This window comes from Pteropus medius, unplaced genomic scaffold (genome assembly GCF_902729225.1).
Source record: "Pteropus medius unplaced genomic scaffold, Ma_sr-lr_union100, whole genome shotgun sequence".
Classification (NCBI taxonomy): Eukaryota; Metazoa; Chordata; class Mammalia; order Chiroptera; family Pteropodidae; genus Pteropus; species Pteropus medius.
The window spans coordinates 1,267,395-1,394,218 of NW_024349227.1; the positions used below are offsets into that span (position 1 = coordinate 1,267,395).

The 126,824-nt window shown below is 49.0% G+C and overlaps 3 protein-coding genes, 1 long non-coding RNA gene and 1 pseudogene across 7 annotated transcripts; 2 read left to right on the forward strand and 3 right to left on the reverse strand.

Moving 5' to 3' along the window:
* The first annotated feature begins 312 nt into the window (after positions 1-312).
* Positions 313-18,767, forward strand: ELK4 (ETS transcription factor ELK4). Its single transcript, XM_039881763.1, has 5 exons — positions 313-461; positions 5,913-6,128; positions 7,225-8,094; positions 8,913-9,029; positions 10,732-18,767. Exons 2-5 carry the CDS (start codon positions 5,922-5,924, stop codon positions 10,828-10,830), a joined length of 1,293 nt encoding a protein of 430 aa, XP_039737697.1. The 5' UTR covers positions 313-461; positions 5,913-5,921; the 3' UTR covers positions 10,831-18,767.
* On the reverse strand, positions 1,597-1,715 carry LOC120618015 (uncharacterized; annotated as a pseudogene).
* Positions 18,768-21,705: 2,938 nt separating the features above from the next.
* On the reverse strand, positions 21,706-50,598 carry SLC60A1 (solute carrier family 60 member 1). The gene is made up of 10 exons (XM_039881764.1): positions 50,314-50,598; positions 40,040-40,238; positions 39,143-39,403; positions 36,470-36,638; positions 35,916-36,031; positions 34,710-34,883; positions 30,015-30,162; positions 26,607-26,677; positions 25,196-25,316; positions 21,706-24,040 (listed from the first exon to the last, which is right to left on the reverse strand). The coding sequence occupies exons 1-10, from the start codon at positions 50,541-50,543 to the stop codon at positions 23,985-23,987; spliced, it is 1,545 nt and encodes a 514-aa protein (XP_039737698.1). The 5' UTR covers positions 50,544-50,598; the 3' UTR covers positions 21,706-23,984.
* Positions 50,599-69,293: 18,695 nt separating this feature from the next.
* On the reverse strand, positions 69,294-99,117 carry CDK18 (cyclin dependent kinase 18). Of its 4 annotated transcripts, XM_039881768.1 has the most exons (17): positions 94,507-94,639; positions 79,456-79,595; positions 78,502-78,650; positions 78,193-78,332; positions 77,469-77,594; positions 76,570-76,626; positions 75,628-75,742; positions 75,345-75,439; positions 75,036-75,098; positions 74,302-74,425; positions 74,083-74,203; positions 73,216-73,313; positions 72,884-72,989; positions 72,716-72,758; positions 71,945-72,035; positions 71,503-71,580; positions 69,294-70,834 (listed from the first exon to the last, which is right to left on the reverse strand). In XM_039881768.1, the coding sequence occupies exons 3-17, from the start codon at positions 78,623-78,625 to the stop codon at positions 70,800-70,802; spliced, it is 1,416 nt and encodes a 471-aa protein (XP_039737702.1). In that variant the 5' UTR covers positions 78,626-78,650; positions 79,456-79,595; positions 94,507-94,639; the 3' UTR covers positions 69,294-70,799. The 4 variants fall into 4 exon arrangements, with proteins under 4 accessions (XP_039737702.1, XP_039737701.1, XP_039737703.1 ...); XM_039881767.1 differs by lacking the exons at positions 79,456-79,595; positions 94,507-94,639 and adding an exon at positions 99,062-99,117; XM_039881769.1 differs by lacking the exon at positions 79,456-79,595 and having other exon boundaries at positions 94,507-94,761.
* LOC120617950 (uncharacterized) lies at positions 94,707-101,124 on the forward strand. The gene is made up of 3 exons (XR_005657085.1): positions 94,707-95,021; positions 96,211-96,283; positions 100,162-101,124. It is a non-coding gene; the product is annotated as an uncharacterized LOC120617950 (long non-coding RNA).
* The last annotated feature ends 25,700 nt before the right edge of the window (positions 101,125-126,824 follow it).

The following is a 126,824-nucleotide window of genomic DNA, read 5'->3' on the forward strand; positions in this document are numbered from 1 at the left end:
CTCGCCTCCCGAAGCGGGAGGAGGACTGCAGCGGCGCTGTCTCCCCTCCGGCGGCCGCTGCGCCCTTCCCGTCCCCGGAAGTGACGCACGGCGGCTACGGCGGCCGGGCGGGGCCTCCAGGTCGGTGGGGGGTTCGCGAGGGGCGGAGGCCTCTGGGCGATTGGCAGGCCGGCCGCGGCCAGGAACGCCCGAGCGCGCGGCGGGTAGCGGCCAGACTACCTCGTGCGGGGGCGGCAGGGCGGGGCGCGAGGCGCCGCGGCGGGGGCGGTGGCGGCGGGAGATGCGGGCGGCTGCGGGCACGCGGCGGGCTGGGCTCGGCCGCCGCCGCCTTGTCCCGCTCCGCCGCGGGGGTCGCCGTGGCAGCCGCGCCGTCCCCGAGGTCCCGGCGTAAGGAGGCGGCGGGCGGAGAGCAGCATCGTGTTCCAGGCGGAGACCCAGAGGGAGCCCCGCGAGCGGCCTCGGTGAGCGGCGCGCCCAGTCGGGGTCTCGCGGCCGCCGCTCTCAAGGGCGGGGAGCGGGGGCCGGGGCTCGCGGCCCACCAGGAAGCGGGAGCGCTCCGGGGGGAGGGGAGGCTGCGGGCGCGCGGCCCCGGGGCCCGCCCCCGGCGCTGTCCCGCGCGGGCCCGCCCTTTCCCGCGGCCCCAGCCGGGTGCGCGCAGGTGGACCCGGGAGCGCCGGTCCCCGCCGCCCTTCGCACCTCGGTCTAGCGGGTTCCTCGGGCGAAAGGTGGCTGTACTTTTTTTTTTTTCTTTTGGTGGGGAGTGGTGGCGAAGAGGGGAGCAGTTCTGACTTTGTAGTGACAGGAAGTTGGAAAATGAAAGTACGGTAATTCAGTGCTTACCAAAGCCAGTGAGGCTGCATGTGGCGCTTCTCCCGAACTTTGATCTCCTCTGCGGCACACGGACACCCGTGTTTCTTCCTCTCCCCAAGCTCGCTCTTCATCCGGTGTGAAGTTTCATTTTTCTACTTACCGCCAGCAAACTTCCTACCCTTTGACTTGCCCTTCACGTGCAGCTGCATCAGGGTCGGTAGCTTCATTATTAGGAAGATCGATTGCAGTCATCTTTTGGGGGCAGAATGTTAACTGGTCTTGGTAGGAAATAAGGCATATTTTTGATGGAAATAGTAAAAATGTATGCACAAGATATATGCATAGTTGACGATTTCCCAGGCTACCGTTCTTTGAAGTTTAGGGCATTATAAATACCCTGAGTTTTATTCCTCAGAGCAGTTCGCCCATCTCTTAGATGAGTGGGTCAGATCCGCCTTCCCCCTTTGCAGTCTCCGACCCACAACCCCACTGCGAGCAAAACTTGGTGCTTCAATATTTAGTATTGTCAGTGGTGTTTTCGTTAAAATGTAGTAGATTAATCCCTGTCCCCCGCCCCCCCCCCCCCCCCCGCCCCCTTTAAGGAACTGTAACTGTCTCCTCCTTGATTTTACTTAAACATTAAAACTTCATAAGTGGAATCCATTACATTTTTAGGGAAACATTGTCTTCAAGTTTTATTGTAACGTAGCAGTATACTTCTTTTAACATTCTCTTAGTATAGGTTACTGTACAATTAGACACCTGGTTACTTTTTTTTTTCCTTACCGCCTACAGCACCTGGTCTTCCTAGGTGGTCTCCCATCCAAGCACTAACCAGGCCCGACCCTGCTTAGCTTCTGAGATCAGACGAGATCAGGCACGTTCAGGGTTGCATGGTGGTAGACCACCTGGTTACTTTTTGATGATGATGATTTTTAATTCAAGACTAGTCTTGATACATTTCATAATTTGCTTTTGTTTTATTTAAGCAGCTCGCTGAATTTGGAGACATTTATTTTTTTTGGGTCTTAGCTACTGTTTCTGAAAAAAAGTTGGGCTATGGTCACCACAGCAACTGGACTATGTGTATTACAAACATATTTAGGTGGAAAAGTTTTCATTTAATAGAGACTTCCTTTTCCTAATAAGTTATTTCAACATGCTCCCTCTTTCAGTTTAGCACAGGGTTTAAAGTACTATTTTTGAAGTTTTAAGGTAGAATCAATAGTTTTCACCATTTGACCCCTCAGTCGGATTCCTTCAACTGGATAGGCTATTTCCCTCCCTCATTATACTTAAAAAACGAAAACAACTTTTGAAACTGTAATTGTAGAAAACTCGAGATTTTCGTGAGAAGGAAAATAGTTTGATGGGTAGCTAGAATAAAAGTGTATTTTTTGACTTCACTTCGCCTTTGTAATTTTTACTATCTTGGAATATATTTCCTTTAGTTTTCTTTAGTGGCTCAGGAAATCATTGAATTTCATGTTAATAGCATGCTTTTAGGAACTAAAGATGTTCAACTTAACTATCTGGTGGTTCCCCAACTTTTCAAAGAATAACCTGACAACAAAATTAAATGAATAAAATATTCCTTTTAAAGTACCCTTTGAAGATGTTCATTTTATGTCTTTGTTAGCTTTTTGCAAAAGAAAGTTATTTTCCAGTACTTCAGTCCAAAACCACAATGCCCTTTTTCTTTGACTCTCAACAACCTTCTATTCCAGACACACTGTAAAGTACTAAAAGAAGCATCAGCATTTTCTACAACAGTTAGATTCTGCCCTAACGTGTCAAACAGCTCACCAGCATTTGATTCAGTACACACACTCTTCTAATAACCAGAGGGGAAGGTGCAGTTAAGCCCACAGCACCTTGAAGAACATCCCTTTCTGTCTTGGCGTATATAGCTTATAGCCATTATAGGGCTCAGGCTTTATCTACATGATAGTTATTAAGACTCTGAGATTTGGTTTTGGGAATTTTTACGAAAACAATTGGAATTATAGGCACCGTATCTGTAGTAGTCTTGAAATTCTGGTTCTTTGCTGTTTTTCTCCCCTTCTCCCTCTCCTTCACCCTCTCCCTCCCCGCCTCTCTCACACACAGCCCAACCCCTATAAGCATTCTTGATACGAAGATTATGTCTGGAAATGTGGAGAGAGAGTGCTTTGTTTAAGCTAACATTTATTAGAGGGAAGTTTTAACAGGTTTAGACTAACAAATAATTGTTTAGGTGGGAAACATGTAGTTGAACAGCAACTTGGCATGAACCAGCATCACCAGAAGAAAGGCCTCTTTGGTAAACTCAGGGAAATGAGGGGACCTTCCATCCCCCAATACTAGATGGATTTAATATAATGTAAACCACTATTTTAACCTAGCTTAAGGGAGGCTATGAGAAACATTCTAGTGGATTTGGTTATTTAAGCATTAAAGTTGTACTTGATGTTTGTAGATTATTATCACTAATATGTAATACTTTTTTACAACCGGCTGAAGATGTGAATGCTTCTGTCCATCAAGGGAAGTGGTTTTTCTAATGAACAGAGTATGCAACTGTGATGGAAGAGTTTGCTGGATTGATGGCCTCAGCTTTTCCATTAATGCTAACTGGGAAGCATCTCCCCCTTTCTATTCTTTATTATTTTCCCATCTCTACTTTTGGACAACAGTATTTCTGTATAACCAGCTTCAAAGTGGTAACTGTGAAGATTATTGGAGGATATTTTGAGTATCTCAGGAAAGTTATAGAAACCCAAATATTTCCCAGTTCCTCATCTCTCCCTTTTTAGAATCGGATATAGGTGACCTTTAAGGATCCATCCTCTGTGAGTTATACCTTATTAGAATTAAGCTTCTCAGGCCTAACTTTTGTAATGCTTATAGTGTTAGTTTGTTTTTAACGTCTTTATTGAGATAAAATTCATGTACCATAAATTTCACCTGTTTAAAATGTACAATTAAATGGTTTTAAGTATATGCACAGAGTTATGTAACCACTACCACATCTAAGTTTAGAATATTTCGTCACTCTGTTAGCAGTCACTCCCATTTTTCTTATCATCCATCCCCCATCCCTAAGCAACTACTAATTAAATGGAACCGTACAATATGTGGCTTTCCGTGTCTGGCTTCTTTCACCTAGCGTGTTTTCCAGGTTCATCCATGTTGTAGCATATATCCATACTTCATTCCTTTTTCTGGCTGAATAATATTCCACTTTACGGTTTTACCATGTTGTATTTATCTATTCTTCAATTGGACATTTGTGTTGTTTCTACTTTTTAGATATTATGAGTAATGCTGTTGTGAACATTCCTGTACAGATGTTTGTGTGGACATATATTTTCATTTCTCTTTGGTGTGTACCTAGGAGTAGAATTGCTGAGTCGTATGGTAACTCTCTATTTAGTATTTTGAGGAACTGTCAAAATTGTTTTCCGAAGTGGCTCTACCATTTTATACTCCCACCAGCAATGTATGAGGGTTTCACTTTCTCTCAGACCTCACCGACACTTGTTATGATCTGTCTTTTTGATTATAGGCATCCTAGTAGGTGTGAAGTGGTATCTGAGGTGGTTGTCATTTTCATTTCCCTAATAACTAATGATGTCGAGCATCTTTTCATGTGCTTATTGGCCATTTGTATATCTTTTAGGGAAATGTTTTTTCAAATCCTTTGCCTATTTTTTTTTTTAATTGTAAGAGTTCTTTATATTTTTTGGATACAAGTCCTTTATGATTTGAAAATATTTTTTCTTATTCTAAGGATCGCCTTTTTACTTGATGTTAATTGTTTGCAGCGCAGAAGTTTTAAATTTTGATATAGCCCAATTTACTTGTTTTTGCAGTATTTTAATGGAATTGATTTAATTGTTTTCAAGTCCTGTTCTGATCCATTAAGATCTCATTCCTAGACTTAAAAAAGAAAAGGAAGGTTCTTTTTGTTTTTGTGTGGATATAGTTCAGTTATAGGCTTCTTAGTGCTTTTTGTATTTGGCCAGTTTCTGCCCTAAAGAATTCTTCCTGTTAAACGAAGCGTTTTGAAATTTTATGAGGAAAATAACTGTGAGAGCATTTCCTTGCTGCTCCATTACCTAATCCAGTGGTTGTCAACTGGGACGATTTTGTCCCCAGGAAGAACATTTGGCAATGTCTGGAGACATTTTTGATTGTCACAGTTGAGCTGGAGGTGCTACTGGCATCTAGTAGGTAGAGGCCAGGGATGCTGTTAAACAAACTACAATGCACAGGACAGTCTCCAGGAACAAAGAATTATCTGGCCCAGAATGTCAATCATTGAGAAACTCCAACCTAAACAGGGGATACTAAAACTTGGGCTGTTGAAGGATTTTTCAGTTCATGTCTTGTTATCAAAGAAAGGTTGCTAATCAAATTAAAGGAGGATGTATGCAGATGGAATCCCTATGGACAGAAATGTGACAGAACTTGTAAATTAAATCGGAATGTTTGCCACATTTTAGTGCTGCTAATTTACATTTAAATTATATTTATGATAATAGAGATTATTTGATGGAGAAATACCAGCAGGGCAAAAGTAAATTGATTATACCATACCTCTCCCACTTACTCCCCGCCCCACCCCAGGCCACACTGAGGCACACACACATACATCTTGGCAAATAAACCAACTGGGTCGATATAGATAGATGCTGAAATGGTGGTCTCCTCAAGGAATATGACAGTGAGTTTGTAAGATGTATTTAATAACAGTGATACTCTAGTGATTGGCAATCATCAAGGTGCTCCTATAATTTATGGACTAGCTGTATCTCCCAGCAGGACTTTTCTTAAGCAGTGCGGCATGCTTGAGAGTTTGGACTATGGATCTGATTGTCTGCATTTAAATTCCAGCTCCACCATTTACTTGTGTGACATCAGACAAATTACTTAACTCTTTTATGAGTCAGTTTTTTCATATATAAAATGAGGCTGCAATAATATCTGTCTTATAAGATCGTTGTGGGGATGAAATGAAGTAATAGATTTAGAGCGCTTAAAACAGTGCCTGATATAGAGCATTCTCGAGGCGTTGACTGTTAATATTATTGTCTCTCTTATCCGTATGCCTCTTTCAGCTCATTGCTATGGACAGTGCTATTACCCTGTGGCAGTTCCTCCTCCAGCTCTTACAGGAGCCTCAGCACAAGCACATGATCTGCTGGACCTCTAACAATGGGGAGTTCAAGCTTTTGCAGGCAGAAGAGGTGGCTCGTCTCTGGGGAATTCGAAAGAACAAGCCTAATATGAACTACGACAAACTCAGCCGAGCACTCAGATACTATTATGTAAAGGTAACACACATCCACTTCAGAACAAGACGTGTTCCTTCTGGTAGGGTGTTAGCTGCAATGTCCTGGTTTATTTATTTAATTTTTAAATTGAGGTATAATTGAAATATAACATTAGTTTTAGGTATATATTTAGGCAATGATTCAGTATTTGTTTACATTGTGAAATTATCACTATCCTGGTTTATTTTAATCTAATTTTTTTTATAGCTTCAGCAGTTTAAGGTTAGGATGAAAAATGGAAATGTTTCAGCTGTATTTCTGCAAACTCTTCTTCAGTACCCCATTCCCATTACACATATTTTATTCCAAATTGAAGTTGTCTTTAAAGAGAAAGTGAGTATAGGGTTGGAATAAAGAAAAGGAAATTTGAGATTCTTGGGGATAAATATTATGTAAATCATAATTTACTTGAAAAATTGTCGTATATACTTGTTTTTTTCACTTGACTTTTACATTTTAGTTTAATCCAAAGAATACACATTAATACCTTAAAGCATACCTATTAATACAGAGTTGATTTCTTAGTTAAAAAATTTTAATTTCTTGTTATTTCGAATATACGTGAGCACTGAGGTAAAATAAATGGCTCAAATGGATAGCATTGGAATGAGAAGTGGAGATCTTAATTTTTCTCACCGTTAAGTTGTTGATCTTATCACCTTTCCTGTGTGGAGACGTGAGGTGAGCAACAACTCCCCTCATGTTTCTGAAGGAAGTAGGAACCTTAGAAGTAACGTTCTAAATTCCTTTTTGCTTACTTGGGATGTGTATGACTTGTACCTTTGAAATTATTTGAGATTGCAGATCAGCGATTTTTGACTTAACACAGATATCTGGTTGTGAGTGTTAAGCAATTAAAGTCTTTCAGCATCAATGTAACATATTAGTTCAGTTGTTAGTAAGACATGTAAATGATTTTAACTCATGCTCCGTAATAGTAGGAACTGTGTTGGTATGGTTAGATAATTTAGATGATTTTGAAGCTTTTAAATAAATTGCTTGTCAAATAGAGAATGTCATTAGGTGAGCTTTTTCATGAGCTATGGGAGGTAATAGTATAAGAAAGTATAAGAATGCTTATTTTATTTATCTACAGAATATCATAAAAAAAGTGAATGGTCAGAAGTTTGTGTACAAGTTTGTCTCTTACCCAGAGATCTTGAACATGGACCCAATGACGGTGGGCAGGATTGAGGGAGACTGTGAAGCCCTAAGCTTCAGCGAAGTCAGCAGTGGCTCCAAGGATGTGGAGAATGGAGGGAAAGAGAAACCGCCTCAGCCTGGTGCCAAGACCTCTAGCCGCAACGACTACATACACTCTGGCTTATATTCTTCATTTACTCTCAACTCTTTGAACTCTTCCAATAGGAAGCTTTTCAAATCTATAAAGATTGAGAATCCAGCTGAGAAATTGGCAGAGAAAAAATCTCAGGAGCCAACACCTTCTGTCATTAAATTTGTAACAACACCTTCTAAAAAGCCGCTAGGTGAATCTGTTGGTGCCACCATTTCAACCGGCCCAAGTATTTCACCATCTTCGGAGGAAACTATCCAAGCATTGGAGACTTTGGCTTCCCCCAAACCGCCTGCTCTGGAAGCCCCAATCTCTGCCTCCAGTGTAGCTCCCGCTTTTACTGCCACACCTGTTCCGTCTGTGTCCCCTTCTTTGCAGGAGCCTCCTAGAACACCTTCACCACCGCTGAGTTCCAACCCAGACATCGACACAGACATCGATTCTGTGGCTTCTCAGCCAATGGAACTGCCGGAAAACTTGTCACTGGAGCCTAAAGACCAGGACTCAGCTTTGCCAGAAAAGGACAAAACAAATAATTCATCCAGATCCAAGAAACCCAAAGGGTTAGAGCTGGCACCCACCCTCGTGATCACAGGCAGTGACCCAAGCCCACTGGGAATATTGAGCCCCTCTCTCCCGACAGCTTCTCTTACGCCAGCACTTTTTTCACAGGTAACTCTTTCTTTCTTTTTAGTGCCACCATTGTTTGCATTTACTCGCCTTTTAAAACAGATCCAGAATTTATAACCTCAAGTTTCATTCTGCTACTTAGGTTCATCTTAGAAAGGTTTATATATGACCCCATGAAAGTAACCCATTTCCTCCTCAATTAGGATAGTCAAAAAAGGTTTGGGGTTGTGTTTAAAAAAGTCGTTGTTCTACAAGTAAATATGTATTTTGTTTTTTCTATTTTCTTCTAAAGAAAATAAGTATTCTCTCTTTTTTTTCTTGGTCTTATAAAACTGGTTGATATCTTGTTAAAAAAACAGTGCTAATCTCAAGTTAAGAAACAATTCATCCTGAGAACCTTAAGACAAAGGAATGGTTAATGTTGAGTAATAAGTTTCTGTAGTTACCATAGATTTCTTAACTTGCTTAAACATAACATCTAAATGGATAGATTACTTACAAATATTCTCATTAATAAGAAAAAATATGTTTGTTGACTCAGTTATCCTTTATTTCTCCGTACCTGAATTCAGATTGATTTTTCTATTTGGGAAAGACCCTACAAGAGACAGGTTAAAAAATATTTTGATCTTTATCTCTTTTTTTTCAGTGAAACATTTATTAAGATAGTTGAACAGCCTTTATCTTTCTTAAGTTGTAAAATAATTTCTGAGTTTTTCATCACGATAAAATTTCAGACTGAGAGAGCTTCGGAGTGGTGAATAGGACAATACTTGGGTTCAGGGTTGTGTATCATTACAAGGATCAAACGTAATCCTCATTCGTTAGCGATTTTTTTTTTTTTGCTTTGTGTATTGCAGACACCCATCTTACTGACTCCGAGCCCCTTGCTCTCCAGTATCCACTTCTGGAGCACTCTCAGCCCTGTTGCTCCCCTCAGTCCAGCCAGGCTGCAAGGTGCTAACACACTTTTCCAGGTAAATGGCCTAAAAGCCTGTCTCTTATAAGGGGGGGATGGTAAATGAAGAAAGAGGCAAAAAGGCAGCATCCCACTCTTCAGTTAAATCATTATAAAACTTCTATTTAATGACTATTTAGTTTTTCGATTTTTTTAAACAGTTTAAATATTTTATTTTTTCAAAATAATATTTCTTATTTTTCAATTATAGTTGAAATACAATATTATATTAGTTTCAGGTATATAGCATAGTGACTAGACATCTGTATAACTCATGAAGTGATCACCCCAATAAATCCAGCACCCATCTGACACTGTACATAGTAATTACAACATTATTGACTATATTCCCCATGCCGTCCTTTATTTATATCTCTCACTGTTTTTTAACTACCAATTTGTACTTCTTAATCCCTTCCCCCTTTTTCACTGACCCCCCCAAGCCCCTCCCATCTGGTAATTGTTTTTGAATTTCTAAGTGATAATTTCCTAGCCAGCAAACAGCTCAGATAAATATTCACAGCCAAGTTTCCTTTTCATTGCTGACCATTACATACATTTGAGTTAGAGCAAGAATTGCTCAATACTGTAGTAGTTTCTGAGTCCACCCAATTTTTTTGTCATTTTAAACTCATTTTTTTAGGAATATATGCACATATGTATTCATATAAACACATATATACGTATATGTGTGTACATATATAGAGGGTATTTTTGCACACGGTTTTCCACTTTCGAGGATTAAAAAAAGTAGAGAAAACTCTTGAGAATAGTACATCAAGTACTTCCATTTCCTCCTCACTCAGAATTGATACTTACAGACATTTAAAATGTATTTTAAAAAATGAATATTGTGTTATGTCTTAACCAAGATCTTAGGAAAAGTTTTACATCTTTTAACTAGTATTCTGCCTGAAACATCTAGACTTTATAACTTGTAGGCTTTCTTAAGGTTGCTTCATTCACTTATTTAGGATGACTCCCTGGAAGATTTTCTTATATTTTTTAAATTTAACTTTTCATTTGTTCTTTTGGAAATGAAATGGTAAGAGAGAAGAAAATTAAAAATTTTTCTACTTATGCATTTTTTTGTTGCAAAAAGTTTTAAATTATTGAATAGAGTGTTGAGAATCTTCCATATTTCATTTTTACATTTTTCTTTGCCTCTCACAAACCGATAATTGAGTTACAGAGCGATCTGAGACCTGAAGCAAAGTTGTAGTGCTCAGGTTGCTTCAGCCTGGCATCTCCCTATAGAATTGGTCTCAAAACGCATGATGGGGGAGTAGTTTTCTGGGCTGAACACCATATAACTATTTGCACCAGTTATAAATTGAGTTAATACATGGGTCTCTCTTTCTGGACCTCTTTTTGACAGTCTGTGATTTGCTTTATAATTGACTAAAGTGCATGTTGTCATTTACTGAACTTTCTAAAACATTCTTTTGAAGTTAAATGTAATCCTCTGTACCTTAGGATATGAGGGAAGGTATAGATTTGTTCTTTGTATTCTATCAAGGTAGGCTGGAGAGTGTTAATATTTAACATTCTTTAAAGTTTTTTTATAAAATCATATTCTTTCATGATAAACAGTTACTGCCTTTGTCCTGTGAGCCACTGCAGGCAGCTGTCATGTTCTTCTGTGGGGAACATAGTAGGGACAGAAAGTGAACATCGGGATTGAGTAAAAGGATGATAACGTGTTTTATTTTCTTTCTTAGTTTCCTTCTGTTTTGAACAGTCATGGGCCATTCACTCTTTCTAGCCTGGATGGACCTTCCACCCCTGGCCCATTTTCCCCAGATCTGCAGAAAACATAACCTATGCACTGTGGAACGAGAGAGCCAAGGAATAAAGAAACAGAGATATACAACACGATTACATTTGAAGTGAGCGATTGATAGTTCCATGATGCTGATAATAGACTTTTGTGATTTTTGCCATTCCTCATTCAAATGCCTTTTTAAGATTTCCTTTGAATAAGATTCAAGTTGGACTGTGTATAAAAATGCCTTAATTGGAGTCCAAACTCCACTCCCATCTTTTTCCTTCTTTTTTTGAAAGTATTTCAAGCTTTGTGTTAAAGAAAATTTTGGTGGGGTTTAGCAGCTAACTGCTTTTTGCAAGAGCACTTAAGAACAAAGTTACTCCTTCTGCCTTATTAGGACCTTTTGGCCAGAAAAAATGACGCTTTGAGTATTTTATTTAAAGAAATATTAGTTAAATGAAATCGGCCATATCTTTAGGACTAAGTACTCACTGTTGAATAACTAAAAGGGAGCTGTGCGTAAGCAATGGAGGAAAAAGAATCGTTCCCAGTCACATATAAGAAGGTTGAGCAGTACTATTGGGGAGATTGTATTTTGCTATGAACTCTAACATATGTAAGCAATTCTGCAAAAAGGTATCTTATTTACTTTTATTCAAGGTGGGTCTCTCAGCCATACATGTGATCTTGTCTGAACCTGTCAGTAGAGCCTAGGACAGTCTCTTTTTAAACGTGGGCTTTAAGACAGTGTTTGGACAAGCCAGGGAGAATATAGGAACTCCATATCTAGCACAGCAATGTCGGCTGCTCTCTGGAAGGTATGATTATACACCCATGGAATACAGTGTGGTAAATGATGGCTTTTAGGAGGATGAACCTGGGTTTTGAAATTTTGAGGCATCTTTGAGTAAAAGATTCAGTCAAATAACTTGAAACAACACGTGGGGCTTTTCCAAGTTAGAAAAAAGCCAGCATGAAGGACCCTTTGCTTTTCTGTTCATTTTCTACTATATATTTATCTTCTTTTAAATTTAAGGTTGTGAGAGGTCACGATAGTTTTGAAGATGTAATTAGGGAGGTGAAAAGCGAAGTGAAGCCTCCAAACCTAGGAGTTAAAAATGTGCTTATTTCTTTGAATTTTTCTATATACTTTGGGAGGAGCAGAGTTCATTTGGAAATGCTCATACATAGAGATTAGATTGTTCATATTAGTAGTGAAAAATTTAGGCCTTTTCTTCAGTATTTCCAAATTTATAAAATATTACCATATGGTAATCAATGCCAGGTGCAGACAGCTTTGTTGGTTCCCCAAACTGAATTGATACCAATATTGCAGTGGGATCTTTTGAAAAACTTGGCTTTAAAGTCCAGGATTAGAGTATATGTGGCCACTACCCCCACCATGCCCATTAAACTAGTCTTTTAACCCAAGAAATATAATTGAATCCTATAACTGAATCACATGAACTAAGTGGAATGAGGGAGTAAAGACTTGAGGGTTCAAAATGCCACTGATAAAAACCAGCATCTTCCAGATATATAACATTCACTTTAAATGTGTTTATATGCAATGTGGAGAAGCTCTAGTATAAGATACCTGTGCTAGTTTAGTAGTAGCTGAGGGAAATATTCAGGGAGCTGCCTTTGAACTTGTAGTGTTGGAGACCTGTTACTACTTCATCTGTGGTTCTCAGCTGAAGGATCTGTTCCTGAGACGTGCAATAGTAGTGTTGAAAACAGTGTTCAGTAGTGATGCGGAACAGACTTACTGGACTTTCTTCCCATGTCGAACCATTTAGTTTGCATGCCTGTTTGAAATTAGACCTCTCAACAGCACTTTGGAATAGTTTTATTAGGTTAATTAACATTTTATACATTAAATAAGTAAATGTCGATGGCTTGATTTAATTAGATTTAAACAATTTTTGGAAGTGCAAAAAATATTTTCTCTTTTGGAGGCAAAGCCATTGGTTGTTTTCCCAGATGATATCATTACTAATTAACTGTCTTAGCACAGGGGTGCGTGGAAAGCAAGGACATCATTAAAATTCAGTCAAAGCAACTTCATAGAAACAAGTTTCAGTGAATCCCGTGTCTATAAACCTATCCTGGAAGCTTCTGAGAGGTGTGGGCTTTAGGAGGGAGATGATGATCTGCTTTCTCTTTGAGATCAATTAATCTGAGAAAAGTGTGTGTGTCTGTGTCTGTCTGTCTCTCTGTGTGCGTCCTTGTGCTTTTTTAAATGAAAGTTTACAACCTTAGCCCAATTGTATGAGGCAGACCGTTCTATTTGTAAACTACCTCCTTCCTGGAAAAGTCTCAGCTTCATATTTTTTTTGAGTATCCATAGTTCTTAGCATCCAAAGGTGACATACCACTTGAGATCATTATTCACTGGAGAGACTTATATTTGGTAGTTGTAGCTGGTGTCTGTCACTAATTACTTTGCCAGGATGAATGCTGGTGGGCAAAAGTAGCCTAAGTTAAGAAAGGGGAGCAGGGTGAATGAGCTTTTGCGACATCTGAGATTATCTTAGCTTTCTATCTGCTCTGGTCCATTTCTGCTCAGTCATATGGTGGAAAATGTTACTACCACCTCTCTGAAGGGGAAAAAAGCCCTTACATGGTAGGGTTTGCTGATTTCCATGATGTGAAATACTCCCCCTGTGGCTGATTTTAAGCCACAATGACCTTGGAGTTGAGAAAGGATGGGCACAGTTGGTATACAGCGGTACCCACAGCCAGCAGACCCCTGCATTTATTCCACTCTAGGGTGAGTTGCCTCCCTAACTGCCACATAATTTCTAAAATATTTTTTTCTTGTTCATATAATGATTTTTAAAAATACAGAATTAAAATTACATGTCTGACTTCAATAATCTTTTTTTTTCATGGTCTGTCACAGTGCTTTTGTGATGTAATATTCCTCCTGGCATATTTTGTGTATTCAAACAAACGTAGAAACTTCCACTGATTTAAAAAAATATACATACATGATGGACGAATCTAGAAACCCTCAATATTAAGCTTTTTAGAGTTAAAGTATAGGTTTAATTTTTCCACATTTTGATGGTTACAAAATAGGTGTAATTTTTTTTTCATATTTTGACGAAGAAAGTATGTCCATGAGCCTATGTAGTAAAAGAGTACTGGATTTAAAAAAAAAAAAAAACTGGAAGAATTCCTTGAAGATTTGCATGCTATATTAGAGATCAGAAAGGCAGGACTGATTGTCGAATCTATTTACCTGGCACAATTTCTAGTTTTCTTCATACTATGTGTCAGTTAGGCTTAGAGGGAAGAATAAATCAGAGTGTTGGAATTCTGGAGCTGTAATTGCAGGCTGTTGATAGTATCACTTCAGTTCCGTTCGCATCCGGCATGGCATGATGTTCAGTCTAACGACATCGTTTCATCCTGGTCTCAGAATTTGTGTTATGGTTCTAAAGTTCTAAAAGACAGTTCTAGTCAATTTAGGCATGTTAGAGACATTCATTGGCATTTCAGGAAAACAGTCTCCAATCTTTTTGAACATACACCTTGGTCAGTAAAAGTTTTTGAACACAAATTCCCTACTTGCAAATTCATGTATATATTTTAAGTTATATACCGTAATACTGAAGTGATATGTGCATTTATACGACATGCACAAAAATAGAAATACGATGGCATAAAGAGTAAATCTTGAGTAGAAGTTCTGACGTTTTCTTTCTGTGGCAGTAGGTTGTCTTGTGCACCGTCGGGCAGCACGCACTCTAAAGACCGCTGACTCAGGAGGTTGGTTCTCAGTCTAATCTTGAAAAAAAATGTGGATGCTTTTGTTGTTCTATGTGGAGAGATCCTTTACACATTTGATCTGATTTTCATGCAAAATCTCTAGAAGAGATTTTGAATTTTTCAGGAGACTTTCTCAGGAGACCTTTTCAGACCTTTCTGAAATTTCATATTCTTTTTTATAAGTTGCCAAGTCACCCATTACCAGATGTTTTCCAGAGCTTCATGCATATCGTTTTTGACAGGCTGTTGTCTCTTTTCTTTTGATATTATAGATATGATTTTATAATGTACTTTACTAGTCTGCTTACAATCTTCATTTGGCCTTATTAATGTTATGTTACCAACAAAATCAGAATTATTTCAAGTTGCTTTATGGTAAAATACATAACAACCTCCACTTTCTTGCTTCATTAGTAAGTTTATTATTATTTTTTTGTAACATTTCAACATCTGAAGAAATGTTTTTCTTAATGGGTCTGTTCTGTTTATCACTTCATTTAGTACATATATTTTATTTATTTATGCCAGAAATCTGGGATTGTGCTGAGGTGCCATTCTTAGTTGTGTAAATGAGGGTGGAGACAAGTACAGACAAGTCTCTTTGTGCAGAAACCCGGAGCTCTGAAGAATTACCAAACCAACAGGAAAGTTAAAAAAAATACCCATGTTGTACGTAGTCTGTTACCTGAGGGTATGACAATATATTATTTCTAAAAGGGAATTGAGAATTAATTGCTTAATCTATAGTATTGAAGTGGAGGTTAACCATAGCTGTATTTCTTTAGCAGGTACTCGGACTAGAGAATGGGTTCTATGGAAAGTATTTTGTCAATTACCTTCTTGGTTTTGGGTGAACAAGTACATGTTTTGTTGTTTTCAATGCTGCTGGTGTAAAGCCTGAAAACAAGGTGCCTTGTTACTCTTCTTAAGTCATCAGAACTCTGCTTACTGAAGTCAGTGTTTTAATCTCAGAATCTAGAATTCTTGTGGGTGGCAGTGGATTAGGCAAGAAAAGAAGGTGTTTTGATTTCATTTCTCGTACTTGGTGGAACTTGTTAGTAAAAAGTCATGTTTTGACCTGTAAACAGAGCAAATCTGAAAGGTGAGTTGTTGATGTAGTATATATATTCCATTTGCAGCTGCTAGTTTGTTTAAGCTACTTTTCTGAAACAAAAAAAATTGTGATAGATTGACAGCTTGCCAGAAAATAGCAGTTTCTGCTGTTCACATTTCGCCACTGTGAAAGATGGAAATCCAGAGCAGTTCGAGTAAGTGAAGAAATTCAAGCTGTTGTTGACATCATTTAAAATGAAACCTTTACCAAGGAAATTCATTTATTATTACAGTAAATTTGTTGAACTCCTAATCCTTTGAGTATAATGCACATCAGGAAGTTTTACGAGATTTAAAATTTTATTTTTAATATTTTATTGGGAGACTAGAGCATTTCTTTCCAAGTCATTCTGATTAATTAGCTGAGTACATGTGTGTGTGTGTGTGTGTGTGTGTGTGTGTGTACACTGATGTATTGTCTCCGTGTGTGTAAATCTGTTTTTCAGAGGGAACATATATTATTCATCCTCTAGGATGGCTCCTAGGCTATTTTATAATAAAACTTTTAAGAAATTGGCTGCACTTTGCAATTGCCACTTTTTAAAAATTAATGCTTTGCACATTTGTTTTTTTAACATACATAGAATCATAGGCCTTAAAGACTAATTGCTTGCCAGCATTTTAAAAATACAGTGCTTTATGTGACAAATGGTAAACAAAGTCTTCTTAAACTGTTCTCATATGTTCATATATTATTTAGCAAATAAGGATGTCTTTTCTTAAAATTTCTACATTTACTTTTGTTTTTGTGTAAAACTCTTATTACGTTGGTTTCTAAGTTTCTCAGAGAGGAGGTTTATATTAGAAATATTTCTGCAATACAGATTTGACCATGGATTGATATAATAGTGGAGGAATTCTGGCATTATAGCCTAATTTATCTCTTTAAACTGTACACAATAAGCATTAGCAGAAACCTCAGAGTATCTTGGGCTGGATATTCTTCTCAACTTTGCCTTGTTTCCCATCTCATAAGGGCCCATTCTGGTTCTTGTCCCTTCCAAGGATTATGAGCCATGCTAGGACAGGCCTGGGATCTTCTAGACAGGGTAAGGCAGAGGAGGGTTGCCCTGTGGCTGGGCCAGAGCCCTAGCCAATGGAATCATTCAAGTATGCCTAGAGTTCAGGGGGTGGGAATGCCATATATTGGTATTAAATCACTTGGCACTTTTGGGGGCACCATTATTAGCACTGTTTTGTTTTTAATAACTGGAAGCACTTAATGATTATTTTGTTTGCTTAATTTCAACTTATGGATATTGAGGGTCAGGGAAGTAACGTTTATTTCTCATTTATATTTTCTGGAACTTAAGAGTGGAAAAGGGGTAAATGGATTACGGAATGAGCCATTCTTCTAGGCTCTGTAAGGCGTGCTCTTTTGGCTAGGATGCTTTAAAATAATTTACAAGCTTTAATATTCTGCTTTGTAGAAATGTACAACTTTTAACGATTTGCAATTGATGGATTGCACTCAACTTTGTAAACTATCCAGTTTTAAGTTTCTTTTCTGTTTAATCATTGTTGCTTATTGTCTGTTGTGTAGGGCATAGTCCCTTCTAAGACATTTCATATTTTTTGTTTTTGAGGGCAGTATTACCAATGGTCTTTATATGTACATTACACTCCTTGCTTTTGTGTTAAAGTAGCATATTTGAAGAATTTCCCTGCTCAGTATCAGTGAAATTAACTAAGATCCTATATGTAAAGCTAGAAATCAATGCAATTAGTTTTTGATTACTCGAGGCCTGTTTATTCGGTTTGGCCATTCAGTCTAATCTAATCACAGTCATACCTGTTCCTTCACTTTTATCTCCTAGCAGTTTTGTTTATCTTTGTGGGCAGGGAATATGAAATACGAAACTCAGTCCAGACATTTTGCCATTGGTTAGCTTTGGTTTGAGGCGAATAAAATTTTTGACTAAAATTTGTTTTTTAGAATTATGCCCTTTATTCACCAAATAATCAAGTTGACTAAAAATAAAAAGTGTATTTTGAAGAACAAACTGATAATTTTCTGTGAGCCCTACTGAATCTTCAAGTATGGCTATCACTTGAATATTAAATGACTTTAAATAATAAACTTAATTTTCATCCACGCCTATAATTCAGAAGAGAAGCCTATGTCTTCTGTGGTGTTAACACAGGAAAGGTGTATTCTTCTGTGTCAGCGTCCTAGTTTGGGATGTGTGGTAATAAGGACTTGCCAGGGTGCTTTCCTTAAGCATAGATCAACTCAACTGAGAAGACAGTTACTTCATTTTTTTTAATTTCCTCTCTTGTTTATTTTATTGAAATCTATCATAATATCCGATATCCACCACTTCTGTATAAATAGAATACTTATATGTAAAATACAAGTGCATACCTACCCAAAGGAATGAATAACTGTTAAAGCGTCATTAATAACTTGTCTTACTTTCAGTGTAATTTACATTAGGGAGACTTTCAAAGTATTAAAATCACTTCTTTTCTTCTTTTTCCTAAAACAATCAAAATGATGGTGATGGCTAACATTTATTAAAACCACATTAATTGTTGATGTAACTAAGAGAAACTGCCATATTTTCTAGCTAAGCAGTCTGACTTCATCTGTTGAGAAACAAAGGGATGTTGTTTTAAGGCTGACCAGGACCACTGTAGCTAGAATCTTGAATTCTATTTATATTTCAGCAAAGAAACTTTGCACCGCATTTAGGTGGGTGAGGGTGAGGACGCGCCAGCACTTCGAGGGTTTTAAAATACACCGCTTTTCAAAGAAAAAAACGTAGCTGATACTCAGTGCGTCTCTAGACATGGTAAGGGGTTGCTCTGAATAAACAATCAGGTGGTTATTTTTTCTGTCGCTTCAAGTTTTATGCAAAAATTTTGTTAAATTCTGTAATGGTGAATATGCATCTTATTAGAAAGATGATACATTAAAAAAAACTTTTATGTAAGAACTGACAGGAATTTGCTTTGTATAATGGCAAGCTGGCTTCAAGAAAGCACTGTAGCAAATTTATTAAAGTCCATAATTATATAGATATGTTAATGGATATATGTGCAACTAGATACAGACAACAATTGTATTTTTTTAAATAAATATTTTTAACAAAATGACTTTCCAAGTTGATTGTTCATTTTTTCCCCCCTCACACACCTATTGAGGTAGTCCCTGGGTATTTTATTTTCATCCGTGCTCAGTGTGGGTATAGAAAGAGTTCGGTTTTCCCAATAGTTATCATTAAAACTTGGCCTTTAACTATTTAGTGTGTGTCTGCATTAAATATTTAAAGCCTGAGATAGGATAGGTGGTGAAAAAGGGAGACTGTAAAATGATTATTGATATAAAAAGGAATTAAAAGAGAACTGACTGGCTAGAAAAATTATTCACCATGTGAAATTTTATTTTACTTTTCAATTTTATTTACATTTTTAAAAAGTTCTTAAAAATTTAATTAGATTCTTTTATTCTCACCCTTGCAAAAAGCAACTTTTGCTTATTTCTGCTCTGGGCCCCATTTCTTCCTGTAGTTTTTGAGGTAAGAACATGGAGACTTCAGTTCATTTAGCAGATGAAGTTAGGCCTTTTAAGAACTGAATCTATGTATATATATATATATATATATATACATATATACGGGGGAAGTGGGGTTAATAGGTCTGTTTTATATCTAGGTAAAAATAATGGGATAGAGTTACAAATTGTTTTGTGGGGGACAACAGTTCACTAAGCCTGGTGAAATGTCACTTCAGATGATGGGTCACTAAGAAGTGTTCAGTGCAGTTGAATGACAACCACTTACGAGGACTGCCGGATTCTCCTAAACCACTGGTTCAAAATGTATTACCTAAAACAGTAGTCACATGCGGTCGAATAAGTTTGGGAAATGGGGCCATCCCCTCTTGGAGATTCAAAATGCGTATTAGGATATTAAAAGCTCTAAGAAGTCTTTCAGTAAAAAAGCTTGTTTAATTTTCTAACCTTTCTGACATTCTCTTTTGAGAGGCATAAAGTCTATTTTGCAATCACTTTCTGTGTTTTATAGATGCATCTAATGACACTAATACCCTAATATTGGGTAATTTTCCAGGGTTGGCATTATCAGGTAGGAGATACCCATTAACAAGTACAGGCTGTCACATCGATTGTCGTTACAAAGCACTGCATTTATTGGAATATGTCGTGGAACTGAAGGGAGTCTGCGTAGGTGACTTCATTTGGAATAACCTTAAAATAAGAGGACAGTGTGTAATGAAAAGTGAAACAGGAAAGATAATTCCTAACAGGCAGGAAGCATTGGTGTCAAGGAGGTTGCTGGAGCATCAGAGTTGGTTTTATGGTTCCTGTGTGTTTTGAACACATTACCATTGACAGAAACCCCTTTCTAGTTCAAGTCAGCTTCCGTGTTGCTAAACCCAGTGGTTAGTGTTCAGTTCTCGGTGGACATGGTAGCAGCACCGATTATTTCCTCCTTAGATGCTCTTCACTCACCTTACAGGAAACCATACTTTCTCCTGAACTTCCTCCTACAACTCTGGCTTCTCTCATGTACTCTGCTGGATCCTGTTCTTTTTTCAGACATCTAAGTGTTGAAGAATCCCAGAGTTCGTCCAATCTCTTTTTTAGGTGGTCTCATTCAGTTCCACGGTTCTAAATACTGTATTTATGTCACCACAAAATTTATATCTCCAGGCTTAACTTTACTTTTAAGCTCTGAACTTATCTCTACCAGCCTTGACATCCAAAGACAACATCATAAAATGAACATGTCAGAAACAGAACTCGAGGCACCCCATTGTCTTCCAGTGTCAAATGGCTTCATCGCATACCCAGTTACTCAAGTCAAGTGCTTTGAAGTCAGCCACGATTCCCATCTTTCTCATCCCACACCGAATTCATCAGCAAGTTCTGTCAGTTTGGTTTTTAAATACAACTTTAAACCACATTGTCTGAGCCACCACCTGCATAGTTCATTGCAACTGTACCCTTGCTTGTGTCCCCATTGTTGCCCCACGTTTTCTCCATGCAACAACCAGAGTATCACTTTTAAGCATGTAAATCAGATCCGGTCCCTTGCCTGCTCACAACTCTCCTAATAACCTCACATAACTAAACAAACAAACAAAAAATCCATACTCCTACCATGGATTATGATCTGGCCCCCAGCTTCCACTGCAACCTAACTCCTGAAACTCCCCCTCCCTCACTGCACTTAAGCCACACTGGCCCACTTGCTAGTCCTCAGATACCATTAAGCAGTTCAGTCCTAAGGCCTTGCGCTTGCTGCGTCCCCCATCTCATATGATCTTTCCTAGGCACTTGGATGGCTTGCTCCTGCATGTCATTTAGGTTTCTACACAAATGGTGCTTCCTTCGAAAGGCCTACATTCCCTCTTCTCACCCGCTTCTGTGCTTTATTTTTCTTTATGGCACTCAATTATCTCTCATCCTGTGGCATGTTATCTCTGTTTACTGTCTGCATGCCTTCAACTACAGTGTAATCTCTGTGAGGCAGGGACTTCTATCTCATTTTCTGCTGTGTCTCTGTACCTAGAGCAGTGCCTGGAGCACAGCAGGTGCTCAATAAATCATTTTAAATGAATAAATGAATTCTCTAAAAGACCTGTATGTCACTATGTTTTCCTTTAGTGAATCTGGTGTGTTGATGATGGGTTAGATTTCTACATCCAAGTAGCGGAGGGAAATCTAGGAACAGGGTGACTCTAGGGCACTTTGAAATGTCAAAACCCTTTAAAGAAAGAGATCAGGAAAAAAGCCCTACTTGCTCTGTAACTGATTATGCAGTGTGGTATGAAAACATATCTGCTTCCCTTACACCGATTCTGTGTAAGAGGGAGTAGTGGTTCTCAGTCTTGGCTGTGAGAGATTTGTTTCTTTTAAAATATCAGCCATGTGAACCCATAGTATGAGAGAGACTTTTCTTTGGGGAACATTTGGTCATTTGTTTTTGGGCTTAAATAAAAGGATCAGTTGTCCTTGATAATAGATAACACACTTATTCGATTTAAAATATTTTATTTTAGAAAAGGCACTCTTAGATTTGTTTAAATCTTGTTTTCTGTATTCACAAATTAATCATGATCACCTTAGAAATAGCCATTGATTTTTCTTTCTAAATCTGTATAAAGATGTTTTCTTAAAAAGCCACAAGAAAAATACAGCTGTTTTCTTCTTGCCCAGGTCAGTCACTCATTACAGTTTAGGGTGCACGTTTAAGTTTGTCTGGCATCGAATACTTCTAAGTATTTACAGACATAGTTAAAACTATACCCTTAGACCACCAGGTTTCAAAAAGTTTGGATCTGTTTGAATTACAATAAATATGTACCAAACATATGAACAGTTTCTAAGCTGTGTATAAGGAGGTTTTAAAAATAAAAATTGTTACTGTTTAGTAAGCAGTTTCTATGTCAGGCATATAATGATAGCTTTACACAAATTCACTTAATTCTTTCAGAATTCCTTTGAGGTAGGGTAAGGTTCTTTTTGCAGTGTCACTTTACAGATTAGAAAAAGCGAAGCTGGAAGAGCTTCAGTGATCCACCCAGGACCACAGAACTGGAAGGTGAGGCCAGAGTATGAACCTGGTCTCTCGGCAGCCAGATTCTTATCACCACACCATGCTGCTGGCGGATGGCGCTGGCTTACGTGACAATGCCTACAGTTCCAGGATAAACCTTTTAATGTCAGGCATGTGAACCACACTGCTTGGACAGGTTACTGAGTGTCATGATCCACTTTTGATACATGTACAGTTGTATATACACAGAGAAAGCGCAGGTAGACTAATGTACAAAGTCCCAGTAATAGCCATTTCACAACTTACAGACGTCTCCGTCTTCCTACCTCTTTCCAGGCTGCTGAGTTTGCCTTCTCTCTGTTTTACTACAGGATTTGCTCTGGACAGGAGCCGTTGCTCCTTGCCAGACGGGCGCTGCTTTCAATGCACTGTGCAGCTCGAAGTGCTCGGTAGAGCCATTTTTGTTAAAGAGCTTGACGTGGGATACAGGCATACCTCGTTTTATTGCGACCCACTTTATTGCGTTTCACAGATGTTGCATTTTTTTACCAATTGAAGGCGGAAAAAGGTTACAACTCGCTTTATTGTGCTACTCGCGTTATTGCAGTGGTCAGGAAGTGCACCTGCAACATCCTCGAGGTATGCCTGTAAAGAATTTTTTCTCTATAGAAGATGTGAAGTTCAAATTAGTTATTTTCGAGAAGTTCGTAGTGCTGTTTCTACACCTTTCGTAAGCTAGTCAACATCAGTACAGAAAAATAGAACATTCATCCCACTTTCCCAGGCACCTTCTTGACCAATTAGCGTTGATTACTAGCAGTGGTTGCTGGTGACTGTTTAACAACAGCCGGCTCTCGTGGGGGTGGGGGAGGACATGGTTTGGAGCTTTTGCCAGTTTCCGTGGTGTAAATACTCCCCCCGTGGCTGATCTCACGTAACCGACTATCACTGACAGTGGAGTTGTAAAGAGACGCACAGGGGTCCGTTATGGTACTTCCCCCATACGGATACGACAGTTACAAATCCCCTCAAGGGCACAGATACAGAGAAATTAGGAAGTGATGCGTTTTGAGTAGCTATTACCTCTGAAATATCATTTAACTTTAGGTTTCTATAATTTAGTTTTTATTAAGGGCTGCATTTAACAACCAGCTTTCAAAATGAAATTTTAACAATCAGCTTTTATGAGCTAGCTCTGCATATCACTGAATTAGTGTCCCAAAGATAGCAAGATTCAACTTTCCTTTTGCTGTTTTGGATTGTGAATGAACTAATGATAGCAGCAAGAATTTGAGGGACTTTGGACTATTCAGTAAAAAGCACATAAATCCTGTGAACATGCTGTGAATAACTTGGGGTTTGTTTTGATCAATTTAAAATATATCTACATATTTCAATGATCATCAAGCTTTATAATTTCAACCTAGTTTTTCAAACTTCAACTGAGAGTGATCTTCAAACCTAGGATGTGATCCATGCAGAAAGGGGCCAGTAGAGTGAAGCAGATGGCTATCTTCTTCCTTCCCCTCTCGGTATTCTGGACAGCTCTCACTAAAAGTCGGAACCAGGAACGAGGAAGGTAACTTGAATAGCCAGGTAAACTAATGATGTGCCTACGGAGGACCCATGTATCAGAACTCAATTCAGTTTCTTCTATGCAAATATTCAGTGGAAAAGATCTGAACAAGGTGTTGAAAGATTGACTCCACTGCCACCCCAGCTTTCTTCCACGCTTTGGTCTCTGCTGGTGCTCAAGAGGCTGGATGTCTTCGCTTGCCTCCTTCACCCAGTTTTACCTCTGGTAGCATTCCGAGCTTTCCATTCCAAGTGGTTTGTCCTGGATAGGAACTAAAACAGAAAAAAAAACACAAAAAACAAAAAAAACCGCAGCATGTTCCAGCAGCTCTGATTAAGTTGCAGCAATTATTTATTCTGAGAGCTGACCCAGACTTTTGTTTCTCTGCCTTTCTATGGCTCCTCAGGGAGCCAAGTGAAAAGTCAGACCTACTAGTTCTGGCAAACTTGGTGGAGGCAGTTTGTTGAGCCTAGTGTCTCGGGCTTGGGGAGTATGTATTTCTTTTTGTCTCTTATGAATAGGGAACTCATTACGTGTTACTTATTTGATATTCAGCAAATATTTCTTGAATGTGTGGCCTAAATGAAGGCTCTGTGCGGAGGGCTGGGCTAGACAGCAACTGGCACCTGCCACCTCAAGAAGCGAGACTAGATAGTGTCGATTGTTCTTCTGGGGCTTTTAACTGATTGTTTAAAGGGAGCACATATCCACCTGCTGAGAGAGAGGGCTGTGGGTGCCTGTTCCTTCAGTCGATACTTTCTCCAGAGAGGATGAGGGCTGTGCCTGGGCACCTTTTCTTAAGAACTGGCTGTGTGCACAGCTGATACAGTTGCAGGAACTCTGAGAGCTCTGGGCAGAAAGGCAGGGGAGGGCTGAGGATTATGAAAATAGCTTTGGGACTCCCCTGTCTGGGGTCTCCAGGAGTGAGACTATTCTTCAGGGCAGTGTCTCTGCCCTGAAGGAGCTTTTCTTTGCTTGAAGGAATTTTTTTTTTTTTTTTGAGAAAGATTTGGACTAGAGTCAAAATGCTAAGCTGCAAAGAGAGCAAAGAGATGGCCAATTAGGCTGCTGGGCCGGATTCCAGCCAGGGAGGCGGGCTCTGCCTTTCAGTGCCCTGCCCAGGCTGGAAAGAGTCTTGGCGCTTGGTCCCTTGGCATGGTGGGATGCAGGAAGCCAAGTTCACATCCATGTCCCTCTCCTAATAGAGAAACCATGAGTCAGCCTATCCCAGTCCCTCCTGCCCTAAGAGCACAGCACAATCGCATGGCAAAGCAGGAAGAGGGGAAAGGAAGCTGTAGAAAAATAAACATTTCCTTGCATTCTACTAGGAATAGAACAGCACTGATGGTGTGTTAAGATCCATAACATCTCCCACAGCCTCCCCCTGCTCTGTTTTCCTCCTGTGTAGAAACAGATTCTTTCTTTACCTGATGAGCATCCAGGGTGCATCCTGTGGAAAAACAGGAGCAAGATGTAGAAGGTAAAAGCCAAGCAACCAAAGATCACGCCACAGACCAGGAAACTGTAGCTGCCCTGAGCCTGGAATATCTGCCAAAGGGGAAAACACAGAGATACAGGCCATCAAAACCTCCTGTGAAGATGAGCTGGTGGAAGCGGCCTTCTCGGGCCCTTGGCAGGTTTTCCAGTCAAGCTGAGGACCAACATACCGATAGATACATGGGTAGGAGGGGCGTCCTGACCTCATTTCAAGGTTATGTTTCTGTGGGAGGCAGAAATCCTGCTCTAAGGAAGGGGGACTTGGTGACCCCTGCAGTCCCTTTTAGTTCTATGTCCGGAAAAACTTCCCTATCTTCCTTAAAACTCCAGGCATACTAGGTGTTTCTCTACCCACAAAGCCTGACCAGAACCTTGCAAAGGATATATATATATATATATACACACACACACACACACACATACACATACACACATGTACATATATATTTTAGCCTTTTATTATGGAAAATTTTAAATATATGCCAATGTGGCACATGCAACTCCCATGGACCTATCACTAACTTTAGCAGTTAGCACCAATTTCTTCCATAGCCCTCCACTAGATTATACTGAAGCACATCCCAGCCCTCACATCTTTTAGATGCAGAGAATGTTATAAGATGTAGCTCTTTCCCCACCCCACAGGGCAAAAGCTGTGAGCAGTGAGATTTTGAGGCTGAAAGACCTAGTTTTGAACATCATCCCTGTCATTTATTAGAAGTTTGACCGACAGAGGGCAAGCCACTTAGTTTATCTGACTTTCCTCTGTAAAGAGGGGAATGACAATATCTACATGACCATCTTCAGTAAAAAGGAGATGTATTAGTTTCCCCTGGTGAGCAAGAACCATAGGTATATTTAACAAAAACTGGGAGAGTCAGCCTGTGATCAGGGCAGGAGTTGGGCAGGAAAGCCAGGCCCTTTGCAGGGTGGCCAAAGGCTACAAGAGGTGGGGTGAGGAAGTGGCAGGTTGAAAAGGGATGGAAAAAGAACTCTGCAGCTCATACCCATCCCAGGCTCGGGAGCTAAACAACATTCCCACGAGGCCCCTCTGGCCCTGCTCCCAGACGTGACTTGTGTTTGCTTTGGACTATTGCATCCCTTCCCAGCTCCAGGTCTCTCATTCGGAGGCTGAGCCTTGAAGGCTGGCTCAGAAACGGAAACAGGTAACACGGAATGGGGCCCTGTTTCCTTGGGTTCAGAAGGTGGCTGGCCCCAGCTTTCTACCTGCTCGGAGGAGCGCTTCCCTACTAGAACCTGTAAAACCTCCCTATCTTCCTTAAAACTCCAATCACACCAGATGATCCCCTGCCCCGCTCCCACCCCAAGTTTCTCACATACCCAGCCGACCAGCATCTGGAGGGACATCTCTCCAATGCTTGCCCCTGTCACCAGCACTGTGGTCGCACAGCCTATGCATGAGAGAAGGATTTGGTTTAGTAAGAGTGAGTTGAAGAGACACAAGTCATCGGGCATAATCTGGGTTGTCTCTAGGAAGCCTGGAAAATGGCCTAGCTGCCTGAGAGGGCTGCTGGGGCTTCCTGAGATTCCTCAGCCCTAGCTCTTAACTTTGCTGTGGAACGCTCAGGTCCCGCTGTCCCTACATTCCTTCCTTGTTCTGACACTTTCGGGTGCTCATGATTGTCTTCCTGGTAAATTCCGAGTTGCTTAGCCTGGCATTCAGGGCCCTTCCCAAGCTGACCACCACCTGCCTTTCCAGAAAGATTTCCTGATCTCCTCAGGCCAGCCCTCTGCTCTGGGCAGAGCCGTGTCCTCACCGCCCTGGCACTGCGCTGACCAGCTATGCCTCTCGTCAGTCTGGCAACATGACACAGACCCTCAAGCCCAAGCTTCAGAGTCAGACTTGGGTTCCAAGCCCAGCTGTGTCACCTCCCAGCATGTGGCCTAAAGAAGTTCCCTCCTGTGGGCCTTGGGTTTTTTTGTGTAAAGTGGGCATCACAACCCGTCTCTCTCAGGGTTGCTATGTGGATTGCTCTGACGCGATGCGTGTAAGCGCTCAGCATGGTGCTGCAGCATAGTAAACCCTCGACACCAGGCCCGTTCTCTGCTCAAACCCTCAACGCTGCCTTCAGGATAAAGTCCAGGAGCTTTCATGTGGTTTCCAGGGCCCTTTGTAATCTGTCCCTGTTGAGAGCTCAGACTCATCTCACGCACTGCCTGCTCGCAGTCTATCCTCCAGCCAGGAGAAGCCACCTTCAAGTTCCCCAGCACGGACTCTCACCACCAGAACCGGACACAGGCGGACCCTCCTAAACATTCCTCCTCCTCTGTGACAGGCTCCTGTGCATCTCGTCAGTCCTTTCGATTTCCTTCTGTACTCCTCTGTCCCCACCCCTGGCCCTAAACCTGGATTAGTTACTCCTCCGTGCTCCATCAGCCCCCTGCACCCTTCTCATGTATCCCACTGTCTGTTTACCGGGTGGCCTTCCCCTCTAGGCCATAAGAGCCTGAGAGAGGACCGTGCTTTGAATTTTAGTTCAGGGCATAGACCGCTGTTTATTACGGTGGCCAACGTATGCTAGACACTGAGTGTTTTTTGAATAAAACAAAGATCATTTTCTACTCTGGGCTTCAAGTTCCCCTTTTAGTCTCACTTATGTTTACGTTGATACCTATGCACTTCTGTTCTCACACCGGTCCTGCCCCCACCTCGCCCTTCCCCGGAATGCCTTTCCTTTTTGCTTCTGCCTTTCCAAATTCTGAGTCAGCTCACACCATGTCTCCTCCACGAAGCTAGCTGTAGGTTCAACACTGGTCATTCCCTTCTCTAAATTCCAGCGGCTCCCACTGTCTGTCCACTCATTCATTCAAAAACCTTCCAGTACCTTCTGTGCATCAGGTACTGTGCTATAGTTAACGTATCTATCGAGTACCTGTGAGCTAGTGAAGCTGCTAAGTCAAGAGCTTTACATTTTCTCTAATGCACAAGATAATCCTCAAAGGTAAGTTTGCTCATTTCGCAGATGAGCAAACTGAGACTCAGCGAGGGGAAGGAAATTGAAGTACGCAAGGTCACAAAGCCAGAGAGTGTGGAGGCAGGACTAATATCAGGTCTGCTGATGACCTCAGGGCCCTCGCTCTTGCCCTTGTCCCTTGCTGGTTCCCACGGGGAGCGTGTTGTGAGGAGAAAACGCAGATACATAGGTACAAAGCCTTGAGGGTGGTCAAAGAAGAGAGGCAGGTACAAAGGAGGGGACGCCTTTCCAGTGGGCATCAGAGAAGCTTCCCGTAGGGACGAAGGAGGAGGGATGAAGGAGAGGGCATTCCCGGCAGAGGGTTCACCATATGCCCAAGTGTGGAGGGATGGAACAGTTTGTATGCCGTCAAGGAGGAGCCGGCTAGAGTGCCAGCTCTGAGGGGAAGCAGGGCAAGAGAAGGCTGGAGAAAGGAAAAGAGCCCCACGGAAAGATATGAAGGGCCGGATCAGCTCTGTTTTAAATCAGTCCCACTGCAGCAGCTCCAAGGCCGGCTCAGGAGTTGGTCCTCACCCTGGCTCCACGTTAGACTCACTTAGCAACTTCAGATCAATTACATCAGACTTGGTGGAGACAAAGCCCCGGCACTGGGTTTTGTTACACGTCCTCCAGGTGATTCTAATGTGGAACAGCACTGAGAACCTCTGATGGAGGCAGGTCTGAAGGCAAGGAGACAAGCCAAGACCTGCCAAGGCAGCGACGGCTCGGTTAAATTCCCTAAGCTGGGAAGTGAGGACCAATGCCCAAACCGAGGCAGCGTCGGGGGAAATGAAGAGAACGGATCTTAGTGACCATTTGGCAGCAGAATCAACCAGTCTAACTTATTATTACTGTTAAACTATACCCTTTGTTGATCACTTAAAACTCTGGGATACAGTGTGTGACATACGATGGCAACACTATTTCTTAACTTCATTTACTTGCTTGGGGTTTGGGGAGTATCCTTAGATTTCAGGGATCCAGGTCTCCTGTCTCTCATTACTGTGGAGGACTGAGGTAGGTGTCACTCTAATTGCTCTGACTGCTCCCCTCCCCCCATACACCAATTTCCCTTTCTCCTCCTCTAAAGCAATCACTCATCTTTAATGCTGGGTTTCCAACACTTTTGGGCATCTCTAGTTACTTCTAATGGTAATGTTAACTGTTGAAAACATAATTATTTTTAATTAACTCATTTTAAAAAAAAGATCTTTGCTACACACATTTGGGAGGCTATAGAAAGGAAAGATTAGTCAAGAGAATTAGAGGTTTCTGACATCAAAAAAGCTGTGTCTCAGCCCCAAATCGGGTCGGAGTCTTCATTCTAATCCTCTATGTTTAGAATAACATCCACAAGAACAACAAAGCAAGAAAAGGTACTATTGCCGATAAGGTACAAAACCCCTTTTTTAGGTCATAACTTCCCCCATGCAATTCTGTTTTTCTCTGAACTTGGAATTTCCATGCCTGTTACACAAAATGCCAGCTGTGGGTCAGCAGACACTACTATGGAAACGAAGAGAAAAAAAAAAGCAGTAAGCTTCCTGTGGCCTGAAATCAAATGGTACAGGTGTAATGTTGAAGTGGGGGGCCACATGGGTCAGAACAACCCCATCTGTGATCTCGTTCCCACCAGTCAGGGGAGCATGGTTTCTGTGAGGGGGTAGGGCAGTGATCTTCCATCTGGAATATCCCAGAAAGATGGGGCCTGGGGAAGGAAGTGGCACCCAGCCAGGGGGCTGAGCGCCTTTGCTCTCAGCTCCTGCACACTCACCTTTGTACTGCAGAATGTCCTCTGTGTAGGCGAGCATGCTGGGGAAGGTGCTACTGAGGAACAGGCCCAGACTGGCTGTCCCCACGAACAGGAAGATGACATTGTAGGAGAAAGCAAGAAGCACCAGGTATGTTACCACCACGCCGACCTGTCATAGCAGTGATGGAGGTGATCAGAAGTTGAGAAAAGCCAGGTGTCCATTGAGAAAGCAAAAACCAGGAGTCAATCAGCCTCCGGCCGGACGTGGACAGGAGGCCCCAGGAGCAGCCCTGTGACCAGTGTGCCACCCTGTGGAGTATGCGGGGACTGCACCTTCCCCAGTCTGGTGTTGGCCAACCAAGCTCTGAGAATATAAGATGGCTGGCTGGGTGAGCCCACCCAGCCACCTACGCAAATGGCCTACCATACCCGCTTAAGAAGTGCTTAGTGAGGGAACATTTCCTGTCCCCAAGGTTTTCCGTATAAGCACGGAGAGTGCCATCGTCGTCAGCTCTCTGAAGTGGAGCTGCTTTTCTTTCCCTAGATGCCTGAGTTTGCAGAGGACACCCTGGGGAGCAGGAGAGGTAGGGTGGGGGCTGCAGGGTCCCAGGCTCTGAGGATCCAGGCAGGCCTCCCAGGAGAGGGTCAGTGGCTGTGGCAGGCCAGCGTGACATTCACCCCCTCCCCTATTCCACTCAGATTCCACAGGCAGATTGTAACCCATGGTAGGAGACCCCTGTGATGGATGAAGGGACCAGAAATCTTTCTAGTTCAGTATTTTGTGAAAATACCCCTTTTTCTACATGCTTTAAAATATATTTGTTGATATTGACTAATTTCTATGCAAAAAGCTTCTGGGAAGAAACCCAGGCAGCACGGTTGTGGAGGCAGAAGACCCAGGTGTAAGTACCAGCTCCGTTTTTGACCATTTCTGGCACCTCGAAGCAGCTGATCTCTCTGATTCTTAGCTTCCTAATCTGCGAAGTGGTCACCAAAGATCCCCTGAAGAGAGGTGGGGAGGCGACAGCAACGAAGGGGCTTTTCACACGTGAAGCTATAGAAAAACGTCAGTCCTAGTATTTGTGGGTGAGCTTTTCTTAATGTCTCAGGAGATAAGGGCCTTCTACGGAAACCCATAGCTTTCAGGTAAAAACCTCCTGGGTGAGTACATCTGTTTCTAGAAAAAACAAGATAAAGTTACAGAGAGCTGGAAAGTATGGAAGAAACCCAGTGACCGAATCCCAGTCCCGTCTGCTCGGCAGACGAGGACCTGAGCGTGAGGGGGAAGGGGCTCCCACACGCACAGGCACACCTGGAGGATCCGCTCCCATTGGAAAAACAAAGCCAGTGGCTGCAGCCCTTGAGTCCCTCGCCCTTTACTCTCTTGTCACCAGCCCCTGGGCCCGAAGTGCCAGAATCTCACATGGAGGCTCAGAGTCCTTACTGAGAAACACTTGCCGCCATGGAGAAGGATTTGCCACCAACAACGGCCGAAGGAAACATATTCTCTTCACAATGGAGAGGTGACACGAAAGCTTTCTTTCATGCAGTAAAAATACAAAAGCAATGGACCTATCTATGGTTGCAAATAAAACGTATTTCTTTGGTGTAGAAAATGGTCCCACAGCTCCATCTGCTCCTTCTTCCTTCTCAGCTCCATTTCTAAACGTTGGCATGGCCCAGGACCATCCTGGTGCTTCTTCGTCTGCATTTCCCATTAGTCCAGCTCCACAGTTTCAAATATCTCTATGCCCGGACTCTTAAATCTATCCCTCCAGCCATCACCTGTGTTCCGAACTCCAGACTTGCGTATACAACTGCCCCTTTGATATGTCAACTAACACTGGACAACTAACCATGCGGCCCAAAGGGAACTTTTCCTGACCTCCTCCTACATCAGTTACCAGTGTCCCACCCCCTCTCGGCTCAGGCCTTGTGGCTAAGGTAGAGTCTATAATTCCTTGTTCTCTCACCTCCTGCACTGTGGCCAATGGCAAGTTCTGTCAACTCTACCTCAAAAACTGTTTTTAGAATCTTTGTATCTCCAAGTCCATCCTGACCACCCTCATCTAGCCGCCACCTCTCATGCCTGGACTGCAACAGTGGCATCTCGCTGTCTCCCTGCATGACTGGCCTCTACAATCCATCCTTCCACAGAACAGCTGGAGTGTGCTTTTAAAATGCAAAGCAGATCATGTCCTTTCCTGCTTAAATCCTTCTAAAGGGCTTCCTCCTCCTTTGAATAAAATCCTTCTGCTCCCTACTCCAGCCCTCCCCACCATGACCCCTGGCCAAGTTCATTCCCACCTTAGGATCTTTCAGCCAACAGTGCCTTCTGCCAGGATCACTCACCCCTGTGCTCTTCAAGAGGCTGGTGCCTCCTTGATAGTCAGCTCTCAACTTAGGCCTGGGGCAGAACCAGTACTCTAAAGATGCTACTTCGGCTACCCTCTTGCCATCTGCTGCCCCACTTGCAAACCACACATATTTCCAGACAAGCCTTAAAGACACACTCCAAAAATCTCCAGACTTAAGGAAGTTTTAAAACTTCTAACTCTCTAATTTTAGCCTGGGTGACAGAGACTGAGTATGCCCAACTGCAACTCTCCTCCCACTCGGTGGGTGTGGCCCCTCCTCACCCAGTAGTGGTGGTGTAGACAGACGGTGTAGCCGTGTAGCCGGTGTACATGGTGTAGACATACCCTGGCTCCCAGCCTACCTCCCACCTGCTCGCGGCTCCCATCATCCTGACCTTCCCGGCAGCACACTCTCCTCTCCCCGAGCCCACTGTAAGCTCCCTCAAGGCAGAGACCTCTTCCTACAGAACTTGGCACTTCTGCAGTTCCCTGCAGGATAGCTCGTTAGTGGTTGCTGAGGCACAGGAGAAGCCCGAGAGCTGGGTGACAGTTCATTTAAAAATGAGAGGAATACTGGGAGGTGACTACAGTGAATATGAGACAGTCATGTGGCAGCTGCAGCATCGTGAACTTGCTCAGCTGTAGGCCCAACAGGGTGCCCACCCAAAGCACCTGAACTGCTTTAAAAACAATCCAGATGCCCAGGTTCCTCTCCACATGCGAGTCAGAATCTCTGGGGCAGGGGCCCGGAACCTGTATTTTCCAAGAGCACCTCCAGTGGGTCTAATGAATTTGGGAATCCCTTGCTCCAGGACAGTGTTTTCCCAAACCTGTTTGATGACATGAGCCCCCTGGGGTGTTTGTTAAATATGGAGATTGCTAGCCATGCCTCCCCCATTCGGATTCATGAAGTCTGGGCCCTGGGAATCTCATTTTCCTTTGTAGAATCCATCACTCCAGGGGAGTCGTTACCATCAGTGCCTAACTCCTGTGGATGCTTCAGACTTCCTTTTCTCAAATCCAAATTCCCATCCCACTCTCCTCTCTCTAAGCAGCTGGCCTCTGTCCTGCAGGAGCTGGCCACCAGCAGTGGCTGTACCCACACTGTTCCCCACCTTCTCCTTCCCTGCCCCAAGCTCCACGGAACCAGGGCCTCACTCCTCCCTGAGCTTCGCATCTGCTTCCTGGCTGTTCTTCATCCCTTCACCCCTCTCCCAGGGCCTTCACTCAGATCCTCTCAGACAGCGGTATCTTTGCAGACCCCTCCTTACAGGCATGATCCTTTTCTCCTCTGCCTGCAAACAGGCTCATGCCACCCGACTCCTGACAAACAAAACTCTCTTCAACTCAGAAATATTTGCAGTACTCCCACCTCCACTTCCCACCTCCCGCTCACCCTCAGCCTCTTGAGATTGGCTTCTACCCACCCGCCCTTCCATTGACCTTGAATAGATATTTCTTTTTTGAAGGTCAGAAACTAATACAAGGCCAAATCCAAGGGCCTTTCTTGGGGCTCATGATTTTTGGTCTGTGTAGCCCCAATATTATTTACCAACCCCCTCTTTGCTAAAACTCAACCCATAGAAGGACTTTCTGACAACAGATTGGGCTACTTGGAAAGGCGGTGAGTTTCCAGTCACCGGAGGTGTTTAAACAGATTGTGTACCTTTCTTCTATAAAGGGATGTTATAGAGGTGATTGAAGCCCTGGTGGGAGGTTGGGCTGGATAACCTTTCTGGTATCTAATCTGGACCCTTTCGTCATAGATGGTAATGTGGACACACCTCAAGTCTTAACCCATCTCTCAGCCCCAGACCTCCTGCCTCCTGGGCAGATCAGTTCCTTGAAGGCAGCCCACATGCTACATGAGAATCACCTCGGATAGTTTCAAAATGCAAATTCCCAGGCTCCAGCCCAGAGAGGGTGATTCTGAAGGCCAGGAATCCCTGGCCTCCACTGGCCACAAGGCTCTGACCAGCCGGTGCCAAGGCGAACACAGGGGGCCAAGGCCAGCACCTGCTTCCTTGGTACTCTTGGAAGGTTATCAGCTGGGATCTGCTCCCCACGCCCGGCAGGAATCACCTTCTACAGCCCCTTCCTTTTATAGGTACAAAATCAGAGGCCCAAAGAAAGAAAGGGACCCTTCCAAGATCACAAGGGTAGGCTCCACTTCCTGGATTTCCATCCCTTCCCCACCAGCATCTCTCTCCTATCCACTCCTTTCCTCCCTCTGCTCCTACAGTCCCACCCTGTTGGCAGAGTCCTGAGCAAGAGACCTGAGCAAAAGTCCTGGGGCAGTGCTAGGGCCAGTAGTGAATGGTTCTCCTGGGTCTCCAAGAAGTAAAAGGAGGCCACTTACCACATTGATGAAAACCATGGTAGCTGGCTTCACTTTGGAGGAGATGGGAATGGAGACAAGCTGACCCAGGGTGATGAAGCCCCAGAAGAGGCTAGGGAGGTAACCGGCCACCTTATGTCCCACAGACAATGGCTTTTCCACTGCATAGCTGTACACAAAGGTGGAATATGCCCCCTGTGGAGAGACAGGCCCCACTGAGCACACCTGAAATGCAGCCAGACCACAACCCTGGGAAAGGAAGCCCCAGCTAGGCAGGCGTGGTGTAGGCGAGGGAGGACTGGTCCTGCTCCCAGAGGCTTGACGAAGGGCGGGCTTGGGGCCAAGATCATACACACACACAGGCCCAAGCCAAGGACAGAACCTCGGGTGCCACAGTTCCCGGACTGCACCTGGGAGGCCTAGAGGCCCCGGGGGGCCGTCTCTCCACAGGGAGCCCACGGCAAGTACTGCGGCCCCCTTCACCAGAGCAGGTTCCACTACATGTCTTATTTATGAGGATTCCACAGAAAATTTTTTGTCGAAGGAAGTTTGCAGCTAAAAAATTAAAAAACAGAAAAAGTATGCACAAGCATTTCATTTTATAGACGAGAGGGTAGAGAGAAGTGACTTGCTCAAGGTCACATTGAGAGTTGGAAGTCAACCAGTATTGTCACGAGTACTTTCCACCAGGCCATCAAAGTTTTTAGGGCCTCCTCTTTGGAGAGTTCCTCATATGGCGGTCAGTTAATCAGCCATTCAAAACTGTCCTAATCTAATCCTGGAAAAAGGCATTAAATAGTTTAACAGAGGTCACTAGTGGACTGAATAGCTGGGCCCAGATCCTGCCTGTAGCTTGTTTATGACATGGCTTGAGAAGCCCAGGTGTGGAATGTATTCCAGGAAGCAGAGTGCCCTAGAGTTTATTTGGCATGACCTCTACTTGGGGGAATAGGGCTCTGCCCCTTTAAAAAAAATGTGGGTAGCCTGCACTCAGTAACAAACCTATAGGCCCCTATCCACAGAGTTAACAAAAATATAAACAACTGGGGCTGTGAATGATTCTGGAGACAGTCTCTCCCTGGACTTTAGTTTAAATCTGGGGATCGACTGTACTACAGGTGAGGTCTCCAGGAAACCCTGATGCCCCTCTCTTTCTCTTGCCATTCCCAGACTTGAGTCTTGGGGTGGAGGGTCCCCCAAGAAGGTACACTTTGAGGGCAAGCTCACCGTCATCCCATCGGTCATGAACAGGACCAGGGCAGCTGTGATGTGGATGGCGAAGAAGGAATAAGGGGCTCCCCTGAAGTTCTTTCTCTGGCAGCAGCTGAACAGGTCCTCATGTGCTGGATGAGGTACAAGACCAAGGGTGAGTCTCAGTTTCTGCTCCCCGCCTCTGCGTGCCCAGGGAAAGTGGCTGGCAGTCAGAGGAACCCTGGCAGAATGGGGGACCACTCACCGCCTCCTACTTTCTCTAGCCTCAGCCATCTGTTAGGAACAGCCCCTGTCCATCTCACAGTCCTGATGGAGGCAAGGCTCAGAGAGGTAAGTAACTTGCCCAAGGTCACACAGCCAGGGTTAGGCAGAATGGAGATTGGAGCCCGAAGTCTGCCTTCCTCATTCTCTTGGCCAGGTTACTCCATCTCCTGCCTCACGAGGCCATCAGTGCCAAGGTTCTTTTCTAACCATTATCACCTGTGATCTACGGTCACCCTCTGGGGGAGAGGTTACCAGGGGAGCCTCGGTGTGGGGCTGTGAGTATGAAAGTTCATTAGAGCCCCCACCTGGGTATGGCTGGCTCTTTGGGGGCAGCGAGGAAGCGTCTTCCTTTTCAGGAGGCTGTGTCTCCAGGGCGAGCTCATCTGCAGACAGGAGCAGGGGCCTCCTCTGAGGGCAGCAGGTCAGCAGCCGCTCTTTGGACAGCAGATACAGCACAGCCATGGGCACTGGGAGCTGGGGGTGGGCAGAGGGTCAGGAGAGCCCAGTTCCCGTCGGGCTCCCCCTTCCCACGCTTGCCCTACTCCATGCGCCTGCAAGGTCGAACGACACATGTCTGCACAGTCCTGGGAAAAGACAGCTCTTTTCCAAGGGTGCCCACCTAAGAGGTGTCCCCAGCTATCGCAGCCTTGACCCAGGGCAGGCTGCATGTAATTGCTGCCCACCCTAAACCACATCCATTTTCCTTGTCGCATGCAAAGCTTGGACTCATGCTGGGCTTCTGTTGGCACAGAAGTGCCAGAGATAAACTCATTTCCAACATCTTTATCCTGAACTGTGCTGGGGCAGCCCCCACACACTCCGTTATGCTGGTAGATCACGTGTTGCTTTACAAAGAAGTTTTGCTTTCGTTCATCCCAGCTCTATAAAACTTGCTGGGGGGAATTATTATCCCCATTTTCCAGATGGGGCAAATGAGTTTTAAAGTTATCACTTAGTCAGAACCTGTTACAAGAGACCTAAGTAGTAGGCTAGAGACCCAGTGAGAGTTATTGCTGGTCACACAGCTGACCTGGGGCAAAGAGGCACCCCTCCCCCACCCACACCCACCCCCCCACCACTGGGCATCCTGATTCTGCCCAGTGCCGTCTCCACCTCAGGGGTTGTCTGGGCGATGTTACACCCTAGGAAGGTAGAGGCTGTCCTCAGGGACTTAGTGTCTAATTGGGAAAACAGAGCTGTGGGCTCCTTTTGAATAAAAACTGCATGCTGAGTGCAACACACACGCACAAGCCCAAAGTTAAGTTCACTGCTATTTACATTAAGCCGCTTAGGTTTTATGAACTCCCCAGAGCAATGAGAAGTGTCTCCAGTTTCCGAGGTTGCCTAGAGAAGCCTCCACAGCCTCTCTTGGGTGCCCTGCCTCTGTCGAACCACCCTCACCGCCAGGAGCTCCTCATGCAGTCTAGCCCTTGCTGCCGCAACTTCATCCAGTTCCTTCTGCTCAGGAAAGAGAGGAAGCTCTGGGAGCTGAGCAAGTTTCCCAGAGGCCGATGGGCTCCTCTGGGCTGGCAGGCACAGCAGAAGCAGGCAGGTGGAGGTGAAAGTTAGCGGACTGCCAGTCCCTGTCCAGGGGCTCCCTTAGCCTGGAGCCAGGCTGTCTCACCTGAGTACCACTCCTGTGGTGACAGCCCCCTGCGGGCACCTTGGGAGCCTCCCTCCACACTCAAAAATGAGTCAAAGTCAGACTCTGCCTGGTAGAGTTAGAGGCACGAATTGGGCCTGAATGCGGGGAGACATAGCCCCTGCCCTCAGGAGTCCCTGGTCTGATGAGGGAGACGAAGCCCTCTCTCCAGGCTGTTGGGGGAAACAGGAAACCTACACGCAGAGGCCTGTGGTGGCAGAATGCCTAAGCGAAGGCCAAGGGGAAACAGCTGTGAGAGGGGCAAGATCACTCAGGTGGGGCTTTCCAGGGAGGTGGGCGTGGGGAAAGACTTCACAGAGGATTGGCTGGCATTGCCACAGGAGCACACTCCATCTTTAGAAGCCCATCAGAGGAGGCGGGCTCCACCTTAAAAGTCAGGGAGTGCCAGGTGAGCTGTGTGTGTGCGCACGCATGTGCCCATGAGCTTGCACGGCCTCATGCTCTTCTGTGGTGGACTGTTTATCTTCCGACACAATCAGGTGGGAAAGGTCCGGAAATCCTGCAGCAAACAAAGTCCCTCCAGTCTGCACCTCGTGGGGCAAAAGAAAACAGACCTCGGGCTTATGCTGGACCATCCGGCTTCCTGGTCCCAGAGTCCCAGCCTCGATATTGTACTGACAATGCTCCTTCCCTTCGCAGGTCCCCCTTGGAGAGCAAAGCTGCGCTGTTTCCAAAATAATAATGGGCATGGCGGAAAGGAGAAGGAGCGGAGGGAAACGGGGAGTTTCTGAAACCTCTAGGGAAGATCCTGGTACAGGGAAAGGAAAGTTACGAAGAAGAAAGGAAAATGATTGGTGACCAGAGGGCAGCAGGTCCGCTGCTAGCCTCGCCTGCAGGGTCCCTCAGAGGCCTTCTTCTCTATCTGTCAGCTTCCACGGGAGCCTCACTCACAGCAGGGCACAGGCGAATCCCGCCAGCGATTAAATGTCCCAGAGAGGGGCCTGGCCTGGCCTGGCCTGGCTCAGGATTGGCTTCATCTGACCGCAGAGGAAAAGGGTGGGCTTCCCTTGGAGCCTCAGATGACTTGAACGTTGACCCTGATTTCACTGTGTTAAACCTATTCACTGCTTTACCTCCCTTGAGAATCGCAATTACAGGATGTCACAACCGAAGGACCTTAGAGATGATCTTCTGCAACCCCCTTTGTGTTCAGATGAATCCCAAGGGGTCAGTTCCCCCATTCTCTTGCCTTCCAGAGGGAACACCTCAGCCCCAGCCCATTTCTCAGAATCAGAACCTGCACTAGGAGCTGGTATAGACTGGTACGTGTGACTGTCTACTAGTCCCTGCCCAGCCCTGCCCCACTGGCACTCACGTTGATCAGGGCCATGATCCAGAAGGCGTAGGACACGTGGGTTCCTGCCCCATCCTGAGGGGACAGCCCAGGGAGCGTCTGGTTGGACCAAGGCCGGGCCTCAGCCTGGTGCTGGCCTAGGACCCTGGAGGCATGGAAGAGGTGGCTGCCGGAAGTAGCGTTGGCTGTGCTATTGCCAGGCAAGCAGCTGGCCTCAGACAGGAAGGGGTCCGCGATAAGGGGACTCAGAAGAGCCCCAAAGCCCACAAAGAAATGTAGAACCTGGGGAGGGAGAAGTGGGATGGGTAGGGGGATGGTTCAGGCTTCACACCCCATACCCCACTTTGTGTCCCACCTGGGGAACAAGGGGATGGGAGGCAGGAGAGGGGAGGAGTGAGCTCCCCTCGGCCACCTGCTCGTCCTGGGATTACTTGGTGACCGTGCTCAATCTCCTTCCTCACTCTTCTTCCTTTCCCAAATCTTAACCCCCGACGGGAGGCTGTTCCCATGTTAGCACCACCAAAGGGATGAGGGCTTAATACAGGGAAGGGCTGGACCGGAGTCCTGGGTAACTGCGAGGACAAGGAAGGAAGAAGAAATACAGAGAGAGGGAAGGAGACCAGAGGAGAAGAGCAGGCCCCCCTATCACACCACTTCCCAGTGCACAAAACACTTGCTGGTTATCCCTAGGATTCCCATGGCAACCCTGCAGGCAGGAATCATCACACCACTTTAGAGATGAGAACACCCAAGTCCGGAGATGATGGCCTACCTGAACTGAGGCACTGGTGCTCTTTCTGTGTCACCACCCTGGCCTAGGGGGAAAGACTCTGAGCCCCGGGGCGTGTGGGATGGCAGCGCTGGACAGATGCACAGGGCCCTCCCCGCCACGCAGCCCCACGCCCGCTGTGGGATCACCTGGAGGAAGATGGCTGAGTCCTTCTGGTAGATCTTCACCAGCTGCATGTTGGCCACGGTGTCGATGCAGCCCATGGCCAGGCCCGCCAGCGCCATGACGGAGGCCAGCACCTTCACATTGCTGCAGAAGGGGATGATGGCGAACACCAGGGAGATGGCCAGAGAAGAGGTGAAGAGGGCCCACAGTGACTGGGCCAGGCTGCGGTCATGGAGGGGTGAGGTCAGCGGAGCGGCCCGGAGCCCTTCAGATGCAGGGCTCCCTCCTGTCCACCACAAGGCACTGGGCGGCCCCTAGGGACAGCGCTCCCACCCTCTGGTAGAAGGGGGAAGAGAGCTGGGGAAGAAGCTCTGTCACTTATTAGCTACCGGGTGTGGGCAAGATGTTTCAGGAGCCTGTCTCCTCTGAGAACAATCCCTACCTCACAGGGTGGTTGCGAAGACACAAAAGACTGTCGAACAGGGAACACAACGGACCTTGACAACGCGTAACATAATTGCTATTATTTCACTTAGAAGCGATCTCACATTGTTTACTTATAAACGACAGAGGGAAAGCTGCTTTGAGCATTTCAAGGCAACTGTGCCGCATGCATGAAGCTGGAAGTGGGAGGCGGAACCGGAACTCAGAATCCCGGAGCTGGGCTGCAGCGCGCCTTCCACACACAGCGACGGAGAAAGGCCCTTTGCAGGCTCAGGCCCGAACCGCCCGAACCAAAGCCACAGCTGAGGTGTCGGGGGTAATCTGGTGACCCCTCTGTGAGCAGAGGTGTTGGGCTCTGTGCTTGGCAAGTGTCTGGAAAGGAGGCCCCGTGGTCGTCCCCAATGAGAGGTCTCCCCCAGAAGAGCCCACAGCAAGCAGGCTGAGGGCCTGTCTCCCAGGAGTGAATGAATGGATGAGTGAATGAACGAATGGAGTGTCTAAGCCTCTGTCAAGGTCTTTTGAGAGAGGAAGGAAGCCTTGTATTTTCCGGGGCCAGTCTGAAAGGCTAATGAGGGCTGAAGGAGATCGGGCAGCAAAAAGGTTCTCGTAAGGAGAGGTTATGGAGGAAATTCCTCAGATTATGAAAAGTTAGGGAGCCCCCGGTCAGCCTCTGTGGCTGCTGGAGCTGGAGTGGGGTGGGTATGTGGCAAGAAGACGCGTCTGAGTTTCCAACTCATCGAGGAAAAGAGAGATGCCCCCCAAAAACCCTCCAGGCCGTCTTTTGCCAGTGGTTCCTGCCTCTGCCCCACTTGGCTCTCAGCCGCTCATCTTGCCATCTTTGATTAAAGCCTTTATCAGAAGGGCTCTGCTGATAGTAGCAGTTCCTTATTTTCTCTTGTCTTGCTTCCAGGCTGCTCTGCCGGGGAGATCGCAGACCTTGACCCCTGCCTGTTCCCAGCTCAGAGCCACACGAGGGGAGCGGGAGAGCTCAATTCGCTGGGGCCACTGTGAGGAAAACAGGGAGGTTGTGTTGTGAGGCCTGTTCTTTCCCCACCGCCCCTCATGACCCCTGTTCCCCCTGACGTCCCTGCTCTGCCAGCCCCCAGCACTGACAGCCTGGGCCACTCACTGAGCTTTAGGCGTCTCTGCTTCCTGCAACCTGGTGCCTGCGTCTTACTTTACTCTGCATTTGGCAGAGGTGATGCCCACACCCCTGTGGGCTGCTAAAAATGGCAGGCCTCTCATAATAGCTCTCTCCTCGTTCCCCTTCCTTCCCTGCACAAGATACAGTAGACAGGCCCCTGGATGGCCTGACTTTAGGGATAGCAAGAGGGTCCCCTCTCTCCCCGTCAAGTGTTCCCTGCACTGACCCAGCACTGGGGTGTGGGGCGGGGCATGACACTTCTACCACCTCATTCACCACTCTGCAGTAAACGCGGAGGCCCCAGTTACAAACACTCTCCTGCAGAATTAACACTTTATCATACTGCCCTGAAAGACCTGAATAAAAGCGGTTAGTGATCACTGCCGCAGCAAAGTCCCGAGAGAAGAGGTGCCGAGATCACTGACATGGGAAGGAGCTGTGGGGAAGTGAAGGAAGACAGAATAAGTTTATATGACAACGACCAACATTCGTTTACAGTGTCCAAGACAATGGTGCACATGACAATGCCATGAGGTAGACTTTGTAGCTGTTGACCCACAAGTAAACTGAGGCTGAGAAAGGCTCAGAAAGTAGCTGACAGATGCTGGACTCAAACCCAGGTTTTCTGACTTGATATTCCCTAAGCCATGCTGATTTTCCATGGAGGAGAGAGAGAGAAAGAGAGAGAAGAGAGAGAGACAGAGACAGAGGACAGAGAGACAGAGAGACAGAGAGAGAAAACCTGGTGTGGTGTGTGTGTGTGTGTGTGTGTGTGTGTGTGTGTGTAAAAGCTGGTTCTGGGCCACAGATCCAGCTAGGCAGCAGGGAGCATGAGGCCAAATTCTGCAGAGCCTGGTCTCAGGAAGCAATAGCGAGCAGCTGTAGTCGCTAGAACATGAGCCCCCAGCGGTTCCTCTGTGGTGTTAAGGGAGCTCCAAATGCTTCATATAACTGCTGGCTCCACCACAGGCCTCCCAAGGCATCTGCTGCAGTCCGTTCACTGTGGCCCCCATGCCTGGCACTCTGCTTGGCCCTGAGAAGGCACTCGATCCGAGTAACTGGCTGTCGCTAGTGAAATGGGAGTCGTGCTTGTCTCGTCGCCGTGCGCAGGACGGTCTGGAGAAAGGGTCACAGCCTGTTAGGGGGCTGATGTAGGACTGTATGGGGGGTGACAGAGTCATAGACGGGGAGATACCAGGGAGGTGCTGAGTGGAACAAGGAGGCCCAGGAGATGGGGAAGGGCCACTGGCCAGTGGGCTGCCCTGTCCAGGCCTTTCCTCTCTCCCATTCATACTCTCACTCCATGCCCAGAGGGCGCTCTCTCCTTCCCGGGCCCAGTGACAGGCAGGAGAGAGAGAGAAAGAGAAAACAGGTGGCAAGGAGAGGCCGAAGGGACCTGGGAAATCCCCTCCCTGCATTTCCTGCCACCCCCAGGGCCGTGGTTTCAGCTTGCCACCCAACGGCTGGGGCTGAGCCCATATTGCCATCCCAACGGCTGGGGTTCCTGGGCATGAGGGGGAAGGAGCCCTATTCCCAGTAACTGAGGACAGCTGTACCTCAGGAAACCTTGTGTTTGGATCCCAGGGCCCGCCCTCCCCAGTGACTTCAGCAGAGCCGTGCCCGGGCACTCCAAACATCAGCCTGGACAAATTTCTTTAGAATGACATGTTATTGCTAAGAAAAAAGGAGTCCCAGATATATCCCAGATCCAGACTGAATTATACTAATTGGCTTGTCACTTATTGGTTTGGTCAACAGCTCCTTCCAGGAATGTGGGTAATTGAAAACTATGAAATAATAATGTCAAAACACCTTTGGCAGCAGGGATGCAGTGGGATTTGTAATTAGAAGATTGGTCCTAGGCCCACCTCTGCCACTTCCCAGTGGGCGGCTTCGGGTAAGCCACTTACACGCAGCCCTCTGGGCCTCAGTTTCCTTCACTATAAAATGGGTATAGCAGGCTCTGCCTCTTGAGGCTTCTGTGTGGAGTCAGTGGGATGTTCCAGCCAATCCTCCTTACAGGGATCTTTCCCTGGCCTCCTCCCGCCCTCCTCCCCGCTGGCCCCAGGCCATCCCAGAGAGCCTGCCAGGCCCAGAGAAGAACGCCCTGCAGGAGGGGTGCAGAGGCTGATGCTAGCTCTGGACTCCCCCCAGGCCCTGCCTTTGTTCCTGCTGCTGTGCCATCCGGGGTGACCTGGGAGGCTGGTCCAGGAACTGCTAGAGTGACAGGGACCTTAGAGTCCTGCCCCTCATATTACAGATCAGGAACCAGACCCAGACAGGGAAAGAGAGCCGAGTATTGCCACGCCAGGATCCAGTTTCTTGACTTCCAGTCCAGGCAAAGGCCAGTGCGGTGTCATTGATCCGCCCTCCCCTGGTCCTGGGTTCAGAAGTTAATTCAGGCCAATTAGAGGAGGGGCCCTCCTCCCAGAAATAGCCTAGAGAGTCAGTCCAGGGAATTCTTCCTTGAAAGCCTGAGAAATGCCCAAGTTACTCATTAATAGTTCCACAAAGAAGGTGCAAACAGGGATGGAGGGAGGGCAGGGAGCCAGGTCCTCCCCAAGCCTAGCGGGGGCTCTGCTGGAGGTGCTGGGCCCACAGTTTGCTGTGTGACCTTGAGCACACTGCTGACCCTGTCAGCCAGGTGCTCTGCCTTACCCAGAGGGCGCATACCATCACCTTGACCAGGCCTTGCTGTGGGCATCCGCTCTGGCCCTCTCCTGGTTCCATTAAGACTAGGGGCTGTTTGGCTTTGAAACAGGAATGGCTCAAGCAGTAAGGTGTCAGCTGGCCTGTCCTGCCCTCCACTCCCCAGGGGTGGGGAAAATTGGTGCTGAGGCCCAGCGCCTTGCCACCACAGACTAAGTAACCCCAGATGGAATGAGTGACCCCGGGATGGGCATTGACATTCTCCTCACATTTTTACCTCAGAGCATCCTCCTGCCTATCCTGGATGATCTCCTTCCTTGAAGGACCAGGGGAGAGGGGAGGAGCACAGAACCCAGGAGGAGTCAGAGGCATCCCCAGTACCTCTCTGCCCGCAAAAGAAAGGAGTAGGGGGCATGGGACAAGAAACCAGGAGACACCCCCTGGGAGCGAGGGCAGGCTGGAGACAGCAGCTCAAGCCAGGGTAATAGGGAAGAAGCAGATTAGACTGAGGAAGGGGCCGGAGAAGAAGAGGCCCCCCTTGAGCTGAGTCACCCCTACACTGACTCCCCAGCTCGTTCAGGAACCTGTGTTAAGGCTGGAGCTACCCAGAGGAAGGAACAGCCAAGCTTGTCTTGGAGACATCCCAGTCTAAGGCAGGACCGCCCTGGTAGATTCGAGTTGAGGCTCCGCCCTTGCATGATGCCGTCCCCCAGCCCAATGGGCGCTGGGCTCGCAGCGAGTGACAGGGAGAGCTCCTGACGCATTGGCTGGACTTGCAGGTCTGTCGGCCTATAACACCTCTCCCCAAGTTCTTTGCATCCATGTCTCTCCTGCCATTCAGGTGTCAGCTCAAATGTCACCTCCTCAGAGAGGCCCTCCCTGACTACCTCTGTTACTCTCCCCTATCTCTGCTACTCTCCCTTACTCTGCTTTATTTCCTTCCTTTCACTAAAATGGTCCTTCAGAATGTAAGCTGCTTGAAAACAGGGAGCTTGTCTGTTGTGCTCACACCCAACGTAGGGTCTGGCTCAAGAGATATTTGTCGAATGAGTGAATAAAGGGGTGGGATGAGTTTTGAGATATTTTTTAATTAAAAAAAAAAATTGAGGTATAATTTACATACCATAAAATTCATCTATTCCAAGTGTACAATTCAATGGTTTTTAGTATGTTTAGAGTTGTAAACCCATGACCACAATCTAAATTTAGAGCATTTCCATCACCCCAAAAAGAAACCCATACCCATTTGCAGTCACTCCACACCCAGCCCTCGGTAACAACTACTCTACTTTCTTTATCTACAGATTTTCCTATTCTAGACTTTCATTAAAGTGAAATCATACAGTATGTCATCTTTTGTGCCCAGCTTCATTCACTCGGCACACTGTTTTCAAGGTTCCTGCACGGGGCAGCACGTATCACTACTTCACTCCTGTTTATGGTCGAATAACATTCCACTGTGTGGATGTGCCACGTTTCGTTGCTGGATATTTGGTTTGTTTCCACTTTTTGGCTATTATGAATAATGCTGCTATGAACATGCACGTACTTGTGTCTGTGTGGACATATGTTTTCAGTTCTCTGTGGCGTATATTGAGGAGCGGAATTGCTGGGTCATGTGGCAACTCCATGCCGAGACAGGTTTTTAAAGCAAGAAGCATGGCTGGTGGCAGACCCCTGGTAGCTTTCGGCCCAGCTTTGCTGCCTGCTGAAGGTGGAGAAGCTGCTGGAGGGGGAGGCACAGGCTTTCTAGGGAAACCAACCAAGGCCCAGCTCAGAGGAGGAAACAGGCTTTTACGCTGTGTTCCAGGGGCCGCAGGTGCCAGCATCTTGGGGAAGCAGGTCTGAGAGTGGCTTGAAGAACTTTGCACAGAAGACTGAGTTCGGGCAAGGGGCAGGAGGGGGTCGGAGCTGGGTCACAGTTGGGTAGGGCGGTACTTGCAGGAATTTGAGAAGAAAGGCAGAGAAGGAGATAGCGAATAGAGCAAAGTGGGGAAGAACTCAACGAGCCTTCGGCTAAGAGGGCACATGCCGGGGAGAGGCTGAGGCTGAGGCGAGGCTGGGAAGACGCTGGGAAACTGTGAAAGCCATTTATCTGCCCTGATGCCTTTGAGATAAAGGGGTCTCCCAAACTGCCCAGGGTGGTTAGACAGGTCCCCAAGAAACCAGGAAAGAAACCCTAACCTTCTGTCTAAATACCCCCTCCTTTTTCCTGCCTGACAAAACACATACCTGTACACTCTGCCAGCCAAGTGGCTTTGTGTTCTCTTTGACCAATTTCCTGCTCTCCTAAGGAAGGTCAAGTCCTGATTCTTCTGGCCCTGATTGTACCCTTCTCCTTATTGGTCTGCATATAGTGGCCTCCTTCAAGATCTCTGTCTATGCTAGGAGCCAGAAAAGAGAAAGAGGGAGGGGGAAGGAGGAAGGAGGGTGAGGGGAAAGAGAGAGAGAAAGAGAGAGAGAGAGAGAGAGAGAGAGAGAGAGAGAGAGAGAAGGCTCCTATTCTTCCCTGAACCCATTTAACCTCTAAGGTTTTCCATACCCAGTCCCTCCAATGCATGTCCTTATGGAGGCATCCAGGCACCCTATTCAGCCTGGGCCCTCAGTCTAGGCCAAGCAATAGGCAGGACTGAGCAGGAATCCTAGAGAAAGAAGCGCTGCCTGACTCTCCTCTCCTCCCACTCCCCCGCAACAGCTGGCCCTTTCCCCGTTCAGCCAATCCCCAAATGACAAGCACTAGCCTGGTGCACAAGCCAGTAATCACTTAAGCTGAAAAGCACTTGCAGGAGTATTAGCATTTTAACTGAGACGTGGGGAGGCCCCAAGGAATCAAGCTTTAGAGACTGGGTTCAGGGCTGGTGAAGGTTCTGTTTGTTTGGGGGATGGGGAATCATGATGGGCTGTCCGGCCCTAGCTAGGCGGTGAGTCCCACCTATATACAGGCCACCCCTGTAATATCCCTCCATTTCCACTGAAGTCTGCTTTGCTCTTAAACAAAGGAATGTCTTTGGACATTTTAACTCGGGGATGGGAGGACTGAGGTTCAGAATTTAAACCTGAAATTCTGATAAGACCTATTTTCCCCACCTTACTCTACTCCCACCCCTCAGATCCCAGCAGGAAGCCCCAAAGGCCCAGTTTCCTTTCCAGGTGTCGACTCAGGTATAATCAGCTCATGCCTGTGCCTGGAGAAAATGGGGTATAATTTGAACCCTGCTGAGTTGAAGCTGACTATTCATAAAGCAAGAGGCATTTCAAAAGTATCTGGTTCTAGAGACAAATGTCTGGGTTCAAATCCTGGCTAGGCTTCTTAATAGCTGTGCGAGCCTGGCAAGTCTCTTAACTCTCTGCGCCTTAGCTTCCTTCTGCATAAGAGGTAAATAATAACACTACTCTTCGGGGTTGTTGTGAAGATGATATTGATACAAATGAGATACTTTCCTGGCATCCGGTAAGTGCTCGACAGCGTTGGTTATTATTGCTACCATTATCATTTTTTTTTTCTATGAGCTGGTTCCCTGCTGCAGGACCCTTTCTACTACCTGTCAGAGCCCCCCGCTTAGTGAGGAACCCTGAGGATGGGGCAAAGCAAGTGAGGAAGAGATGGCCCAGTTGGATGTGTATCTCTGCCCTTTTCACAAAATCTGGCACACCAACGTGCCATTTAGAATTATCCTCATTCCCTTTCCTGTTCTTTGCACTACACATATTCCTAAAAAGTTCTAGGGAAGGGAGCTTTTGTAAGTCAAAATACTTAAAAAACAAGGAAAAAACAGAAAAACACCTTGATAGATCTCTAATTAAACCTCTAGGCATATCACCTCACACCGGTCAGAATGGTTATCATCAATAAATTAACAAACAACGAGTGTTGGGGAGAAGAGGGAACCCTCGTGCACTCTTAGTGGGACTGTCAATTGGTGTAGCCACTATGAAAAAAGAAGTATGGAGATTTCTCAAGAATTAAAAAAATAAAACTACATATGACCCAGCAATTCCATTCCTGAAGAAATTTATCTGAAGAAATCCAAAACATTAATTCTAAAAAATATGCGCACCCCTATGTTCACTGTAGCATTACTGACAATAGCCGAGACATGGAAGCAATCTAGGTGTCCATCAATAGACAAATGGATACAGAAGAGGTGGTACATATATACAATGGAATATTACTCAGCCATAAAAAAGAACAGACTCTTGCTATTTGCAACAACGTGGATGGACCTAGAAGATATAATGCCAAGTGAAATAAATCAGACAGAGAATGACAAGTACCATGTGATTTCACTTCTATGTGAAATCTAAAAAAGCAAAATAAACAAACAAAACAGAAACAAATGCATAGATACAGAGAACAAAGTGATGGTTGTCAGATGGGAGGGGGGTTGGAGAGATGGATGAAAAAGGTGAAAGGGATTAAGAAGTTATAAAAATAGTCACAGGGATGTAACATGCGGCACAATAATATAGTCAATAAGGTTGAAATAACTGTGTATGGTGCCAGAGGGTTACTAGACTTATTGGGGTGATCACTTCGCAAGGTATATAAATGTCTAATCACTATGTTGTATACCTGAAACTAATATAAAATTGTATGTCAACTGTAATTGAAAAATAAATTTTAAAAAAACCTCTAGGCAGAAGCAGAATAGATCTTGAGCTTTTTAAGATTTTCTGAATCTCATGTACATCCAATCCTGTACAAAACCCACAGAAACACTAGTGTACGCAAAGAGACTTGCTTCTTAAGAGAATTCTTTGGTTTACAAGAGGCTTTGGTAATGGGGATAATCACTCCCTAATTGATAATGATTTGTCAGTTGGGTGGCTTAAACTGGGTGGGGCCCATCCCTATGACACTTGTGCCCCCTCTTCCATCGGCTCTGGAAGCCAGGTGGACAGGAAAACCCACGCTCATGATTACCTCTAGGAGTGAGCCAAAGGGTGAGAGCCCTTGGCCCAGAACAGCCCCCAGAGGTTTCTCTGGGATAGCCCAGCTGTGGTTTTGTTCCCAGGCTGCCTGCCTGCTTGAGCCCGTGCAATCCAGGAAACCATCCAACCCAGAGCTGGGACCAGGGAAATCTCCAGCAGCCTATGCCTTGCAAGTGATCTATCCCCTGCTTTGGGTCTGTTTCCCCAGCTGCCCTAGGAGAGTGATCCTGCTACCTTTCCAAAGGGCTCCTCGGAGATGGCCCTGTCCAATCTGAGCAGGAGAATGAGGCTCTACAATGGAATCCAAAAGAGGGGGCCATGCCAGGCGCTCCAGAGCCCTGCGGTGTGTAGAGAGGCCAGGGAGGAGTAATATGGGGTGAAGGAGTAGAAGGGACCCTGGCACAGGAACAGAGGATCAATTTACCAAGCAATGGGAAAGACACCTTGCATCTTCCTCCAAGGACTAAGTGGGGAGGCGGTGTGTGTGTCTCAGAGGCAGAAGGAGTCTGCCTCCACGGTCCAATGAAGGAACCCTGGCCCCTCCGGAACCGGAGCACACAGGACCCACAAGCCCCGGGACCACTTCGGGGGGTGGGGGGAAAGACAGCCTGTGTCAGCTGATCCGGAACTGATGGTGTGAGTGGAACGCGCCCCAGGGCGATCCGTCAGCCTCGGCCTGCTTTGGCACCTCGCAGGGCCTCTGAGGCGACACTCCCACTCTCCTTCCACTTCACTTCCAATTCTGCCTCAGGCAACAGGGGCTCAGGACGAACCTCAGACCCGCTGCGCAGGAGGGAGAGACACGTCCCTCTGCAAACTCCATCACCCCTCTCCCTGTGGGGTGTGGGTGGGGTCAGAAGGGTGAGGCCTAGGTTTACACCTTCACAGAGGTGAGTGAAGGCCGATAAATAATCCAGAAATCACCTTCAGTCTTGGGAGTTTTCCGGGTAGAGTTGAGGGAGGTGGGGCGGGGGGGGGCGGAGGCTGCCTTTGCCTAAGCAGGGGAGACACAGCTAGGGAGCTGAGGGGGGTGGTCGCAGCTCCAGCACCGCGGGGGCAGAGACAAGGGAGGAGGGCAGGGGAGGGCAGGGGAGGGCAGGGTCTGCGCCGCGAGGGCCCGGCACTCACGTCCTCTTGAAGACGCCCCCGAGGGCGCTGCCCAGCAGGAGGCAGAGCTGCTGGGAGAAGAAGACCCAGGAGATCTGGGACAGAGAGCTGTGCGTCTGGCAGCGCAGGTCCAGCAGCGTGGGCCCCAGGAAGGCGATGCACAGGCCGAAGCTGAAGAAGACGCTCCAGTAGGTGAGCGTGGGCTGCAGGTTGCGGCGGAGCAGTCCCGACAAGCGGCCGTCGCAGCCCATGGCCCCGGCTGGCAGACGGACTGGCGGCTGCTGGCCCGGAGCGCGACGGTGCCCGAGCGCCGCCTGCCCGCGGGAGGGCCGGCGGGGCCGGGGAGGCCGGCGCCGGGAGGGAGGGGCAGGGAGGGGCTGCCCGGCGAGGGGCCCCGCCCCCGGCGATGGGGTGGAGGGGGCGCCTCTGCGGCCCGCGGGCAGCGCGTCGGGGCGCGCGCCTCGCCTCCTTCCCACACATCAGCTCACCCTCCCCTGGCTGGAGGAGACCACAGGGAGCCGCTCTCTACCCACCCGCCTCCTCCTACCCAACTCCCGGTCCCTCCAGCCTCCTTATACAGCCCCCCAGGGTCGGAGGGGCCTGAGTGCCCATTTTAGAGGTGGACGAACAAAGAGCCCGAGCGGTCCTGTGTGTACAGAGAGAGGCTGGAGAGCAGGACGTTCCAGGCTCGGGAGAGCCCCGACCCCTCCCCATACACCAGCCGGGCCGTGGCTTTGGCGGTGGAGGTGGCCCCCAGCCCGTCCTCTTAAACCTAGGGGCTTCACAGACGGACTTCCAGGGTCTGACAGCGCCCCATCTTCCCCCGGAATAGAAGGCAAAATCTCCTTCATGTGTATTTTCTTGGTAGGGTATTCATGGCTTTCATTAGAACCTCAAAAGTTCATTGACCTTTAGACAGAAAACCCTAGAAACTATCCATCTTCACTCTAAGTTTCCCCGTGAGCCGGTCTTCACCTGCCGCATCCCATCTGCACCTTGGACAGGTACTGGAAGGAGGATATGAATGCTTGGTCCAGATTCCATCTCTTTCCTTCTTCCTATTTGGGGGAGGGGAGAGGGACGGGAGGTGGTGACCTGGAGGAATCCCAGAAGAAATTTGTAAATAATCCTCTAGGAAGAAAAAAGAATTCTGGGGAAAATTCCAATTTTGCTGGGAAAGACCCCAAAGAGGTGGTGTGGGAGGGTGTTATCCTCCATGCTGGGAGTCCTTGAAGGAGCCTGTGGCTGATACAGGATGTCCGTCCCCAGGTGGTGAAGGGGCTGGTGGGTCTTGTGTGTTCCTGCCTTGTTCCCTGGAGACGGAGGAGTAAGGCCTACAGTGTCACCTCTAGAAAAACAAACAAACAAATCATAACCGCAAGCATTTGATTGAGTCCTCTGTGCCACTTTACAGAATTCCAGAACCACAGAAGCTCAGAGTTGGAAGGAGCCATCTCCAGTTGAGGCCTCTACCCCCACCCCATCATTGCTGATAAATGTTTGTCAGTCCTGTTGTTGACTAAGACCTTTTATTGATGGAAACCCAACATATCATTTCCTAGGGATCTGCTTCCAACGTGAGTCGTCTCTGGTTGTAGGAAGGGATTTGTGCTGAACCGAAATGCTCCTCCCTGTGGCTTCCCACTGCCATCCACAGGACAAGTCTAATTGCTCTGTGTACGTTAGTCCTCACAAGTAATGACTTCACCCCAGCGTTCAGCTTCTCTAGCCCAAACACCTGAAATTCTTTCATAATTTCCTTAGATGGTGCCCCCAACTACATCGCCCTGCTGGTTTAGCTCCTCTGGCCACAGTGGCAGTGACCCTGGTACAGTGAGGCAGCCTACAGTGTCCGGGGTGCTGAAAGCATTCTATAGCTTGATCTGGGTGGTGGTTACACAGATATAAACATATGTAAATGTTCTTTGGGCTGCGTGCTTATGATTTGTGCCTTTCATTGTATGTAAGTTATATTTCAATAAAATAGTAGAAATTAAAAATAAGTAAACAAAAATAAAGCGAGATACCCCACTGTTGATGCAATACCCAACCTCTCTATAGTCAAAGGCCTTCCTCCTCTCCTTTCCTCTCCCCTGCTCTCCTCCTTCCTCCCCTCCACACCCCTCCCTTTTGTGCAGGGCCCTTGAGCTGAGACAAGCAGGAAGGAAACAAGTGCAGCAATGAGATACTTTCTGTCCTAGGGGTGCTTTGAGAGCCTGAAGGGGAGGAATCTCATTTTGCCTAGGAAGATGTGGTTACTGAACTCATGGAAGAGATGATTACTGAACCATTTTCCAGCATCATCACATTGTCCACCTCCTCTAGGAACTCTTTCCAGATAAATGCTATCCAACCCCCAAATTCCAACAAGCCCCAGATTTATTCCTTGCCCCCTACTATCTTCACAGTGTCAGCTGTTATGCTCAGGGACTGTCAGCTGCCTCTTCCTGCCACCAGTTACACTGTGAGTTCTTAAGGGCTGGGACTACATTTACCTGTACCTCTAATTCTCCCCACCCCTACCCAGGTGTCTTACCAAATGCCTTGCAGATAGAGTCCTGGATGAATAGCTGGGGAAGTGAAATATTCGCACAATACCTTTGCAATTATTTTGAGTATTTTATTTACATATTTTTTCTCCTAATAACAGCAAGTTCCCCGAGGGCAGAGGCTGTCCTACATTTCTTCTGTGCTTTGTACTCAAAGCTCTAGCCCTAGCCGGGCACTTTGTGGTCTTTCTTAAATTCGAAAGACAAAATCTTGAATGGTTCCTTAGCCATTCTTCGATTTCCCTCCTTAAAAATTGGAAGAGAGTGACCCCCGTCCCTCAAACTGTGGAAAGTAGATTGAGATCCCTGATCGAAAGACTGAATAGATTGGCAGAAAGGATCTGTAGGAGTGAAGGGGTCCCAAGCCCTTGCCGAATGAAATCTTTTCCTTTGCCTCAAAGGTCACCTACTCAGACAGCTTTCTTTGACTTTCCTAGGGTCCCTTATTGGGGCTGCCAAACTAAACCATTGCTAATGATCTGTTTACTGCCTCTCTTCCAAGGCCAGGGCCATGGAGCCGATTCTTCATTGGTTGCAGGAGTTGATTCATTGGTGACAGATGTTTGCACTACACTGACTCCCACTTACACCTGGAAGTTCATAAGCAATAAATCAATGGCACTTCTTGGACTGTGGATAGGTGATCTACATCCTGGAAATACTCAAGGAGAAGGCAAACAAGATAACATAGAGTGAAATAAGAACTAGATACCCTATGGTTCTTTACCATGCCTCACAGCTGCTCTTTACTGTATAAACCCATCATATACATTTTATCTTTCTTACTGTTTCTGTTAGAATTGAAAGCCTTAAATATAAAAAGACTATACAAAGAGAAAAGATCTGATTATCGCGGCCTAGAGGGGAATCATGGGGATTTTATGTTGGCAGGATCCTCCAGGTTACCATGAGCCTGCTCCCGGTCCCCAGGGCCCTCTAGTCTCTGCTTCCCAGACTCTCGGGAGGCCGGGCAGGAGCAGTGGAGTGACGTCTCCAGTTCAAGGTGACTAAGCACGTTCTGCTCTTCATCTGGCCATTGGGGCATAAGGCCACCCCTCCCCACCTCTGGATTTTGTTTTCCCAGCCCCCACATCATGGCCTTGCTGACCAGGATGTGGAGAGTGGATTGGCACGTTCTGGGGGTTGGCATGGGGCGGTTGGCAGACAGCTTGGTGCCAAGGACTGCACCTGGATGAAACAGCCACCCTACCCTACACGAACGCAAACAGCAGAGCTAGGTGTGTATACAAAGAGCTTCCTTTCCAAATATCCGGATGAAATGAGTTTTCAGCCTGTCTGGAGTGTGAGGGGAGTGGTCACTGAAGGTGCCAAGAGGGACAGGAGGGACAGGAATGGTGTAGAGGCATCTTTAGTGTTAGACCAGTGGCCCCACACATCCTGAAGGGAATGTTGCATAATTCCTGGCATTTAGTTAGTGCTGAATATGTGTTCGTGCTTTTAAAAGGGCTAGTTGAAGTTAGTCTAACTTTGAGTATTGGAAGGCCTCTAAAATTATCTAGTGTGACCTTCCACTCAGAAACGGAATTCCATTTACAGTGTCCCTGCAGGTGGCCACTCAGCCTCGGCTTCAGCATGTTCAGGCTTGGAGTCATAGTGATGTGTGAGACCTGAGAAAAACTGAGCCTAGGTTTCTTCTTCTATAAAATGAGGAGAATGAGAAAATGTAGACAAAGTATGTAGCGCAGGAGCTGGTACACTGCGTCCCTGTACCGGTAGCATCAGCATGTCCTGGGGACTTGTTAGAATTGTAGCTTCTCAGTTCTGAATCAGAAACTCTGGGGGAGGGGGATGCGGCTCGGTAATCTGTTTCATAAACCCTCCGGGAGACTCAGATGCAACAGCAGTTTGAGAATCAGTGCTCTAGAGCCGCAAAGGAAAAAGTCTAATTCCCTTCCAAGAGAATCATTCTCTGTCTGAAGACATTCTTCACGTTCTTCCTACGTTTTATCGTTCCCACCAACATCCTCTCCATTTCCTCAGCCATCTTTAATTTACCATGTATTCCAGATCCCTTGCCATCCTTATTTTCCTATCATGTTCTCATTGTAAGTGACCCTCTTAAAAAGGGGGGCGGCCAGCACTACACCAGGGCCCCTGAGGAGTCTAAGCAACACCCAGGGCAATGGATTTGCTGCCTTCTCTGTCCTAGACACAGTGACAGCTCTTTGTTGAGTGCTCACTCTGTGTCAAGCACATGACATACAATAGCTTTTTGTTTACTTTTTTTTTATTGAGGTTAAAATTACATACTTTCAAGTCTGAAGTGAACAAATTGAATTTTTACATGTGTACACATCCACCCAGATCAGGATATACAACTCTCCAGCACCCACTTCATACATGGTCATGTGCTTGCTCAGTATTGTATCTATGAGAACAATAGTTCATTATTTTTCATTGCTATGTAGTATTCCGCAAAGTGCTCACACCACAATTTATTTATCCCATCTACTATTGGTGAACATTCAGGTTGTTTCCAGTTTGGAAGTATTATAAATAAAGCTGCTGTGAATATTCTTTACTTGTCTTTCAGTGGACATAGGCTCACATTCTACTGAGAATGAAGAGGTGAAATTACTAGGTCATAGGATCGCTTTAGCTATTAGCGGGTGCTGCTAAATAGGTATCCAAAGCGCTTTTACCAGCGTATACTCCTGCTAGCGTTCCGGTTCCTCCCCATCTTACATTGCCAGTCAAGCTGATCTTCGTCACTGCGTTGGCACACACTAGTATCTCAGTGGTTTTCATTTGTATTTCCCTCCTAAACAAATACTGTTCGCTATCTTTTCATCTGCTTATTGGCCACTTGCATATCCTCCATCCTTGAGGATGGAGGTTGAGTCACATGAAATGTCCTTCGCGTCTTCCACCTACTTTTAAAATTGGGTTGTCTCTTTAAATTGTATTTAGGAGTTATTGATATATTCTGGATATGAGTCCTTTCTCAGTTACATGTATTATAAATATCTTCTCCTTATCTGTACCTGCATTCTCTTTAATCTTCACAATATCCTGTGAGATAAGCTTCATTATCTCTATTTTATGGATAAGGAAACTGAGGCTCAGGAAGGCAGAGCAACTTGCCCAAAGTCGCACAGCTAGGAAGTATCGAAGCTGAATTTTGGGCGCAGGTCTCCTGACTCCACAGTCTAGATCCTTCCCTCATGGATCATGAGGGAATCATCTTAGTTGCCTCGTCTTGCTCTCGAGTCTCATTTAATTTTGGTTTGTGCTTCTCTTTCCTGCCAGCACTCTTGGGGTCCCAATTCAGCCATGCAGCAGAAGGGCTTTTGCTCCAGCTGTTACAGGGTAAGGATGGTACCTCACATTCATAAGGCATGGTTACTAATAGTCATCCAAACACTGAGAAAAAATATCGAGCTCAGTGCGCCATCCTCCACCCCGTTTCCTTGGGGGCTCAGATGAGCTATTCATTCTGCTGGGAGCTCCCCACCCACCCAGGGCTGCCCGGTGCCTGCCTTGTGTTCCCTCCACCTCCTCATTTACCACCTTGCTTTGTGGTCACCAGCTGGAGTGTCCATAACTCAGATCAACTGTCAGCTCCTTGAGGATGGAGGTTGAGTCACATGTTAATCCTTGTATCTCAGGAGCACAGAGCAGGCATTCAGAAAATATTAGCTACCCAAATATGGGTTTAGTTACTATAACCTTGAACTAACGAAAAACTCTAAGGCAAAAAATAATATTCATAGAGGATTTCATGAGGGATGTACAATTTATCTATTTAATCAGTGGTTCTCAGACTTGGTTATATATTAGAATTGCCTCGAAGTTTGAAAAAGTCAGACTTTCTGGTGGAGGGGTCCTGTGTGGGTGTTTTACAAAAGCTCCCCAGGACTCTAATGTGCAGCCAAGGTTGGAAACCACTGTTGCTGAGGACTGCATTTTACCACCAGACACTTGCTTGTATGTCCTGCACCGTTTAGGTCCCTCAGTAAAGTGCCTCTGTTGAATTATGCTTGGGCTTTATGCCTCACTTGCATGACCCTATGATATGTTACTAAAATTATGGTGGAGATGTTGGGGCCAGTGGACCCCGTTTCATGAAAACAAACAGGAGAGATTTCTATTGGGCATCAGTATCAGGAAAAACTGTGATTTTCCTGAGCAACCAGCTCATGTTTGTCTTAAGGATGCTGGGAATCATATAACATTATTTTCCAAGCTCGTAATAGCTACTGGAAAGCTCATGGCCAAAGTCATGGTCCACCTTTATCACCTGTGTAGAATTTCATGGTATATAAGTTGGGTATTGACTTGGCTCCTCTTTATTTTGTCCTTTTCACCCTTTTTTTTTTTTTCATAATAATGCTTGTTTAAAAATAACTTTTTTAATGACAGGTGATATGCATTATATTAGTTTCAGGTGTACAGCATATCAGACATTTATATAACTTATGAAATGATTGCCCTGATAAGCCTAATACTCATCTGACGCCATACATAGTTGTTACAATATTATTGACTATATTCCCTATACTGTACTTTACATCCCTGTGACTGTTTTTATAACTGGCAATTTGCATATCCTAATCCTTTCCCCCCTTTCATATATTCCCCCAAACCCACCTCCATCTGACAACCATCAGAATGTACTCTATCTATGAGTTTGTTTCTGTTTTGTTTGTTTGCTTTTTAGATTCCACATTGGAGTGAAATCACATGATATTCGTCTTTCTCTGTCTGACTTATTTCACTTAGTATAATACCCTCTAAGTCCATCCATGTTTTTGCAGATGGCAAGATTTCATTCTTTTTTATGGCCATTGTAATATTCCATTGTATAGATGTACCACCTCTTTATCCGTTTGTCTATCAATGGACACTTAGGTTGCTTCCACATCTTGCCTGTTATAAATAATGCTGCGGTAATAATGCTTTTTAATTGCTATATATATAATTTGTATTCCATAAAATTCACTCTTTTAAAGAGTATGATTCAGTGGATTTTAGTAGGATCACAAGGTTGTGTGACCATCATCAACTCCCTAATTCCAGAACATTTTCATCACCCCGGGAAGAAACTCTATACCCATTAGCAATCTCTCCCCATTCCCTTCTCCCCTCAGCCTTTGGCAGCCACTGGTCTAATTCCTGTCTCTGTGGATTTGCCTATTCTAGACATTTTATATATATTGAGTCATATAATATGTGGCCTTCTGTGTCTTTTACTTAGCGTAACATTTTCAAGGTTCATACATGTTGTAGCATGTGTCAGTACTTCTTTTTGGCTAAATAATATTCCATTGTATCAATGGACCACATTTTGTTTATCCATTCATCAGTCGATGGACTTTTGGGTTCCTGCTTTTCGGCTATCATGATTAATGCTGCTATGAACACACTCATGTACAACTTTCCTTGTGAACATGTTCCAGTTCTCTTGGATATTGTACCTATTGAGTGAATTTTTTGGGTCATGTAGTAACTCTGTTTAACTTTTTTGAGAATCTTTTCTCATAAAATATTTTTAATCCTATTGTATTGCATATATCTCTGTAAGTCACTGCAAATCCTTCTTTTTGGAATGAGGCAGAGTATAAATAAATAAATGAATCACAAAGCACTCCCAAGCCATCTGTTTAATAATCTGCGCTAGAATTTGCCAGGATTCTATATTGAGCCACTTGGTCTATAGTTTCCAGAAATACCTTCTGTCTCTTTGTGAAAATCAGAACATTTTCTCATCTCCAATGACCTCATCATTTATCCAGGTTGTTTTTCGGTCCTCCCTGCAGGGTAGTTCATGGCTCCGGTGTCTCAATCGTGTGAACCCGACCCCACGCACTCGCTGGCAGTCACATAAGCTCTCACCATCTTCCTTCTCCTCCATCGGGCGATGTACTTCAATTTTTATAGCCAAGTAATTCATGCACCTGGTTAAAAATAAAGGAGAACAGAAGCGCCTACCGTGAACAGTCCCGCCTCATCCCTCCTCCCTCTAGTCCTGCTCCTGAGAAGCAACTGCTTCCATCTTCTTTAGCTCCTCATTCCGGGAGGGGCTACATCTCTCTCAACAATATGCTTATGCTGCAGTTCCTGGATTTCTCCATTTTAAACATCCTCTATTGATTCGTAACTATAAAAGATGAGGATTTAGTTCACATATATCATCCAAGCAACCCTCCCCATTCCACTCCCAACATGGTTATATAGCTGTTTTCATTTAGTTTCCTCTAAATGAAGTAAATATGTTGACTACCTTTGTTGCTTTAAGTAACATACGTGTATCTTTATCCTCATCCCACCAGCTACCGACGGTAGTTTGATTCAATGTTTTGTAGGACAGGGATGTCCTTACTCATACCTTTCCTTTTTGGCTTCCCTTCCCAGCTTCTGTCTTCTGAACATTTATTTTAAATATTCAGTGTTAATAACATTTATATTCTAATTTTCTAATCATAATTAAGTCTTCTGTGCTTTGCCTATAGGTAGGTTTCTAGAAGTTTAAATCCAATAAATAATGTTTACATTTGTGACAATTAATATTGTTTTATTGCAGAGCCAGCAATGTCCTGTAATGAGACTTCTTCTCTTTCTTTTAGTTTTTATAGTTTAAGTTGCCTTTCTTCTTCTCCTTCTCTTCCCCCTTTCTCTTCTCTTTACTTGCCATGATCATTTCCCCAAGTTCATATCCAACTTTTCAGCATATTGAGTATTCTATTTATGAGGCTCCCCCTTTTTTTCCCAGGGATCTCTCACACAAGGCACTCTCTTATGCTCTAATTGGGGGTGTCGCTTTTCTTTCACAGAGCTGTCAGCCGGAGGACTTCTTCCTTTCACTGATGTCCTGGGCTGGTCCTATTGTTTTCTCCTTCTTTCCTCCCTCCCTCCTTCCCTCCTTTTCTCCCTCCCTTCCTGTCTCCCTTTTGTTTATGTTGTTATTTTACTGATGACATATTTAAGCAATTTTCTAAGCGGGAGTGTGTGGTATGTAGATTTTCTGAGTCCTTCCTTTCTGAAAATGTCATAACTTCACCCTCATACTTGGATGGGTATAGACCTCTTGGTTGAAAATTGCTTTTTTCACAGAATGTTGAAGGCAACATGAGAATCCTGAGGCAGTATGATTCTTGCATTTTTAGAGGTAAACATTTTTCCCTATAGGGAAATTTTTAGGATCTTGTCTTTATCATTGCTATTAGAAAGTTTCACCACGATGGCGCTTATATGTGGGTCTCTTATTCACTCCTTTCGTTGGATTTTTGGTGCCCCCTTTTCATTTAAAAATTCTGTCCTTTAGCTTTGGGAAATTATTTTGTTATTTTACTTGAGAATATCTTCCCTTCCATGGTCTCTGTACTTTCCCCGACCCCACTCCAATCCTGGAGATACTATTATCCAGATATCAGACTAATTCGTTAATTCTTTTACCTTCTAGCAGCTTCTATTGACATTTTTATTTTCATAATCCTATCTTTAATTTCCAGTAGCTCACACTAATTTTCTGGTTGTTCTTTTTGTAGTACCCTGTCCTTGTCTAGGGATGCGACACCTCAACTATCCCTGAAGATATGTATTAGTTATTTAAAAGTTTTTTTTTTGTCTTCTGTTTCCTAAATTATTTCTCTTTTTTTGTGGAGCATCTTCCCCACCCCTATTTATGTATCTTTGTCTGTATTTCATTCTAGAGGCTTTTTTCAAATGTCTGGTCTTCGTCTTTTCATATTTAAGAATGAGGCTGGGCTGATCGCGTGGCACATTTCATTTCGTTTCATCTCATTTGGGCAGGGAGCCTGTGCCGCATGGAGGGGTCCAAGGAATAGTGGTGGAAGCCCCTCCTTTGGGGTCACTGAACCCTCTGATTGGGGATGGATCCTTGACTGCCCTGTTGCTTAGGAATTGACTGTTCCATATACGTTGGCCTCTTTTTTTCCTCTTTTTCCCTCTTTTCAGCCATGGCTGTGTCTCCTGCCTCCTCCTCTACACTGTCCAACCCCACGGACTCTCGGAGGCCTTGGCTCCCCTGCCCCGCCCACACCTCCTCCCTCTCCCTGCTCCTGTGCTTCTGCTGGGATAACACGTGGCCTTCTCAGCTGCCTCCCGCCCTGGGCTCACTGCCCTCCACGCCCTTCATCAGTGACCAATCTTTTCCCCACCTCCCAGTTCCCATATATTTGCCAAAAATGTTTATCCGCGGTGGCCTCCCCCTGTTCTCCTCATCATTAGAATGTACTTTTCTTCACTGCTTTATTATCCTTTCAGTAGGGTCACAGAGGGAGAAATGACAAACACACGTGGCCAATAGTCTGTCTGTAAAGAAAAGTCTTCAGTTCTCTCTTAATGTGTTTTACCTTTTTCGGAATGAAGGTCATTCTCCTCAGAATAGGAGAATGAACCAAGTTAAGAGCTTCATCGTTATCATAAATATCTACATGTTGGGAGATGGAGGCTCCTGAAGTCCAGGGGGCTCCTTTTTTCTCAGTTGGGCTGCTATTGTTTTGCCCACGTCTTCACTTCGGATGCAGCTCCTTGTCCGCCCAGTCACCCCGTCAGAGACCTTTTGCACTCTTGCATCCAAGTGCCAATTTCTGTCTCTGTTCTGTCATTTCGAAGTCCAGCATTGTTCTTGAATTTACCGCTCCAGCACTATCCACTGCCTTTGTCCGACTGTCCTAATTCATTGTTTAGTTCCGAGCAAGCTTCTCCTTATTCTTGCAGCAGCCTCCTATCTCCCTTCCTGCCCACCTCTCATCCGGCCTCCTTGCACTCTAAATTCAGACCTGAATTCATCCCTCATTTACATCAACAGAGGGACCATCTAAAGCAATGAGTATCACCTCTCCAGAAGGCTGTTGGGCAGTAGCCATCAAAATTATAACTGCACCTGCCCTTTGATCTGTAATTGCACTTCTAGGAAGTTATCCTGCATATAGAGTTGTACTTATATAAAGTGACGTAAGTACAAAGTTGTTTATTGTGGCACTTTTATAAAAGCAAAAGTATGTAGACAACCGAAATGACTATTAGAGACTTGCTAAGTAAATTACAATACACCCTCGTAATAAAATATTGTGTAGCTATAAAAATGAGGAAACTCTTTATATATTGATAGGAAATAGTATCTAAGATATATTATGTAAAAACTGAAGGATGCAGAACAAGTGGTTGACACTTGAGTAACACTTGTGTAAAGGGGGAAAAATAATATGTGTTTACTCCTTGTCTTCGCATAAAATTCCCGGAAGGGAGGGGAACGAGAGGTAGGGGACAGGGTGAAAGGGACATTCTCACTATCAACACTCTTGTACCTTTTGAATTATGGAGCACATGAATGTGTTGTCTATTAAAAATAAATAAATAAAATTTAAAATTTTCTCTTTGTATCATCTCGATTTAGATTTTTTAAAAAGCACACACATTAAATTTGTTATAAAATAACCTGTATGTTAATCTGTGTATTCTCTGAATCTATATGTTCTAATATAACCTTACTAGAGGGTGCATTTTGCTAAATTAATATGCCTGTATATTACATATTGTATTTACCATACATATTTTTTTTAAGGTCTCTTTTTAAAAAAGAATCTGAAAGGAAAACATCAAAATGTTGACAGTAGTTATTTCTGGGTAGTTGGCGTAAGAATAATTTTCATTTATTTTTATCCTTTTTCTGTTTCTCCCCCAATTTTTTTATGATAAGGACATATTCTTCTAATAATCACTGTCCACAGGATAAAGCTTAGCCCCTTCAATGTGGCTGTCGAGGCCCCTGCTTGCATTTCCACCCTCTTCTATCACCTGCCCTGCCCGCCACGGGGCAATTTTTGACCCCTGAACAAGGCCTCTTAGCTGTTCTCCCTTCCTGCAGAAATGGGACCCAGCCTTCACTGTCCAGCTCAAATGTCCCCTCCCAGATAGAATCAGTGGCTCCCTCCCTGGTGCTCAAGTAACCACTGTCTCCTCTGGACTGGATCCCTCATGCATGTGGCCCTTGTCTTAGAAATCACTGAGCTCCTGGGATAGCCCGGGCCCTGAGTCCAGGTGAGTGCCAGGAGTGCGTGGGCCCGATGGTTGGTTCCACCTGCGAGATGGAGCCGCTAAGAGTTACTGTTGGCTGCAGTCCTCACCGTACTTTGGTGCCTCCTTTCTATTTGTCAGTTTCTGGGGTGTTCTTGGTGTGCTGCAGTCCTTGTTCCCCTCCTGGCAGGGCCTTCTAACTAGTGGCATTCTTCAGACAGCTGCATCTTCCAAACCAGTGATGGTCCTGGACCAACCTCAGTGGTCCATTTTGAGAGGAAAGGGCTCTCCCAGGATGGCTGCTCTAGATGAGGGAGCGGGGCGGGAGAGGAGGTCCTTCCCTCTCGTCTATTGGAATGAGCAGAGCTGGGAGATGAGGTGACATTTGCCCCCAGAGACTCCATGTTCCTCCCCAACTCCCCTTTCCAGGAGGCTTCCAAGTCTTCCTGCCTGTCCCATCCAGAGGGAAATTGGCCGGAAAGGGAGGAGATAGGACAGGAGGAGTGACCAAAGCAGGCCCCACCATCTCCCTTTCCTGGAAGACTTGACTTTATTCCTTGCCTTTTTGCAGACTCCTGCAGAGAATCCCACCTCTTCCCAGTTTCTCAGAGTGCGGAGGCCCAGAGGTCTGAACTGCCCCCACCCTTGTCTCTCACTGAGCCCTGCCCCCACCCAGTTCACGTGGAAGCTACACATAAAGGAGATGGCAGAGAGGAGCCAGTATCACATTCCTCTTAAGTCCATCTAGGTCCTGGCTTAAGAGATGCTTATACTCACTCTCCCCTAATCCGGCCGCTGTTGCTCTCATCCTTATCCTTATTCTCAAGGAGACTTACCAAGAGATAAATCCCAGCCTGATCATTTGAACCCTTAGTTCCATTTGCAGTATCACCTCCAGGTGAGGGCAGCCAGAGCTACCCTTGGACGTGGTGGGCACACGGCCCCCGAGGGAGACAGGCAGTTAGTTACCTATGAAGTCCAGACTATTAAAAATCTCCCCATCTTCAAGATCTTTTTATCAGTGAGCAATATGGCTAATATATTCTGAGGATCTAATATATGTCAGACATGTCCTCAGTACTTTCCCTGTGTTAAGGAAGTAGGAGTGTTTGTTATACCTTTGCTTTATACATAAGGAAACGGAGGCACACAGAGGTGAAGCATGTCATTCAAGGCTGTCTACCTAGTGACTAGACAAGCCAAGATTTGAACCTTCTGGCTCCAGAGCCTGTGTTTTAACTTGAGGCTACACTGCTGGGGAGAGGCTCTCTTCCAGTCCCGCTGTACCTCTTTCTTGCATCTTCTTGCAAAGTGTACATATTCCTGGGGAAGGTCCCAGTGAGCCTAGTCCACCTGCTGGGTATGAATTGGTTTATCCCCATGAAGGGTGTGTTGATTGGCCTGAAGATGGCCCCTGGGCTACTCGAGGTGTGGAGGGGAAGAAAGGGCCTCTAATGAGGCATGAGAGTCAGGGGAAGTTAGAGGTTCTTGGAGCCACCCCAGGGTGGTGGGAAGAGAAATAGTTATGTCCCCAGCTCATCAGAGATAACCCCAGGGAAACAAGACTAATAGTGAGGGTGGAATGAGGATGAGCCTCTGAGCTGACCCCTCAGAGCCCATGGTTTTGGTGTGACCCACCTGAGTGACGTTGAGGGGTTTGGCTATGGTGGACAGGGGAGTGGAGTGGTTGAAACAGCCCTCTAGACCTGACCTTTGGGCTTCAGCATGATCCCTGACCCTGAGGGGTCATTCCATCAAGTCTAGAGTCATGATTCTGAATTCTAACCCCCATGCCCAACGAGCCCTTGACTGCCCAGCAGAGTGAAGCGGATCTGTACCAGTGGGGTGCTGCTGGGAGCCTTCTGTTCATATTGCCTCAAAACAATGAATAAGCTTCTTCCGCCACACAGTAGGTGCTCCTGTGTGCTCACTAGGTCTTCACAGCTGTGTGGAGACGTGAACCAGGCCACCCCCAGTGGGCCTGTGAGGGAGTGAACTCCGGGAGGTGGTCACATGCCCAGGATCGCAGAGCTGCCAAGCCGGGATTCGAACCTGGAATTCTACACATCGAGCACCGCCCTCCCTTCCGCTAACCCACAGCTGCTCCCGGGGGTTTCTGCCAACCCTGTAGCTTTGGTCGTTCAGCCTCGGGCCTTCCTTTCCTTCCTGACCCTTCGGGCTCTACTTCGCAAACTTCTATTTGCTTCAGAATTGTCTGGGGGGAGTGTATTTAAAATATAGATTCCCGGAATTCACCCCTAGACTCTGACTATAGCAGTCTGGGGTGGGGCCCAGGACTCTGCATTCCTAGCAAGCCCTGAATTATTCTGAAATAGGTTTCTGACATACACAGCTCTGAGAAACCTGCTCTACTCAGCATCTCAGGATCTCAGAGGTGTCTGTCCCAAGCCCTTTCCCATGGCAGGGATCCATAAACATCTGAGAGGTAAACGAGGGCCCCTTTATTCCTAATTTTGTTGCTTGGGTTCCTCTCTTGTGGGTTTAAAATGTTAAAAGGGTGATGGGAGACTTTTAATGGCTGCTGATCAGTTCTTTGCCTCTGGAGGCCCCAGGCTGCTTCTCCTGGGTTCCGCTCCACAGGGAAGGGAAGAGGAAGGGGACAGTGTGACCGCCTGAGGTCTTAGCAGGGGCCTGGGGCTCTCTGGGACTTCAGACCAAGATGCTGCTCTCTTGGCGGAAGTCATAAAACAGAGCCTGGCCCCCGAGGTAGTGTTTCTCAGCCTGTGGCCCACCACTTCAGAATCATGCCATTTGATGAGAATGAAGATTCCTGCCCCCAACCCCGATTGATTGAATTAGAATGAAGAGAGGAGAGAAGGCCCAGAAATCTGCCTTTTTAGTCAGCACCCCAGTCAATTCTAACGTACGTGAATATTTGAGAAATCCTGTTGTATGACATGGACTTTACAGTGTCACAGACCTGGGTTCAAGTCCCAGCTCTGCTACCAAGTAGCTGTGCGGTCTGGAACTAATGCCTGACCTCTGTGAGACTCAGTTTCCTCATCTATAAGAAGTGGGGTACTGTACCTGCCTGTTGGTCTTGTGTGAGGATTAAATCAAACCATAAGAAAATTGACGCCACTAGCACGGAAGAACTGCCCTGGCCGTGGTAAAGAGAGGAACGCGCAAATAAGTGCCTTCCCCGGGTCAGAAGACTGTGAGTTGGAGACATCATTACTCACCCTGTGGCAAACACGGAACTGCTTCAAAACAATTCTGACCTTGCGTTTCCTCTGGGGAGAGCTCAGTGACGCTTTTCAAGATGACAAGTCCATTCCTATCCTCAGGTGTGAACCATTTCAAGTTAGGGTCAGATAATGTAAACAAAATACCATTCAATTTTGGCTCGATGCCCCCTAGCCAAGCCCTCTATCCACCAGCCCTTTCTCACCCCCACCCCAATTTCCCTTTACATTCCCAAACCCCTCATACTGAAGGGCGAGTCCCTTTTGGCAAACCACAGGTCTGCCAAGGTCCCTGGGACCCTTAGCTTCATAGCTGCTGCCAGGAGTGGGGAGTCTCCAAGTCCTTCCTTTCCACCGCTCCCCTAGTCTGGCCAATCCAAGGAAATGCCAAAGCTTTTGAAAAGCTTCGGCCATTTATAATGGGTCAGTTCCCTCCGGAAATGTTCCTCAGCTCCGCTGAAAGCCTGCCAGGTGACTTGGTGATGTCCAGCTCCCAGCCCACACAATGGGCAGGGCAGAACAATGCTGAGTAGGAAAAACATCCCGCTTGTCCATAGGCTCACATCCTCCTGGGACCCCACCCCCCAGCTCCCAGAGCTGGGGGGAGGAGCAGCTGTGGATGAGGGGAAGGGGAGGCGTGGGAGCACGACCAAATTTCCCCAGTTTGGCTGCATTCTGAACCAGCTGGGTGAGTCAGATTAGAAGTCAGATCTGCTTATTCTGGCTCCCGTCAGCCCTGGAGCCACGGCTCAACAACCCTGACACTGGAAAGGATTAAAACCCGAGCTGGCAAACAAAGCAGTTCAGAGGGCAGGGAGGCACGTAGGTGTGTGTGGCGGGAGGACTGGCTTTGTCACCTCACTGACCAAGTGCAAGGTGTTCAGCCTCAGTTTCCACATCCCTGAACAGTGTAATGGTACCTGTCCCATCAGTCTCACAGGATGTTTTCAGAGCAAAATGCGCTGATGTGCTGGAAAGTGCCTCAATAATCTAAAGGAATTACTTGGTCAACAACTGGTGTCATTATCCTAATAAAGCAGTTGGGGGGTGGGGTAGCCCACATGGAGGTGATCACGCTCAAGATGGCAGGACACTCTTCGATCTGGGCAGCTTACAACCTAAACCCAAGGAAGACACCTAATAGATGCTTCAAAACCTGAGTGTAGACTACAAGCTATAAGAACTTCTACACTATCAGGCTTGCAGGTGGGAGTCAGTGTTGGAGTTCTTATCTAGAATTCACATTTCCATACTAAACCCATTGTTTTCACTTAGGTTGTGTATCTTCAGGTGGCCTTTGGGAGATGGAGGTTATAAGGGGCTAAGGCCCCCATGAACCCCTTGTATCAGCACTGGTGTAGGCTTACTTGGTGCCTACAGAACTGAGCCCATAGTGTTCATGCAATTGATCAAGGAAGGCTTCCTGGAGGAGGAGGAGTTTGAAGCATACTCGAAAGGAGAGGGAAATGACTCATACAAAACACTAAAGTGGGAGCAGACAGGTTGATGTAAATTGGGAGCAGGGAAGACACTCTGAGGGCATGTGGGGTCCCCCTTCATTGTAGGGGCAGGAGCACTGAGTCCCAGCAAGGGGAAGGCAGAGGGAGGTGGATGGGGAAGTCCAGGCAGAGGGAACATGGACAGATGGAGGTGCAAAGGCTTGAGGGAGGAGGTGCTTTCAGAGAAAGGTGGGTCTGTGGTCTAGAGGAAGAGTACAGTGGTGGGCTGGGATGGGGGGGGGGGCAGGAGCACGAAGGCCATGGGCATCTTGCTGGGATGGGGCACAGCCCCTTAGAGATGACAGTAGGACAGTCAATGAGATGTCCTGAAGCCCCTTGCAGCCCAGACCGCATATCTTTTGAGTATCCTGGGGATAGACATGGGAAGAGGAAGGCAGGTGAGCAGAGTTTGGAAACACCTGGAAACAAGGCCCTGTGACTGTAAATGGGAACTCACATCTAAAGACTTCTGGGCCCCAGGCAGAGCTGAGGGGCTGGGGAAGGCCAGGTTCCAGGTTCCGGGTTCCTAACTATCAGATGTTTCATTTTGATGTTAATTCACTTCATTCCCAAGTGTGTACTGAACCTGGAGGGTGGGGCTCCAACTCACTTTCTGAGCCTTGCAAGACAGATGGTACCAGAGGCTGAGGACGGGAGGAGAGGTGGGCATAAAGGAGCCCACCCTTGGGCGGGCTGCACGCATTATCTGGAATTCTCTACATCTGTGAAATGCAGATAACAGAGCCCACTTCGAAGCCATTATTATTATTATTTCTGCAATCGGCTTATCTATCCCTGACCAGACTGTGAGTTCCTTGAGGAGAGAGCACCGTTTACTCATTTCTGAATCGTTAGTGTTTCACAGAGTCGTTTGGGTCAAGGAGATTTTTAATAAATGTCTGTTAAATTAGAAAAAAAAAGTTAAATTTAGATGCTTGTTCAGTTCACAGTACTTTGCCTAACACATATATCTGTTAGGATGAGGGACATCAGAATTCTGAAACCCTAGTGGCAGTTTGGGAGGATGGGTGGCTCTCCACAGACAGGAGGGGGTCCGTTCACTCCTGTGCCCACACAGAGCCCTCCCCGCCCCCTCTACTGAGTAGTGCTTTCTTCCGCTCTGGACAGGTGACGCAACAGCCAACACTTATGTGGCGCCTTCAATTTGGCCAATAAATTCTGAGAGCTTTCCATGTGTTAACTCACTTCATCTCCACTCTAATCCTATGATCACTTCATTTTACATAAGGGGAAGCTGAGGCACAGGAAGTGGTGGAGCCAGGATTTCTGTCTACGCACTAGAGCTTGGCTCTTCACCTCAGCACTGTGCTGCCTCTACTGCTTGCGGATCCCGACCATCCCTCCTCCTCTGGTACTGTGCAGCTGGGCAGGCGATTTCATTGCCAAGTATAGCACTTGGCTGGAGATAAAGCTCACAGGTGGCTGAGGGTAACTTTGCATCTGCCCAACGCAAGAAACAGTACTGAGACCTGACCCCTGGGCCCTCCCCTTCTGCACAGACCTAGGCCCAGGCCTGAGGCAGAGCTTGGAGCCCCAAGGTCTCCTCCACTCCCACCTCTAACACCCAGAGTTGACGTCCAGCCCTAAGCACAGCAGCATCCAGAATACAGCAGGGAGGGTACAGAGCACCCTCCTACAGCCCAGGTGGGTTCAGACACACATGCAAACCAAACTCTCCAGTTTACACACACACACACACACACACACACACACACAACCAGCCACTCACTCCTGAGGTTGAGAAAGCCTCTGTCTTTGGCATCAATCTGTCAAATTCAGTTTTTCTGCATGAGACTGCCTGCTTCTTTCTGTACATGAATTAAATATATCATCTGCCTTTGTGCTGAGTCACAGGACAGTCACAGTACAGTGGGGGAGGAGTGGAAGGACTCCTGGGGGGTGGGGCCTGAGACCCTCCAGGGCTGCTCCTCCGGCTGAGGGGGTTGGGCTGGGTAGGGGGCTGGTGTAGGAAGGCTGGGCCTGGCCTCCTCTTGGCCTTGCCATTCAAGATTCGGCCAAGTGTTGAGGCTCCCTTGGGGATACCACAGGCATGCTCCATACTCCCAGTCCCCTGGGGTGGGGCTCTCAGGATCAAAGCTTGTCCTGTCCCATCCCACGGTCCTCTACCTCAGACTGTGGCATTTACACCCTCCCTCCGGCAACCACCCTTTGCGGAGGCTGGTACCAGGGCTGGGGAGAGCAAGGACGGGCCGCAGGGGCTCGGAAGGAGGGGAAGGGAGAGAAGTGGGGTGGGGTGGAGGGAGGCCGTGCCAGCCCCCCGGAGCTGAGGCCAGCCTGGCGCCAGCGTCAGGGTGACCCTGCAGACCTGGGTGCCGTCCTCCGGGCCCTGGCCCAGGGCGAGCCTATCAGCACTCAGGTGTGATAAGCAGGAGCCACTCTCGGGAAAGGGCGGACAGGTAGGAGCTTGGGTCAGTGCTCCAAGGGCAGTGAGTGCTCTACCATCTACCAACTTAAGGCAATCCCATTCAGACTGGGGAGATGGGCAGGGCCAGCAGAGGTGGCAGGGCATGGCTGGCAGTACCAGGCCACCTCTAGACTCAGCCGGGCATCCAGCAGCACATGGGGCCTCTGGGGAGGAGTGGGGAATGGGAACAGGGTGCAATGATGAGAAGAGGGGTTGGGGCTACTATTCCCCGTTGCTCCAGGGACACCTGCCCCTCAGGTGGGGAGTGGGCTTTGGCACACATGTTGGCACCCAGGATTCTAGGGTCCCGGAAAAGATGCCATGTCACTTCCTGCTCTTGGAGGGGAAGGTGAGGGGTGTGGGCTCCAAGGTGCCCTTAAGGGGCTCTACCAAACTAGTGAATGGGCCCCCGGGGGACGCATGGTGGTGCCCATATCCAGGGCACGGTGTTCAATCCGGCAGCTGGGTTCTCCTGTCCTTTTTGGTCCCACGTTGGTGCCCAAGGACTTTGGGGTGGAAAAGCGTCTAAAGTCCCTCCCTGCCCCTTCACTTCCTCCCAGGGACGCAGCTCAGGCCCAGCCCAGGGCAAGTGTTGGAGGGGTTGGCGTCTGGGCCAAGGCCACTGGGGAGGCACGTGGGAAGCAGGGTCAGGACACAGCTGTGGCCAGCAGGGCTGCAAGAAGTCTTCTGAGCTCGCCTTAGCCCTCGTTCCTCAGTCCTCCGAGGGCCACGCAGGCCCCATCCCGCCCGCAGCTGTGCTCAGTGTGACCTCCTGTCTCTTGGGCTGCAGCAGGGTGGGCATGGCTCAGAAGATGCTCTGTCGCCGGCTCTTCCCTCGTCCTGGAGCAGAGGGGAAGAGGAGGACTATAAGGGAGGAGGCTGGGCCAGAGGGTGCCCGAGATCAGAAGGGACAGGTACACTCCAGAACCGCTGATGGAGCAAGCAAGAGCATGTGCTCAGGAGCCAGTCAGTCCTGGGTTCAAATCCCATCTCTGCCACTTAGGAGCTGCAGGAAATTGTGACTTAACCTCTCAGAGCCTTAGTTTCACTGACTGTGAAATGGGGAGCATTAATAGCACCAACTTCAAGGACTGTTTTAAGGATTAAATGAGATAAAAGATTAAATGCAAGGAAAGTGCCTGTCACTTCCAAGGCCATCGACTGTTTTAGAGACAAAGTACAGTTCTGCAGTTTTCTAGTTAGACAGCTCAGAGTTTGCAGGGAGCATGCACCTTCACCAGGACTGTGTCAGATGTAGCTCAGTTCTGTCTGGGGTGGGGGTTGAGGAGGGAGACACTGGAGGAGGAAGCCTGGGCAGGAGATAGGGAAACCACAGCATCTTCCCTGTGCCCCGTGGGCCCCCCAGAGGGTGGCCAGCATCAGGGAGGCCATGCTGATTTCTCATCGCAGGAGGGGCTGCCAGGCCCCATCTCTGTTCCTCGAGAAAGAGGAGCAGTCTGCCCTGGTCGCCTCTAACAAGGGGAGGTGGGGGAGGCATAAGCCCCTACCTGGCTGCTGAAAGGCCAGGCCCCGGTAGCCTGGGTCCTTCTGGAGCTGGATCTCCTTCAGGGAGAAGATGGAGGCAGCTGGGACGAGAGAGGAGAGAGGTAGGAAGAGAGCTGGGTGGAGCCGGCCCTGCTCCTAGAGCCTGCGGCCCCCATTCCTGCTAAGTGCGTGGAGCTGGGAGCACCCCCTGCTTGGGGAACCCCTCCAGTTAGGACTGGCCCAGGAGCACCTAACTGGGCCTTTCAGGCGGAGTCTCAGATCCACAGAGTTTGGCCCCTTGGTCACAAATGGGAACCCAAGGAGGGGAAGTCATGTGCCCAAGGCCACTCAGCTGGACCGAGGGCCTCTGCCCTCTCTGTTCTAGCTCTCTGGCCCACACCTGCTGCCCCCTTTCCGTCTTCTACGGTGGCCCTTCCCCCTCCACCAACCTCCCCCAGCACTCACTGTCCTCGAGCTGGTGCACATGTTCTCCCAGAGACTGGAAGTATGGGTGGCTCAGGGCTGCCTCTGCAGACATGCGGCTCTTCGATTCGTACTGAAAAGCACAGGGGGGCTATTGGGCCCTGGCTGGGGAACTGTGGGGACCCCTCTGGGCAGTGCTACTCTTAAGTAAACGGCCAAGATGGGAGAGACGTGAGTCTAAGCAAAGAAGCCGCTGGAGTCAGGTGCCAGCTCATCTCCAGCCCAACCCCAAGGCAGTCTCAAGGCTCTGGCTCCCGCCGGGAGAAAACCAGAAATGGGCCTTTGGGAGAGTGACCTCCTCTTAGGATGGAAATGCAGACGCTAAAGCAACCACGATCACAACAACAGTGACATGTAACCTAGCGAATGCTTCCTTCAAGACAGACACCATATGAAGTGTGTTCCATAATCTCAATTTACCCTCATGGCCATTTTATAAAATAGGAACGATTAGTTCCACTTTGTGATTGAGGAAACTGAGGCACAAAGTCCTGCAACTTGCCCAAAGCCATACGGCTAGTAAGTGGGTTCGAACTGCGGTTTGAGTTCAGAGTGCGCCCTCTCTGAGTCAGTGGGGGAGTCAGGGCTCTTCTTGGGCCTGGGAGATGGGGTGGGGTAGAGAGTGGCAGGGGCCGTGACAGGTCAGACTAGCGAGCACATGAGCACTGAGGTGGGCAGAGGGCCGGTGTGGGGTCTGGGGGCCTCAGCTTTCTTTGGCTGCCTGTACCGGGGCCCAGGTGGAGGAACACTCACCAGAAGGAGGCTGGTCAGGAGGTTGATGCCATCAGTTTCTAACCTGCAGGAGGAAGGAGTTGACACAGGCCTGGCCTTGGTGGGGTGGGCAGGGTGGGGCGTGTGGCCACTTTCAGGAGTGACAGCCAGGACCACAAGCAGGAGAGGAAGTGTGGGAGGCAGGGCTACCTGGGAGCGTGGCTGATGAGCGGCTGGGGGAGGTACCGGGGGAAGCTGTAGGAGTGGAACTCCGGCAGGGCCGTCACTCCGGGCCACGTCTCTTCTGTAGGGGTCCCTGGGGAGACAAGAGGGGATGGGGAGGGCATGGTGAGGGGCTGTGGCCAAGGGCGACTTGGAGGGGTGCAACGTAGGGGTTGGTAGCACAGAATGGCCAAGGCCACAGGGATCTTCGCCCTGCTGTGAGCAGGAGCAGCAGCTCTTCCCAGTCCCTTTCTGCGCCCAGGCTGGACGGAGTTCTGGCGTCCCCTGGTGGTCGTATTGGGGGAGCGCAGGAGACTGACCGAGGAGTCGGAAGATGAGGTGCAGCTCCTCCTTGACCGTGGAGCCGGGAAAGAGGGGCCTCCCTGTGGCCATCTCGTAGTGGATGCAGCCCACGCCCCTGCGGGGAGCAATGGGCAGGGGCGCGTCAGGCTGGGCCTCCTCGTGCCCGCGCTTTCGAGGGCTGCTCCACCACAGTGCCCAACAGTGGCTCAGATAGGTCCTGGCGCTGGGGCGGGGGACCGCGGGCAGTGGAGGCTCCTAGCACAGCCCAGCCCTCCACTACGGCTTCTCTCTGGGGGCTCCTCTGGGACATCCTGACCTCTCCCCTTTCACTCTGTAGGGTTTGGGTCTGCACAGCCAGCACCCATATGACAGTTCTTTAAGCAGTGTTGTCTCAAACTTTTTCCATGTTGTGTGCCCTGACTGGAAGAAAGAAATCATAAATCCATTCTCCTAAAGAACTTTGGGGCATGGGGCACAGCCGGCATTCATTAAAAACCCATGATTTAGCTTTAAAATTGAACTGATTTTTCATTCTACAACAGATAAAATGCATGTTAATTTTAACATTAAAATAACATCCTTTCCAAAATTCTCAGTAGAACTGATGCTTAAGGAAGAGTCATATTTACTGTGGGGGCCTCCTGTACACTCTTGAATCCTTGAGGGCCCCTGGGGGCGTATTTCAGGAGCACAGCTCGGAGGGTCTGTTTAGAGCCAGGGAAACCCAAAGTGGTTCAGACTTCATCCTTTAACATCCAGCTCAACAGGACGCCACAGGCTTCTAGTTAGTCAAAGGAGGCTAAGCGGTTCTTCAGTGAGGCCTCTGGGGCAGCAAGAGGGAGTCTGAAGTGTGGAAGGCCCCCTCGGCCCTCCAGCTCACTCACCACATATCGATGGGGGTGGAGTACTCTGTGGACCCCAGCAGCACATCAGGGGGCCTGTACCACAGGGTCACCACCTCGTTGGAGTAGGTCTTCGTGGGCACTGACTTGGCCCTGGCCAGTCCTAGGGACAAGACACATGACTGAACCTCTCCCCCCTTGGCACCCACATTCCTGGGAGACGGTTGGATCCCCATCTGGCCCTGGGAGCTCAGCCCTCACCGAAGTCGGCAAGCTTCAGCTCCCCCCTCTCGTTGATGAGCAGGTTCTGGGGTTTCAGGTCCCGGTGCAAGATCTTGCGGCGGTGGCAGTAGGCAAGGCCCCGGAGCAGCTGGAACATGAAAATCTGGGGCAGGAGGGAGCAGAGGAAGGTGAGAACGTGTCCCCACCTGGAAGAACCTGTGCCTCTGCCCCATGGCTGGGACACGGATGGGAACGGGGACGGGGCAGGGCTGAGGTTACCTGGTTCTCCTGTCCACACCGTAGCCCTACCCACCCCAGGGAACGCCGTCCAAGGGGAGGGCGTCAAGTATGTGGAGGGGGCAGGAGGGGGCAGGAGGGGGCAGGAGGACAGAGAGTTCTCTAGTCTGGGAGCTGAGGGGGCCACCATGGGGGGAGATAGGCGCTTGGTTCATCAGAAGAGGCCATTCATCCCTCTGAACTTCCTCGGAAGCCTCCCTTCATCCTGGCTGGTAATTCATGCTCCCATCTGACATATGAGAAACTGATGCTCAGAGTTAGAGAGCAGGGTTTCATATTAACCGCTGGACAGTGGCAGAGGGCGTGTGTCTATACGGCAGGGTAGGGTGCTCCACAGTTCCCAGTCCTCCATGAATGGTGCTGCCCCTTCCCTCCCTCCTGCATTTGAAGGTCTGAGCAACCTCAGCAGCCAGGACCCTGGGTTCCCATCCTGGGCTTGAGAACAGGTGGGTGCCAAGATGGGTGGAGGGCCTCACCTTGACATTATGCATGCTCATGAGGTTTCCACAGTGGTCCAGGTACTGCTTCAAGTCACTGTCCTGGAACACAGATCGTGGCTCAGCCCCATCCTGTCCTGACCCCTGGTGGGAAGCCCCTCTTTGGGCAGGGCCCGAGCCCAGGCAAGGGACAGGTTTCTGATTCCAAGCTGCCCCTGGGCCTGGGCCCTTGGCCCACTCCTGCCTGGAAGCATCTGAGAACCTGATTGTAAAACAAGGCCTGAGCCATTCCCCCTCTCTCCTCCTGCCCTCCCACCACAAGGGAGAAGTAAGCAAGGACCAACTCACCAAGTACTCAAACACCAGGGTGAGGGACCGCTCTGTATGGATGAGGTCGTGCAGGGTGACAATATTGGCATGCTTCAGGTTCTTCAGGAGAGACACTGTGGGGAGACAGGCCCACCTGGGTCCCTAGTGCCCCATGTGCCCCTCACGCTCTCTCTTCCTGGGATCAGCCTCAGGAGTCCCCACTCCAGCAATGACTCTCTGTCCCCAGGATCCCACCTGGGCTCAGGTCAATGAACCCTTCCTACTAGAAGCTCTCAGGATACAGGACCCTAGGGTGCTGTACCCTCTCGGATGGCGGTGCAGGGAGCCCCTTCCTCATGCTCCAGCCGGATCTCCTTCAGGGCCACGAGGTTCTCCGTCAGCTTGCTGCGCCCTTTGAAGACTGTGGCATAGGTGCCCTGGGAACAAAACCCCAGGAGCCTCAGCCACACTCAGGTCCTGCTTGCCTCTGTCCAATGCCTCCCTCTTTGTGCCTCTGCTGGGGCTGTGACTTTGGCTGGAGTGCCCTTCCCGCTTCTTCTCCCTTCAAGCTGTTCCTAACTCCTCCCTATCAGAGTAAACTGCCCTTCTCCTCGGCCCCCAGCAGGCTAGGTGCCCCTCTCTTATAATGCCAGTTTGTTCTTTCTGATGTCGATGTTTACGTGTAGGTCTCTGAGTTTCTGCAAGGAAAGGGCCAGCTTCCTCCTCTCTGCAAACTTTTGCCCATCCCCCTAGCCTCGAACCAAGCCTGGCGCAGTGAAAGAGAAGCAGCTAACAGTCACGCAGCACTTACTGAGTCCAGGCATCGTCCAAGTGCTGTACAAAAGCTTATCGTAGTAACCTATTCGGTCCTCACAACGACCTTGTGAGGTAGAACAGTTACGTTCTCCATTTGACAGAGGAAGAAACTGAGGCACAGAGAGGTCACATAAACATGCCCAAGGCCACGGAGCTGGTAAATGCTATAGTTGAGATTCGAACTCAGACAAGAAATACTTGCAGGAAAATTAAAAAATATTGGATCCTGCCCAGAGCCCATGGGCTGCTCCATCCTCATGCCCTCCTCCGGGACCTGGGCCTGCCTCAGCACCTGCCAAAGGCTGAGCCCAGCTGCCAGGCCAAGATCTTGTGCCCCTGTGGGGCAGGGGAAATGAGAGGGCAGATCAGGGAGCACTGGGGAAGACCCTGTCCTTCCCCCTAACCATCCTGCCTGGCTGCCCCAAGAAGACCAAACGCAGCCTCTTACCTCCCCCAGTTTGTCCAGTTTCACATATGTTTCCAGTTTCCCAAAGCCGATATCTGACTGAGGAGAGGAAACACAGGGTTCTGTGAGCTTGAAGGCCCCAGCAGTCCTGACGCTACGCCTCCAGGGGGAAAGGTAATGAGACCCCCTTCAGGGAGCAGGAATAACTGAGGGTGGCAGGGGTGAGGGCAGCCACAAATCCTTCCTCTTCTCTCCCCTCTCTCCCTGTGATGAAGGGAGAAGCCCTCGAAGTGTGAGTCCCTTCCTCCCCGGGAGTGGAGGGTGCGCAGCCCCGGCTGTGGCGTCTGGGACTGCCTCATCACGCCTTCATCACGCGTCCGTCTCCGTCTTGCTCAGACTTCGAGCTCCTCGAGGGGAGGGACGGAGCAGAGGAACTGTGCCTTTTCCTCCACTGCACCTCGAATGTCCAGTTCAGATCTCACCTCCCCAACAGCCTCTCTCATCAGCATACTCCTCTAGCTCAGCGCTTAACAATACAGATTCTTGGGCCTCACAATCCAGAGAGTTCTGATTCTATAGGTGTCTGGAGTCGGGACCAGAGTTTTGGAAGGTGCTTCCAAGGAAATATGACAGGCAGCTAGGACTGGGAAGCACATGGCAGCTGGTCTACTGATCTCACATGGGTGGAGACCCTGGGACCAAGAGGGGACTTGGGACTCAGCTCCAGCCCTGGTGGAAGGAACCCATCTAGGGAATGAACGTTGACCAAGGACGTTGGGCTATGTTAATCCACTTTGGCCAGCAGGTGGCGCCAGAGGCTCGGGAACCTTCCTGGAAACTGCCGCAGGCCTCAAGCCCAGAAAGGCCAAAACAGGACCGATGTGCTCATGCTGTGGACAGGGAGTTCCACCCTGGTGACCTCTCACCCTTTTTGAACTCACCAGGGATGCTCTGCGGGACATGCGGCTGAGCGGTTTGGGCAGGTCTGGGCTCTCCAACTGTAGCTTCTGCAGGAATTCCTGGGGCAGGCGGATGTCCATAGGCAGAGACAGCCTCTTACTGATGTCCTGCAGTGACCCGGAGAGATGGGGACACCAGTGTTTGCTCCAGTAGCTAGTGCCGTGGGACCCTCGCCTCTCAATCTGAACCTGGCTTTCCCTGTAGAATAACCCCAGTGGGGCCAAACCACAGGCTGTGACCCCAGGCTCACAGCTGCTTCAAAGATGTGCTCGGAGACACGTGAACAGCAGGGGTTGCTGTGTGACCTTTGGAGGTCCCTCGCCCTCTCTGGGCCAGTAGCACCATCTATAGAATGAGATTCCTATAGGCCACACGATTCCGTAAGCCTATTTTTCATATACTTGGGTGCATGCATATAGACAGGTATGAGAACAATAGTCAAATCGTCTAGCCCTTGCTATGCACCAGGAATATTCTAAGCCCTTGGCACATGTTAACTCATCTGATCTTCATGATGACTATTTTAACACTATTTTAACACTGTGGCGCACAAAGGTTGAGAAACTTATGGGGGTGACAGAGCTAACCAGCGGCAGAGCTGGGATTTGAACCCATGAAGTCTGGCTCCAAGGCAACCACTCTCCTGGGTACACACTGGTAGATGCGAACTGCCACATCCAAAGGGTAGAGCCCGGAGCCCCTCACCTCCATGGAGAAGCGGCGCTGGCTCTGCCGCCGGTACTGCATGCCAGGGGCCGGCTGCCCGGGCTCCTCCCCGCTGTCCGTGGGGGAGAAGGCGCTGGACTCTGTCCGGGGGTCTCCGCCAAGAGGACCGAGCTGCAGGTCTGAGAGAGAGAGAGAGAGGCATCAGCTCCCATCCCTGTCTCTCCCCTCAGGGAGGGGAGAGGGCGTACTCCCCCACCTCTATCCTGCCCCTCAGGGCCGGCAGTGAAGGTGTGGTAAGGGGGGGGGCTCCGTGGGAACTCGGGGTTGGGGGGGCCCCAGACCCCTCACCCTCATTGCGCCGATTGTGGAGCTGGTTGAACTGCTCTGTGAACTCAGCCAAGGACTCCTCAATGGTCTCAGTGCGGGGCACCGACAGGGAGAAGCGGCGCTTAAAGTTCTTCATCATGTTCATGTCCGGGGGGACCAGGCGGCGGGTCCTGAGAGGGGAGAAGCGAGAGGGGCGGTGACAACAGGCGACGTGGCCGGACAGCACCAAAGGTGAATTCCGGGTCTTGGTTTCCGTCTTCCCAACAAGCTCTGCGGCCAGGGTTGAGTCTTCCCCATCAAAGTTTGAGCTCCCAGAGGGGAGGTCCCAACCCGTCCCCTCCCCTCCCTGTGAATCTCACCCCTAGGACCCTGCCCCAGGAACATAGTCACAGCATGGATCAAACAGAACAGCAAAGGATAGCTCATAATAGCATCATGATGTGCCAAGAGGACTCTGGAGGCCTCCCCAGGGCCAGACAGTAACCTTTTAGCTGCTGAACGTCTAGAGAGTTCTGGAAGGGGGACTGCATGGCAGGGAGGGGACCAGAGCCGGATGGCCCAACTTGTGTGTAAGAGCTCGAACATATCAGCAGCCAGTAAGTCTCATTGATTGATGTTCGTAGCTGAACATCAACTTGACCTAAACCCTGTGACAGTCTGGTCCAAACCCCATTTCATCCTAATACCAGCATCTGGAGGTCCCTCTCTGGCTTTGGCCTGGGTTCCCAGGACATAGAAGAAGAGAGGAAAAACCAGGGAGGGGATGTGTGCATCTAAGCTGGCTCAGCCCCGTCTCTCCGGCTGAAATGTAGGAGGTCAGGAGCAGCTGAAGGTCTCAGGGGAAACACAGAAGCGAAGGTCTCAGGGGAAACACAGAAGCCGGCCGGAAACAGGGAGGGCCCCTGGGGAGTCCCAGGCAGGAAGGGTGTCCACTGCAGAGAACACAGTGGGGCAGGGGCAGGCTGCTTTGCTCACCCCCAGGGCCCTTTCCCAGCCAGAAGGGGTTCTCTCCCTGCAGCTCCTCAGCCCTCTTGTCCTCTGAGGGGACATCCTGCTGGCCTCCCGAGATTTGTGCAACTGCTTCCTCCCCAAGACCCTTCCTTCTCAGTCCTGCCCTGAAAACACAGAATGGGGCTGTCCTACCTCCCACCTTTCCCTCCGTGGTTTCATAAGCTCCCAGTGTGGCTGCCCCCTCATCCTGCTCTGCCCACATCTCCCCCAGTGGCAGTGGGGCTGGGACCAAGAGGTCCACAAGAGTCCCCACCGACACCTGCCGAGAAGACATGAGGGGCCAGCCCCATGATGGGAGGGGGCCACCCTGCACCCTCTCCCAGCTTCTCACACACCAGGCACAGCCCATTCCTGGAGGATGCTCTCAGCCCTGTCACTGGCCAGTACCCAGTTGCCAAGGCAACTAGGCCCCTCCTGAATCCTCCTGGTTTAAGGAATTATGGGTCAGTAACATGTTTGCTTTGCTTAATGATCACACTCTTCTGTCCTCAGCCAGCTTAGAAAGGGTCCTCTCCCTGAACCTGAAGGCTCTTGGCTGCCCCCAAATGCAGCTACATTGTGGCCCTGAGGTCCCCTGAGCCCTAAGACTGGGCGTGACCAGGCCTTCATTCCTCAGGCTGCCGTCACTCAGACCATAGGCCTCGGGTCTGCACTGACAGCTAAGCTTACCTGTCGGTGGGCCCTGAAGTCTCACTCAGTTCAGCTCAAGAAACAAGGACTGAGTACCTACTACGTGCCAGGCATTGTACTAGGCACTGGGGTTCCAGTGGTGAGTAAAGTGTGGTCTCTCTTCTAAAGGAACTCGGGGGCTGGCGAGGCCTCCTCTGATGAAAAGGTAGCTGAGAGCTCTTCTTTTCCAGCTGCCTTGGCTGGAAAGCCCACCGGCTGTAGACTTTCCCAATCCTCCATCCCAAAGCTCATTCCTGTCAGCCAACCTCAGCCACTCCTCCATGGCCTTGTATGATATCTCGGGCCAGTCATCTGCAGGATCGTCGCAGACAAGAAGCTCCCAAGAGGGCCCCAGCCACCTGTCTCTCAGTCTGTGTGCTCCCAGCCCAGGGGGACTCATAATGGAGGCAGCGTATGGGTTCCAGTGACAAGAGAACCTAGGTACACCCTACCTGTTGACTCACATTTCCCAGCGTGACAAGAGTGGAGATGTCCCCATCACACCAAATCAATCGTTTGCAATGTTGGTTGAGCGTCAGCATCACCAGGGAGTTTTGCAAAAAATCAGACTCCTGGGTCTCGCCCTCTGATTCTGAGGATGGCAACTAGGAAAATGCAGCTTTAAAAAAGTATCCCCAGTGGAGCAAGGAGCCGCCAGCTTGGCTCTGGGGACATGGTGGGGAAGCACCCGAGGTGCACATGAAGGATGGTATTCTGTCTGGGTTTCTGCACGGCCCAGCTGGCTGAGATGGGGCTCGTCAGAGCTGCAGACGTGCAGGAAGGTTGAGGGCATATGCCGAATGGAGCAGGAGACGCGCCCAGAAGGGGAGGAAGTATTTGCCCGGCACAAACCAAAGCCCCAGGCACACAGTGATCCATGTGGGGTTGAGGGAGCCGGGCACTTGGCTCCCTGAGGTCTGAGCTCTGCCAAGAGGGGCCAGCCACACCCCCTTCTAAAAACAGGGCTCCTCCATAAAGCCATTCTGCAGTCTGGGATTCATGAAATGGAGCGGTGGGTTTGTGGCTCTGGAATCCACCAGTAGCCACCATAAATCTCACACCCTTGCTCTTGACTGGGGGTGGGTGGGGAGGGGACCTCATTTAAAGCTTTCTGGGAGAGAGGTCCCCAATTTCTACAAGACAAAGGAGATCTATCCTGAAACTCATCTGCTCTCTTGATATTCAGTTAGGTGCAAGGAGCCACCAGCTTGGGTCTGGGGCAGGTGGGGCGGGCAGCCAGAGGGAGGGTGAAACGGGACAGCTGACTCAAGCAGGAATGTGGGGCCAAGTGATGCAGAGGAATGGGGACCAGCTGTTCTCCACTGGGCTGAGAAGAGACCAAGAGGAAGTGGCTGTCACTGTAGCAGGAGCGATGAAGGTCAGATGTAGGGATGGACTTCCTGATGGTGACGGGAGCAGGTGGCAGGGGTGGTGACCACAGCAGAGAGTGGATGCCTCTCTCTGCTGGGGACAATCAGGGCATTGAACCCGGCAGGGTCTTGGGTGTGACAGGGCAGACTGGGCAGTGAATGGTCTGTTGTTCCCTAGCTCAAGACACAAGATGCCTCTGTCACTTTTCCCTTGGGAGAGTCAGCTCCTCAGAATGGGGGTCGAGGGGGAAGGGAGGCAGGAAAATGGCCTGTCACCTTGTGCCGTCTGCCCTCACCCCAATATGGGGACAGAAGGGCTCAGTGTGACCCAGCCTGAGGCTAGCCCAGGGCTGGGCACAGTGTGGCCTTTGTCCCCAGGCCAGGGAGCCATCTGGGGCTGTCTCCGTGCAACTGGTGCCAGGGGAAGAGGGAGACGGGCACCCGGGGATGCTGGCCTGGCTGGTGTAGGTGGGGGCATGGTGAAGGAGCAAAGCCCTCCTGGGAGCTGCGGGGGTGGGCAGGCAGACTTCCCAGCAGGCCTTGCCTCCTGCCACCCTGTCCAGGTAAGTCCATAAAGTTCTCAGCCTATCTCCTGTCATATCCTCCTGGGCACACACCCACTGGCCCAGAACTTCCTGCTGGTGCCAGAGAAGCGGGTGGCACAGGAGGAAGGAGGAGCCAGGCCAGGAGGAAACCGACACTTGCCCAGAGGCCACTGTGCACCCAGCAAGAATGAGCCGGAGTCCTGGAATGTCAGCAGAAGTCGCTTGCAGACGCACCATTCCAATCCTTTGCTGACCCGCAGAAGACTCGGAGGCTCCGAGAGGGGAACAGATTTGCTCAAAATTATGCAGCAATTTCCTGGTTATGGCCAAGTGCACAAACTCTGCGACCATATCCTTCCTTCTCCTAACTGGACCTCTCCCCACCCGCCCCCTACCTGCAGCCTAGGCCGCAAGTGCTCTTTTCTCCTCCAAGTCTCCTCCACTCCCACCCTGAATTCAAAGCCAGACAAAGCCAGGTTCAAACGCTGGTGCTGCCACGAGCAAGCTGTGTGATGGCGATTAAGTTATATAATACTCTCTCTTCATTTTGGCTCTGGTCATTCATTCGACCCTTACTTATTGAACGGCTACTACATGCCAGGAACTGGTATTGACCCTGAGAATTTTGTGAACAAAACAGACATGCATTCCTGCCCTCACGGTACTTACGTTCTAATGAAGGTGGGGAAGGGCAGCATGTTAATAAAATGCACAGCATGTTAGATGTGGCGACAAGCGTGTTGGAGGAAATAGTGGGTGGGGTGTGAACGGCAGGGGCACTGCAGTTTTAAACAGGGTGATGAGGAAGGCCTCCCTGAGAAGGTATCATCTTGGGAAGATGTCACATAGGCATGGGGAGGAGGCTGGGGGAAGCGAGTCAGCAAGGGAAGGGCAGGAGCAAAGGTCCTGAGGCAGAAGTGAGTTTGGTCGAGGAATAGCGGTGTGGCTGCAGAGGAGGCCAGAGAGGAGCACGGGCAGGGCAGATGGTGTTGGGGTCCCTTGGGACTTGGGAGGGTTCGAGTGACGCGATCCCACCGCGTTTTAATAGGCTCCCTCTGGCTTCGGTGTGGACAACAGACTGTGTGGGCAAGAGAGAAAACAGGGAGCTGGGGCAGGAGGGTAAGCAGAGGTCCAGGAGAGAGCGGGGGCCAGCATGGGAGCAGCGGGGCTCCGGAGAAGTGGTGGGATTCTGGAGGTATCCAGAAGGTGGAGCCAAAGGGATGTGCAGAAGCGTTGTATATGGGCTGTGAGAAAGGAGCCAAGCGGGACGCTGAGGGTTTGGGCCTGAGCGGCTGCGGGAACGAGATGAGGATCGCTGGGAGTGGAGGACGGGTAAGTAGCTCGGGGAGGAGTGGGGTTTGGGCCGAGTGTCTGATGTGTCCACTGGGTGTCTGAGTGGAGATGCCGAGTGAGCTAACGCAGCACAGCACCAGCATAAGGAAGACACTCAGAAAATGTTAGCTCTCTCTTCTTTCCTTCTCTCATGCACCTGCTCAGGTGTGAAGATGTGCCAGAAAAGCTCATCAGACATGCCCCTCATAGACCTCTCACAGCCCGTAAGGTGCTTGGGGACCCTGGCATGGAAGAGGAGTGGGAGGCAGGGTACACGGTGAGCTCTTGTCAGGTCTGAGTCACCAGAGGGAAAGGCCAGGCAGGCAGGGTCCCTCAGCTTAGACTGAGGAACTCGGTAGAGCCATGCAGGTTAGGGGACCCAGTGTTCTGGCTGATAGATTTCATCCTGTTCTCGGAGGGGAGAAAGCTCCATACAGCAGGCCAGGCTGGCCCCACGGCCCTGGTCCAGGTAGTGCAGACACAGCTTCATGCCTCCGCTGCCAGGCCCCAGACCTCACACCTGCCCTGGGGCTGGGACACCTGGGGGACCCTCATCGGGAGACCACGAGGCAGAGAAGGAGGTTGGCAGAGCATCCAGGGAAGCTGGGTGGCATCCTCCACCTCACAGAAGTTTGGCTGCAGACTAATGCAGAGGGCAGGGGGTCAACTTCACTTAACCTCCAGGGAGAGGACTTGGAGATTCCCCAGCAAACCTTATGAAGAGCCCCTTTACCTTCCTCCTGAATAAAGCCCCAATTCCCAGCCTGCAACCCAAGGCCCTTCAAGATCCACGACCACCTTTCTTTCCGGCTTTGCTCTCCCCACTCCGCACCACTCTAGCTCTGCTTCAGGCCACACCTTCAGAAGACTCCCCGACCCCCAGGACCACTGGGTGTCCCTCTGGTGGGTGTCCTCCATCAGAGTGCACGATCTCTTCACATGCTGCCCTCACCAGGGCGCTTTGGTCCCTCTGCCTCCTGCTGGTGACATACAGCAGGCGTGGCTGCCTGTTTCCCAGCCCACGGAGCACGTACTACGTTCCAGGCACGCGTCAGATGCTTCTCCAACCTCTCTTTTTGTTTCGTTTTGTTTTCCTTTACTTTAGATCTCAGTCTCTGTGGGCCCAGGGGCAGGGCTGAGGGATATAACTTCCAACGGCTCAGTTTTTGAAGCCCAGACGGTCTGACCCTCAGTCTCGAAAGCCGACCACCGGCCAGGATCCTTATGATACCTTCTGCTGCCTGCTCCCGGCTCCCACTTCAGTCTCTCAGCCATGCTGGGCCTTTGGGCAGGTTTCAAAAGCACCAGAGGCCATGGCTGACCAAGTTTGCAGACGTCATGAGCTAAGACTTCACAGACACTCCCTTCTCCCAGTGAGAACTGAGCCTGCAGGGAGCCTGCAGATAACATCTCTTCCTTCATCCTCTAACTGACCCTGCCCTGCACAGCTTGAGGTTTTAGTTTCCCCAGCTTAGGACAAACCTCAGGGGAAGCGGGTCACCCCATGGCTGCCTGGAGCTGGGAGGCAGGGGCAGAAACAGAAGCTCTGAGCCCTTATCACTGACCTCGCCCTGCCCTAGCTCAGCATGTAATGAGAGCTTGCCAGACTAGGGCCTTCTGGGTGGCCAGGATCAAGACCAACTCGGCCTGCAGTCACCCTGCCAATGAACAGATGCTCTGGACACAGTGATGGAGCTCAGAGAAGATTCCCACAGCCTCTGTTTGGAACGCAGGAAGCAGCCGGGGGAGGCGAGGGAGGCCTTCAGGGAGCACGCAGGGCTAACCCGCAGAAAGCCTCATCAGGAGGCAGAGTGTCTGGGGCTCAGGGTCATCCATACAGTGTCCTACCTGACAGAAAGGTCCTATAGTGGGGGCCATATGCAACCAGGCCTGTTCTCCAAAATTCTCTGCAATTTAGAGCGATGGAAAAAAATCCCAGCTCTCCCACTTAGTGGCACTGTGACCTGGAAAGACTCCCACACCTCAGTTTCCTGGTCTGCTAAATGGGGACAATACCTAACGTCCCACCCAACTGCCACCAGGCTGCAAGACTTCACTATCTCAGTGGCTTTCTAATGATGTCACGCCTCTGTTCAAAATCCTTCAATATGACGCTGCCCTCAGGAAAAAGTCTACACTTCAGGGCCCAGCAGACCAGGCTTCTTGTGTTGTGACCCCTGTCTCCTTCCTGTCTCAGCTCTCACCCTTCCCTGGAGGGTCTGGTTGTATGGAATGTGCTTGGCTTTTGCCGAGAAACCACACTCACGGCCCACAGCTCTGCACGTGCCGTTCACTTGGCCTGGGAGCCCTTCCTCGTTTCTCCTTTGGTAAAACCACTTCCAAACACAACTCAAGTATCCTTCTCCTGAGAAGCCGCACGTGACGCCACCTTCTTCCCCTGGGTAAAACAAGATGCTTCCTCCTCGTTGCTTCCGGAGCAGCCGGTACGGTTCGTAACTAGACTGTGATGTCCTTCAGGGCAAGAGCAGTCGGCTTCATTTCCCCAGTGCCCTACACAAAGCCAGGAACCTGCCAGGTGCTCAGTCAGGGTTAGTGGAATGAATGAACAAATGGATGAATTAGACCTAAGCCACTATAACATAATGACTTATTTAAGCCTCTTTTCTCTACAGATGTATAAACATTAGGCTCGTTAAGGACAAAGATGTTCACTCATCTGAATCTCCAGGACACTCTATTGGTCTGTGTAATAAATGCTGGTTCCCTTCCTTCCACTTTCAGCCAGGCCAGGGACCCGTCTCTAGGTTTATCTTCTGCTTGTCGGGCCAGCCCCACTCTTTGTAGGTAGGACCTGAGCACCAGTGGAGAGGGCCTGTTCCTGCCCTCTTTCTGAGCACACGAGATCAGGGGTCCCCAACCCTCCAGGCCATGGACTGGTACCGGTCCATGGCCTGTTAGGAAACAGGCCACCCAGCAGGAGGTGAGTGGTGGTCAAGCACGCGAAGCTTCATCTGTATTTGCAGCCGCTCCCCAGCGCCAGCATCACCGCCTCAGCTGCACCTCAGAGCATCAAGCATTAGATTCTCATAGGAGCACCGGTCCCTGGTGCCAAAAAAGGTTGGGGACCGCTGCACTAGAGCAAGCCTGGGTGGCACAGTCAACCAGCCTTAGACTCCCTGGGACATGGTTCCTCCTCGGTTCTGGCTCTCAGTGGGAACTGGCACAGCGGGATGGTGTGCCAGAGACTAGGGGAAAGCCAGCAACGTGCTTGCCCCTTCGAGGCTCAATCCAAGCAAGCTTTCTTCCCAGACGCCTTTTATGCTGCCCCTCACGTCTTCTCTAGCCTGAAATCACACTTTCCTCAGCCAGTTCGGGACCCTCCTCTGTGCTCCCACAGCATTTGGACATCCCCAAGCAGAGCCCTTGGCTCCCTGTCCTATAACTGTTCACTTGTCTATTTCGCTAATTTACCTGTGAGCTTGTTAAGGGCAAGGACTGGGTCTGACTCATCATTACGCTCCAGAGCCTGACACAAGGCCTAGCACCAAGCGAACCCTCACATGATCAATGAGTGAACACATGAGAGCTGTGAATTCCTAGTTCCAGGAGCTGTTTGGAGGCAAGGGACTGACAGAAGACCATCAGTCACCTGCTGGCCTCAGCCGTAACCTAACCCTCCTTCTCCAGCCAGCTCCTGGCCCCATGGCAGTAGGGAGATGGTGGGCTGGGGCAGGGAGGCGATTCCTGCCTGGCAGCAACTCCCTAAGAGAAGCTGCAGAGGTCTCTGGGCTGACAGGTGCCACACCACAATGAGGGATGGATTAGGGATGGGGAAAATCCTAATGAAAGATTCCAACCAAACATGCACCGAGTTGGGGCCTCCAGGGCTGGTGGGGATGGGTTGGCAGGCCCCTGGGGACTTCCTCATGGGCTCCCATCCCTTAGGCGCAGATTCCCAGAGACTCACAGGCTAGGTGCACTACCCAAGCTCAGACCTTGGCCTTGACCCCTACAGATGACCCCACCTGACCTCCTGACTGTGGGGCCTTTGAGCACTGGAGTCCCTGGGGACCTTTCAGTCTCAGGAGCAGAGGGGGCAGGCGGGGAGGGTTTCCCAGAATCCCTAGACCATATTCCTATTTATACTCCACTGCCAGCCCCCACCCAGTCCCTTTGTGTGGGCCCCACATCGGCCCTGCCCATACTCACTCTGCTGCTCTCTTCGACTACCTAAAGCTCAAGAAATGGAGGCACATATATCACCTTCTGGTATTTTCTTTTTTACCTTTTTTGGAGACCCAGCTAAAGCTGGCCTGCAATCTTTGGGGGAGGCTCTGGATTTCTAAGTGATAAGATGGAACAAGGCATCCTTCTGTCATCTGTGGTCCTAGCCACACAGAACATCCCAGACCAGAGGCTAAAGCGAGTCCTCAGGGCTCACATCTTCCTGCTTCCAGGCAAGGCCTGCCTCACCTCCCAGGCAAAGGAGACCCCTTCCCACTCTTTTTAGCAGCCCCCGCTAAAGACCTTCTAGGAAGGTCCGTCACCACCGCCCAGTGCTTTCAAAATTCCCAAGTCCAGAACCTTTCCTTAGGTCTTCCTTAAATCCCAAAGGAAAGAGCTCCCATCTGTTTCCTCTCCGTGTGCTTAAGCACAGACGCTATGCTCACCATTTTCTACAAGTCAGTAGGAGGAGAAATGAAAACCGTCAAGTTCACCCACTCTTTGGCCTTCCCTCGTCCAGATGTAAGACCCTGTCATGGGATCCTTGTTAACATCTCTCTGGTTTTCTCACCATGCCCAACTTTAGCAACAGAGCTGCAGGGGCCTTTGAGCACTGGCGTCCCTGGGGACCTTTCAGTCTCAGGAGCAGAGAGGGCAGGAGGGGAGGGTTTCCCAGAATCGCTAGACCATATTCCTATTTATACTCCACTGCCAGCCCCCACCCTGCCCCTCAGGCTGGCCCACACTACCCCATGCCCACATTCCAGGAGAATCCCCTGACCAACAGTCTCCAGCCGCTCCCCCACACCAGGCTGGGCCCAGGCGGCAGCCTCGGCCTGGACCATCTCCCCACTCCTCCTTGTCTCCAAGGCCCTCTTTGGGCAGCCCCTGGACATCTCCCAGTTGTTCAAGTGTTCTCTAAATGTCTCCATCAGTGGCACCTGCTGCTCAGAGCTCAGGATGCTTAAAGAGAGGTTCTGGTTTCTCCTAGCCACTCTCTCATTTCACAAGTCATTGCCTGGCACCAGGCCCTGTCCTAGGCTCTATGCCTTGTCTTCTCTTTCCTTGGCCCCCTGACTCTCCTTCTACTTCTTTACCCCTTTGTATCTGGTGGACTCATCACTTCCTCTACCTGTCCCTGAATGTCAGTACTCCCCAGAGTTCCGTCTTTGGCCCGTCGTTCCTTCCCCTCTACATTCTCTTCCTGGTGACCTCATGCTCTCCAGTGGTGGAAACCACCACCCCCGTGCTGATGACTTGGGCCCCACCGAGCCCCGAGCCTCCCACACGCAGGGCTGACTGCCTGTCGGGCACCTCTGTCTAGATGTTGCCCAAGGGTCTGAGATACTAGAATAACTCTACCAGGCCTAGGACACTTGGAGACAGCAAATAATTTGAGATGTGTTTTTCAGTAAAAAGAGCAGATGTGCACAACTTGTAAAAAATGCATGTGTGCTAGATATACATATGTCATTCACATACACATATACATACACTATACATAATCCAGAAAGACAGACATTAAATTGTTAACAGTAGTTATCCTGGGGGCTGGGGGAGAGGCAGAATTGTGGGTGACTTTAAGATCTTCTTTTTGCTTATTTGCATCATCTAATATTTCCATAATAAACATTCATTGCTTATGCTAAAAGAAGTAACACTTCTTTTTAAATGAAAAGAAATTATTTTTAGATTGAGTTTCCAGAACTGTTTAGCACAAGCCTTGGAAGAACTATAATTATCTTAAGCAGGGGTCGGCAAACGTTTTCTGTCAAAGGCCAGACAGTCAACATTTCAGGCTTTATGGGTCATATGGTCTCTGTAGCAATCATACAATTCTACCCTTGTAGAAAGTGCCCACAGACAGGATGGAAATGATTGAGGGTGGCTGCGTTCCAGTAAACCTTTACTCCTGGACACTAAAATTTGAATTTCATATAATTTTCATGTGTCACAAAATATTATCTTCTTCTGTGGAATTATTCCTAGCCACTTAAAACTATCCGTAGCTCAGGGACCAAACTACAACAGGTCAGAGCCACAGTTCACCGAGCCCTGCCCTCGAGCATCCAGCGTCTGCGTGGCATTTGAATCCTGTACCCACTCCTTCAGGAGCGCTTTTCCTCCTCCCATCTGCCTGGGGGAGGCCTTCCAGGGTCTCCTGGCTCATCTGTGCCATGCCAGCAATTGGCTTCGGCTGGCTAAGCCCTTGTGCTGTGGAGTACAGAGGAACAGAAGGTGGAGCCCCCTGGGTCCCGGAGCACAGCTCACCTTGTCGGCAGGACCGGCGGACCAGCAGTCATGGATGGGGCTTTAGAAATCTCCTGGTTTAGGCCCTGATTTTTTCAAGTGAGGAAGGCAAAACTCAGAAAGGGAAGTGACCCGCCCAATGCCACTCGGGTTGACGGGGCAGAGCTGAGACTAGAACTGGGGGCTTGTGAGTTTCATTCAGTTCAGTGCCCTTTCTGCTCCCCCAGGGCTGGAGGGGACTGCAAGGACCTACCCGGAGATGGCATTCCCTCTACCAGGCATCATTAGCAGGGAAATCGGCAGCCTGCTCGAGGGCCACTTTGCACAGGGAAAAGCTATGCCAAGTTTAGCTTCAGCCCAGAATGTGGCACCAGCCCAGCCATGAACAGGAACAGGGAATGGCTCTGGGACCCATTTCCTGGCTTCGTCTCCTGCTCTGCTGCCAATGTCGTGAGTGATACCCTTCAGCACAAGTCCCACCACCTACCTGCTTCCAGGTACTGGATCCTGCCAAGGCCTGGGGAAGGATAGCCATGTCCCCTCTTAGGCCTGGTCACCCTGCAAGGGTCTGCTTTGCTGGATGGCTAGGGACAGAGGAGAGAAGCAGCCCTGGTTCCTGAGGGGATCCCCAAAGACAAGCAAAGGAGGCCTCTTTTAGGGAAGCAATGGAGACAGATCATTCTGGTGCTTTGTCAGAATGTCCCACGATAATGATAAAATCAGAAGGTGTTTGGGGTGAGAGAGGGTAGAAGTGGTTTAAAAACAGTTTCCTTCCCAGTTTGGGGCCTGGTTTCTACAGGGATTGAGCAGAGGCCAGAGTACTGAGAACTGTCAAATGTGGCCCACTAACTTCATTTGCTACCACTTCTTGATGACGACACCAAATAAGACAAAAAGCTAGGAATTTGTGGACATTATCTCATTGGAATCCTCACAACCACATGAAGTAACACTGTTACTCTCCCCATTTTCTAAATGAGGAAACTAAAACATGGGCGAGCAAGTTTCTTCACCTAGGCAACCACTTAACAAATAGCAGAGGCAGGATTTGAACTGACCCCAAAGTCCTGACTCCGCTGTGGCAAGAGACGCAAGCTCAACATGCGAAGAAGAAAAGGATAGAGTCATCTTGTCTATCGTGTCCCCTTCATTTCCAAGGAAGGCTTTATTTAATGCCAGAAGGGTAGGGCGGGAGCACAGGGCGAGACCATCACCCAGAGTTCCAAGAAAGGGGGTGTCACCACTGTCACTTCAAAATTTTGGCCACTGTCTCCAAGATCAGGATGTCCTGTCTCACCAGGGCCACTCATGTGGTCGAGAAGTGTCAAGGCCCTTTTTAGTTCAAAGCCAAACCTCACACCTGCCTCCCAATACCTCCTCCTCTGCAGACGGAACCATGGAGATTGCAGGGGCAGATGGGTTCTCCTTCAGACGGGAGGTCTGCTGAGATGTGGCGCAGCTCTCCCTCTTCCCAACCTGCTGCCGCGCCACTGGCCAGCTCCTGCCAGGCCCAGCCACTGGCTCTGCCGTGATCCTGGGTCCCGGACCCTCTGCCTGAGCTATCGTGAGCCCAGCCTCAGGGAGGGTTCTGTGTGTGTGTCCACAGCGGTGGGGACAAGGACAAGATTACCCTTGGTCTGCTCCCACCCCCTGGAGATGGGAAAGTGCCCACTCAGCAGCTAATGCCAAGAGGGCGAAGGTGAAGGGTCCAGGGTTGGGAAGAAGAGAAGGGGTTATGGCGGGACACAGCACTGGGGAAGAGAAATGTGACTCGTTCCCGAAGGGGTGAAGCTAATCAGGTGAGTCTGGATGCAGGCCAGCCACTCCCTCATGGACAACAGAGCAGAACAGGGACTATAATTAATTAAGTACTGGGGGAGGGTCTCACCCCGGGGAATAGAGGCCCTGCCAGAGGCCCCTCAGAGCAGGAGGCTGTGGGTTTTCCAGCTCCTGTGCCTACCTCATTCATCCTGGAAACTAGTAGAGTCCCCACAGCAGAGATTCCTGGTCCCCTCCTGGCAGGTTTCCATCCAACCTGCACCCCACCCTCTCATTCTCTTACACGGAGCCTTCCTCCCCAGTCTGAAAATGCGGGAGAGATCCTAAGGACCCAACCCGATGGGATCAGGAAAGCCTGCCTCTGTCTCTACCCCCGAGCCAGGCACAGTGCCACAACTAGGAAATTCCTTTCCAAATAACCAGCAACAGTACAGCTACCGGTTATTTAGCATCTGTTACGTGCCAGGCTCTATGTGTTATTTTATGTAGTTCATAAAAACCTTCCCCATTATGATCCTCATTTCACAGATGAGGAAACTGAGGCTAGGAGAAGCTCAGGAGTTGGCCGGGAAGAGGGGAGTCACATAGCTAGTACGTGCTGGAGCTGGACTCCATCGAGGCCCTGGGTTTGCCCTCCCTTCTAGGCTTCAAACTCAGTTTGGGAAAGAGAGAAGGAATCAGGGGAGAGAGAGAGAGAGATGCAGTCCAAAACGAGGTGACCCCAGAAAGGAGAGGCACGGTTGGGGTAGCAGCTGGGAGAAGCCAAGCCAGGCTCTGCCCCACAGTGTGGGGCCTGTGTGCCTGGGCACAGGAAGGCCCAAGTCAGCAGAAGACTGGGTCCATACAGAAAACCGATGCAGCCATAAAGGCAGCTCCATCTCCTCGAGGTCCCTGGGGGAGGCTTCTAAGGCAGGCAGCAGATCCCATGAGATCTCAGACCAGGAACATACTTGTTCCTCAGATCTGATGCCCTCTCTCCTGGGACCCATGGAGAAACTGGCTCTGCCTGGCACAGAACAAACGGGAGCCTCTTACTTGGAGCACCACCCCCATCCTTCCTTTTCCTAAGGAGGACGGAGTAGGCTGGGATCTCCTTTGATGGGGCAGGGACTGAGAGCAGGGGCCTGGGGATCAGACGGAAGTGTGCTGGATCCCACCCACCTCTGCACCACTTTGGGAAAGTTGGTCTCTCAGAGTGTGCTTCCTCATCTGTAGTATGGGGATAATAACACCTACTTCGTAAAGCTGCGTGACACACTGCCTGGTACCTCATTGATACTCAGTAAACGGTAGCCACCAAGGCATTCTGAAATCACACGTAACTTACTGAAGCCTACTCTGGCTCTGGAAACGCCAATAGTTTGGGGAGAAAGAAGGCTCCATTCTCCTGGTGGGGCGCGGGCAGACAGTGGGGAGACTCCCCGGAACCTAATGGCAGTGAGGTTGCCAGGGTGGGGGTGGGGGGCCAGGCTCACAGGCTCATCAACTACACAGGCGGTGGCTGGGGCAGGGTAACCCAAGACACTAGCTTTGCTGTGGCAAGGTGACCCTTTCTTCACACACCTTCAGGATGCAGACCCAAACCCCAAGAGCCACGCCTGTGTTGCCTGGAGCCACCCTCACCTTCCCCAACCCTACACCATGTCATCTCAGCTCCCTGCCACGGCCAGGGCAAAGGCAGAGGATCTCTAAGGACTAGGACTAGGACTAGGACGCCCTCTCAGCCAGACTTCCCAGGCGTCCTTGAGGATTCTGCTCCTTCAGGCTGGTGTCCAGGAATGCGCCGTGTGCCCAGCCCCAGTGGAAAACGCCACAAGAACATGCGGAATCTCACAGGATGCTGACACAGGGGAGGCACGCTGGTGGTGTTAGTGAGTCACAGGGCTCAGGCCATAGTTGGGGGAACTGCTGAGGGCTAGGCTAGGGGTAGGGATAAGGTCCTGGGGAGCTGATCCCCGACTCCTCACAGGTCCAACTCTCCCACCCCCCAAGTCAGGAAGGGGTTCAGAAAGAATCAGAAAGAGGCCACTGGTGCCTAGCAGGATGTTAACCTCACAGCACAGAAAATCAGTCACTGTCTGAGCCCCACGCTCACCACAAGGCCTTTAGAGCCCCCAACAGGGAGAGAACAGAGGCCTCCAGCCCCTACCCCATTNCACAACAGGCCGGCCACCCCTACCCTTGACTGCATTAACCCTTTGCCAGAAGCTACCACGGGGTGGGGGGCCACTGCCCCTCTGGGCTCCAGGGTGGGCAGAGAGAGAGGAGGCAGCAATCCCCAGGGGCCCGAACTACCCTCCCCCCATCTCCCAGCGCTGGAACCTGCAGGGCTTCGTGTGTCCTTCCACCCTCACCCCAGGACTCTGGCCTCCCGTCTCCCCGAGCTGCCGCTCTGGAAAGTTCACCAGAGCCCGGAAAGCCCTTTGAGACGACGATCTGGCCCCTCACTCACGGGTTCCCTCCTCACGGGAGACTCTTGACCCTTGCCCTTCTCAGAAGGAAGAGTGCTTGGAAAGCACCAGGTTCACCACTGGGTGGAAAACTTTGCTTCTCAGGGTTCAGACCGGCGCCCGGGGCCCGGAGGGAGTCCCAATGGAGACTCCCTGGGGGTGGGCGTCTGAGAATGCAAAACAGCTCTCCCTCCTAAGCACCTGGGACCCGGGAGTGGCCTCTGCCGGACATCACCCATCGCCCAACACGCCTCCGATCCCCGACCTCGCACGCAGCTCTGCCAGTCGCCTCCAACCGCTCGCCCCCGGGCGAAAGCAGCGGCGCCTTTAAGAGTCGCCCAGCTTACCTTTGCTCCGTTTCGCCGGCGCCACGGTGCCCGGGGCTCCGGCTCCGACCTCCCATCCTCCCCCGGCGCCCCCGCCAGCCGGACTCACCGCACGCGTCCTGAGGCCACCCGGCTGGGCGCTGCGCCCTGCGCCCTACGCCCTGCGCCCTGCCGGGGTCCCTGACCGGGATCTGAGCTGCTTCCCCTGCTTTGGAAAGGTGAGCAGCTCCCCAGAGAAGCTGCAACCTGAGCAGGAGGGGAAGGAGGTGGAGGAGGAGGGAGAGGGGAGGGGAGGAGTGGAGGAAGGTGGGGAAGAGGAGGGAGGAGGACGAGGGGGAGGAGGACGCCGAAGGGGAAAGCCCAGCCCCACCAGAGCTTTTCACGTGTACAGCTGACTCCTCCCCGCCCCTCCCGCCCTGCCCAGAGCCGCTTCCAATCCCCAGGGCTCCCTCTGCCCCGGCGCCCACCCCTTTCCCCGACTCGGGGAACCCGGGTCCAAGCACCGTTTCCGGTCTGGGTCTTGGGCCGGGCCTCAGCCGGCGTCCCCGGGGCTGGTCCTGCGAGCACTGACTAAAGGGGGAGACCTTCCGGATTGGAGTACCCCAGCGCTGGGCCCGGGCAGAGGTGATTCGCTGAGAGGGCGGTTCTGATATTGCAGCTCTCCACCTTCTGAGTCTGATCTGACCCCGGGAGCCAATGTGCACAGGCAGGTCCTGTAGGTCATTTTCACCGTCAGAGTTCTTGACAACTGTAGCCCTGGGGCTCTTTCTCTACTCCGTTGAGTGGGACTTGTCACTTACCTTTAGGGTCAGAGCTCCCACCTGGTTGGCCCAACCTCTCCAGGGCCTGAATGAAGCCTGCCCCGCCCCCCAATTCCTATCCTGAAGGCTAATTCAGTTTGTCCTTCTGTAATTCAACCCTGCAGGCCAACTGAGAATCACATAAAAAGACAGACTAGCTAGGGCTAGTCCACCTTTAATTTTACAGAAGAGGTAACTGAGGACCAGAAAGGAGATTGAATTGGCTTAAAGTCCCACAAGGAGTTAGCAAAGAGTCGCAATTAGGACCCAGGCTAATGACCACTCTACCCACACCATCCGACTTCAGGGATCAAAGGAAAACTGGGGTGAGATGAAGAGCACAGTGGCCCCATCGGGGCCCCTCCCAGCCCTGCTTCCTCTGAGGGCTGTGAGGAGAGGCATTAAGACCTCAGATCCCATGAGCACCAAATCAAGGTCTGTGTCATCTGCCCTGCCTGTAGGCATGGCCTCTTTAATTTGTGGGTCCTGGCAAGGGGATGAGTCTCTTAAGGGGTGGTCCACAGCGTAGATGTGTTTCTGCCTGAACCCTTTCCTAGGATTGATCTGAAGTGACTGTCACCCCTTAGGTTTTAGGCTTTGAGCCTGAGGCCTTTCCCTGGGGAAAAGGAGTTGTTGAGAGTAAAACAACTTCCTTTCTGAAGACTTGAGCTCAAAGTCTCACCCTTAGGCCAGCCATCTGCCCTCCAACAACAGCCTGTGGCACAAGATCTCTCTAGACTCAGCAGGGGTTGGGCATGGAAGAAAGAAGACACTGGAGCCATGCAGGAGAGTAGTCCACAGGGGTACCCCACATAAGACTGCTGCGGAACAAGGAGCCTATGCTGAGGCAGGGAAGGGGCGGGGAAGGCAGGGAGAGGGGCTATGGCTAAGGAACTGTGTTTTAGAGGATTAGAGAGAATGAGGCCAAGGGTAGAGTTTCAAGGAACCAGAGGATGGATGAGGTCAAGAGGTTTCAACAAGACTTTTCTGAGCATCTCTTATATGCCAAATAGACAAGTCTCTGGGCACAAAAGATGAATGAAATGCAGTACCTACCCTCGAGCAGCTCACTGCCTAATGGGGCAGGTAAGTAAACAGTTATGATGCTATAGGACTGAGATTAGAGCTGTGGCTACCTGGAGGGGGTCGTTCTGCTGCTTGAGCTGAGGGTTATGGAATGAAAGGACAGTGAAGGGGAGGAAGGGTTTTACTGTTTTCCCAGGCAGGCTAACACCACATACAAAGTGCAGGGGCAAGAGAATATGGCCACACAGTTCTGTGAGGCCAGAGCTTGGAGTTGTTGGGGCTGGAGGTGATGCTGTAAAGGGAGGCAGGTGCTGGGTTCTGAAGACCCTTCTACTACACCGTGGCTGAGAGCCAGGACCTTACTCCAAAACACATGGCAACATGGGGCTTTTCAGAGGAAAGAGATATCACCAGGTCTGTGATTTAGGACGAGCTCTCTGGCAGCCAAGTGAAGGTTTGATGATGGGGGCAAATCTGGAGATGAGAACCCCAATTGGGTGGTGGATCCTGGGGAAAAATGATCCAGGCTTACACTAGGGCAGTGGCAGCAGGGAGAAGAGGAGGGAACTGACTTGAGGGATAGTTAGGAGACAGGGTCACAGAACTCTGTGCCTGTTCGAGTCTAGAAAATAAAGGAGCGGAGAGTGTCAAGGTTGAAACTACTGGTGTGAGAGGCGAAGCTGAGCGCTTCTTTAGGATGCCTTGATTCTCAGACCCTCCTTGTATTTGCTGCGTGGCCTTGGGCAAGTGACTTAACCTTCCTGAGCCTAGTTTTGCCATTTGTAAAACAAAGATACTAAAATCGATCTTGTGTGGTTGTTGTGCATATTATAGATAATATGTGCCAAGGCATAGGGCTTGGCTCATCATATAGAAACTCAATAAATAATAGATATAATTACCATTGCTTGCCCATTCAACAAACCTTTATTAAGCACCTGCTATGTGCTGGGGACTGTACTGGATCCTTGAGATACAGGGATGATTTTAAGTCTCAGTCCCTATTTTCAAGCCGGTCACCATCCAGTGGGAGAGGGACATAGAGAGGAAGTCACATGGCAAGACCATATGGGCTGGAGCAGAGGAGGATTCCCTTAACTGTGTCTAAGAGAATCAGGGACAATTTCATGAGAAGTGACAGCTTAAACAATGTAGGGCCAGCCACCTGCTCAGAGACTGTCACATCGCCCGCCCCCCACCCCTGACATGGGATTGTGTTTCAGAATCTCTGAAATCTTCAGTTTTAAAGCATTATCTCGTTCCTCGGGGTCGGGAAAAGATGACAAGCTGCAGATGGGTGTCTATATGGAGCCCAGAGAATGGCAGGTGAAACCTTGGCAGCCCCGGGGAAGGGCATGAACAATTGGGCAGGTGGAAAGGGAAACAGGTAAGTGACCGTGAGCAAGTGGGCAGAGCTTACTAGCTAGATAGGGAGCCTATGTGTGTGTGTGCCATTTGCGCCATACTAATTTATCTGCCCTCTATCTGTGCTCTTCTAAAAATTCCCTCTGAACCCTGTGGTATCCCTGCCCTCCTCCCATGCCAGTTTTATTGCCACACTTCTGTCAACAAGCCCAGCTCAGGAGATACAGAACTACCTGGGTCCTCTACTAAGGAGGGGCTCCTATCCTGCTGCTCCACTAAGCAAGACCTTGGGCTTTAAAGCCACTTAGACCGTGTGACCTTGGGCATTTATTCATATCTCCAATTCCCCAGCTGAAGCATGGAGATGGTAGTAGTCCCGTTCTCACGAGGCTGCTGTGAGGTTTCAATGAGATGGACACTTGGCACCCAATCCATGCTTGTTTTCCTTCTCTGCAGCCCAATAACTGCCTCCTATCAGGGTCAGACGAGAGACTCTCAGCTGGGGGTTTCCCCTGGCATTCCTGCTCGTGAGGCCCCACCCCTGTAGACCTGCAGGCCCCTCCCCTCTGCTAACCTAAAGGGTCTGTGGCATCCTGGGAGGCCTTGGCGCCTAGCAAGCAGGATGCTGGCAGGCTGGAGCAGCATGACATCAGGGGGCCCACAGCAGTTCAGCCTACTCCCTACTCTGATCCTGTCTCTCCTCCATTCTGCCCGTGACATGCCACTGCTCTGCAGATAGGACAGGCATCCCTGGGCGCCTGAGGGCTGAGTGAGGAAGCTGGAAACAGCTCTGCCTCGCAGACTGAGTGGGCAGTGTATTTGAATAGCTTCTGAAAAAACAAAGTTCAAGTCTGCCCCGCTTTCCCTTGGGAGGCACAGCATCCTGATAGGGAGAGTTCAGCCAACAGAGACCTTTCTGCACATTGCTGTGGCTCTCCCTCTTTCTGGCCCTACCCACACCCATGCAGGCATGCCAGGTAGGGGCACTTGGGAGGCCCAAGACCTGCCTCTGCCTCTAAGGTACAGGAGTCTTTTCGTTTATTTGGGCCTCAGTCTTCCTCCTCTGCAAGATGAGAATAATGTGAATGCCTTCCTCTCAGGGGGGTTAAATGACAGTGTGAATGTGCTTTGTAAACTGTAAAAAGATCTGCACATGTATGAGATCGTTAGTGTTTAGCCAAAAGGCCCTTCTTCGGGTTCTAAGAGACAAGCAAAGATAAGAGAAATGGGAAACTAAGAACAGAGAGAAACTCTCCCTAGGTCGTGTATGTCCTCGGCAGGGAGAGTGGCAGCAGCGACCTGGGCCCAGAGTCCAACCCCCATGGCCTGGCTCCTTAGGGTGTGCTAGTCAGTAGGGATAACGGGATTCACCTAGACACAGCCGATTCTGACTCCTCCTCTGAATAAACCCAGGCCATTGTTTTCCAGTGATTTATGGGGAGTGAGGATGATTAGAAGAAAAATGTCATGTACCTGGTACCGGTTTGATTCCACTTTGTCACTGCATCGAGCATCAGATCCTCTCCTCACTGTTTCTGCTAAACATACAGGCATGTGTGTACTCATGCACTTGTATATACACGCATGCGTGCACGCACACGCGCGCACACACACGTGCGCGCGCACACACATACAGCCTTCAGGTTGCTGCATTGCCATGGCAACGAAACTACCACACAGAGCAGAGAAAATGGGAAAGTGGCCCTTAGCAACAAGGCTGGACCAGTCATCGGGGTGAGGATGCAGGCAACACTGGCTGGGATTGGGTCACTGAGAAGGGCCCCCGCCCAAGCTAGGGGAGAAAAGAGAGCGCTGGTTCGCCTGGGCTTTCTAAGTCCATTTTCTAGCCCTGGGTCTTGGTTTGCTCCGCTCACCTATAGACAGGGCCAAAGACTCCGACCTGTATTATAGAATGCGTATTATAGAATGCGCTCAGAGTATGCAATTACTTTTCAACTAATAAATGAGGACAAGAACTATGAATTTTCTTTTCAGAAAACCTTAAGGATTTTGAGCTTTCTGGGTAAAAGAGTTGATCGATCCTCAGAAAGACTTAAAATCAAAGCCTAAAATCCAGCTCCTGAGTTCATTGCAGCGTTGGACCCCAGTTTAATTTGAAAACATTTACTTGGCATCTACCATGTGCCAGGCACAGACACTGGTTTCAGCTGTGGCCAGGTGGACTTCGAGGGGCCGATAGGACATGTTGGTAGAGACATCTGGAAATGTCCAGGAGGCCTGTTGAACAGGCCTGGAGGCCAGTGCTTATAGGGATGGCAGCCTGCCTCAGGGACTTTACTCAGGGCCAAGGAAGAAGGCGGAAGCTTGGAACATGTGGGCCCCTTGGGAAACTGGCTCCGAGCTTCCATACCTCGTCATCCTCCCCTCAGTCAGCTACCAGAGAGCTCTTAGTTAATAACGAAAACTTGACAATGGGCTCCTCTGCCCAGCTGCTTTTGATATCTCCCCAACAGTGGGCCTTGGGGCCTCAAGACCTCCTTCAGAACCTGTAGAAAACTGAGGAACTTGCTCACTAGCATCAAAATATATGTACATTTCCCATTCATTTTCAGGACCCATGGGCCTCTTCAAGCTCATTCCTGGACTCACTTGTGAAGACATGAGACCCTCGTGACCTGGCCTCTGCCACCCTCGTCAGCTCATCTTCATCTCCGACCCCCGTTGGTAAATGCCCAGCCACATCACACGACATGTACTTCCCTCACGCACACTGCTGCATTTCACTGCTTCATGCCATCGCACATGTTATTCTCAACAACTGGAAAGGCTAGTAAACTCCCGTTCATTCTTCAAAGCCCAGCTCTGGAGTTACCACCTCTTTGTCTGGGTCCTCAGTGCTGTCCAGACAGGCTTGATCATCCCGTAGCCTGAAGCACTTTTGTCTACATACTTCTCTCATTGCGTGTTTTCCAATTAATGGGGGCTCCATGTCTGTCTTCTGTACTGGACTCTGAGTTTCCTGAGACTAGAGACCACATCTTTAGCCTTTGCATCCCCAGTACTCAGCATGTAATAGATCTGGAGAAACAAAATGGCAGAGGAATGAGCTGACAAAGAAGGAGGCCAACAAGCAGACCGGAAGAAAGGACAGGAGCCAGGAGAAGAAATGGTGTCAAGAAGGAAAGAAGCACCAGGAGGAGCCTAGAGGTCAAGATGGTTAAGGACTGAGAGGCATCATTGAATTTGGCAACTAAGAAGCCATTGGTAGAGAGACCAACTGTCCTGGTTTTCCTGGGACCCAGATTTCTAGAACTGAAAGTCCTAGGCAAATGGAGATGGTCTAGAGTGGTGACCTTAACAAGGACAACTCTGGAGGTGGAGGTGGGGAAGAAGCCAATCATGGGGGGCTAAAGGGGGTATGGAAATGGGGAAGGGTGACTGGGGGTACTGGGGACTGCTGAGCCGTTAGGCTGTGCCAGGAAGAGGCAGAGCAGGCAGGAGCCTGAGGATGGTGCCAGCCTCCCAGCCTATCTTTCCTGGAGAAAAAACAAACAAAGCTGGCATCAGGAACACCATGTACACCTTGGTGATTTTTTTCCCGAAGGGCTCCAAGCCTGCTACCTCTGTCGCCTGCCTGGTCCTCCCGCTACCCCAATCCCCACAGCACCAGTGGCTTTTCGTCCTCTGTGTGTTTTGTTCAGTAAGCACGAAAGGCTCTGCTTGGGCTGTTGGCCACTCCTCTTTTGAGCTGTTATTTAAAAGTCTTTTAGTTTGCATATCTTGTTCAACTAATTAGGTTCTGAGCTTCTCGAAGGCAGGGACCATGCCCTCCTCCCTGTCTCCCTTTCCCTCTCTTTCCTGTTCCTTCCTTCCATAAACACTAATTAAGTGCTGTTTATCCAGTGGTTACCATGGCGGTGCAGTTCCTGCCCTCAGGTGTCTCACGGTCTGGGCTCAGGCCCCCTAAACATCAGGAGGGAGGATGTCAGCGAGTCTGTGAAAACCTACAACGTTATATGCCAGTATTGACTCTGTGCATTTGTGTGTGGTGGGGAGGTGTGTGGGGAGGGTTCGCGTGTTTGTAAAGAGAGCCTCTACAAAAGACCACGTTCAAGTGGAGTCATTCTGCTGGATTTAAGTACTCTATGTGATACAGGCAAATTAGTCACCACTCTGTGCCTCGATTTCCTAATCTATAAAATGAGGATAATATAGCACCTTTCCGATAAGATCATGATGAGGGTTAAATGTATGTAAATAACAGTGCTTAGAGCATCTTAGAGGACAGTTAGTGTTAGCTATTATTTTTTTTAAAGGAGAGAGACAGAGACAGAGACAGAAGAGCTTTTGTGAGCCTTTCAAAGGGTTCTGTGATCCAGAGAAGATGAAGACCCTGTGGTCCAGTGGATGGGACCGACCTGTACGCTGACCATGGGTAGTGCGCTGTGACAGGTGCTACAAGGGAGTTAGTCTGAGATGCAGCCAGGGCACCTTGAACTTTCTCTCTGCATGTCCAAAGCAACTAGTGGATCGGGACCCTGTTCTAAACAAGTCGCTCAGGAGTAATGAGTATTTGAATGGACCCCCACCCCACTCCGCCATTGAGTAGCGTGTCCAGCTTGGAACAGCATGTTAGGAGAGACCAGAACTCCGTTTCTCCCAGTTGGACAGATTAAAGAAAAGAAGGAGGAGGAGAAGGAGGAGGAGGAGATGGCTTTTGCTCCTGATCGCATTAAAAAGCAATAGCTTCCACAGCAATTAGGCACCATAAATGACAGAGCCTGCCTCTGTCAGCTGGCTCTGCACTATCTCATTAGCTAGGGTGCCAAGAGACACTGCACACCCTGCTAGGAGCTGCCTCATTGCCAAGTGCCTGCTTCATAATTAAATACAAACCCTGGTCTCTTCAAGGCACCCACCTGCCCCTCCTTGGGGGATAGGGATGCAGTAAAGGGGGCCTGCTAGGGGGAAGGGAAACTAGAGAAGTGTGAGTTCTGAGTGGGGAGCCCCAGGGCCCTCCCATGACCTTGGGCGGAGATTTGGGAAGTCTACCAGGAAAGAAAGCGAAAGGGCACCTTCTCCCTACCTGACCGCCCAGGAGTGACAGAGAGCAAGTGAGCCAAACTAGCTTCTAGAGGAGATTCTGAGCTGGACTTTAGGAAGTGAGGTCCTAGAACGAGGAGGGTTATGAAGTCCTTGCCCCTGGTTTGTCTGAGAACATCTACACCCCCACCTCACACACACACACACACACACACACACACACACACCCCATTGATTTGCATCTAGATGAGAGCTAATGCGGATAGGTGCTGGGGAAGGGGGAGCAGTCGGGGGCTGGATGAGACAGCCCCCAGAGGCCCTTGAAGCCAGAATTTGAGTAAGGGCTGGGCTAGGGGGCAGGTGGAAATGTAAGGAGATATGTGTAGGAGAAATGATTTGGCAGGCCTCTTACCGGACAGGTGAGCTCTCCTCATGGTCAAGACTGCTCTCATGAAAAGGCAGTGGGGTTGGCTAAACACCAGAGCTCTTGCTTTCACGAGTGGGGAACACAACCTAATAGAGAAGGCGAGAGGGGCCAAGGCCAGCCCAGCAGTTCTTTACTGCCCACTCCCACAAAGCCCTTGCCACTCTTCCAAATCCACTTTGAATGAATCTTGACGATCTCCTGCTGAAGAAGTGCCAAGTGATGAGCCTGCCCTGGATGCCCACATGTTTCCAGCCAACCATGACCACTAACTGAAGGATAGAGAAGATGCCCTGGGTCTTCTGCATCTGACCTCACTGCTGCTACCCAGTGCCCAGAGTGAGGATGGAGCAGGCAAAGAGAGATTAGAGAGAAGGCAGCTGCCTGGAGCTCGGGGAGGTGCACAGAAGGGTCAGGAGGGGTACAGGAACAGAATTTCCTGTAGAGGCACCATACCGTTCCAGAGTTCTCATCTGAGCAGCTTGGGTCTGGAAGATACGATGCTCTGAGCTCTAGCTCCAGCAGCTGGATCCTGATGAAGGACAGAGCCACAGAGAAAACCATTCAGCATGGATAAGAAGGCAAGTTCACTGGGGGAAGAGACAGAGGCCAGAGCCTCTGAAACCAGGACATGGATAAAAGATATGGATGCTGTTTGACATACATTTGCAAAACATTTTATGTTAAAACTGAGCAGCTGGATTGACGGACAGCACCCAGCTAGAGCCCAGGAAACTAACTCTGCTGACAGAGTCAAGAAAGTGTACAGAAACTTCTCTGGCTCCTGCCCCTCTCCCCTGGTGGTTATTCTGGCTCTGATTGGCGGGGGCTAACCCTGCTGCCTCTCCAGCCTCCCCAGTGTGGGGAGGGAGGGAGGGGTGAGGAGAGCCTGGCAATGATGCCTCACACTGCTGGCCTCTGAAGTTAGCACGGCCCAGAGAAATGCCTGGCAGTCTGTGCTCCTCTCACCCGCTCTCAAAATCTCAGCTCTTTAGCAGCCCGTGGCCAGGCTCGGGACATGTTTCCAGGGCAGTAAGTTGTCTCTCTCCCACCTCAGCCTGGAGGATGTAAGTTTCTGGGCCCAGATCTATGCCTGTTGGGACCAGCAGGGAGCCCTTCCCACCATACCTGTGAACCCAGCTCTGGGGACCATTGTTCCTTGGAGTCATAGCTAATTTCCCTGGGTGTTCCTTCCAGACCAGCTTCCCCATTTCCTGCAGCCTGGGAGGGGCTGGGGCTCCAGAGCAGCCAGGCTTGGCCTGAAGGATGGAAGTGGGGCCTGGCAGGTGGGAGGGGTCAAGAACCAGAAGCAACTGGACAGGCCCAGGGATGGGGTCGGGGGCGCATCTGGAGGAGTGAGGGAGAAGCAGGGGATTATATACACAGTCCCTTTTTCTCTGGGGTGAGTCAGGGACCAGAATGGTTTGGATTACCAGGTCCTCCCAGGAACACACCCTGTCTGAAAGATGGGACGGATACCAGGCCCGCTCAGCTCAGACACACCTGAATGATCATCTAGGTCCAGGGATCCTTCACCCAAATGAACAGGTACGTCCAATCACAATACATCTGAACATGTCAGGTACTACCAGGCAAAAATGCACTTGAGTGTCTAGGCAGTGATGATAAGTTTACCAGAGTGAACAGGTGAGGGCAGGTATAATTCCTGAAAATACCAGGCTGCCCCAAATCAGATCATCTTGCCAAATGGCCCGGCAAGAAAGACCCATTCCAGGGGACCAGCTACTCCAGATGACAGCCCAGCCTCACAGGCTGGGAGTGCCTGATGCAGGCAGGGGCAGGGAGGGAGCAGAGTCTGGACCCCAGGCAGGCAGTCTGCTCAGGGAGCTTGCCTAGGGTCCCTCCCGGGCATTAATGCTGCTCAGAATTTCTTCCCCAGGATCTCAGCTACTCATGAACCCACGAGTTTGCTCTTAGTTAAACAGCTGGTGCCTGAACCTGATCCAATATTTACTCCTGGAGAGAGGGCAAAGGGGCAGGCGGCACCCCAGGCAGCCTGAAGCTGCAGTTGGCTGGGTTCTGGGGGAAGGGAGGGGAGGGGAGGGAACGAGAGAATTTTCTCTTTTCTTGGATCCCAGAGGATTTCTCAGACTTTAGTTATCCCCCACCCAACCATCTACCTCTGCTTCTTCCTGGCGTGGACCAGGAGGGGCTAGAAGGGGACTTTGTCCCGAGGAAACTGTCCATGAGAGAGTGAAGCTGAGTAGAATGACCTCAGCCAGGAGTGGTCAGAAACCCACAGCCCTCCCTTGAGACAAGAAGGTCCCAGTGGGAGGCTTCCACAGGCAGGAGGCCTTCCTGCAGGAAGAAGTCAGAAAGCAGGGGGGACATGAACATCAGGGCCAGTGGCTGCCACTTCAGAAAAGAGTCAGACCCACTGAGACTCTGTAAGAATCTAGAAACTTGGTAATTTCCCCACCTTTGGCATTAAATTAGCAATAAATCTTGAAACCCAATGTACCTTGTCAAGTTACTTAAGGGAGAGTCACCTGGGGGAGGGAGCTCCCTTACCTGCCAGGCCTGCAGGAGAAGTTCTAGGGAGAGAGCAAACCTGGGCTGCTTCGAAGGAGGGCAGCGAGCAGGTGGGGAGTAGGGCTTGCGGAAGAAGAGAGAGAGCTGGTGTGGGGCGGGGCTGGAAGCCAATGTGTTTCCCTGACAAGAATGGCCTCTGCTGGATGCCTGTTATGGGTCGGGCACTTTACATAGATCGCAGTTAATCCTCATGATAACATGAAGCAGATACCGTTATCCCATTTTACAGATGAGGAAACGAAGGCTTACTGAGGTCAAGTGACTTTCCTAGAGCTAAACACAAGTCCAGGTCTGTCTGAGTCCAGAGCACGTGTGTTTTCTGCAATGCCTGGATGACAAAGTGGTTTCAGACCTCCACCCCATGCCCGGGACCCAGCATAGGACAGGTCAAACGGGGCGAGAATTCTCTGCCACAACCCCAAAAAGTGCCTGTGCTCAGATGCCGTGCTTCCTGGCAGCCCTCAGAGACCAGAGATCAGAGGCAGCACCACTCAAGACAAGAATACAGGCACTGGCCTCAGAAGAATCTGGATTCAGCAGTCAGTAGTATATGCGACCTTGGACAAGCGGTTTAACCACATAAGCTTTTCTCTTCCATAAAGAGAACCTAATCATGCCTACTTCATAGAGCTGTTTAAGAATTAAACGAGATAATTGCATATAAAGCATTAACACCTACTAGGTGCTTAATAAAGGATAGCTCTAGGCGGGGCTAGATCCACAGGCATCCGATCATGCAGTCTCACAAGGCCCTGACCTCAGAAAGGCCCTACATTCAGAAGGCCCACACTTGGTTTAATGCTTTATTGTTGCCTTCTTGAAATTCTGAATACTTTTTGAACAGGAGCCCTGCATTTTCATTTTGCATTGGGTCCTGCAAATTGTCTTGCCAATGCTGCTTATTGGTTCCGGTTCAGTTCCCTGACCAGAAAGGATTAACTGTGCCCTACGCTCTGGAACAAGCCACCATTTCATTATTTCATGATTTTCTATGCCCAGGAATTTCTCTGCCCATCCACCCTGCACCTTGCCGTTGCTTATAAGAAATCAGAGAGAGACAGACAGAACCACATCTCTCTCTATGCAGCTTCTGGCACCTTCAGAGTGGCGGGAGAAGGTCATATTCCTGCTCTTTCTGAGGAGAGGCACTTGCGGGGGAAGAACCAGGAGCCCTGGCTCCTGGTAGTTCGGGATGGGCTCTCTGATGCCACCAGCCCCGTTAGATATTAAATGCCTGACCAGGTTGGGAGCCTCCATTCTACCCTCACTCCCCACCACTTCCCAGATTGAGGCCCAGCAACGTCAACCCGCTGCCCACCTAACAAGGGTGAGGGCACAGGCCGGAGTAGAGACAGGACTCTGAGCAATGAGGTCAGAAAATAATAGCCAGGTCAGGCGCTCCTGACGCTGCATGTCCCAGGACTGGAACTCGAGGCCAAGCTGGGCGCCATCCCCTCCCTCCCGTGCAGTCGGCTCCCAGGCATCTGACCTCTACAGTGTCTGCCCCTTTGCTGTTTTTAGACTCCAGTTCCCAAGGGCCTACCCGCTTGCTAAGTTGGCAGTCTGGGCCCACCTACTGAACCCTGAGAAGCATCCTGCAGGGGAAATGAAAACTGATAGGCTGGGAGGCTGTCTGTCTTCTCTCATTCGCTCTCAAAAGAAGACTTAACCCATTTCTAGGTCTAGGAGCCTTGTACAAGGATGCCGAAGTGAGGCGGGGTAGGATGAGAGAGAAGACAGTGGAAGAGGAGCTTGCGGGGGGAGCTGCAGGACTGGCAGAGAGAAATCACCCAAAGACCAAGAAATATCAGAGCCAGAAGTGACCCTTGAGAAACTGAAGTCAGAGAGAGAAATAAGTCACTAAAGGTCACACAGCCAAGACTGGAACGTGAGTCACCTAATGCCTGCCCACAGGTCTTCATCTCATCATTTGAATTTAGGATCAAAGACAAAATAGTGGTGGAGGGGAGAGAGATAGCCACCCCTCCCCCACCACTTCTCCCCACTTTCTCTCTCTCTCTCTCTCTCTCACACACACACACACATTACCACACACACGCACACACACACCCCTCCCAGTTGGGTCTGTTCTAGCTCTAAGTCCTCCTGGAGACTCGTAAAGGGAAGTATTAGACCCCAGTCAGGTAAAAAGGGCCTCAGGGTAAGGAGATATGTGCCCTCTGACCCTAATGTTGTCACGGCCTCTGAAACCTGAGGCTTTTGGGGTGGGACGACATGTTATGCTCCTGCAAGGACCCTTTTTCCAATAGCTTAACATGACAGCTACCATTCTGAGTCCTAGGTTGAGATCTTGGGGCCTCTTTATGGGAAGGAAGGACCTGAAAGTTTTCCCATTCAGTGTGGTGTCTTAAAGATAATAGCATTAGTTGCTAACATTTATTAAGCACTTTCTATATGCCACACACTGTTCTAAGAGCATTTCACATATCGATTCATCTAATATTCATACAACTCTATGGTGATAGACTCTATCATTGTCCCGATTTCGTAGTTGAAGAAACCGAAACACAGAGCGGTTAAGTAACTTGTCCAAGGTCACATAGCTAGTGAACAGCAGAGCTGGGGTTTGAAGCTGGGCAGTCTGGGAGTGGGTAACCTATGCTCCTCTGCCTCTCCCCAAATGAGTGCAACTCTTTGGGCTCCCAGTTCAGTGCTCTTAGAAATGTAACACCTGCTTGATCCCCATCCAGTCAGCTTTTAGGTGGAAAAAGCCATATGCATATATATATCTCCAAATCCACATATCCTTTGATTCAGCTCGCCTCCCCGCCCCTCTCACGCTTGGTGCCAGGCACTGATGCCCAGGGAGGAGCTAATCTAAAGTTTAGGGCTGCCTCTCTCTCCTGAGTCCTTTCCTGCCCCTCAGGAAACTCCTTAATGGCCCATGCTGCCACCTCCTGGCCACAGAGGCTTAACAGTGGCCCTGCGGGTGCTTTGTCGGACTCTTCCCTTTTACTCCACATTCCCTCTCTCAGTGACATAGTCTTCTCCAGGGCTATGTGACCATAGCCCTGTTGATTCCCATACACATACTTTTGTTATTCCAGAGTTCTCCCCACTTTTACAGAGATTTAACTGACATATAACATTGGGTAAGTGTAAGGTGCACAATGTGCTGATTCAATATATGTATATATTGCGAAAGAATCACTACGATAAGTTTAGTTAACAGATTCATCACCTCACGTAGTTGGGTGGGTTTTTTTGGAGGAGGGGGTGGTAAAAGGTCTCTGCCCAAATCTTTATGTCTTCTGAGATCTGGGTCTGTGTATCCCGATGCAAACAGTTCTCACGGCCCAGCACTCTGTAACTCCCATAAGTTCAGAGCTGGAAACAGAGCCCAGGTGTCCTGGCTCCTAACTCAGTTCTCATGTCACAGCGCCACACTGCTCTCCAACAATGCAGCCTAAAGCACGGACCAAATGAATGCCTGGAGAAGAACGAGATAAAGATCACGTGCCGGCTGGTGCCAGAGCCAGAATTAATCAATTAATTAACAAGTTAATTAATTAATTAATTTTAATTTGATTTTATTTTATTCTTTTCAGAGTCAGAATTTAGACCAGGTTGGAGTGGCGGCAACCCCTGTATGCTTTCTGGAGCATGTCATGGGGTTTGGAGAAGGAAAATGACTTCTGAAACATAGAGATAAGGGCATGTAAGACTAGCTAAAGGGCTACTGAGCTGCCTTGGGTGGCTGGACAAAAGCTTTGTAACAGGGGAGGGAGTAGTGGGAAGGGGGTGCATCTGGGCTGCCCTGCGTCAGACTAGGGAAGCTGTACAAATGAGTGCTCATGGGGAGAGAAGGTAGATGAGGATAACGGAAAGCTTGGGTCTTGCATCATTGAAAGGACTGGAAGAAGAAACAGAACAAGTGGCAAAGGAAGAGCTGTCAGACCGAGAAGTTGAAGTCTGAATACTCTAGAGACACACTCCAACATCTTAGAGGAGGGGTTGTCCACCTGTTTTTTTACTGCCCGCAAGCTTAGAATGGTGTTTACATTTTAAATGGTTGAAAAATCCAAAAGAAGAATAGTATTTCATGATATCATGAAATTATATGAAATTCAAATCTCAATATTTATAAATAAAGTTTTATTGGAACACAGTTACACTCATTCACTTATGCATTGTCTGTGACTGCTTCCTGCTACAATGGCAGAGTTGAGTTGTTGCAACAGAGACCATACGGCCCACAAGCTTAAATATTTACTCTCTGGCTCTTTGCAGAAAAGTTTGCAGACTCTTACCTTAAAGGAAAAGGGCCCCGGGCCACAGGATTCACCTCCTAGTGCTGGAGGGGAAGCAGCCTGGAGGAAGTTCGAAGGAGCAAAATGAGGGAGTGGGCTCTCCAGAGGCCTTTACCAGAGTCAGCTGCCCTGGCAAAACTCTCCCAACAATGAACTTACATCTTTTCAGCCCTGCGCTAGCTTCCCAGGCAATCTTGAAGGGACCCAGATCCTTCCACACATCTTCTGGCCTTGGAGTCCCAGCTCCACCATTATGAATTGTTCAATTCCATAAATTCTAAACCTGAGGATCTCCATCTGTAAGATGGGGATGCTACCACAGACCTTGAAAAACTTTTGAGAATTCTATAAAATGGCAAGTATCATAGCGTAGTTCTTCGGGTGCCATTCTGAAATCCACAGACCTTGTTGCTGTTATGGAAGTGCATGCACATCCTAACCATGACCACTAGAGGTCAGGAAGGTCCTGCTGGCTGCCACCTTAGTGTCAGATGGAGTCCGTCCGCAGGTTACCTCCTTGGGAGAGGTGCCGCCTTGCTGTTTACAACTTTGGCCTTTGATCAACTCCTGTTCTATCTGCAGCCTGCTGGGGGCCAGACTGGTGCAGAGCTTCCTGCTGGACTGGGGGAGGGCATGCTTCCTTCCTACCCTTTCTCTGTCCCCCAGAGGCAGGCCAGACTGAGTCCAGGTGACTGGGTACACACTCCTTCTCCAGTCTGTTTGCACATCACCTCAAGTCATCCTTCAATGACCCTGGAGGCAGGCAGAGCAGGTGGGATAATGCCCCTCACCCCAGTGATGGAAACAAAGCCCAGAGAGGTTAAGTGACTTCTCCTAGGTCCCACAGCTGCTTAGCAGGTTGGCTGGGAATGTAGCTTGTATCCTATCTTCCGTTGCCAGGTATGGCTCTCGCCTGACCAGCAGCTGTCCTTAAGTATCCTTAAAGACCCCATCTCCCTGAGGCTCCACTTCTATGCTTCTTTCAGCATCCTTGCCCCTGACCTCCTGGCTATGAAACACCAAACCACCCCCCTATCGCCATGGAACTCAGACTATTCCAAGTGCTTCCACACACAAGAGCTCATTTCTCCTGAGAACACACTCCTCTAGGCTATCTGAGGGCAGCCACCGTCTGTCCATAGGCTTTTGATGTAGTTGTGAACGCAAGGGCAGACAGGCACGTAGACACACAGATGCGACAGAGACAAAGAGGTTGCCAGGCAGAAGTGGTCAGGGAAGGCTGCCGGGAGGATGGTCTTTGGGGAATCTACAGAAAAGAGAGTGAAGAGGCAGGAATGCTCATGGTCTCTTTGGTCTGTAACAGAGCGGAGGGCAAAATGGGAGCTCATAAAATTAAAGGAGGCTGCTTCACAAGGCGCCTCGAATGCCAGGCTCAGGGAGGGGGATTTGGTCATGTGGGCAATAGGGAGAGACATCGAAGGCTTTTTGAGGACGGATGTGACAGGAAGCAATGGTGTTTCACGCCCTTGGGAAGGTCAATATGAAAACGATGAGGAGACCGCGTCATTGGGAAGAAAGCAAAGCAGGGTGTTTCTATGGTCCAGGTTTAAGGCGGCTGCAGACACAATGGAGAGGGCACGAGTTCTGACAGAACAGCCAGGTTATTGGGCCTGATGTGATGCGGTGGCAAAGGAGAGGCACTAGCCCTAACTGAGGCTAACCGGAGGGTTCACTGGTGTGTGTCTTGTGAGAGGGGTAACGTTAGATGACTAATTCTTTTTATATGAGGATGAATTTAAAGACATCAAGTAGAAATGCTCTGTGACTACATCAAGATCCCGGGTAAGATGCTGGAAAAGAGTCAGGGCTTAAGACATAGAAAAGGAGGGACTCAGACATGAGGACGCGATCGCGAAGCTGTGAGGAGTGTGGATGCCAGGAGAGCAATGTGGAGAGAGGCTGAGGCGGGGCAGGGCCAGGGACCCGAAGGGGAAGGGTGTGTGTCGGGGCCTCCCCAGTAGTCACTCCCCTTCACCACCCAGCAGCTCCCAGGTGGAGCACATGGCACCACCCCCGGCAACCATGATTGGTTTAGAGGGACATTTGTCCTAATTCAGGCTAATCAGAGAATTACAGAACTTTTGGTGGCCATGCTGGGACAAAGAAGCTTTTTCTATCAGTATGTAAACAAAGAGGCGGGTAGGGCTAAGACCCTGTGACCTCCATCTGGGACCCCAAGGGGGGCCATCCTTAGGCTGAGGAAGACAGAGTGAGAAATGGAAAGAAACTTGGCCCACGGTGACATCCCAGAGCTGCTCCATCAACCCTTGCCTGAACCATTGTTCAAGGCAGGTAGGTAGAGTTTTTTGTTTCCTGCAAATGGAAGATTCCTAACTCATATTGAGGAAGAAAGAATATCTGAAGAAATCCACTTTGGGGCATTTGAGGGAGAAGATTTCAAAATGGAGGGAGGGGTGAATAATATCACATGCTGAGAGTGTCAGGTCAGAGACGTTTTATTGTCCCAAATCTGTGTGACAGAAGAGGAAACAGTGGGTCAGAAAGGTTCCTGTAGTCAGACAGCCCCACACCCAGGACTCAGGATTCATAGTCAAATTCATCACCTCCAGGGGGACAGAGGAGCTGTAAGTCGGAGAGCTGTTCCTAGGGGGTCTTCTTCGCCTCTGGCCTTGGTGTAGTCCCCTCCTCCCTCAACTCCTTTCCAGAAAGTTCTGGAGGTTTTAAACCCTTGTGCCAAATCTCCACTCATCTTCTACCTCAGACAAGAAAATATCTCATTTTAAAAATGAGGTATTTAGACAAAGAGAGACCACATTCCTCCATACTCAACCATGCAACACTGAGACAATATTTCTTAGAGTCTAACTTGATTCCTTTCAGCTGAGAGTGACCCATTAGCCCTCCCATGGCCTGGTGCTGGTTGATGGGCCTGTAGGACATTTGAAGGTCACACGATGGGCAAGGGGACACAGAGACGCAGGCAAGCAGGAGTGCGCGCAGGTGCTGCCCCCAACGCGGCCCCCCAGGGTGCCACAGGGCCCGGCTCTTCCCAAGCAGATTACCGTCGTCATCTAAGTGACTGAAGCTGCTGAGAATGCTGTTGTAGCCAGAGGTTTACAGAAACGTAGACACCCAGCCCTGGCACGTGCGACACACGGACGGGAAAATGAGCAGAATAAGCTCCCAGTGCTAAGCCGCTATTGTCCTGCTTGTTGCTAAAACACCTTGCTGAGTTTTCTGCCAAGTGCCCTTGCCTCCTCCAGAACTGCACTCGGTAGCCCTGTGGGGATCCCCTCTCCTGACTCTGCCCTTCAGGAAGGTGAGAGCCGAAACGTACAGCTGGAAGCTATGCAGTTCTGCCAGATATCACAGAGACCTGTGTGAGTGAGTCTGTTGCCCGAGGTCACGTGGCGAGTCAGTAGCAGGGCCAGGATTAGCACCTATGTCTCCTGACCCCCAGTGAGAGGTCACTTCTGTGCACTTTGGGTCCCCTCCTATCCCAAGCACTGTCCACTTCAGTTCTCCCCTCCCCCACCGCAGACCTGGGGCTGCCCTTCGGGAACCCTGACGGGTGACTTGCAGCTCTTGTGTGTGGATTGGCACAGGGTCTTCTTCAATTTGGTACTGGTTCACTTACCAAGGGTGGAGTCACAGGTCGTGTCGTGTCACATGGAGATAATATTCCCATATCTGGCAGAGGAAACCAGAGTGGAAGAGTCCCCTTCCACTATAGGGCAGGCCGGAAATGGCCTGTCCATAGGAGACAAATGACTGCTGCACAGAGGGGCCTGGGAACCTTGGGCCTTGGGAATCCAGAGTGAACACTAGGGCTTCCCACAGGCTGGTGACTCGGGTGATAGTGGAAGATAGGACTGGGCAGTGGTTGGCTGGAGGACAGGGCCGGGCGGGTGGGAGGAAGAGGAACATTGAGGCAGCAGTGCTGTAGGGCTCTGAAGTAACCACTGCACTGCTCCGAGTGGGTGTCCCACAAGTGCCTCAAAGGCAACATGTCCCAACCAGAACTCGTCACTCCTGATGACCTTTCTCCTGAGTTCTGTGCCCAGGCTGGTGTAGAGCCTGCCCCCAAGAACCTGACCAGAAGTCGGGGAGTCTGCCTTCATAAGCCCCTCTTTCCAACTCTTCACTTCCTGCCAGTCAGCACATTTTGCCAAGTTTACCTTCTCTCAGTTTTTCTCAAACCGTCTCCAAACAGCTCCCTTTGCGCCCTTCTCACCCGAGTTGCAATAATAGCCTGCTAACATCTCTCTGCCTTGCCCCTAAAACCCGCCCTCCATGGGGCCTCCAGGCTGGTCCCCCTAAAGGGCCAGTCTGAAAAGTTCTCTGTCCTGTTTAAATCTGCAGGGTCTCCCCATCCTGTGTGGGATCATCGTGGATTCCTTAGCATAATCAAAGAGGCCTCTGTGCTTTGACTCCTGCTGGCTAAGGCAGTGCAGTGTGTAATCAAAAGCACAGATGCTGGAGCCTGACTTCCCGGGTTCAAATCCTGCCTGCTACTTTCTAGCTGTGTGACCAAGGGCAAGGTACAGAACCTCTCTGTGCCATCATTTTCTCATCTATGAAATCAGAATCTTAAGAGTACATGCCTCATAGACTTGTGAGGATTAACTTATTTTTTTGTGCGTGCAAAACTGTTAGAACAGGGATTGTTACTAGCTCCTCCTCCTGCTTCCTCTCCTGCACCCCATCCCCAATCCCCACCTCACACATTTACTTCAACAGCTTGGCTTTTTTTTGTGATTCTCCCCACTAGTGTGACCCAGCAAAGTTCCCTGGGCTAGAGTGAGACGAAGGGTCTGCTCTGCTCTCAGAGTCTGTGCCACGCTGCTGCCCGGAGCCCTGTAAGTGGGGATAATAACACCTCTCTACCTTCCCAGGGTGAGTGTAAGGCTCACATTCATCCGCTCTCTCATCATGCACCCATCCATCCATCCATTCAACAACTTCAGCGTCTTTCATGCCAGGCGTGGCACTGGTTGCAGGGAGCTCGGCCTTGTTTAAGACGCACACAGCCCCTGCTCCTGGGGAACTTGGAGAGTTAGGAGGCAGATGATGAAGCCTGAATATCAACGATGGTGAGTTACGACAAAGAAAGTGTAGAGTAACACGGAAATGGAACGAAATAAAGGAGATGCAGGCCTCATCGGGGCCCCAGGACCCCGATGAGGTCGTACCAGGCGCCACGGACATGGTGTCTTGTGGTCTCTCGTGGTCATGAATTCCTGGCGCCATGACCCCGCTCCACCTCTGCCCTCCCATGCCGAGGATCGACATGGCTGCCCTTTAGTGCATGAAAGGGCTTTGACCTTCAAGAACTTAACATTGTGAGGCTCAAAGACCCCTGTTAGTCCCTTGTGTTTGGAGCCAAGTTGAAAGTCATTCGTGGTGTCTGGGAAGAGAAGGTGGATGGTCCAGCAGTCCCTCACTATCCCCAGAAGCAGTCTGGAATTCCTCCTCACCCCCTTTACTTGCTGGGTGACTTTAGACAAGTTACCTAACCTCTCTGAGCCTCGGTGTCTATATTTGTAATATCCACACTGTGGGGTTGTTGTGAGATTATATGACAATGTAAGTAAAATGCTTAAAATAGAAATTGCACAAAACCAAGCAAACACTTAGTGATCACACACAGTGAGCTCTTGTTTTATCTTTTACCATGATGTGTTATATACTTCCTGTCTGTCTCTCCTGAGGTCTTTGAGGATAGGGACCCTCGGACTTCCTCATTCATCTTGGTATCCCCAGGACCTGGCACAGTGCCTGGCTCAGAGCAGACAGGCCAAAAATATTTGTTGAGTGACAACGGACTCAAGGGTCAGTAGGAGCACTGAGGTGGGCTGGGGCGGAGCCAGTGCTGCCTCAGGTGGGCAGGGCTCTCTGGGGTGGGGCCTGAGGGAAGATGCCAGGGTCGCAAGAGGCAATGTCAGGGGATGCCGGGTCCAGGTGCCATCCTTTTTCCTTTCCTGCTCACAGCTCCCAAGGGCACCGTGGCCATCTGCCGGGGGCGGGAAGGGCGGTGCCCAGGGCGGTAGCAGCCGGAGCCAGCCGAGAGGATTTACTCTTCCACCACTGAGCTCCTGGACTGGGAACAGCTAGAGGGAGTCCACATGGTCCTGCAGAGTGGATGAGACAGCTGGTCAGGTACCCCTAAAACCGCCGCCGTATGAGGGCAGAGGGGTGGGCCTGGTGGCCCACAAGATGGAGGGGTTGGGGGCTGTCCCACGTCGGGACAGGAACCAAATGTCACCACGTATTTAGGGGTGGGGGTGGGGAGACCTGCTCAGCGCTTCCCAGGGGTCAGTGCAGGGTCAGACGTCACGCCAGTCACTGGCATGTTTCCCACTCTTCACAGCCTCCCAGGACGCGTGTGGGCATCTTAGATCCGGTCCTCGAGGCTCAGCAGGGGCAGGGCACCGGGACAGGGCCCCCGGTGCCCTCATGCCATTGAGTGGGATGAAGAGTCAAGATATGTGAAGTACATTCTAACAGCGATTATGTTCTAAATGGATTAAGAACTGGTCTTATTGCTAGTGGACAAGACGGGCTCTGTAGTATTGAGCGGTGGGTGAAGGGGTCTTCTGCTCTCTAAATCTGCCCCGAGTTGGGCTCCTTTTTCTCTTGTCAGCCCTCACTTCTATAAATGTGACCACACGAGCAATAAACAGCTGAGAATGCTGGCCAAGCCACAGCAAACGGGAACATCGTGCAGAAGTGACAATGATCTGCTGCAGGGACCCCATAGGCCAGGGATTCCAAAAAGAGGGGCTTCACGGGCCAAAGGGAGACTCGGGCCAGGAGGGTGCTGCTCTAAGGTGTCAGGAGGTGGCCTCCCGCTGCTCAGAGACTGCCCTCACCACCTCCGACAAGTCTGTTGTCAGACTCCTGACCACTCCTGCATCACCACACACATGCACGCACACACACACATTCTCACACGTGCAAAAATGCACCCTCACTCACGCACAAATACGTGCACCCTCACATAAACACACGCACACACACATACCTTTCCCACCCTCATCATCTGCTGGATGCACATGTACACACCGCTGTGCTCCCTCACACGCTGAGGCAATCCCAAGCAGACATGCCTATGATAATCTGCGGTTTGCTTTTGGTGGGGAATGAGGGGATGGCTGAGGATGAGCTTGGGGGGAAGGTGGTTGTAGTTCTGTTTGAAGTTGTTTGTGTGACCATCATCGAACCTGTGCTCGCAGTTATTTTCCATTCGTTTAGTCGTTCAGCATTCATTTCTGTCTTGACTGAACACTTCCTATGTACTAGGCACAATTCTAGGTTTTGGGGATCTCAGTTTGGGTTTCCCAAGAGGTGGACCTTGAAATACGGGCTTTAAAAAATACTTTATCGAGATATCTTTCACATACCAGACAATTCACCCATTCAAAGGGTATAATTTGGTGATTTTTAGTATATTCACAGTTATGCGGCCGCCATCATCATTCATTTCAGAGCATTTTCATCACCCCATAAAGAAACCTGTACCCATTAACTGTCATTGGCCATTTTTCTCTCCCCCATCCACCAGCAGCCATGAATCTGCTTTTTGTCTATCAATTTCCCTATTCTGGACATTTCATATTAATGGAATCATACGATATGTGGCCTTTTATGACTGGCTTCTCTCACTTACCATAATATTTTTAAGATTCACCCATGTTGTAGCATAAGTGCTTCATTCCTTTTTATGGCTGAATAATATTCCATTGTATGAATATACCACATTTTGCTTACCTATTCATCAATTGGTGGACATTTACGTTGTTTCAGATTTGGGGCTATTATAAACTATGCTGCTATAAATATTCATGTACAATTTTTTGTGTGGACATATGTCTTCAATTCTCTTGAGTACATTCCTAGGGGTGCAATTGCTGGGTCATATGGTAACTCTATGTTTAACATTTTGAGAAACTGCCAAACCATTTTCTAAAGCAGCTGTACCATTTTACATCCCCACCAGCAATGTGTGAGCCTTCCAACCTGAGATAAGATTTTTAACAGCAGGATTTTATTTGGGAAATGATCCTAGGATACACCAGTAGGAGAATAGGGAAGGGAGAAAAAGAAGGGAAGGCAGCCAATAAAGGATCATTATCAAGCAAATTACACTGAGAGTAATTGAAGCTTAAGACCATTTGTAACTCTGGAAGCCAGCATAGAACTTGCCCTACAGAATCATCCAACCTGAGGAGCACAGGGACAGAGGGATGTACACACCGCACGTGTGTGCTTGTGTACGTGAGTGCCTGCGTGTGTGTGTGTGCGTGTGTGTGTTTACGTGAATTTTCAGCAAATCCCCCCCGGCCCCCGCGCTTATTTTGCTTGATGCAGTGGCAGGCAAAGCAGGCACAGCAGGAGAAAGCCGTCATGCAAAGAAATGCCGATGTTGGCATCTGGAGTCCGGCCTGTGTACACTGACTGCAGAAGGGTAGAGCAGGTGAGGGGGCACAAGTAGCACCTGCTACTTTGGGTGAATCAAAGTTCCTGTCCTCAGGGAGTTTACACTCTAATGAAAGAGAGAAAAAATATTTGTAGTATATAGTCAGGTAATACCATTGGGAAATAAAGCAGGGTAAGGGATGGAGGGGCACAAAGGGTGCTGTGATAGCTCAGGTGGTTAGGGCAGGAATCTTGGAGGAGATGGATTTCGGCAGACCTGAATAAAGTGAGGGACAGGCTCTCTGAAGGCCAGCTGAATGTCCCACGGAAAACAGAATTGAAATCTGGGCCATGAGAAGAGCGAGCTCTAAGGACCTGAGTGGGGATGGCCTTGGTGCTCTGGAGGAACTGCAAGGGGTCCAGCATGGCTTCTGTGGAGTGACTGAGGCAGGTAGCGTTAGGAAAGAACAGAGATATGGCCAGAGGACAAGCTGGAAATAAGTTTGGATTTTGTCTTAAGGATGTCACTGGGCGGGCGAGAGCAGAGGAATTCCCATCTGATTTACATTTCTGTTTCTTGCTATCGAAGCCCCTGGGTTCCGGAAGTACTGAAACTCCCTAACCCAACATTTAGTGAGCCCGTTAGGTCCCCAAAGGTGCCAACACCTTGCAGTTGGGCATCCAATTCTGGCCCCAACAGTCATTCCACTAATTAGTTCCAGGCACTCATCTGGGCTCTAGGTGTGTAGCAGTGGGCACATCTGACCCAAGCCCTCACAGAACACACATGCTAATGGGAGGAGACAAGTAAGCAACATAAATGTGTATTATGGCTTATAAATATATAACTCATATTAGGAATGATTCATGCTTTAGACTAGAGAAAAATGAAGTCAATACAGTAAGCACAGAGTGCTAAGGGGTACTTAGAAATTTCAAATAGAGGGGTCAGGTCACTTCTCAAAGGGGCTGACAACACTGAAACAGCACCTCTTATCCTGGCTGGCTCCTGGAAACCCTCTCCTCACCGCCCAGGGATTGTATCCAGGGACCCTGCAGCCAGGAAGAGGAGCACAAGGACCCCAGAGCAGAGGACTGGGGCATGCTCATCGCTGGTCCAGGAACAGAGCCTGGGAGAAGGTAGAGGAGCTGGGTGGGGGCAGGGCTGGGTCTCCCAAGCCACAGGGGAATATTGATGAGTTCTCTGGCAAGAAGTGACGAAGGTGGTGGGGGTGGTGTAATGAAGACAGATGACCCCAGGCCAGCTCTGCTCATCTTCCTGCTAGAGGAGGGAGTCACAACCCGGCCTGGCTGTGGAAGGGGGGCATGCCAGGTGCCTGGGTGTCCTCTGCTCAGGCACGATGGCTCTCCAGCTGCTGCTGGTACCCCCATTCTCTCTCCTTCTCCCCTGCCAGCTCTCCTCCCTCCTCTCCCCTGCCACCTCAGTCTTCCCTCTTCTCTCCTGCCTGCTCTGTGTCCTTTTGGGACAGGGCCCTTTCCCCTTCCTCTGCTTTTCTTCTCTCTTCCCCATTTCTCTCTTCGCTCATTTCTGCAGCTCTCCCTTCTCATTTCTCTCTCTTTTTTTTGCCCCCGTCCACCCCCAACCATCCTGACTGTGACCTCTAGAGCAGCGTGCAGTCCTTCCTCTGGGAGATTTCCTGTCCCCTGGCAACTCTCTAAACAGCAGCCACCCCCTCTCTCCATTGTCTCAACAATTGAGTGCCCGCTGTATGGGAGGCACCGGTCACGCCAGCCTGTAGACTGGCTGCAGCAGTACCAAGACGGAAATGGAACCGAATTGTTTTGGCCCGATTCTTTCTTTCTAATCATGGTAAAATACACGTAACATAGAATTTACCATTAGTGACATTTAGTACATTCACACGATTGTGCACCATAACCACTATTTAGTTCTAGAATATTTCATCACCCCAAAAGGAAAATCCCATACTCACTAACAATCACTCTTCCCTACCCCGGCCCCTGGCAACCATTCATCTGTTTTCTGTATCTATAGATTTGCCTGTCCTGGACATTTCATATACATGGAATCATACAATAAGTGGTTTTTTTTGGTTTGGTTTATTTTACTTAGCATAATGTTCATCCATGTTGTAGCATGTACGAGGACTTCATTTCTGGCTGAATAAGATGGTTACACCACATTGTGATTATCCACTCCTCAGATGATGGACATTTGGTTAGGCACTGAATTTTGAAACGGAAGCCTTAGTATCGGGTCCCACACCACTTCTACCTACGTAGCCTTGAGCATAAGAAAAATGAGCTATGCTCCTCTAGCTTGATAAATTGGAAATTGCCTCTCACCTCTCTCTGTACCCTCTTCCCACTCGCTGCTGAAGTTGGGATAAACATTTAATAAAAGATTTATATGCCCCAGCCGGGGAATTGATCTATATTGTTATGTCCTCTGCCATTTATACCATTTCACCAAATTCGACACAGCATTACTTTTCAAATTTTAGTATTTTTGAAATCGGCACAAATTGTACAACTGGTGGTTATGCAGTAATTGACGATGCTCTTTGTAAAATGATTGTGCTTATTACAATCAATGGCCCAAGTTTTGTATAGTGTGCTAGGCAGAGGGTCGTGAATATCACTATGAAACATAAAAAAATAAAAATAAAAACTGACTCCCTAATGAAACATTGTTGATAGTGGGATCACGTGAGCTAACCTGTCACCTGGTATGTGAACTTCCAGCTAAACGAGTTGGTTGAGATGGAAATACTGATTTACTTGAACTTAAATAATGTCAACATCGTTGTAAAAGCCACGTGGGCACACCTCGCTGGCACAGACTGTTCGAAAATGCATGGTCGCAGGGACAGGGTGGCGAAGGCGATAAGAAAATTTGAACGAGCCTCGTAAACTGAGATGCTTGAAGAAAATATAACTTGAGATTATTAGTCTCTCATTCTCCCCACGACTGCCTCCCCGCCTTGCCGCCTCTAACCAACTCCAGCACAAGCGAGGCCACATGCAAATACTGAATATGTTTGCCTTCATTAAAACAGGCCGGATACTGTAATTATGTCCCAGGGAGCAGAGGGCTCTATCTGAAGGGAGGAGGGAGAGGTGGATGAAAGTCAGTTAGGTATGCAGAATTCATGAGCATAGCTAATTGAGTATCTCCACGATGAAGCATATTTTAGCTGCTTGGGGAAGAAAAGCTGTCTCTGATTGTCCTTAAACCTTGCGTCCTCCCTGGAGCCTTTTCCGACTGTGCCGGCCCTCCTGTAAACTCTCCCAGCGCATGCCATCAGTCAGGACTCTGGCACTACTCACTCCTGTGGGTGTCTTCTTTCTCCAGCTAGCTGGACTGTGAGCTATTTGAGGGCAGGGCATATTGTAAGCATCTTGTGGTCTCCCCATAGGTCCAGTAAAAATGCAGGGAGGAGTCACTAGTCAGAACAGTGTTTCTCAAAGTGTCTGACCAGACCACCTGCCTGGACCATCACCTGCTGGAGCTGGTTACAAAAGCCATTCCTAGGTATTCCAGAAATTTCTTGTATGGAGGATGCCTTGTATGGATTATATAGATTGTATTTCAGTGGGTCTGGGATAGGGACCAGGAATCAGCATTTTAACAAGTAATTCTGTGCTCGGTATAGTTGGAAAACTTCGGAGGCTAAGGATCAAACTAGGTGATCCCGTAGGTGCTTTCTAATCCTCACAGCCTGTGATGTACATTCCCCGAGTCATCACAAGCCTACTGTGTGCCAGTGTGGGGGACTGAAGCTCAGCCAGAAATTGGAGAAACAGCTGAAGAGGAGACTAGCGTTGTTGTTCCTGCTCTCAGCCAGAAAGGAGGGAGGTTAAGTAGAGGGCGAGATGGGGCAGTGGGCAGGAGAGGGAGAGACCGGGATGGGAGGAGGCTGTGTGGGCAAAGCAGGAGGTGCACTTCAAGCTGGCAGTCACTGGGTCCCGGCTGGTCTCCTGCCCTGCCCACATACCCAGTCAGCCTGCCAGGGGAGAAGGGAACACAGCTACCTAAGACACTTCTCGGCTTTGATCACCAAGAGGGCCCACCAGGCCACCATGATGAGCGGGCTCTTGAGGTTTAGCAGAACTAATGTCAGGGTGAGGAGCAAGTCAGGGTCCCCGGATGCACTTACCTACTCCACAAAGCTGGTGGTTCTGGACAAACTGATGACATGGAGAGCCCTGTCCTTGACCCTCCAGTGTGTCTCTGATGGCTCCCCTAGTCTGAGGTGAGCATGCTCAGTGTTTAAGAACAGCTACTGCAGTAACATTTATTGTGTCAGGCCCTGAGCTAAGCACTTTACATGCATCACCTCATTTATTCTTTATGCCAACTCTACTACTAAACCCCTTTTACAGATGAGGAAACTGAGCCTGTCCTATATGCATGACTTGCATAAGGTCACCTAGTTTTCAATTGGTGAGTGTTTCACCTCTTCCCCAGACGTCTGTCTCAGTCCCAGCCGCTTTCCTCTGTGTCTTCTGTAGGCCATCCCTGCCAATCTTACAGCAAGGGGCCGAGAACTCAAGGCAACATGGGTGCCCAGGGGATTCTCAGCTCTCTGGCTCCAGACAATGCCCTTCTGTTGATGCAGTTCTGTGGTGGACTTTTCTGGAAGCCTCACCACACCAGTGACTCAGCTTGAGCTTGCTGTCAGGTGAAACCCCTCAAATGATGTTTTTTGGTCCTAATGTCCCCTCCTCTTCTAATGGCGATTCTGTGCCCAGCTACAAGTGTTTCCATTCATTCGTACTGGATATTTTCACCATGTGCTTTGTAGTTCTGTCTGCCACATCCCTTACAAACAGACAGACACACGCTTGTACACACTCCTCCCCTCTGGAGCACAGCTATACATTTTGGACAGTCTGCTCCTTGGGGACCGTCTGTTTTCCATTCCTTTCCTACAGAGTGGAAAAACAGGAGTCATGGCATGCTTCTTCCAGTGTTCTCCTGGTCACATCTCACAGTCAGGCAAGATGGCTTCACGCCCAAGAGGGCAAGCTCTGGGTCGGACTTCCTGGGCTAGAATGCCAGCCTGAGAACTTGGCTCTGTGACTGAGAAGTTAATTCAGCCTCAGTGTTCTTCCCTGTAAAATGGAGATAACTGTATCAAGCTCGCTCGTTATTTTGAGGATTAAATGTGATGATAATTTGTCAGTAAATGTCTCCTCCTCCTCCTTCTGGCTTCGCTGGGTCCCCAATTCTGCTTTCCTGTCCTGATATCTCTCACATCTGCTACATCGCTCTTGCCCTTACTCACAAAGTGGAACCCAGAATTTCTGTGATAAAAGGACCTTAGATTCAGTCTAATCTGATCCCTTTGCTGTACAGATGAAAAAGCCACAGTCCCTCCGACCACCCCTCTGTTGCTTCATTTTGTTCCACAGTGGTTGTAATTCCAGCATTCCAGTTACCACCCTTTCTCTCTCCAGCTCCTGTAGCAATCAGATCAGGCAGCTTTTTCCCCAGTGCAGTCTGTGAGCTCCCAGCCTCCCGCTGGCTGGATTTATGGCTCTCTGCCATCTTGCGGGATCCTCAGGGGTCTGCGTGTCTCGGGAGTTATGGGCACACAGAGACAGGGCTTTCGGTGCACTTGGCCCAACTTGTCAGTCACCTCCTGGGGCCAGTTGCATGGGGGAAAAAAATCAAATACCAGGGTCAATATGCTGATCACATTTTTATACTCCTCACTCAAATCCAAAATTTTTCTCATGGGGCACATTGTGAATTATTCAAAGGGAAAAAGGCAGAGATCATTCTAGAACTGGCCAGGAAAGGAGGTCTACAGGGAGGGCGCAACATGCCTGAGCAGTTAGTGGTCCTTTTCAGAAGAGGCTGTGCCCGTGTGCCAGGACACTGCAACGGCAGAGAGCGGCTGGAGTGGGGCTCTGATTTCACCAAAATCTTCATTAATTCTTCCAGACCAAGGTTAATAGTTCTGCAACCAGCTTTATATCAATTCCCCAACCTCCTCCTTCTAACCAAACCACCACCTTTAGCCCCTGTAATGGAGAAATCTTGGAGCCAGCGCTCTGCCCGGGCAGCAGCCTATTGGGATATTTGAAGCAGTTCTGTAATAGCAGAGATGGATGTTGTGTAGTTAGTTTTCTTTCTGAAAGAGGAAAAAGTACAACGATAGTTTTTTAAGATAAAGGATGTTCTAACACTAAAGGGTAGAGAGAGAGAGACAGAGACAGAGAGAGAGAGAGAAAGACAGAGGAAGGGAGCAAAATGTCAGAAAGAATGAAGGACTATCCTTTAAACTGAATTGATTTGGCTTTATTACAAAGTCACTAGATTATCTTTATGTTTTCTTTTTTGCCGTAGTGCAAGAAGCCCTGGGTCTGGAGTCCAAGATCTGAGATTTAATTTGGGGTTTGCTGCTTAGCAAGGTGTGACTTTGGATAAATTAACCAATAAACTTGAATATCAGTAGACTTGCTTTCGGTTTCTCTATCTGTAAAACAGGAATGATGGTGGTGGGGAGAAAGGAGGGCAGGGAAGGGAAGGACACATCTACCGAGCATCCACGAAAAGACAGGCATGTGACATAAGATGTCCTGTTTAAGTCTCAGGATAACCTAACAAGGTAGGTGTTATCATGGTCATTTTACAGATAAAGAAACTGAGACTCAAAGGTTAAATAATTTGTCCAAGGTCACTCACAGACCCAGGCTTGGCCTGAATGCAAAGTCTACAGTCTCTCCGGAAGGGTGGGCAGAAAGGAAAATGGAGGAGGGGGGGCGGCAAGAGTTCCTGGTCTAGCGTCAGTTTTCTCTGTGAAATAGAAAACAAGATCATCTACTGAGATAACAAGGCAGGGAAGGGTCAAGAGTGGTTACATTTGGAGAAGCTTCTTTAGGTAGAGAGAGGGGGCTTACCCATCACCAGAGAGAGTGTTGCTCAAGAGCCGGTCATCTCTGTCTCATGCTCCTCAGTGGGAGGATCACTGTCTGATTCATGGAGAGGAACAGATTCTGTTTTTCGCTTGTTGTTGAATCCCCAGATCCTAGTACAGTGCCTGGCATCTAGTAGTAATTTGTTTATTTAATAAATATCCTGGAGCACTTACTATGCACTGGCTCTGTTGTAGGTGTTGGGGATCCAGCAGTGACAAAGGGAGATTGAACCTTGCCTTTATGACGTTCATGGTCTAATTCAAGAATCAGATTATAAACACTGAAATTAAGAAAGAAAGCAAATAAAACAATCTCAGATAGCAATACAGTTATGAACAGAAAAATAGAGTAATGAGAGAGAGAGTGTCTATTACAGTGGAGGGTTTTTCTCAGGAGGTGACATTTGAGGTATGACTAGAATGAGAGAAAAAGTTATTCATGCCAAGATGGCAGAAGAGTGTTCCAGGCAAAAGGAAGAGCAAGTGCAAAGCCCAGAGGCAGGAACAAGCTCCGAACATTTAAGGGAGACAGAAAGCAGGCTGTACAACTGGAGAGGAGGCGAGTGTGGGGGAGTCGTAGGAAATGAGAGAAGAGGGATTAGATCATATAAAACCTCATAAGCTAAGTTAAGAAGCTTGGATTTTATTCTAATTCCAGTAAGAAGTCTTTGGAAGGTTTTAAGCAGTGGGAGGGATGTGATCTGATTTATGCTCTAAAACAATCACTCTGGCTTTTAGATGGAAAGTAGACTGTAGTGGGAAAGGTGAGCGGAGGCAGGGAGACCAGTTAGGAGGCTGGTGCAGAGAGAGCCCAGTGCATTAGACTCGATCGGTAGCAGGGGAGACAAGGAGAGGGGGTTGGATTTAAATGGGTCTTGCCGATAGATTCTATGTACAGGATGAGGAAAGGGGAGGAATCGACGATGTCCTCTGAGCTTTTGGACAGAGTTGATGGTGCTGTTAATTGAGATGGGGAAAAGTGGAGGAGGAACAGGTTGGGGGCAAGAGGTGTAGAAATGAAGAATTCCACGATGGCTATGTTAAATTTGAAATAGCTAGTTGACATCTGTTAGGAGTTGACTTACGTCTCCCCGCAAAAAGATATGTTGAAATCCTAATCTCCAATACCTATGCATGTGACCTCATTTGGAAATAGGGTCTTTGCAGATGCAACCAAGTTAAGATAAAGTCATTATAGTGGCCCTAATCCAATACTACTAGTGTCCTTTAAAAAAAGAAAATTTTGGACACACACACAAGAACACACGCAGAGGAGAACACTGTGTGAAGACACAGAGACAGAAGGAAGATGGCCAGGCGAAGATGGAGGCGGAGATAGGAGTGGTGCTGCTGCGAGCTGAGGAATGTCTGGGACTACCAGACAGAAGGGGAAGAGGCAAGGAAGGCTTCTCCGCTAGAGGGATCGGAGGGAATGTGTCCCTGCCGACAACTTGATTTTGGACGTCGGGCGTCCAGAACTATGAGACAATAAAGCCCTGTCGTTTCAAGCCATCCAGTTTGCAGTACTTTGTTACTGCAGCCCTAGGAAACTGATACAGTGTCTAAGTGGATAGGTCAAGTGTGCATTTGGATATGCAGGCCTGAAGCTCAGGGAAGATGTTGGTTTTTAAGGCCACAGGACTAGACGAGGTTGATTAGAGAGTGAGTTAGAA

Coding starts and splice junctions, on each gene's coding strand:
- SLC60A1 (XM_039881764.1), bottom strand. CDS start 50,543: ATGGGCTGCGACGGCCGCTTGTCGGGACTGCTCCGCCGCAACCTGCAG. Junction 34,884..35,915: donor TCATGACCGATGGGATGACG/GTGAGCTTGCCC, acceptor GTCTCTCCACAG/GGGGCATATTCCACCTTTGT. Junction 25,317..26,606: donor TCCAGATGCTGGTCGGCTGG/GTATGTGAGAAA, acceptor CCCCTTTGGCAG/ATATTCCAGGCTCAGGGCAG.
- ELK4 (XM_039881763.1), top strand. CDS start 5,922: ATGGACAGTGCTATTACCCTGTGGCAGTTCCTCCTCCAGCTCTTACAG. Junction 6,129..7,224: donor TCAGATACTATTATGTAAAG/GTAACACACATC, acceptor ATTTATCTACAG/AATATCATAAAAAAAGTGAA. Junction 9,030..10,731: donor GTGCTAACACACTTTTCCAG/GTAAATGGCCTA, acceptor TTTCTTTCTTAG/TTTCCTTCTGTTTTGAACAG.
- CDK18 (XM_039881765.1), bottom strand. CDS start 94,474: ATGGGAGGTCGGAGCCGGAGCCCCGGGCACCGTGGCGCCGGCGAAACG. Junction 75,743..76,569: donor AACTGGACAAACTGGGGGAG/GTAAGAGGCTGC, acceptor TTTTGTTCCCAG/GGCACCTATGCCACAGTCTT. Junction 72,036..72,715: donor TCCTGACCAGCCTCCTTCTG/GTGAGTGTTCCT, acceptor TGTGCTTTTCAG/TACGAATCGAAGAGCCGCAT.